Here is a 141,533-nt window from a genome sequence, read left to right as displayed (position 1 = left end):
TGAAGTCATAATAGGATATCTGCTAACGTTAAATGGAAAGTACAGTAATTAGCCAGTGGACTTCACATCAAGGGTGATTACCATACTTGCTGATAAATGGGTCCAGTGATATTATCACATTGCCTCTGTTTAGTAGAGAGAATAAGGGTAGAAGCCATTTCAAATATGTCTAACCTTTAAATTAATACATGAGCATCTGTTAAAATTTAAGAACCTTTCAATAGCCTTTTTCCCCCCAAAAGTCTGCTATACTGAAAAACATAGCTGTGTGAATAATGTTCTAGCTGTGTATTACATTAACACTTCTATGAATTACTTTATATTTGAACAAATTATTAAACAATCTACATAATTATGTTTAATTGTCAAAATAAAATCCTAAACAGGCATGATGCTGTCCTTGCCTTATGAAGATGAGAAACTCACATCCCCCCCTTTCTTTCAAAAGTGTCTGCAAAAAAAAAAAACCATGGGCGCTACAAAAGAAAAATTAATTATTATTACACTTAGTATATACTAAAAGTTTGATCCAGAGAAAAAAAAACAGCTTTTTCTCAGTCTACTAGAAGTATAAAGTGGTCATTACTGATGGACTTGTGGATTTAATCATGAGTTATGTTGTATTCCAGAGCATACCTCAACTCCACAATTTCTCACATACTTCATGCTACTCACACTAACTACAAGCCTGGCATTAAGTAATAAATTGGAAAGGCACTCGGTGAAGGGAAAAGTATGTTGGCTATCTGAGTCATTACTAATAAACACATTTTGCATTGGTTATTAGAAAATATTCTGCTGCTGGCAACATATAGTCATAAAATATGGCACCACGCAACATTCAACATTAAAATAACATTTGAAAAAATTCCCGCTTGAAGTAACAAGGGACATTCAGGACTTTGTGGCAAAATCGGTAGTGCCATATTAACTCCCAGAGGGTACACGTACTCTGCTGTGTCGTCATTATGTTATTTGAGCTTTGCAATTCATAATAATTTCTCATCTGCTGGACTGTTGTAAACTCATGCTTCATAATTGATTTCCAATTTATCCCCATGAGAATTCCAAGTCAAGATCTACTTGATGGGTTCCAATATATCTTTTAGTTCATCATATTCAGGAGTTTTTTTGTTTGCCTAACAGACTTTAGTAGGTGAATTTGCAGGAAAGTTGCAGACACCACTACGGATTATGAAGGGCCAACATATTTTTTTTTAAATCCACTATATTCATATAATGTCTTCTCTTAAAAGAGACAGGTGTGGACGTTTGTATTGAGTTCCTTGGTTTCTGCATATTTACATCCCAGTCTGTCATTGCCTAGTTTTGCCACCTGTAAAGCCTAACAAATTGTTGGGTCCTGCTGGATTCAATAACATGCGTGTTTGTGAGGTTCTCCTCCCACAACTTGAAGATATATTTAAAAGGCGTCCTTGAGAGGTCTGTATTCCATTTATATATTAGACGTCATCTCTAAGCCTGACAAAGATCATTTCGCTGTGAGCTATCTATACTACTATAGCTTTACTAAACAGCAATATTAAAATCTAACTAGTAGGTTCTACCATTAAGGCTGCAAGAAAAGCTTTGCCTAATAAGATCTTGGTGTTTTAAAAATACCCTTCTTCTGCCTAACCATGGCAGTTTTACAGCTTACAGACACGAGTGAAAGGCTTTAAATAGACTCCGTCTCTGAGTTATTTTTTTATTCATGTCCTAAGAAACTGACTGTAATGTTACCACATTTTCTATGTTTTCCAGGACTCATATAATTTTTACATATTATCGACCGGCACAGGTAAAGTGCTGTCCTGCAGGGTGTGATATGTATAACGGAATAATTGGTTTCCTTCCATGAGTTTATCCATTACATACACTGCATCACAAAAGTGCTGTTGGCAATATCTGAAATAATACGTCCTGGAAAACATGGCCGATGTGGTCACCATAGCTGACAGTGCGAAAATCCCATAGAGGTAGTGTGCCTTTTCTGGCTTACCCAGGCCATGTTTGGGTCAACCCATCTGAGACCTCCATATTCATAAACGGAAGGCAGAGTGCCCTGTTACGCGACTAGAGTTGTCGTAAGTGCCAATTTCCCCCTGGGACAGTGCAATATTATTCAAACAGGGCCAGTCCATTTGCAGAGGTTGAACCACAATGGATAGACAGGAGCAGAGTAAGCTGCATGCAGCGCATCAGGAAAAGCTCCAGATAGAGTAATACAGTGAAGTGAGAGCTGTGTGGGATGTATGAGGTGTGTGTGAGAGGTATGATGATAGATGAGAGTTAGGTGTTATGATAGAGATGATGTTTTAGCCTGAGTGTGTGTATACGGGTCATCCAAAACAATGTGCATATGACCCTGCTTGAGACTGCACCCTATCGTAAGCAGGGTGTACGGATGTACATTTTAGGAAGAATCTAAAACTGCGCTGTATAATGCTTTCCCAGGAGTTATGTAGAAGTTGCAGTTCTGGTGCAACACGCTAGTATTTAGAAGGAACATTACGTTTATTTGCTACAGTAATTACACCGCTTCTGCCGCTTTGCACCAGAATATATATTTTGTCACAGATTTACAATGTATACAAAAAACAAAATACTGTCTGCGCTTCTCACCCTAATAAAGTTGGCAACAAATATATAAACATAATATAAATGAGAGGTTTTGGTTATATGAATTGGCCAAAGCATAATTAAGCTCACCCGCCACGTCAAGGCACACTCTCAATAGGGTGAGAACCTACTCTCACCTCCTACATAGTGGGCACACAAAGCAGTTTATACTGCTACCAAAACCAAATTAATGTGTTGGGGGAGGTGCAATTAAACCTCCTCCCATTTAACCCCTGGACAGCAAGCTGCAACCAGACTAATGAGGAGCCAACATGCTCCTCATGGGAAGAGGTTTAATTGCACCTCCCCCAACACATTAATTTGGTTTTGGTAGCAGTATAAACTGCTTTGTGTGCCCACTATGTAGGAGGTGAGAGTAGGTTCTCACCCTATTGAGAGTGTGCCTTGACGTGGCGGGTGAGCTTAATTATGCTTTGGCCAATTCATATAACCAAAACCTCTCATTTATATTATGTTTATATATTTGTTGCCAACTTTATTAGGGTGAGAAGCGCAGACAGTATTTTGTTTTTTGTATACATTGTACAGCCAACACACTGTATTTGCAGCATGCTCACACTGTTTGGTAGGCCTCATATTATACATTTGTATTATTTGAGCCTGAGACTAGCTTAGCGCACCGACATTTTTTCTTTTCCCTGTTTGCACAGATTTACAATGGGCAAAGTCTCAGTACCAACTTGTATGCCACAGAATAAAATATTCCCCAAAAGCATTAAATACAAAGGAAATTCAGAAGCAAATTGGGAAGTTATATGATTATAAAGTTTTGACTTGGGGGGACAGAATGAAACGCAGCACTAATATCCACTTATAATTAAATGCACACATAATGTATTTTTGGAGACTTAAAGTCAGATACCAGTGGTTACAGAAAAATAAGAAACAAAGCTAATCTGCTCACAGCGCTTGGAACATCCTTACATTACAAGGAATCCGCCTCGCTGACTCATTTATTCAGATGTCTTCACATTAGCAAAACACATCTGCCTCGCTTGAACATTATGTGCATAGCATCACAGTTACTTAAAAATGGGTCCAGAAGTCATCCTTAGTTATTATTCTGGCATCATACGAAGCCACCACAGAACAACGCAATAACAAACTGTAATAAAGTTCCTTATTTCTCAAGCACGTATTGTTTTCCAAGAAAACGGAGATTTGCCATCTTCAAAATACAATAACCACATTGAGACCACTCGATACATGGGATACAGTAAATACAAGAAATACATTTCGGAATAAAACACAAATACACATGTTTTTAGAGTAAATAGGCAGTGGTCTTTTATTTAGCTTTAAACATAACAATTATTAACAGACTCATTTGAAACATAATAACTTATACCACAAAATCTCTTGGCCCAAACCCAGAGTTTTTTTTTTTTTTTTTTTAAGAGTTTTTAAACAACCTCATAACTTAAAGTTTAAACAAAGCCAACCGCCCTAAAGCCAGAAGGCCAACAAACTGATTGCCAGTTCACACCCTGTATAGAAGATAAGTTTAACCCCATTAAAAGCCACAACAAATGATATATACATACATCACTCATTTTTTAAATTATTTATATGTATCTTTTTTGGGTGGGAGGGCGGACATGGGAATGGGAGGACTACAGTACCCAGAAAGATTATCAGAATTAGGGTTACTTAGTTTGGAAAAAAGACTGTTTAGGGGGGATTTAATAACTATGTACAAATATATAAGGGGACAGTACAGAGATCACTCCCAGGACCTATTTATACCCAGGACTGTATCTATAACAAGGGGACATCCTCTGCGGCTGGAGGAAAGAAGGTTTCTACACCAGCACAGACGGGGGTTCTTTACAGTAAGAGCGGTGAGATTATGGAACTCTCTGCCAGAGGAAGTGGTTATGGTAAACTCAATAAAAGAGTTCAAAAGGAGCCTGGACGTGTTTCTTGAAAGCAATAATATTACAAGTTATGGATATTAGATTAATAGGGACAGAACGTTGATCCAGGGATTTATTCTGATTGCCATATTTGGAGTCGGGAAGGAATTTTCCCCCTGGTATGGGGCAATTGGCATCTGCTTCATAAGGGTTTTTTTGCCTTCCTCTGGATCAACACAGTAGGGACACAATATGTATATAGGTTGAACTTGATGGACTTTGGTCTTTTTTTCAACCTTATGAACTATGTTACATCTGTTTAACAGCTCCATCAGCTCTCCTGCTCAGCTGATGCTCAACAGACTCAAGAGGTCAGTACAGACAGCCAGCAGGTCGCCTTGTGGCATGAAGAACATTATTTTAGACCTATATTTATAGAGTTTTGCACAGCACGAGACTCAAAACCTTTTGTAACAACTGCACAATTGAACTGGTGAACTCTTATAACTAATGCCTATCACTGACCTTTACCTGACCCCATTATCCTATCCCCACAACCATATGCAGCTGGTGGCAAGGCTTTCCATATCCTGCAATCTTTACATAGGCTTCCTATGAAGCGGATAATCTATTTCATGGCAGACTTGCCGACTTTGCAAGGTCTAAACTATAAGCACTCAATCTACTTGAAGGATTTTCTGACACTATTCAATTGCAAGAAGACCGAGGTCTCCAGTAACTCCAGAATGCATGATCCATTTGCAAGTAGTAATATGCTTTGGAGCACATGCAAAATAGACTCCAAGATAAATTGAATATGATGTTGGAGACTAGACTGTTCTTTTCAGTATTCAGTCAGGGCACATTTCACCAGCAAAGATCCATCGTTTCACCTGCTAAGTGTTATACCTTTTTATTATCAACTTTATTTTTTTATAAAGGTTTGCCCTTTTTCAATCAAGACTGGTTTCCCCATCCGACAGATCAAACCATCTTTTTTTAACAGTAGACGCAAGAGGCAAAATGGATGCGGATTAATGATCTACATGTCAACCTGTTATAAACGCTAATGCCTATGCCCTGATTTCAGTACAACTGTATTCTTATACATGTTGAAACACTAAAACATGTTACCCCCTAGAAACATCAGTCCTATTAAAGTATATTGAAAAGATATTATTAGGAAGTATTCAAGATCATAGATCATGCTGGTCATTACTATGCCAAGTCTGGCAAATGCATTGGAAAGACAATCTGTTAAGGGAAATGTATGGTGGACACCTAGGTCATCACTCATAAATACATTATTTAACTATTTTACATCACTTCAGAACCCGGTGCTGTTGGCACTCAATCTACATAATTTTGCATAAAAACTCAATTATTCACTGCCATTCATGTACACATGTAGAGTGATGCAGAAGGTCCAAGATAGGTTTTTTTTTTTTTCAACAATGTCACCTTTGTGCAAAAATTTTAATTGTGACAAGTAAAAATTGTAAGTACCGTATTTGCTCGATTATAAGACGAGGTTTTTTTCAGAGCAAATGCTCTGAAAAATACCCCTCGTCTTCTAATCGGGGTCGTCTTCTAATCAGACCTCAAATAGAGTCTGATTAGGAGACTAAGATCCAGATCCCCCGCACCGCTGCAGGGGACCTGGATCCTCCTGTCTCACCCCCCCCCCCCCATCATACACACACTTACCGGTGCTTCCTGCTGTATTGCCGGGGCAGCGGGTTGACATCTACGCGATGTGTGGCTAGCAGCGGGGGTTGTCTGCGTCCGTCGCGCAAACCTTCCCCGACTGTCAGAGATCAGAGTTCCCCGCACCGGTGCGGGGAACTCTGATCTCTGACAGCCGGGGAAAGTATACGCGACGGACGGATACAAACCCCCGCTGCCAACTCCACCTCCTTCCGGCTGCAGCAGAAGGCGACGTCAACCCGCTGCCCCGGCTGGAAGCACCGGTAAGAGAGGGCTGAGAGGGGAGGGGAGGGGAGAGTGTGTGTGTGTGTGTGTGTGTTAGTTAAATGGGGGTATAGGGTGTGTGTGTGTGTGTGTGTGTGTGTGTGTGTGTGTGTGTGTGTTAAATGGGGGCATAGGGCATTTCTGGAGTGGCGTTAAGGGGGCATTTAATAGAGCACTCTGCCTCCTGAAATGCCTTATACACCTATATGCCACTCTGCCCCATAATATGCATTTTAACCCCCTAAATGCCAGAGTGGCATATAGGGGTATAAGGCATTTCTGGAGGCAGAGTGCTCTATACAATGCCTTTTAACTCCCTTAATGCCACTCTGCCTCCTGAAATGCCTTATACCTCCCTATATGCCACTCTGCCCCATAATATGCATTTTAACCCCCTAAATGCCAGAATGGGATATAGGGGTATAAGGCATTTCTGGAGGCAGAGTGGCATATAGGGGTATAAGGCATTTCTGGAGGCAGAGTGGCACATAGGGGGTCAAAAGGCATACCATGGGGCACAGTGGCATATAGAGGGTTAAAAGGCATATCATGGGCCACAGTGCCATATTGGAGTGGCAAGCCTGGGGGCAGATGTGCGTAACTGGGGGACAGGTTGGAAAATACAAGAAATAAAAACAAAAAAAATATTTTTCTCAATCATAGCTTTTATTAAAAAAAATAGTTTACATGAATTAACATTTACTGGTAAAACTTTTTTCCTTTAGGGTCGTCTTATATTCAGGCTTTTTCTTTTTTTCCTAAGTTAATATTCAGATTTTGGGGGGTCGTCTTATAATCAGGGTCGTCTTATAATCGAGCAAATACGGTAAGTTTTTATTTCTTTAAAAGATGTCTGGTTATAGCTCTCTACTTAGCTCTCTATCTTTTTCTAGTTTATTTAAAAAAATAATCTGATGTATTCCACAGTCCTATATACATATATATGCACACACCCAATCACATTATAAAAAATAAAAGCAAAAACTAAAAATGTTTTACACCTGGTTACTGAAACAGACAAATGGTTGCCATGCATCATTTCCTAGTAAAAAAAAAAAGTCAGTTTTGAAAGTTGTCAGATGAAGTCATTTCTAAGACTTGTTAAGTGTCTTTGGAAACAGTGAAGTTGTTTATGAAATGTTTAGTTTGTGAGCTAAAGACAACTGCCTGAAGCTAACAATATTTATGAGCGGGGGAATTCCAGCGGCAAATGAATATTAACATGAACTCACTATTTTCATCTGGCCTATTAGCGTATGGGAAAAGTTACAAAAAGATGTAAGAAATAAAGAAATATAGCAAGTAAAATCAATTATGCCATGGGGTTCTTTACACAGTCGCAGAAGAGCTTTGAGAATTGATTATTGGCAAAGATTGTGTAGGCCACCTCCACAAATATGTTTTCGCAGTCGCAGAAGGGTTGGCCTTGCAGTTGTGGGCTCTTAGGGAAAATATATTAATAATGCCACCCCTGCCCTTCTGTGCCTTCTCCAACCGTCATCATGTTCCATCGCATCTTCTTGGATAGCATGGGCTATAGGGGGCTCTGACTGTTGTGCAGAGAAGGGGTAGGTTTTTTGGCGGGAAATTAGGGGTGGAGTTGGGGGTAGATTATTTATCTTGTGGTTATCTTACCTGGTTGCGTGTCCCACCCTCCCTCCCTTTATATTTGTATTCTGGTTTTGGGTTTGTGTTGTTTTTGTCACAGTCTGTGGGGTGGCAGCTTAATGGCAGGGTTAATGTGGTGGTAAGTGAATTGTTGGTAACATCTAGTGGGAGGTTCTTGGCTGTCAGTGCTGGGAACCTCAGGTCAGGGTCGGGGCATCCGGGTATGTCCCTTCCTTAAGTGGTATTTGGTTATGGTACCTGGATTACTTGGCAAGCTTGGTGTGTTTATTGCATATATTTAGATGTTTGTGTTTTGAGTCATTGTCCTTGTTAACGCACCTATGTTTATTGTTTCAGGTGCTGGCGTGACAATGACTCTAATAAATAAAATTGGCTGTGGCCTTTTCTTATCCATATTCAATGGTGTGTGGTGTCATCATTGGGGTTAATGGGGGGCGTTAAGCCTAGCCCGGAAAAGCAAGGCAACAACAGTCAGGGTTGCTTGTGAACCATTCTTGGTGATGCACCACAAGCCCATCCACAACACGGCTGCTTGAAAGAGTTACGAGTCTACGAGTCAGTAATACATGGAAAAAAAAAAAAAAAAAAAAAAAGACTACTTTTCCCCCCACTTTAAAGACTCGTGCGGCCAGGCAGCAGGGTTAGGATACAGATCCCCCGTAGCGCTGCAGGGGACCTGCATCCTACTCTCCGATACGGGGGGAGTGCCGGCACGGGAGATTGTCTTAGCGCATCGCGCAGACGTTCACCGGCTGTGGTGATGGGTGTAAACAACCCACGGGGGATGTCTCAGCAAGGGAGATTGTTAAAGCACATCGTGCAGACGGGCTGGCAGCGGAGGTTGTTTACGCTCGCATCGCCGCAGCCGGTGAACGTCTGCACAATGCGCTTAGACAATATCCCTTGCTGGAACTTCCCACGGCGGAAGTGCTGGCACCGGAAGTTGTATATGTGTATTGCGTAGATGTCCCCCGCCGGCCCAGCAAGACACCCGGGAGTCTTCATTGGTAAGTCTAGGGGGGGGCACATCTTGGGGGCAAAGTGGCAGCATATCTCGGGGGAGGGCAGAGTGGCATCATATCTATTACACTATAATCGAGCCAATACAGTATATATCATGTTAGACAAAATACAAAAAGATGCTTTGTAATGATACAAAACCACTCATCTGAAGCAAATCTAATGGTTTAAGTGACTGGTTAACTAGCTGGTTATATCTGCTTTTGCGGCAGAGGTTGGGAAATTAAGTTTTGTCCTCATTATAAATTCTGGTTTTAATGACATGTCATTAAAAACTCATTTACAAAATCCAATAGTAGTCCGACAGTACAAGTACGTAAGTGTTGTGGTTATATTGGTCTCCCAACATATTGTTTTATTCAACAAACACATTTTCACATAATTCCCCAAAGTACTGAACGTGAAGGCGTGCTGAGCACACAATTATCGGGAGGGTGCAGGAAATGAAATAGAATTAGCGTCTGAACCAAATGCAGTTGTCAGGCCAAAAATACATTTCATCATAAATGATCACAAGCAGATTTACAATTATTATTTTAGTGCAAGGTACCATATGGCATTGAAATGCAAAATTTGCGTATACAGTGTCATTTGCATATTCTCTGGTACCCTTTGAGTACCATGGGTCAAAAAAAAAGTGATTTTTTTTTTCCATATTACTTCTTCATATATCCCTAACCAAATAATAAAAATATTTTTAAACTATACCATTTTCATAAACGCTTGTTATCTTGTTTTTTTTTTAAAACCATATTTATATAAATTAAATTGTGTGGGTTTTAAAAAAAAATTATATTTATGGAGGAGATTGTGTGTTTTTAAAAAAATAAATAAATATATATATATACATAAAAAATTTAGGGGTTTTTGTGCAACCTAATATTACATAGTTTCACAAGTGGATGTTTTTTCAACCAGAGGGCCATAATGTAAAGATGCAGAATGATTAGCACTGGCTTGATCTCCTATTTCAAATGAAACCATTACATTTCTTATGTGATTAAAATCATGAGTTCAGTTTTAAGAAGTGTTAACCTCAATAACTATATTGAGTAGCACACTTGTAAGTTAGTAAGTGGCAATGCAAATGTGCGATAATAACACACAGAACATTTGATTCTGGCTCTAAAATGAATGGTTGGTGGCAGAAGTTTACTTTGCTGTTACTGGCTTCTTTGGTTATATTGCTGTAAATGCTGTCGATTAACCACAATATTTCTTACATCATCTTCTGTATGATTTCGCAAAGTTATTCAGGTGCTAGGTATGCTGCTGCAAAGGAAGAACTTAACCAGTGAATATTTCAGATATATTGGGCAGAGAAGCAGGAATTCACTTTTCTTGCACTTGAGGTCACAAATTTATGCAAGTCAAAAGTGATGGGCCTGCCAAAAACATCACGCTGCACTCCACCAAATAAAAGGACACTGTTATTCTTACAAGGGAAGGTTTGACAGTACAGGAAATAGGCAGGGTCACAGAAGTTTACTTAATGCTGGAACTTACTTAACCATGTTAAGGCCAAGACACAATGGCAACTTGACAAGATGTACACAGCCTACCTGCATTAACTGTAATGACTTCAATGGGTTTGTGTCTTCATAATTACTGATGGGTTTCCCTGATACTTAGCAAATCTATTAAACCATTATGCATCATACGTATATGCGTGCAGAAAAAAAGACACGTTTGGAGAGATCAGAATGTCAAATTAAGTGAAATATAACGGTGTTAAGACCTTGGAGAGCGAAGAAAAAAATGTACAGCTGGAAGTGATAAATAAGAGGAGGCCAAATTATGATTGTTGGTTTAAGCTTCGGCAAACAAAGGGAGACATTGTCCTAGTTTACAGCAGTGGAAGGGGTATAATTCTCATGCTACGTGGTCACAGTTGACCCCAACATCACCATCTGCAAACTTGGAAAGGCAAACCTTGACCCTACTTGTCTCGCAGAACCCCATGCAAAGCTTAATGCATGTTTATAGTTCCTGCAACATGAATAATGCCATCCATGTCCCTCAAGTGAATGCTTGAGATAAACTTCATAGCACCCATTCTGCTAGAGTCATTTAGGCATTGTCTCTTGTGCTAGGAAACATAACAAAAGCTGGTAGTGGCACTTAAGCAAGCAAATATGTTGCTCCATGATTGAAGTGGCCATAGAAGCTCTGTCCGGCAGTGGCTTATACTCTGCCAAACTACTTCTGAACAAAGGAAAACTAAATGACACCCAGTTGGGTACAAGTGTAATTTTGGTGTATCCAGGGTACAAAAGCTCAATATACCAGTCCTTGGGTATATGAACATTTACCAGCTATACCAAGCATTATACATCACCATGATACTTAAAGGGTTACTGCTTCTACTACTACTACTACTACTACTACTACTACCACCTCTACCACTACTACTACTACTACCACCACTACCACTACCACAACTTATTTAAGACATCAGGAAGTTGCTTAATAAAGTATATTGAAAGTATTTGCTGAGTTTGTAAATCGGATGCCTTCTTAGCATAGAATAATTTATAATATTATGATGTATTGTTTTATATAGTGCCATCATATTCTGTATAATAAGTAGTTTCTTAACCTCGACCGGCTGCCCCACTAGACACCAGGGAGTCTGACCACGGGTCACAAGTAAAGGGATGCACTGGTAAATCGGGGGGGTTAAGAGAGTAAAGGGATGCACTGGTAAGTCGGGGGGTTAAGAGTGACATGGGGGCGGGGGTTCAATGGTTTTCTGGAGGCAGAGTGGCAAATAGGGGGTTAAAAGGCATATCTGGGGGCAGAGTGGCTTATTAGGTAGGCAGAGTGGCATATAGGGGTATAAGGCATATCTGGGGGGCAGATTTGCATAACTGGGGAGAAGTGGAAAATAAAAGGAAATAAAAACAAACAAGAAAATTTTTTCTCAATACTAGATTTTATTAAATTTATAAAAATAGGGTAGTCTTATATTCAGGCTTTTTCTTTTTTTCCTAAATGAATATTCAAATTTTGGGGGGGGTCCTCTTTTAATTGAGTTTATACGGTAATTTTAGAATGTTTGTTCCTTTACAATCCTAACAGCTGTGCCTGTTTTTTATAATTGATTTTGTGTAGGTTAAACAAGAATGATGGACATCTACTCCACCTAGTGGATTTTAAATAGTACTACTGCACAAGATATATATATATATTATTATTATTATCTTTTATTTATTTAGCGCCAACAGTTTACGCAGCGCTTAATACAATACATATATTCAAGGGGTATGACAAGACGAGAATTGACAGACGAAGATAAACCGATACATTAGGTGGAGAGAGCCCTTCTTACAATCTTGATGATTTCTGTATTATGTATTTAATGTAAAGACTTTTTGGTTATATAAGTATTCCGGACATATAGATCATACACATTTTCTGTTGGAGCATCAATTCAGAGGTGACATGAGATTTCTCTTATTTCTGCCTTCTTTGGTAATATTCTATTTATTAAGGTCAGAAATATCGGACAAGAATCTTATACCAATTCTGAATATTAAAGACAAGTTATGGAGAACCTTCACATTTGATGAGAGCCAGAGGTCATTAACACAGTTTATTTTGTGTTTCAGCCCCTAACTGATTTTGGCGATTTACTCTCAAAAGACAGTTGTCAGAAAGAGGAAGTTCTACTTACCGAGAGCTTCTTTTCCCTGTCAATCCCTGGTGACACTAGGATAGACTCCTCCTCCGTAACTGATAGGGCAGGACTCAAAACTTTAAAAGGGCCCTCCCCTCCTACTAACACCAGTGAATACCAAAGACCACACAGGCAAAGCAATCTGATGCAACAAAATTTATTGAAAAGAAGGGAGGGAACAAAAACGTGTCACCAGGGATTGACAGGGAAAAGAAGCTCTCGGTAAGTAGAACTTCCTGTTTCCCTGCCATCCCAGGTGACACTAGGATAGATTTACCAAAGAAGAAGGGTGGGCAAACTAAGGAGACAAAACAGCCTCAAGGACCTTCCGACCGAAAAGAGAGTCCTCCTGAGCCATCTGGTCGAGACGGTAATGCTGCACAAAAGCGTGGAGAGTCCGCCAAGTAGCTGCCTTGCAGATCTGGTCGGGCAAAAGACAACATCTTTCAGCCCAGGAAGTGGAGACTGCCCTAGTAGAGTGGGCACGGATCCCCACAGGAGCAGGTTGGCCGGCTGCAGAATATGCCAAGGTGATGGTTGCAACAATCCACTTAGCGATGGAAGACTTGGAGATACTGATGCCCCTGTTGGGCCCTGAAGAGGCCACGAATAAATGAGAGGATTTACGCAGGGGTAGAGTCCGTTCCAAATAGATGGTGAGGCATCTCTTCAGATCCAGAGTGTGAAGAACTTCTTCTTCATCCGAGCCAGGAGCAGGAAAAAAGGTAGGTAACACGATCTCCTGGTTCTTGTGGAAAGCCGACTGAACCTTGGGTGCGAACTCTGGCGGCAGAGAGAGAACCACCTTATCCGGGAAAAAACGGAGAAACGGTTCCTTCATAGACAAAGCCTGGAGTTCACAAATCCGACGAGCGGAAGTAATCGCTACTAAGAAGGCTGTCTTCAGCGATAATAGATACAGAGAAACCGACTGAAGAGGCTCAAAAGGAGGTAATGTGAGTCTTCGAAGGACGAGATTCAGGTCCCACGGAACCATCCTGGTGACCGAACGAGGACGTATCCTGACGATGGCCTTGGCAAAACGTCTGATCACAGGCAGAGATATAAGCTCGAACCCGAGGAGAGCACTGATGGCAGAAATCTGCACCCGGATCGTAGAAGGCTGAAGTCCACAGTCGAATCCTTCCTGGAGGAAATCCAGAACAGAGGCAGAGGAACAGGAAGTTGGCAAAATCCCCTTGGAACAACACCAACTGTGAAATCTCTTCCAGATCTTAATGTATCGCAGAGAGGTAACCTTCTTTCTACTCTGCAGAAGAGTCTCAGCCACATGACAAGAACATCCTTGAGCTCTCAGCAGTCCGCGTTCAATCTCCAGGCCGTCAGGTGAAACACGGCAGGGTTTGGGTGTAGGAATGGACCCTGATGTAGAAGGTCTTTCCAAGCTGGGAGCTTCAGAGGGGGAGAGAGACCTAGAGCGATCAAGTCGGAATACCAGACCCGCTTCGGCCAGTCTGGTGCTATCAGGATCACGGAGGCGTGGTCCTTCTTGATCTTCTGTAGGACCCTGGAGATTAGAGCAAACGGAGGGAAAACGTATGCGAGACGGAAATTCCATTCTTGTGAGAAGGCATCTATTGCCAAGGGATGATCCTGAGGCCTGAGGGAAAAGAAGACCGGAATCTGAGCATTGTCTCTGGATGCCATCAGGTCGATCTCGGGTAAGCCCCACCGTTGGACGATTAGATTGAAGGCCATCGGATGCAGAGCCCATTCGCCGCTTAGCACAGGAGTTCTGCTCAGGAAATCTGCTTGAGAATTCAAAGTTCCTCTGAGGTGAATGGCGGACAGAGTCATGTGATGGGACTCTGCCCAAAAGGAAATCCTGAGCGATATATGAAGAAGCCGAGGACTTCTTGTGCCCCCTTGTCTGTTGATATAGGCTACCACTGCTTGATTGTCGGAACGAAGCAAAATGTCCTTGCCGGCGAGCAGATGCTCCCAGTGATGCAGAGCTTTTTCTACTGCAAGTAACTCCAGACAGTTCGAGGGAAGAAGTTTCGTAGCTGGAGACCAGAGACCCTGCACAAACAGGTCCTGATACGTAGCTCCCCATCCCTTGACGCTGGCGTCGGTGGTGAGAAGTACCTTGGAGACAAGAGACCATCTTCTCCCTGCGGCAAGGACGTTCCGTTGGAGCCACCAGGAGAGGGAAGCTCTGACCTGCGGAGGAAGACAGACACGCCTGTCCAGAGCCAATGGGTTGTCTTCCAGATGGTTGAGGACAAATCCCTGAAGTATTCTCATGTGGGCCAGAGCCCAGGGCACTGCATAAGTTGCGGAGACCATCTTGCCCAGCAGGGACATACATAACCACAAGGAGCTGCGGTGCGCAGAGCGAATCCTGCGTACTAGGAATGGAATCCCCTCTATTCTGGCAGTCGGAAGGAAAGCTTTCCCGGAGCAGGAATCCAGACGAAGACCCAGGAACACTAGACGTTGAGAGGGAACGGTGCAGGATTTGTCCCAGTTCAGAATCCAGCCGAGATCTTGTAATGTGTTGACCACCGTGGAAAGATGAACTCGAAGAATCTGCGCTGACCGGGCATGGATAAGCCAATCGTCCAGATAAGGAATGACTGAGATTCCCTGGACACGGAGATGGGCCGCCACGACTGCCAGAAGTTTTGTGAAAACTCTTGGTGCCGCCGACAATCCGAATGGAAGGGCTTGAAACTGGAAATGCTGGACAGTTGAACCCCGAGGAATCGCCACTCTCAGGAAACGTTGATGGGACGGATGGATGGGAACATGGAAATATGCATCCTTTAGGTCTAATGAAGCCATGAAGTCGTTGAGGCATAAGGTGTCGAGGGTGGATCTTACGGTTTCCATCCTGAACCTGATGAACTGGAGGTGACTGTTCAAAAAACGCAAGTCTATGATTAAGCGAAGACCACCCGGTCTCTTGGGGACCAGAAAAACCGGAGAATAAACCCCTTGGCCCAGTTCTGGCCAGGGGACAGGAACCAGGACTCTGAGGTCTGACAACTGCTGAATGGTGGATAACAGGACTGACCGCCTTGCCTGGTCTGGAGGAAGGTGGGAGATCAAAAAACGGTCTGAAGGTCTGGTCCGGAATTGAAGTTGATATCGTGCGATACAATGGCTCTCACCCAGGGATCTCGGGTGAGTGAGAACCAATTGTCGGTGAAAAAATGGAGCCTCCCTCCCACCGGAATGGAGGATGCGTCATGCAGCGTTCTTGGGGTCTTGAAACACTTTGGGGAAGGCGATCCTGTCAAATCTCCCCCTTCCGCGAGGGAATCTGCCTCGAAAGTTTTGTTCTCTAGACGAGGGGTTGAACCGAAAGGACTGCCGTCTTTTTGAAGGAGGCTTTCGTTGAGGCATCCAATGCTTGTCCCCTGTGGTCTTCTCCAAAAGGGACTCCAGCTCTTCCCCAAATAAAGTCTTGCCCTTAAAAGGGATATTAAGAAGCTTGTTCTTAGAGGCATTATCCGCCGCCCAGGCCTTAAGCCACAAGGCTCTTCTGGCTGCCACCGAAAGCGCCGAAGCTCTGGCCATCATTCTGATGTTTTCAATTGAGGCATCACAGAGAAAATCCACGGCCAATCTCACGGCAGCAACATTCTTGAGGATAGTCTCCCTGGAGGTTTTGGCAGCAATATCCTCCTCGATCTGGGAGAGCCAAATTTTGACAGCTCTGGAAACTGAGGCAGAAGCAATTCTAGGTTTAAAGGTCGCAGCTGAAGCCTCGAAAGATTTCTTAACTGCAGCTTCGGCTTTCTTTTCCATATGGTCAGAAAAATGAGAGCCATCCTCAAGCGGCAGAGTAGTCTTCCTGGAGACCTTCATAACAGCAGTATCCACCAGCGGGGTAGCACAAAAATCAGCAAAGTTCTCATCAAAGGGAAACATGAGTTTAACCCGTCTGGACAGGTTAACCCTCCTTTCCGGGTGGTTCCATTCCTGCTTGATAATGTCAGAAAGCGCAGGATGAACAGGAAACGAGGCAGACTGTTTGGAGAAGCTGGCACCAAAGAAAGAGTCATTTTTCTGGGTGGAGGCCTCCTCCAAATGCATAGCTGATCTTACAGCAGAAATTAAAGTCTCAATTTCCTCCACCGGGAATAAAAAAGAACTTTCCTCCCGGATCTCTCCTTCCTCTGAGGAACCTTCCTCTACCTCAGGATAATCAAACTCAGAGTCTGAGAACAAGGGCTGACGCCCCAGAAGAGCAGGGTCTTGTACCGCGGGAAGGTGATGATAGGCAGGAACAGGAACAGGAGCCGACTGACGGAAGGCAGAGAAGGTAGACTGCATCTCCTCTTTAAGCCAGACCAAAAATTCCCTACCCCCAGAGGGCTCAGAATCCGCTACAGACCTCAGGCAAGCGGAGCAGAGTTTCTTCCTTGAATCCTGCAAAGCCTTGTGACACCCAGAGCATTGGGCATGTTTAGACTTCATAACAGCTTTCTTAGGCTTGTCCTCAACAGAGGGCGGCTCAGAATTATCAGGGGCCGACATGATGAAAGATGCAACAGCACCTGAGCAAAAGAAAACAGCAGAAACACACACAACATCCAAATCACTTACCTTCTATATATATATACAGTGAAAGGAGCTGAAATTAGGCTGGAATCTGCAACAGCAGAGAGTTTGGCGCCAAAATTTTAAATTACGACCAAAACGAGGCTTGGAACGCACAACCAGAAGTGCAGAAGCCCAAAACCGGAAGACATCAGACGCCATATTGGCCGAAGCCAGTAAGCCGCAACAGCCAGACCGGCAGGCGTCCCCGGCTATAGGAGGCGCCGGCAACCCGCCGGATCACCGTAAACACGGCCGGAGGAGTTGCCGCGCTAACCGCCAGGACGGCGGCCACGATCACCGCCGGGACGCCGGTGCAGCCGAACACCGCCGGGACGCCGGCGCCACCGCGGCCCGATCACCGCCGGGACGACGGTGCTGCCGAAGCCGCGAACACCGCCGCGACCGGGACAAGCGTGGGCGACGCAGCACCAGCCATCAGGCTGAGGTGCAAGGTATCCCCCAGGAATGGGGGCTTAGCCCGGGGAAACGGCTCAACCTAGAGCCTAGAAAATAATAAAAGGTAGACGAGTCCCCTACCTGGTAGGGCAGGAAAAAAAACACTGGTGTTAGTAGGAGGGGAGGGCGCTTTTAAAGTTTTGAGTCCTGCCCTATCAGGTATGGAGGAGGAGTCTATCCTAGTGTCACCTGGGATGGCAGGGAAAAATGCTCCTTTACTTACCCTTAACATTATGAAGATCTAACGCCAGCCCCAGCCACCAACCAACAATGCAAAGCAACCTGTCATAAGTTTGTCATCTGCTGTCCTCCGGCTAAGTGTAAGTTTCGGTGTTCTGCAATTTCAGAACAGGAAGTAGGCATAAGGACAGGGTGGCGAATATAATCCTGTGGGGAGAATTAACTGACAGACAGGGGCAAAGCTCCCATACACTTGGCAACACCAGTTCCTGGGTTTGTCCTGGTCAGGTGCACCGGGCTAGTTTGTAGAAGCCTGGATTGGGCAGACCAGACTAGGTTTCTCAGTCACCCTGTCTCCCCTGTCATACCATAAGAGGGCACCGGGAAGCTGATAAAGGAGCTTCAGCACGAATCCAAACTCAAACCTACCCCCATATATCCTTGGTCTCAGGGAGTTAACATGACATTGGTCCAATAGGTTTAGTTAACAAAGAGCACAAGTGGTTTGCACTTTGGTATTCATTGTGAAGACAAGCAGGTTCCCTTAGCAAGATGGCTGAGTAGGCCCTGAAGAATGCTTAATCGAATAAGAAGACTAAAGAAATCATCCTTCATAATTTATAGTACCTTTAGTTTTTAGATCTCATGTGTTGCCTACTTTTTATGCATGTATCAAATGCTAGTGTATTATTGTAATAACTCTCCCAGACTATGCAGAAATTGGTTTAAAGTCATGGCTTTACATTATAAAGGCCTAACATTAGATTTTCCCATAACAAGGGCTGAGCTGACTGGAAGTAGGTTCTTCCCAATGTAAGGATTTCCGCGCACTTACATCATCAAGGGCACTTATCCCGTCCGGTATTATATGTGTATGCAGATGAGAGTAGCACCCGCTACTACTATAAAAGACTTTTGTTTTACCTACAAAACTTATTTGGTCTAACGCCTTAAGGACCAGGGTGTCTTATCTTTCGTACCCTTTGGAACCGAGGCTTTTTTAACACTATTGCGGTGCTTGTATGTAGATGTAATTTTCTCCTCGCTCATTTAGTGTACCCACACAAGTTATATGTTATCTAATTTCCCATAAAAAAAAAAAAAAAAAAAATTAAAAAATAGAAAACACTTTCTAACTTTTACCTGAAAAATCTTTTACTCATCCAAAAAATGAAAAAACTTGTTTTTAGAGTTTAGAAATACCCAATGTTTTTAAAAATTTTTTTTGCTTTTTTTCTGCAAGTTATTGGGCAATAAGTACAAGTAGCGTTTTGCTATTTCAAAACCATTTTTCCCCCCCAAAGCTGGACATGTGCTATTTCGGGTATCTTTGAAGCCAGCCAATGTAATTTACCCCATCAAACCATATATTTTTGAAAAATAGACACCCCAAGGTATTTCAAATGCTAGCATTTTAACCCTTTCCATGCATGAGATTCTACCACCAGCCTTTGCCAAAGTTTGTGGTAATTTTTTTTGTATTTTTTTCACACAAATTGTACTTCGGGTATAAATTTATAGCTCCGGGTATACATCACTATTCAACAACACCCCAATGCGTGTTCAGCAACATCTCCCGAGTACAGTGATACCCCATCTATGGGTTCGGCTGGAGTTTGGGGTTAAGAGGCCACACCTCCCCCCCATTTTGGTCAGTCTGTGCCTATCTTTGAGCCCGGCTACTCCAATTCACCCCTTCAAACCATTCATTTTTTTGAAATTAGACACCCTTTGGGTATTTGAAATGCTAATTATAGCACTTGCTCATAATAAACTTTATTTTCTTTTTTTTTTTTACATTTTGCCGGAACTTGACGGTTCCCTCTGATGCATAAATTTTAAAATATGTTACCACTTTTCATTTTTTTTTTTTTTAAATATTTTACTAGTCACATGATTAGAAAGCTGGGCTCCATTGAATACAGTACCTGTATTCAACCTGCAAGTGGATCCAGCGCCCTCTCGAGGGTCTTGAGACCCTCTGGCAAGCTTTTTTTTTTTTTTGATAAACAGGACGGCCACCATCTTGCGAGTGGCAAGATCACTCACAGTGGTGTGGAGAGCGGTCACGGCACATCCTGGGGTGAGTGTTCAGTGTGTCCCTGAATGCCTCATGATCAAAGTATTTCAGCAACACCACTGAAGTTTAGGAGGTGAGTGTTGATCGTCTCCTAAAAACGGGCGTGTATGGCGGATGTTCATGCCCACGGAAAGGGCCAGACATGGCCCATGAAGCAGATATCTGATCTTTAAGCGAAGAAAGCGACCATAGATCACTTTCTAAGCTTGTTTAATGAAATGACGTGTCAGGCATGCCATAGGTCATTAAGTGACTTTTGTGACGTGCCTGATCCGGCAATGGATGTTAACCTCCTTCATTCCCCTATAGACGTACCAGGACGTCCAAAAAACACCTATTAAGAAACCCCTATGGACGTCCAGCGTCAGGGACACATCCCTGACGCTGCACGGGAGATCAGGCTGTCGTTTGACAGCCTGGACTCCCCACTGACAGCAGAAGCCGGCATTGCCGGCTTTCTGCTGTCCGATCTCATGTAACAGCTTCCGGCATGAAAGCCGGTAAACTGTTACATTGAAACTGCGCAATCGCACAGTTAGCAAACGCGCAATCGGGCATTCCCTTCCGGGTTGCGTCACTGCGGACGTAACCCGGAAGTTCCGATGAGGCACAGAGACGCTGCAATCTCACAGTGTGATCGGTGCAGGGGGATCGCGGGGAGGGGAGTGAGAAACCATGTCTCTCACTCCCCCTCCCGTCCTGAAACAGAAAAGCTGGGAAAATAAAAAATAAAAAAAATAAATATATAAATTCATAATTCATAATAAAAATATAAAAAAAAATCATTAAAATATAAATACTAAAAAAAATTCTAATGTGAGCTGTGATGTCATTGTGACATCACTGGCATGTTCAGGAGGTACCTAGGAGGACCTCTAACCATTTCTGTGTAAAAAAAAAATAAAATATATAAAAAAAAAAACAAAATTGAAAAACCTTACTTCCCATTGCCCTAGCATAACATCTAGCCAGTATAACCCTCCTGCCCCCGTTCACAACCTCCAAACCCGTTAAGCCATAGGCATAAAAATTATACAAAATTGTACACCTTATAGTATGCTCCCTGGTGCTAGGAAAGTCTGGAAAATCTATATAAATTAGGTATTTCTGAAATCAGGACACCTGAATTGATAAACTTGGAGGGGATTTTCCATCACTTTACCTAATTTTGTGAGGATTCAGAGGAAAAAAAAAAAAAAAAAAAAAAAAAAAAAAATTTCTTCTAATCTTCGCTAGTTTTTACTAAATTTCTCATTCTAAATTTTCAGATAATCATCCAACTATGGTATCAAAAGAAAGCTCTATCTCTCCTTGAAAAAACAATATATAGTTTACATGGGTACACTGTTCACAGGAAAGGAGAATAATCGTTAAACCGACATAACGCAAAAATGGCAAAATTGCTCCGGGCTTTGAGGTACCAAAAACCCCTGGGATTGAAGGGGTTAACAAATGTACATTTGTTTTCTAGGTGTAGTGTAGTACGCAGACCTATGGATAGTTACTATATGCAACAGTAAGCACAACATTCTACTCCAGTCCCAATACCAGAACTACACAGTGTAATGGCAGGTAATTGTGAGCCTACAGGTTTTACACATACCAAATATGCAGAGTTTAAGGGAAACCCACGGGCTAAGGGATATCTATAACATTATACATTTTTTAAAAATGTTTCTATTTTAACGGACCTCTATGTTATGCTACAAGCTACACTCACAACAACGAACAATGTTCTGGTCATTCCTACATAACCTCATTAATCTAAGCTTTTGTGGGAACATCTGAATTCCACGATACACGAGTGATATATTTACCATCATTTCCTTGTTCACACTAACAAACAGTTTTATTACAAAAAAAAAAAAACTTTATTATAAGCATTTTTAATACAAAAAGACATAAAACACAGAATCATAGTTTGTAGCTCAGTTTTGACCTGTAGAGCCGAAGCCGCCAGCACCACGCTCTGTATCATCTAAAATCTATAAATGGGGGAGGAAAAAAAAATAAAATAATATATATATATATATATATTTAAATCTGCCAGCAGCTATTACACCAATCCCCAGTGCATCACAACACAAAACCCACATACTTTAATTGCAGGCACGGTAGCTGATTTGTGTATAATTAAGTTCATCTTCTATCTACATTTTTTAAATCCCCTTGTAATACAGTACTGACTTTAGAATACGTGGCAGACCACAGCACACAAAAAGTAGGTTTACCAGAAAAAATAAATGTATATAAAACAATATAATTCCACTACAAACATGTAACCTCTTAGACCTCGCCATTTACACCACAAGGAACCTGGCCCAAACAACCTTAGGAAGTAATGGTGCACAACCCTTAGTGTTTTGCACTGACGGTTTGGGATCTAGATCGTCAGCAGGAGTCAAAAGTACTGGCTCTGTGCTAATGAAGTATAAGGGTGCAAGTGCGGACTGAACTTCATTAACAGAGATCAACTGCAATAGCAATAAAAGTGAGATGGGATGTTTCTGAACCGTTTTTTCCTCTTACAGAAAAATAATCCTAAATAGCCATTAAGAATGTCTGCATTTCTCTAATTTTTAATATAGCAAGAATGCCATGAAGGAGTTACATAGAATAAAAGGAAATTGGTCTCTGTCACGAAAGTCTCTGTGCCCTGGAGGAGTCTCAGGGTCAGCCTCCTCCCTACAGACTCTGGCCTCCTACAACTACCTACTTCCGCCTGGTACAGAGTGCCAGGTTTCCCCAATTACCAGAGACTGGTGGAACTCTGACTCGGGTAGCTGCATTGTGGGAGGGGGTTTTTATGTGGTGCGTTACTCTCCATCGGGTCAGGCCAGGGACTTCTATGGCCAGTATTTGCACCAAGATCCGATATCCAGCTGGTTTTGGCCTAAAGTCAGGGAACCTCCTGTGTTTACCCTCTTCCCCACAGACTACAATAGCAACCCTATTGGACTAAGGTGGGTCGAATGCAAAGGGGGACCTATTGGAGAACGGTGAGCATCTAGTCTCAGTAGATGTTTGAGGGGAGGTGGTGGTGTGGCTGATAAAAAGCATGAGAGTCAGTGGTCTGAATAGGAGAGGAAGCAGATTAACGGATATACCGAGATCCATTACATTTCTGCAACTAGAATGACAACTCTACCCAACATAAAAAAACTGACAGAATTCATATTAACTTACTTTGACCTCATCAAGCTCAGGATACACTATTTGTTCACATATTAACTGTGCAACTCTGTCCCCTTTCTTGACTGCAAAAGAAGCATAAAAATGACATTGAGATAGTGGCAGTTGTATGATAAAAGAGCAGGACCCCTTCCTCTGGTCTGTGTAGCCTATTGGCCTCAAAAGCTTTGTCTACTTAAAATTTGTAAGAATTTGGAAAACCAAAAAGGCTTTGAATGTACTACAGGTTATCTTAACACCTTAAAAAAAACAAAAACATGCCATTCCATGCTGTCTTGAAGAAAGCAGCTATCTGGCAATTCCCTGTGCAGGTGATTGCCTTGCACCTGAGACAAAAGCAACAAAACTCTAAACATTTTCATTTTAATGTATTATTCATAGTAAATGCTTGATTATGCATCTAAAACAAAACATTCTAGATAAAAAAGGTGCATAAACTTTTTTCCAGGACAACACAAATACAGATGTAAGCTGAGCAACTACTCAGTGGACCAGAATAAGCAATTAACTGCATTCTACTTACCTTCAAAGGTGTCCTTTCCAAAGTTAAATAAAACCACTCCTACGTTTCCTCTGTAATCCTCATCAATAACACCAGCTATAAAGATTAAACATGGTGGAAATTGACACCGAGGTTAAGAAACATGTTACCTTATTTTATTATTAAGCAAATTCATTTCCCCACATTAACTATGGAGTAATAAGTCATTGTATGGAAAAAAAAAAAAATTTTTTTAGGTTTGTGTTTTCAGATCGGTAAACATTGCCTGACACGGTATACTTACTGGCAGTAAATTCAAGCACTGGCTCGGCAAGCAATCTGAAGGGTGACCCCCTACGGGTTTTCCTGCTAAGTCAGACCATAGAGGAAGGTCTGAAGGCACCCCGGTTTAAAAAGTACTTAATTATTCTTTAACCCCTTAACGTCCATTGCCAGGTCAGGCACGTCATGCAAAACGGTCACTTAACGACCTATGACGTGCCCGACACGTCATGAGACTTAAACAAGCTTAGAAAGTGATCAACGATCACTTTCTAAGCTTAAACGGTGTTGCTGTAATGCCTCGATGTCGAGGCATTCAGCAACACAGAGATCGGCATGATGGGCCATGTCTGGCCCCTCCCCGGGGCGTCAACATCCGCCATACATTGTATGGCGGCGGACGCCCGTTTTAAAAGCGTTTAGGAGGCTCCTAAACTTCAATGGTGTCGCTGGAATGCCTCGATCAGGAGGCATCCAGCGACACCAAATGCTTACCCCAGGGCGGGCTGTGACCGCTCCGGAGAGCGGTCACAGCCGCACGCAGTCTTCGCCATCCGCAAGATGGCGGCGGCCCAGGAAAAAAAAAAATAAAGTTGAAAAAGTTCGCTAGACGGTCTCCAGACCCTGTAGAGAACTCTGGCTCCACTTGCAGGTTGAATACAGGTACTGCATTCAACCATACAAGTCAATGGACCCCAGCTTTCTAATCACTATGTGATTAGTAAAATATTTAAAAAAAAAAAAAAAAAAAAAAAAAAAGGAAAAAAAGAAAAGCTTAAAAAAAACATGGTAACAAAAAAAAATAAAAAAATAAAGTTTATTATTATGAGCAAGTGCTAAAATTAGCGCTGTATCTTCCCAAAAATCCTGACATGGAAAAATTTAAATAAAAGCATTTCAAATACCCAAGGGGTGTCTAATTTAAAAAAAAAATGAATGGTTTAATGGGGTAAATTGGAGTGGCCTGGCTCAAAGATTGACCGAAAGGGGGGGGGGGGAGCGCACTTCCAAAATGTGGCATTTTAACCCCAAACACCAGACAAACCCATACATGTGGGGTATGACTGAACTCGGGAGATGTTCCTGAACACATATTAGGGTGTTTGATAGTGACGTATACCTGGAGCTATAAATTTATACCCAAAGTACAATTTGTGTGACAAAAAAAAAATAAAAAAAATAAAAAAAAAAAAAATACTACCACAAAGTGTGGCAAAGCCTGGTGGTAGAATCTGATGCATGGAAAGGGTTAAATACTACCATTTTAAGTACCTTGGGGTGTCTAGTTTTCAAAAATGTATGGTTTTATGAGGTAAATTGTAGTGGCCAGGCTCAAAGATAGGGCATAGGCACAGACTGACCAAAATAGGGGGAAAAGCACACTTCCCAAATGTAGCCTTTTAACCCCAAACAGCAGTCAAACCCATGCATGGGTGGTATCACTGTACTCGAGAGATGTTGTTGAACACATATTAGGGTGTTTGATAGTGACGTATACCACAAAGTGTGGCAAAGGCTGGTGGTAGAATCTCATGCATGGAAAGGGTTAAAATACTAGCATTTGAAATACCTAGGGGTGTCTAGTTTTCAAAAATATACGTTTGATGGGGTAAATTGAATTAGCCGGCTTCAAAGATGGTCCTATTAGGACATGGGGGCAGAATTACCAGATGTAAAAGTTCCAAGTAAAAAAAATGTGCACTTCCTAAATGTGGCGTTTTACCTCCCAAACAACCCGACAAACCCATGCATGGGGGTTATGACTGTACTCCGGAGATGTTGCTGAACACATATTGGGGTGTTTGAAAGTGATGTATACCAGGAGCTGTAAATCCATACCTGAAGAGCAATTTTAGCAATAAAAAACACAAAATAAATTACTACCACAAAGTTTGACAAAGACTGGTGGTAGAATTAGTGCATGGAAAGAGTTAAAATTCTAGCATTTGAAATTCCTTGGGGTGTCTAGTTTTCAAAAATATATGATTTGATGGGGTAAATTGCATTGGCCGGCTTCAAAGATACCTGAAATGGCACATGGGGGGAAGAATTACCAGATTTGGAAAAAATGGTTTTGAAATAGCAAAACGCTACTTGTACTTAATGCTCCATAACTTGCAGAAAAAAGCAAAAAAAACAAAAACATTGGGTATTTCTAAACTCAGGACAAATAGTAGAATATATTTAGTAGGTTTTCTCATTAGCTTTTTTGGATGAGTAAAAGATTGTTGGGGTCAGAAAATGTGGGGTTTTTTTTACATTTTTCATCATTTTTTTTTTTTTTTTATGGCAAACTAGATAATATGATTAAAACAATGGTATCTGAAGAAAGCCCTTCTTGTCCTGAAAAAAACAATTTGTGTGGGTCCACTAAATGAGTGAAGAAAATTACATCTAAACACGAACACTGCAAAAGTGTTAAAACAGCCTCGGTCCCAATGGTACAAAAGATTAAACACAGCCTGGTCCTTAAGGGGTTAATATCCTGCCTGGGACACGGTCCCTTTCTGAATAGCCACAAGATTTAGTCCTTAATGGGTTTCTCATCAGTCACCCTATCAAAAAAATGTCTCAACATTTGCCCTTTAGGTCCATGAGATCTCCTTAATGAGGATGCAATCTTTTCCATCTACCAAGTATCATGGAAGGTGGATGTATGGTGATGATTCTCCCCCATTTCCTTTATTACTGTTAATTTATCATTTCTTATGTTCATTCTTCTACATGAATATTTGGGGAACTTGTCCTGATGGCAAAGATGCTCACAGCTTTATGGGAATTGTATAATAGAGGGGAAATGTGCGTTATATATTCTCTTTCGCAACAATGTATGTGGTTACAAGAAAAAAAAAACAAAAAAAACCAAACATACTACTAAGCATTTATTTGGTGGACCAGCGAAGGCGTTTGTCGCATCCTGACACACAGCACAGTTCTGCACATGTGGCTTTCCTAGCTGAAGGCAATGGATTGTTCAGATTCAGCTCTGTGCAGTCCCTTTATGGTGTGTCAGGATTAAATACGGACATCTCTGCTGACGGTCAGGATTTGGCAGAGCGTTCTGGAGGATGGGAGATTGCCCATTCCTGAGCACCTAGTTCTTTTGCGTGAACGCCAACTTGTGTTCTTGACTATGTGCATGTCTGTGCAGGGCCGGCCTTTGGGGTGTGCGACCTGTGCGACTGCACAGGGCGCCACACTCCAGGGGGCGCCGCCGCGGGGTCCGACGCCGCCGTAGCATACCACTGCCGCCAGCAGCGTACCTAGCGGGGGAGGGTGGTCCGCACCGGGTGCCGCTCATCAGGGGGGCAGCTGGCACCCCTCCAGAGACGGACAGTAATGTCCGCCGCTGGAGGAGCAGGCTCGCAAGGGAGCGGTATCGGAGGTCTTTAACAGACCTCCGGCTCCCTTGAGTGATTTTAAGCCGGTTCAAGGATCTCCCTTGAACCCGGCTTAAAATCACTCAAGGGAGCCGGAGGTCTGTTAAAGACCTCCGATACCGCTCCTTTATGATTCGCGCGGGAACAGATGCTTTGCGCCGGGGTTTGTTGTCAGATCCCGGCGCACAACACTGAAGCCACGCCCACCGCTGTCTGTGCCCTCTGACCCGGAAGAAGACAGAAGAACTGAAGAAGAGGAGCGAAGAGAAGGAAAAGGAGCTGTAAGGAGAAAATAGGAAAGCATTCAGTGAGAGCGTGAGTGGATTGGTATGCGTGTGTGGATTGGTATGCGCGTGTGAGAGTGATGGGTGTTATGCTGTACCATTTCCAATGTCTTTTTCATGATCTAATTATGCTCTAAAAGTACATCATAACTCCCATCATTCTATACTGTTCCATACAGTGGCAGAGCTGGGAGGCAGAGGCCTTGCACCCCCACCGCAGGACTCCTGAAAGGTAAGTGAACTTCAAAGAGGGAAAGGGTAGATAGTTAGGAGGGGGTAGATAGGGAGAAGGGAGTAAGAAGGGGTAGATAGGGCAATCATACTCCTATCATGCCAAGTCTGCGAGTACATCCTGAAATCTGGGTATGCCTGGGCATGATAGGAATGTGATTGCTGTTAATTATATATATATATATATATATATATATATATATATATATATAATAAAAATATTGTTATTTAATTGTTTTGTCCTATTTTGGTGTGTTACTTTAAATAAAAGTGTTAGATTCTTTACGGTGGGGGGGGGGGTCATTTTCGGTTTTGGCCAGGTAAATGCTGCACTTTCGGTTTCAGTCCAGAATTTGTTTCGGTGCATCCCTACTACTAAGCCAGACAATGAAATGGTATGCCTACACCACATCAATGTTCGGCGTAGTATATAGTGATTGGGGTTTTGTTACAAGTTTTTATTCCTTTCTTTTTTTGGGATGGGGGGGGCACCAGAGGAGTAGTCCTGTAGGCTCTGTGTCTGTGTTGTGGGAATAACAGGGTGCCATGAGTTATATCTTTTGCATGGGCACCATAAAGTCTGTACAACATATTCTTGTCTCAGTGTCAATCTTTGATTGCCAAGTTGTGCGTCTCTGTAAACCTATGTTTGGACACACTGTTGTGGAAGTGTCTGAGTGATATCAATCGTTTGAATGCTTGTCAGATGTATACATCATAACCAAACACAGATGATTTTATGGTGCATTAACATTGCAGCCCCCAATAAAAGTCTATAGATTTAAACTGGCGTTTAGACCAGAGTTTGAAGTCATTGGTTTAAAACTAAGGATATTAAACACATGAGGTTGCTTCTACATAAGCTCCAAATGCCACATTACAGAAAATTAGATACAATGGGGTGCAATTAAAGATACACAGTAAAGGCCTTCACCTAGGTCAGCCACACTGTTACTATACATTACCAAGAATCCCTGGTTTACTTTGTGAAATTGTAACAGTAAGAAGTCTACTTACCTCCAACATCAATAAAGTACTTTGCAGCCAAGCCAGACCGGGGAGCTGAAAAGCATTATTTTACATGGCTTTTATTTGAACTCTTTGTTGATTAATATGAAAGACAAGCATATACAACTGATTTTTTTTTTTTTTTTTTTTTTTACTAAAGGCATCACTTTCATTTAAATTAGAGCATTAACATATGGTTAAAAAAAAAAAAGGAGATGCTCTGCTATCATATTCATTAAAGTGTATATGATTGCTGAAGTATATCTAACTTTTAGCTTTTATAAAGATATGCAAGCAATAAAATCTTTCATAACTGATCCACCTTGAGTGGCTGAGAGTGATGTGCATTTCAAGTAGTTGGCATCTGCGTGAAAATGTGTCAGAATAGTTAATGGTGGTCAGTGCGGCCGAGAGCCAGCGGGCATGCGCCAGTGCGGCCGAGAGGTAAGCGCTGTTACAGTGTGACATTAGCGTGTTGAAACATTGTTTGTAGTGAGTTTGCATCAGTGTGGCTGAGACCCCCTAATAAGGTCTCAGTGCAGTTATGAATGGCCAGTACGTCTCAATGAAAATAACCGTATGCATTGTGATATCTGCAGCATTTTACCTAAAAGGTAGCAACCTTAACAGAAAATTGAGTAAATGAACACATGTACATTAAACTTACCCACTCTTCCATAACAGCCTGAGGGAACACAAATCTGTATATCTGTTTTCACCACCACCTTGTCCATTGACGGAATTATATAGTCATACGCACTAAGAAATAATAATAATAATAATAATAAAAGGGTTTCTACTGAGAATACATTACAAACCTCTGAGGAAAACAACACCACCCATGTCAATATGGTATAGTCGGTAAATGGGACCGTTTACAGTAGATTTTTGGTTTTCACCCCCCTTTTCACTTTAGCGAATAGACCCAAATGTCAAAAGAATGTGTGAAGCACTACACCCTTACCAGGCAGGTAAAGGTTAACTACATGTGACGAATAACCAACTGCCCTTTACACTTTATAACTCTCACAACAGCAAGAGGCTACATGCCGACGCATTTCCTACCTGTAAAACTCCGCCACAGGCGGGAAAAAGGCATGACAGAGCGGCATGTATACATACAAACACTGTGTGTTACCTGTATAGATCATACCCCGCCGCCCGGACTGATCCTCTGGTGGGGGTAAAAGCATTCTCTGACAGCTTCGCGAACCTGAGCAGAGGCAACCGGTTTTCGGGGACATCTTGTTTGGACCGTTTGGAGGGAGAGGTAGATACAGCAGACACCGGCATTATTAAAAACAGAAACACAAAAAAAAAAGTCAGAATTCGCGCGCCAAGTAAAGCGCGCGTAGCCAATAGCATCTCGAGCTGACCCCTTGCGCGCCAAACCTCCTTCCTCATTACACACGCCCCGTAAAATAACACCCGCTTGAGGTACCGCACAGAAACTAAAGCATCGAAGGCGGTGGATGCCGCCGATGCACTGAACGGGAAGTAGTTAAACGGTGTATGTATGGCGAGTGGCTGCTGCGCTGTATTAAAGAAGAATTACAACCGGGCGTTATTCTGCCGCGAGTGGGTTTAGCGTTTTGAGTTCGGATATGGAGTGCGGTCGCTGCACACCACTCGCTGCAGAATTGCATTGTTAAGATGTACATGCATATACCTGACCGAAATGTTTATTCCGACGATGCAGTGCGGCCTACGCTTAATTATTACATATACTCTTTGCTATATCCTTTTGTTTCTCCACAGTGCGTGTCCTTATGGCCTAGTGCTCTAAAACACAGTTACCTCGCTTGGCGTGACACAGTGTCCGTGCGAGAAGAACTGGCTTCTTTAGGATGAAGGGTAAATTACACAATACTCTAGTCCTGAGAGAAATGCAGCAGCGAGCGGCCATTATCCTTGGCGAGCTGCGTCGTCAGCCTGCGATACAATTACACGGCCTCCCTCCTTATATATTTATACTAGTCACAGCGCTGAAAAAACACTGGTAGCTTTACCGCGTATGAAGTAGGTATTTAATATATATTGTTTAATGTCTATAAACAATTAGTAGCTATTTTGTTAAAGTTCACATGCCAAAGTATTTTAACCCCTCAAGGGCCAAGGTTATTTCGCAACCTTTCCCAAAATCAGAAATACGTTTTCAAGATTTTGCTGTCTTTATTCAACTGTGAACAATGTGTACTCATGTTCTATATAAATATATGGTTTAGAAATAATTATGTACATAAGCCATCACTTAGTATTAAAAAATAGTAAAAACCTATTTTTTCACATGTGTGCCTATAAAAACTACGCAAAGCCTGTGCAAATTGAAAAAAACTGCAAGCAAAGTTTAGGTTTTTGTTCTGAGTTTAGAAATATGTTGGTAGCCACAGGGTTAAATATAAATGACACGCATCGCTGTTTCCAAACGATTTTTTTAAGAAATGTAATATAGCATCTAGAAAAAGTAAAACTGCTGAACCAAAGATTATTTTTTTTTAAGTTGACCCAGTATTTTACTAGGGAGATTTTAACACTTTATTTAACAGCTTCAATGCTGATCTCTGTCAAACATTGCAGTAATATATATATATTAAAATTTTTAACACGTTATATCCAAACACCGTATTTCAGTACATTTCTGTACAAGTGTGCACAAAATTAGCTTTTATTTGAGTACTTCAATACCCCTCATGCATGGGTAAGTTTTTTTTCGGCGTTTTGGAATGTGTATTTCAGTTTTCAAACTTGGAATTTTGATAGGTTACTTTGCAAGGTCCACATCTTGTCTGAAAACCCCATAAAACTGCATATGTTCAGTAACTAGACAGCTCAAGAAATCTGGGCATATTGGCCTGTCTCATGCAGCTCATTCTACACCAGCACTTTTTAAAGTTTGTGTTACCAAAAAAATAAAAAAATAAAAAAAAAAAAGCATTTGTGAAAGAACAAAAAAGGTATTCAGTAACCCTTGAATACCACAATACCCCACATCCATGGTTTAGTCATGTTTTTCAGATGTTGTGGGGTCAAAATTGGACTAAAAAAAAAAAGTTGGAATTCTGACAGATCACTCCACTGAGGTCATATCTCAGTTGAGACACAGTAGAGGTTCATTATTTCAAGTTAACCCCATAAAACTGCATATTCTGTAAAGGTAGACCCCATGAAGATTTCAACATCCCACTTACCTTACCCCACTTACCTTTCTAGGTGGTCCACGGCAACCACAAAACCAACAGAAACACAGGCGTTTTAGGTTTTTGTTCTACCTTTTTGGGATGGGTGCTGCATGCTGGGCTCCCTGGAACATGAAAGAAAACACAAAAAAGTAATGTCCCACTTCTGAGCATGTAGATACCATGTGTGGTATGTCAGCTTTACATAGTCACAAGAGACCCCCAAATGAATGAGTGTGTGTGATTACAGTTGAGCCAGGATGGTGCACCTCAAGCTTTTTGATGGTGAAACTAACCCTAACCACCAAAATAACTCCCACAAAGTATATTCTCTTGAAGCACATCACCTGAGGATTTCAAAGGCACCTCACATACCTTTCTAGGTGGCCCACAGCAGATATATATGTAATGGAAACACAGATTTTTTTTTTCTCTCCTTTTGAGTGTCAGACCCATATTGGGATTGGTGCTGCACACTTGGTTACCTGTGACAGTAAAGAAAACATAAATAATGAATCTCCCTCTTCTGAGCACTACGGTCACAAGAGACCACCTACGGACACAGATTTGGGACACCTGCATTTTGGGAAGAGGTTTTATGTGTGGTGTGTTAATCTCCGTCGGGTGAGGTTTTACAGGACAGAGACGTCCATGGCCAGTATTTGCACCAAGATTTGATATCCAGCCAGTTTCAGCCAGAAATCAGGGAACCCCCGTGTTTACCTTCTTCCCCACAGACTACAATAGGGACCCCCTACTGGGCTGAGGGTGCCCGAGTGGAAAGGAGGGACTGATGGCAAACTATGTGTGTTTTGCTGTTACACTTGTATGTGAATTTAAATAACAGTGTGTTTTCAATAAAACTTAGTCCTGTTTCGACCTCAACATTGGTTCTGCTGTAATAACTCCTTTTCAGGACAGTACATGTGCTGAATACACTAAGCTATGACTAACCCCAGCGTCAAGACAGCTCCGGTGAAAGCAGCATCCCTTTTTATGATGTTGGTTCTGTCTGGCGCTGAAGGGGTTAACCGCTGGTATTTCAGTAGAAGGAAGAGCAGCTTTGCGGGAGTACCCAGTCGGGGTACAGGGCGTCCCATCACAATATCTATATTAAATATGGACAGAGGCGTATATAGGGTATGGCAGCCATGGCACGTGCCATGGGCGCCATCTCAAGGGGGGCGCCGGTGAGCGGCTTTTAAATGCCGCTCACCGGCATTTTTTTTTTATTTTTTTTTATGCGGAGGAGAGAGCCCTCTACCCCCGTCCCGGTGCCGGCATTTCATGCAGAGCGCCGCAATATGCCGGCATATTGCGGCGCTCTGCATGAAATACCGGCACCAGCGAGCGGCTTTTAAACACTGATGCGGAGGAGAGAGAGGGGCGCCTAGCAACCGCTCGGCGCCCCTCATTCTCCTCCACGAGCCCTCTACCCCCATCCCGGTGCCGGCATTTCATGCAGAGCTCCGCAATATGCTGGCATATTGCGGCGCTCTGCATGAAATACCGGCACCAGCGAGCGGCTTTTAAACACTGATGCGGAGGAGAGAGAGGGGCGCCGAGCGGTTGCTAGGCGCCCCTCTCTCTCCTCCGCATCAGTGTTTAAAAGCCGCTCGCTGGTGCCCGCTGCTTCACTGCTGGGCGCCGAAATATGACGTCATATTACAGCGCTCAGCAGTGAAGCAGCGGGCACCAGCGAGCGGTGCAAGAAGACAGAAGCATCGTCCTCCCGTCGCTGGACTTCAAGGTGAGAGAGAAGGGGGGGGAGAGAGGGGTTAAAAAGTGATAAGGGAGGGAGGGAGTTAAAAAGTGATGAGGGAGGGAGTTAAAAAGTGATCAGGGATGGAGAGAGGGGGTTAAAAAGTGATAAGGGAGAGGGGGTAGATATAAGTAAAGAGTGTGCATTAATGTGTGGATGCATTGAGTGAATGAGGGAGAGCATGAGTTAATGTGTGGATGAGTTGTCTGAATTAAAGTGTGAATTAGTGAGTGACTGTAAAAGTGTTTGTGTATCATAGATGTATAATTGTGGAAGGGCAAAGATGGCACTAGCAGGAGGTTTGAGCCTTGGGGACCAAGATGGCACAGGCAGGGTGTATATGGGACAAAGATGGCACTGGCCGGACTGTTTGGGGACAAAGTTGACTTGTGCTGGGCTATTTGGCGACAAAGATTGCAAATTTTATGTGTGTAATCTGGGCGCTGGTCAGGTTCTATGTGGGCAGTGTGGACGCCAGGGCTGGCTTTGGGGTGTGCAACCTGTGATCTATGCCTGTAATTTAGGGGGTTTTAAATATACCTTTAATGCCGTGTTTTTATGTGAATTCCAATTGATCTTTACCTGCAAAGCTGGGTTTTTGTGTTATTCTGTAGATCCATATCTGCTATGCTATGTTTCCATACATTATTTATGTGTACCTGCAAATACAGGGTTAATATGTCTTATTCAGTTGATCTATACCTGCGATGCTACGTTTCATATATTATTATTGAATACCTGCAAATACAGGACTTGCATGTCTGATTCTGTTTATTTGATATATACCTTCAGTGCTGAGATCACAAGTGAATTTCAATTGATCTGGGTTTGTGTGTTGATCTATACCCGCTATCGGCAGCAGGGACTAATATATATATATATATATATATATATATATATATATATATATATATATATATAGGCAGCAGGGGCTAGTAAATGGGTTTTAGATATTTGGACAGGGGTGCAATTTCAGTGCTTGCCATAGGCGCTATTTTCAGTAGATACGCCTCTGAATATGGATCAAGGGAGGCATACCTCCTGCTCATTATAACCCCTTCGTGACAAAGGCTGATTTTACTTTTTGTACCCTTCGTGACAATGGCCGTTTTAACATTTCTGCGCTGCTCGTGTTTAGCTGTAATTTTCTTCTTTCCCGTTTACTGAACTCACACACATTAGATATTGTTTTTTTCAGGACAAGAAGGGCTTTCTTTAGATGACATTGTTTTGATTGTATCATATTATTTACTATTAAAAAAAAGTATAAAATATGGTGAATAATTTAGAAAAAAATGACTGTTTCTAACTTTTAGTTGAAAAATCTTTTACTCATCTATAAAAGGTAATGAAAAAACCTGCAAAATAGATTCTACTATTTGTCCTGAGTTTAGAAATACCCAATGTTTTTATGTTTTTTTGCTTTTTTCTATACATTATGGGGCAATAAGTACAGGTAGCATTTTGCTATTTCAAAGCCATTTTTTCCAAATCTGGTAATTCTTCCCCCCATGTGCCATTTCGGGTATATTTGAAGCCGGCCAATGCAATTTACCCCATCAAGTTATATATTTTTGAAAACTAGACAGCCCAGGGTATTCCAAATGCTAGTATTTTAACCCTTTCCAAGCACTAATTCTACCATTAGCCTTTGTCAAACTTTATGTTAGTATTTTTTTTTTGCATTTGTTTTTTCACACACATTTTACTTCAGATATGAATAAACAGGTTCTGGTATATGTCACTATCATAAAACACCCCAATATGTGTTAAGCAACATCTCCTGAGTACAGCGATACCTCACATGAATGATTTTGCCTGGCTGTTTGGGGGCAAAAAGGGCCACATTTCAGGCATGCGCATTTTTCAATGTTGAACTTTGGCATTTGGGGATCCACTGCCCATGCCCTATTTGGTACATCTTTGAGCCGGGCCATTTCAGTGTGCCCAATAAAGCCATATATTTTTGAAAACTAGACACCCCAGGGTATTTCAAATGCTAGTATTTTAACTCTTTCCATGCACCATATCTACCACCAGTCTTTGTCAAACTTTGTGGTAGTCATTTTTTTGCATTTGTTTTTTCACACACATTTTACTTCAGGTATGAATTAAAAGGTTCTGGTATTTTACCTCTTTGCATGCACACATTTTACCACCAGAATTTTTTCAAAGTTTGCAGTAGTATTCTTTTGTGTGTATTTTTCCCCCACACACCTATGTTATGTATGAATTTACAGCTCCTGGTATATGCCGCTGTCACACGACACCCCAATATGTGTTCAGCAACATCTCCTGAGTACAGTGATACCCCACATGCATGGGTTTGTCATTTTTTGCGGGAACTAAAAGGCCACATTTGGTACGTGTGCATTTTTCTAATTGGAAATTAGATGTGTGGCCATTCTTCCCCCCGTGTTAATTGGGGCATTGTTGAACCCGGCCAAATCAATTTACCCCATTAAATCATACATTTTTTAAAAGTAGACACCCCATGGGCATTTAATATGCCAGTATTTTAACTCTTTCCATGCGAGAATTGTTTTAACCTAATATGCTAATTTTAGGACTTGCTCACAAAAATATATTTTTTATATATATATATTTTTTTGCCTTTTTTTTAAAAAAAAATGTAACATTCTTTTTCAACTTGAAGGTTCCCCTGATAGTGACATCAGTGGGAAATTATTTTTACATTTTACTGTTTTTTTTACTATTTTTTTCTAATTATTATTCATTTTATTTTATTTTTTAATTTATTTTTACTAATCACACTGTGATTAGAAAGCTGGGCTCCATTGACTTGCATGGTTGAATGCAGTACCTGTATTCAACCTGCAAGTGGAGCCAGAGTTCTCTAGAGGGTCTGGAGAGCCTCTAGCGAACTTTTTCATCTTTATTGTTTTTTTTCCCGGCTGTGACTGCTCTCCGGAGCGGTCACAGTCCATCCTGGGGTAAGTGTTTGGTGTCGCTGATCGAGGCATTCCAGCGACACCATTTAAGTTTAGGAGGTGATCGTTGATCGCCTCCTAAATGCTTTTAAAACAGGCGTCCGCCGCCATACAATGTATGGCGGATGTTGACACCCCGGGGAGGAGCCCCTAGTGCCGATCGTGGCGTTGCTGAATGCCTCGAGGTCGAGGCATTACAGCAACGCCGTTTGGGTGCAAAAAGCGAAAGTAGATCGCTTTCTGCACCCGTTTAAAGACGTGCCGGTCCTGGCACGTCAATTGTCGTAAACAACATGTTTTTCTGTGACGTGCCCGGACCGGCAATTGTCATCAAGGGGTTAAATATATTTGGATTGCCCACATTATGCACATTAAAACGAAATATAAAGGAATTATGTAATTATGGATCCCCTCCCTGCTCTGCTTTTATATAGGCTCTCTTTGTTACTAGCCTGCTTTTTTTTTCTTTGAAAGATGCAGCACAGCCATTGGACAAGCCCTCAGTATGATGTGAAATTAGTGAGCTGATTGGACAAATGAAGATTAGCTCACTCAATGTCCCTCATTTTAGTAAAGTTAAAATGGCGGCCACGGTGACCGAATGAACGAAGATTTTCATATTGCTCACATTCGTTTTTCGTTTCTTTCGTACAATGTTGCATTTGTTGGTTCGTTATTTGTTAGTTTGTTGTTTCGTTAAAATTCTGCACGAAAACAATTGCACAAGTCTAGTTTGGACTGATCCAAACATTAATTAATAATATAGGGTATAAGGCCCAGGAATTTTTTTTAATTTACTGGGGAGCTCAAGTATAACTTGTTTTGGGTTATCATGTACTATCAAAGCTTTCTTGGGGCAGATCTTGAGTGTTTCTGTAAGGAGAATTTCTGTAATTTATTTCTCCCTCTTATTTTTAATCAGTTTGTAATTTGTAACCGTTTGTTGTTACATCCCTTATTATACAAATATGCGCTGTGAATATTTTTTATTTCACAATAAATCATTCATTTATTAAGTTCGTGCCTTTGTCTGGTATCAGAACCACGTTTACCCTGAAGAGACTTTCTTAATACTTCTGCATAGATGCGTGGCGAAATTGTATGTTTGGGTACCCTTCTTAAGATACTCAGTAACAGTATATTAAACTGTGAGTGTTTTAACCATTTTTGGAGTGGAAGAAGTGGGTGGTGTGTAAGCTGGACTTTTAATCATTATTTTCTGGTCTAACATAGACAGATTTTTCAACCCTCTTACCTCCAAAGTAAGTCACATGCCCACTTGGAGTAGTGCGCGTGCGTGACACCGCATATCTTGTTTACAATGGTACAGACAAAAAAAAAAGCTGGTGTCAGGAATGTATGGAAAGATGGATTGGCTTTGCCTCTAAAAAGATTGGTTCTAAGAGCAGCCAGATCTGATAAAGAAGGGGCAACCAGTCGGATGCAGTGGCAAAACAAGGTGCTTTAAAGGGGGAGCTAATGAATAACGACCACCTTTTAGGACTGTTTATAGTCGCAGCAGTCACCAGACATCAGGAACAAGAAGAACTATTCATAGCCCAGTGGAGTCTGGATACCCTGAGAGCTGTTTTAACATTTCTGTGGTGCTCGTGCTCAGCTGTAATTTTCAGGACAAGAAAGATACCTAATTTTTTTAGATACCATTATTTTAATTTTATCATATTATTTACTACAAGAACATAAAAAATATGGTCAAAAGTTGAGAAAACAAGGACTTTTTCTGAGCAAATTAAAAACCAGCTAAATGGATTCTACTATTTGTGCTTTAGAAATACCCAATGTTTTCACGTTGGCTTATTTGTTTAATTTTTTTATTTTGCATGCTATAGAGCAATAAGTACAAGTAGATTTTTTCTATTTCAAAACCATTTTTTTTTTAAAAAACCTATTTGGGACATCTTTGAAGCTAGCCACTTCAATTTATCCCCATTAAACCATATGGATTTGAAAACTAGACACCCTAGGATATTTCAAATGCTAGTATTTGAACTCTTTCCATGCACTAATTCTACTACCATGATAGGCCACATTTGGGACATGCACAATTCAGTTTTTCCACTGGGAATTTTGACATTTTGAAAAGTCTGCCCCATGTCCTAATTTGGACATCACTGAAGCCAGCTAATTCAATTTACCCCCATCAAACCATATGTTTGAAAACTAGACACCCCAGGGTATACTGGTATTTTTTATTTTTTTTATTTTATTAACAACATACTAAAAGTGCAGTTTGTTATCTACAATTTAGCACAATATCTATTGTACGAAGCAGAAACATTATACATTTTGTCACATCTGCATTTGAAAACATAAAAAAAGACAAATTACTTACAAAACATACAACTTACATAGATTCCATTAGTCTTTATTATCCTCCTGTCAATGTTCTGTGTGTGTGATTTTAAAGGTTTGTCTAACAAGCACTTCTCTCATTTCAGGGATCTAAATTACCATGGACCACAAATTTTATCCTATCCTCCCAAAGATTGTAAGTATTGATATTCAAAAGTGTTTGTGTCAAAATTCCCTACTAGTATACTGGTATTTTAATATTTAGGCACTAATTCTACTACCAGTCATAGTCAAAGTCACTTTATTTATTTTTTTTGCATTTTTTTCACACACATTTTACTTAAGGTATGAATTTACCACTCTGGTATATGTCACTGTCACACAACAACCCCATATGTTTTCAGCATCATCTCCTGAGTACAGTGATATTATTCATACATGGGTTTGTTGGGTGTTGTGAAGTGCGCATTTTTAAAATTGGAATTTTGACAATTCTACCCCGTGTCCTATTAGGCAGACAAGCTTTGCAAAGTGTGCATTTTGGGGGGAATTTCAACATCTGGTTAGTCTGTCTTTTTTTTGGGACATCTTTGAACCCGACCAATTCGATTTACCCAATTAAATCATACATTCTTTAAAATTAGACACCCCAGTTCATTTAAAATGCCAGTATTTTAACTCTTTCCATGCAAGGACTTTTGTTAAGATATAGCGCTAATTTTATGACTTTCTAATAAAAATAAACTTTTATACATATTGTATTTTTTTTTACTTTTTTTTTTTATTTTCTTGGAACTGGATGGTTCCCCTGATGTCGACATCAGTAGGAAACATTTTTTTACATGTTACCAGGTTTTTATTTATTTTTTAAACTATTTTTTATTTACTGATCACATTGTGATTAGTAAGCTGGGCTCCATTGACTTGCATGGAGCATCTTGAGAAAGTTTTTTTAACAGGTGGCACCATCTTGCGAGAGGCAAACTCTCCCACAGTGGTGCTGGTGACTGCAAGAGGTTGATAATCTCCAAATAAGAATAGCCTTTGAGATGGGGTGCGATTTTCCCTTGGACTTTTTCCCTTGGAGATTGGACTGTTACTGACTATTCCATATTACCACTGACAATGTAAACAAATTTAACTGGTTAATAATGTTGAAACATGGAAAAACATGGAAAAATCCAAACCAAAAGGTACCATATAAGTACTGAGCACCAGGCCCATATCTAATTCCAATTCGAAACAACTGTATTATATTCAAGGATTATGATTATTTATGTCCTGGCAAACATTTTTAACTATGTAGAACACCATCTAGAAAAATGCCAAGTTACTATGAATGGACCAAAACACAAACACAATAATGGTAAATGATAAATGGATGGAAAGTACTCCTCTGTCAAACAGGAGCATTTCATATCCAGCTGCCAGGGACTGATTTCATCAGTATCATTACAGCAGCTCATGGTACTTTTGCACTGGTACCCATATCTAGTCCTGCGTCATAATTAAAGTCCCTAGAGATGCCATAATCACTAGTGTAGGTATAACCCTGTTTTACATAGATACTGCAATACAAGAGGGGGAGGAAAAAATCTCCATAGACCCTGACCTCAGGTTCTTATTAGACCATAAACCCAACAACATTATTCAAATAAATAACTTAATGGTATAAATTAACCATACAAATACTCCCATAACGATATGATGTCCAATGTGCACTAGAAGGTAGAAAAAACCCATCAGCACCACTGCCTACGTGACAAAACACGTTGTGTAGCCATAGGTAATGTGCAAGAATGTGAAACGCTACATACTTTGAGCTCACTATGTCATTTGTATTTGTAGTACAAAATGAAAGCTAATCTAATTCCATTATTCTATATTCTGGTAAGTAATGAACTGCAATGTTTTGTATACTAGATATATCTTTAATTACATATTTTATTGTGCTTATTGATTTCCCAGATGGAATTGAAAGCAAGACAGTGTGCTATACCCAAACCTAGCAGATCAGAGCAAAGTATAGTAATAATAAAAGAAGCTGAGAACAAAAAGCTTGTCATAAATGAAGCATGCAGACTAAGTAAGTAATAAACAGCTCAATAAATGTTTAATATATTTATTTCTTTTTAAAAGCATTCAAAATATTCTCACTCCTAATCAAAAAGATTGGTTTTCGAAAGAATAGTTTTTCTTTAAAAAAAAATAAAATAATAACAATACATTCAGAGTGCAATAGACCTAAAGATGGTCACTAAAAAAAGAAACATTTATGTGCAGATCATTGTAATATTTTAAATTCACAATTATATATATCATAGAAACAGTATTTTTTTTTCTATTATGTCTGCATATTATTACAATTAGCTCATCAGCAATTGGATTGTTTAAATAAATATTTTCTTTATTGATAATGATTTTCATGTTTGAATTTAACCATAAATTTGCATGTTTTGTACCACAAACAGATGTACGTTTGGTATTATAATATATTGAATTTGTATATATTGTCAAAGACTTCAATTAATACATTGAAAGTTATGCACGCTAAGTGGTTAACTCAAAAACATTTTTTTTCGACAGGTGTAGAACTTTAAGAATAGAAAGTTAGGACATTTTTGTGATTTCCTCTAACCAGCAACACAGGAGGCAGATTTTTAGACAGGATTTCTACCCATGCCATATAAAGATGATCTGATACTGTTCCTTTTCTTGCAATGGGGAGGCTTCTGTATAAAACAAAGAAAAAAAAACAGTAGAATAATTATTAGTGATGTGTCAACCGCATACAGTGATTAAAAAGAAAACAAACATGGAGTACTATATCAAAGATATCCTTCACCTTTCTTGTTTAGCATTCAACCGTTCTTATCAAAAGCCACCCCCAATTGGAGAAATATGCTCACCCCATATTTCAGCTACTTCTTCAACATACGCCACTGTGTTGATCCAGAGAAATGCAGAACCCCAGACGTTTCACAAATTTGCTTAAAGAATAATTACCTTGCAACTCTAAAAAACTTTAAAAATGGAGCAGTTTCTACCATTATTCATAACAGAGTATCCAATTCTTTCATAAAAGTATTTTTAAAACAATCATAAGAACATTCACCTCCCAAACTGTAAGGTATAGGTCATACTTACAGAACAATGAGGTTAGCTGATCGAGAATTTTCCTGTAAAAGCTCATTAAGTCTGACTTGGCGGTAACTCTGTGAATAAACATCAGATATTTTATTAATTATACCAAGCTTTGATTACATAAGCTTTTGGGACCTGAAAGGCTTCCTTTCCTCTTCAGATGGCAGACATTTTCTCTTGGTGGAATACAGCTGTATGCATTTGTATTAATAAAAAACTGAAACATGTACATTGCCATATATAATTTGGTAAAAAAATATCACTCCTGGTCCTTGCAGGCTACCTATAATCAGCATTATTAGTATTCTACATTTAACCTTTAGGATATAAAAATGCTACAGGCAAATAATTTCTTTGCTGCAAAATATATCTCCTCCAACTTCGCAAAATATTGTGGAAATATTTTTGTATGGATTGGTATGTTTCCTGGAACTAACCTACAATGTTTTAAGAGAGTAAATCTCCTTCTCCTCTCTGCTTTCCAATAGATGAACAAGCGTTATCAAAATTGTATCCTTCCACAGACATCATTGAGCAACACAGTTAAACTGTTGATGAATAGAACAGTATCCATGAATATTATTCTAGATACCGCCACCCTTCAGGGCTGCCAATCCCATATACGCCATAAAGACTTTTATTGTATTTGATAATTTTTGTTGTTGCTAATATGTTTATACCTTCTCTTTGAACATTTCCAACTCTGAGTCTGTAATTTTCCATGGGTTTTCTCGTCTTATTTTTTCAGCAGTGGGTACATCTTTGGAGCTCTCGTGTAGACGATATGGTTCAATCATCTCTTCAAAGAATTTCCAACTACAACAACATGCAAGGCTTGCTAACTTATTTTGTGAAATCTAGGTTTTGTGGACTCATTACATAAAATGTTCTCCAATAAACAACAAATTCAAATGAAATATATTTTCTTTACTGGATATATAAAACATATATGTGTATAGTATTAAAGCTGATGGTAATTCTCTAACCATTGATGCCACTTTTAAGTTATGCTTCAGAAATACCCTATGACATGGGCGTCCAACACGCGGCCCGCCGGACATCAAGGTGTAGCCTGCATGAGATCTGCAGCGGTACCATCACCTCCAATTGCCCTCGATGAGATAGACTGAAGCATGCTCCGGGAGTAGGGATAAAAAAACTAAATCTTGTGGAAAGCCTTCCCAGAAAAATGGAAGCTGTTATAGTTGCAAAGGTGGGACCAACTACATATTAATGTCTTATAATTTAGAATGTGATGTCCTATAAGTCCCTGTTGGTATAATGGTCAGGTCTCCCAATACTTTTGTCCATATAGTGTATGTGTGTGTGAGGATAAGTCAGTGTGTGAACATGTGTCTTTGGGTATGTTTATGGGTATGATAGTGTAGGTATGTGTGTATGTGTGTGTCAGGTATGATAGTGAAAGTGTGTGTATGTGTATGTTAGTGTGTGTGTGGGTATTTTAGTGTGTGAATACATGTCTTTAGGTATGTTAGTGTGTGAACATATGTCTGGGTATGTTAGTGTGTGAACATGCGTCTTGGGGTAGGTTAATGTGTGTGTCTGGGTATGTTAATGTTTGAACATGAGTCTTTGGGTATGTTACTATGTGTGTGTCTATGCACACATACATTTCTGATGAATTGGGCCACTGCAGAAAAAAACTTGACACTTGTGCCTTATGAGGCTAGTAGATTAAGAAGAATGAAGCACAAAATTTCTATGCAAAGACAGCTCAGCTGCATAGCTATATAGCAATATTGTGCTTGATTCAATGACCATCTAAAATGCTGTTTTGAATGAAATGAAGAACGTATGTTAAAATCATACATGTAAATAATTTCACTTCCAGGGCACACATTAGAAAAATGGTTTACCAAATTGAGCCCAATGTGCAAAAGTATATTGTACATAACACGCGTGTATACACACAAGGGTGCTTTATACCTTTCTTTGCTTGGCTTTGTGTTAATATCTGCAACAATATAAACATCTGCAAATTTAATTCGGAATTTGCTCAAGAGCGAAGCCATCCTGCAAAAGGAAAAAAAGGCTTATTGAGACCATGAAATGACAAAATAACAATTTAACAATATAATGATTAGGTGATAGTTGATTAAAAGGAAACATACTTGAGGTAACAAATATTTATAGGAAACCAGTATTCGTCACATCACACAATTACATCTTTTTCAGATTTCTCATAAAATATGAACTAATGAATTGTTTTGTGTGTATCTGGGATCATGATTTTAATATTATACTATATATTATAAAAGTATTATATGGAAAATAAGCTTTAATACACTTTAGAAATGTTTGTTCTTGATATTTTTTTCTAATCATCTATACTTAATACAGGTTATTTGTTGACAGCCCATCACGTATATGATGTAGAATAAAAAAAGATTTTTGCATTATAGAGAGGAATATAGGGATAATAGGGAATATATTGAATGCCCGCTAGTTATATTCTCGGTAAAGTTTTACTAAAATAATCACAAAAAAGCATAATTACATCAACTTGTCATCCTCAATGCGATTCACTTTTCCACCAATAAAGATGCGCAATTTACAATCCTTCCATTTTTTTCTGAGGGTCAGAATGTGTGGAATAAGAAGTGTCAATCCTGTGTAATAAAAATGGATTTGTTTATGTTAAAGGTTCACTTTACACTCACAGAATTTCTTGAAATTAAAATGCAACAAAGCATTGTCACATGGTGTACATAAAGGATTGAAGCTCCATCGGTCCATTGTTGTCCTTGCACAGCTTGTAGCTAATAGAAAGCCATGATTTTATCTCAATTCTTTAAGTTGTGTATGCCATCATATGAAGCCTATGAAAAGGGTCTATGTCGGAAGAGGCACAGATCTTAGCTCCCTTTTCTGCTGTGTACTTTGCAAGTAGGTGTTTTCTCCTAGGCCATGACAAGGCCTCATAGGATAGGCCTAGGATAGCATTAACTATAAATATATCACTGGCTTAACCATTCATTGTTTGAATAAGGCCACATATCCCACGGTAAAGTGAATACAGTTTGGCACACGACAAGTAATGTAATGCAGGAAAAGGGAATGAATGTTATTCGAATGTTTGGAAGACTGAAACATAACCTGCATTTTTACATCTGCCGAATACATATATACAGAGGATACCACAGACCAAGGAACAAATTACATACAATTCATTATTTGATACCATTACACTCACATAAGCCATCCCTCCATTTCTATTACTTTTTTGCATTTTGTTACAGGGCATATGAGTAGTTTTATACTTAAAAACCATGAACTTGTGCTTTTGTTAAAATATCTGCTTGATTACAATCCCTTTTTAAAATATTTCGGTGCAGAAATGGCTTGTACCTTAAACTATTCCCTGAATAACTTCCAAAAAAAGCATTCTGTGGATCCCCTAAATTAATGCAGTACTAGTATTGAGAATTTTACTGTGGTACCAATAATCTTCTGAACTATGGATGAAGTGGTCCCCTAAACCTTACTTTTAAATGACACCAAATCCTTTTATTTATTTGATCTATCCATCCAACCTACCTGCCTATCCTGTCTTTTTTTTCTCCCTGATACACACATACAAATTGATGTTCAAGATAGCTCCATTATTACAGCGCCAACAAACATCATTGTACACTTTTTCTTGTTGTTGTTTTTTTTATCTATAAATCCATATATATATATATATATATATATATATATATATATATACTTCTATTCAAAAGTTTGGGGTCACTTAGCTGTTTTTGTGTAAAACAAGGACACTTCTAGCTGTGTAACAATTAAATTGGACTTGCTAACATAACGTGCCATTGGAACACAGGAGTGATGGTTACTGATAAAGGGCCTCTGTGGGCCAATCATATTCTATTAAAAGTCAACCGTTCCCAGCTACAATAGTCACTTACAACATTAACAATGTCTACACTGTATTTCTCATCCTTTTTTATGATGTTAATGGACACATTTTTGCTATTCTTTAAAAACCAAAGGTATATGTATAAGCATTCCTGTTCATTTTACCTCCATCGTCAAAGAGCCACCAGACATCAATTGTACCCTTCCCTTGTTTCTTTTTAAATAGTTCACTGGTTTCTGCCAGTCTCTGATTATACTCCCCCACATGCATTGGCGGAGAAGAGCTGACATCTGAAATATATAAAAATAAAAATGATATTGCACTTCACTGTCAAAACATGAAACCAAATTAGCTTAAACATTATAGACACAGCATGCGAGCCATTATAAAAATACATTTTCTCTAAGCTGGAAATTAAATTGGATTGTGACACACTACACGTTGAATGTCACCATACAAAGCATGGTGAATTATTATTTGTGAATGTTTATGAATTCTTGTTTAAGCATGGTTAAATGAGACATTTGCAATGCTTTCATCGAAAAACAAAGTGTAATTGTCAGTCTGCTTTCTGTCTGCATACTTAAAAGGAGACAGACAGACACAGCACTGCTGTAACCTTATTCTTTAAGGTTGTTCATCTGTCTTTGTCACTATTGGTATTGTGTTATAGAAAGAATAGACATGTTTTAAAAGAGTTTGTATTTGGAATAAGGCTTTTTAGGGAATCAATAATAGTAAAAAAACCTCACTGTAAAGTAATAGCCTGGTGTGATGTTCCCTCTTGTGATTTCAGTGTTTAATCTTTGGCTATCATATAATCTATAATCCTTTCATATTCCACAGTACTGTACAGCAGAATATGTTTGTGTATGTGTCTTTATTCCATGTTTTATTTTTCTTTCTGAAGCAGCGAAAAAATCAAGCTTTGTGCATCAAACTGCTTTAATAGGACAAAAAAAAGTCCTTAGTACCAGTGCCTCATCTGCTACTAGAGAGTTGCTGGAGATTCAGTGGCTCAGAGAGCAATTAAAGTGATAGATGGTCTGTCGTGTGGATGGTAAGAGTTGAGAATTGCCGCTCTTGATAAGTTCAATGTTGCACAAAGCAAGCTAATGGGAGAGGTGATGATGCTATTGAGAATTTTAAAGGATCTCTGTGCACAATGTTTTTGACATCTTTTTATGAAACCAAAAGTAGCATTTGGATATTTCACAAGTTTATTGTTTGACTTTTCTTTTCTAGAAATCCTAGCATAGACATTCATGGACATTTCTGCCATTTAAAGATAGGAACATTTGTCAAAACAAAATGATTAAATCAATGTTTACACTGCAATGATAATCACAGGGCTCTCCTTCAAGGCATGACATTAATATAATATAGAATATATTGAATAGAAAATTAACCTTTATAACCATAGATCCTGGAAGCATTAAAACAGCATGCACAAATTTCCGCTGTATTATTCCACTTAATTGTATCTTGTGCTTCACAGATTCCAAATCACCACTATTCTGGTTGAAATACTGAACATATGACGTCTACAGACTAGTAGCCTCTTGACTGTGTGGTGACATAAGTATTGTTGTCAATGTTTTAGCCACTTGAACTCTTCCTGTGTTACATGTCTTTTGATATGTTAACGAGGGCACACCTACAGTGATTCAATATGCCTGTTGAATGCAAAATCTTAGTTCAGTCTCTCTCTGCCCACCATCCTGCATGGATGGGGTAATCGGTGGTGTGCTGGGTTATGTTGGACCTTTAGGTTGCAGGTTAGTCTTGGAAAGTGTTGTATTGTATGTTGGGCTGTCACTCATTTATTGTATGTTACTGTGTTTTTGTCTCTTATTAAATATCTGTTAAAGTAGACGAGCCTTTGTGATATATTTTTATATTTGGTTTAAACACCTCAGACTGGTTAACCCAAAGCTTTTTGAACAAACAGAAATGTTCTTTCTGAGTTATTGTTCCATGAAAATTGGTCCAAAAGGGATTAAGGTCTATTGTTTTCAAAAATACTTTGAGATCTCTAAAGCTCTATAACATAACAATTATGCATTTATTGAGATAAAAGCGTATTCATTTTTATATCACATCTTTTTTTTTTACACATGCTGTGCAAGTGAAATCTACATTGATTTCATTAGCTGTTATTCAATATGTATGTCAATTATTTATGTTATGGCTAGTTTTCATGTATTAAATGACAAGCTTGCTATCTAATTATTTCTATTTCTTTTATAAACTGCTCTTTGAAAATTAGCTTGTTAGAGAGTGTGCAGTTGTTACCCCATTAGGACCATGGACAAGGTCCAAACAGACACTTGTAGTGTAGAAGAAACCTGTCACTTTCAAGGTATGTATTATCAATGACCAAATTATGGGACAAAAGAAAAATATCTGTGTAATCTTCTGATGCAGATAGAATAATGCACCCTTTATATTAAAATAAGCCATCCTCTATTGTATAACTTCAAACAGCCTTTAAGCTTTTCAATGGAATTAAGCTACCACAATTTACATTTTTTTGTCAGAGATACATAAAAAAGTATATCTATACATATAATGGCCTCGTCATCATAGGAAATGTTGGTCATGGTGGCCAAGCCTTAAGGTGAAGGTCTAATTAGTTTTGAGGGGGTGCAGTTGTCTTTTCACAGAAAACCCAGCCTAGGGTGTGCAATGGTGTGCTGTCGAGGGAGAGGTGGGGATGCAGATTGTAAAAATGGAGGAAGAGAGATGGTGGAGATGATGCAGAGAGAAGATGTGGTGGTGGGGATGTAGTAAGTGATCTGGAGGTGATGTGTCAATGGATGAGTAATGTGGAAATATAACAGAAGGGCAGGAATTCATACAATACCATGTATAGAGATGGTGATCCAGAGGGATGGGGATGTAGTAAAGTATCTGGCAGGTTCATGGGGATAATGTGTGACTAGGAAAGAGAAGCATTGTTGTGTACAATGTGGGGGTTAGATCAATGGTAGATGGATATGTGGACGTCTGGAATAAAATGGTGAGGAATGGAAAGCACCGGACAGAAGAGGATTCGAAGTGAGCAGAACTTTGATGATAGGCAGAAATGATTTTCATCATTTGCTTGAAATGTTCTTATCTTTTATAGAATAAATAAGAATTCACAAGCTGACTCTAGACCTGTTATCAGTCAGCGTGTAACAACATATCTACCTCAGTGACTCTGTCAATACATGCAACAGCACAATCATAAATCCAATGCATATATTTGTGTATCTCCAACCAAATGAAATAATCTTTTAGCCAGGAATAAAATTAGATAAAATCACAATGTCTGATCAGTTTTCAGTGAACATGACATGGTTTTGAAATTGAAAGGTAGATAATATTCTTTAAGGCTTTTGATTCTCTTTTCATTATGGTTTTTAAAATTCAGATTCCAGATAGTTTATATTCATAACTATTTATGTTCTCAATGAGGTGAATACTGTGGCTGATATTATAAGCAGCTATACCTCAGGTAGCATGAAGAACAGCTAGACATGATACACTGAGGGTGCAATTATATCTTATGGATCTCAAAAACTTTGGTTATTCCAATCATCTAAACTTGTAATACTTGTATAACTTGTAATAAATGGATATGAAAAATGTTCTACTGACTTGCATCAGTTGCATCAGTTTGATATATGAAATTTAGTGTAATGGAGCTCTGCCATGAAAAGAAGGAGCTTCATCTCAGAGTATAGGGACTGTGGTGAATAGACCCACAGTTTTGGATTCTGTTATAAATTGAAGTGTCAGAAGTTGGCCATTTCATGGTACTTGGCCATTGCCAATAAAACCCTGTATTCTGCAAGTTATCAACAGTCATAAATAAACTGCTAAATAACATCACCAGTACCTTAAATTTCTGTAGTGTCTACTATGAATGCCTACAATATATGATTTCTACAGATTCCAGCTTTATTTGTTTTGCAATTAATACAATGATACCTATGCACAGTAACCATCACCATTATTTGCTTTTCCGGTAAATAAATATTATTGGATGTATTACTTTTATGTTATATCATAGATCATTTATTCTAGCAATGGTCTAGCACTGATTTCATCATGCTATGCATATCTCCCCAAAGGCAAATGCAAATTAACTGTTTCACAACGATATTGGAACTGCTCATGCGAAAAAATGGATGGAATCAGGCCATCGGGTTATGTTTGTTGAGTCGCCGCATGACTCTACCTGGCCAAGTGCCTCTGCACCTATGCTATAAGCCAAAGCACCATTGTCTGTCAGGACCAAAAAAAACTTAAACAGAAAATCTGACTTAGATAATTCCAACAATAACTTTTAACGTTTATTATCTAACAAGATATATATATATATATATATATATATATATATACTACACTACACTGTAGCACAAAAAACCAAAGAATATGAATAGCAGCAACAAAAAGCAAATCAAAACTTGCTTTATATAATTTCTGCGATAAGTACATTTATTTGTAGACACATTAGGAAAAACAAAGCTGCTTACAATGCAATAAATGTTAAAACTTCCTTGCAGCCAAATGCAAATTTTCCTATAGGAAAAACAGCCCATTATTAAGTGGTGAAGTATTCTGACAACTGAACCTAACATAAATAGTCATAAGTGCAAATGCTTGTAATGTATATAAATGATGTTGCTATTTCTTCAGGCCCTAATTTTAATTTAGATGAGGTCATATATTTTTCCTTCTGGGTACCTAGTTTGCAAAACGCAGAGAACTGAAATGACTTTGTGCAAACTTTTCTTTACTTTAACTTCTGAAATATTTATTAAGTGAAAACCTAGAGTTGGATATATATCTCTCAATAGTAGTTTCACCTTGTGAAAGGCAGAGAAAATGCATGACAGTTTGAAAGCGCAGAGAGGTACAGGGGTCTTGATGGAATGACCAATCAGAAAAGACGAAATAGAATTACCCTTTTTAGATGACTGCTTTGTAATATTCATCTTGGACGTTTTATTGAAGAACTTGCGGAATCCACGCTTTCCGTCTTGAAATTCATTCTCTCTAATAGTAGCTTCGAGTGCAAGTCTCTCTTGTTCCAGTCTTTGGAGCTCATCTGAGGATAATACATGATTGCATTGATGATGGCATTAGTAAGAACACTGATTATTTAAAAAAAAAAAAAAACACTTTCATGGCATTGATTACCACTGGATTTCTATAAAAAAAATGTATAATTGACTTTCAACAGTCAGTTACTGTAAATTAATATACTATTTTTAAAAGTAGGTATCTTAACTGGTAGTGTGAACCTTACCACCAGGGCATTTCATGTTTGGCTCTAAGTGTTGGCACCTAATTTGTAGTGGATTCTGGCCCAAGCTGAATGCTCTGGAGTACCAGAAGCTCCTGCCAAAAAACCAGGGGCAGAAGGGTAAACAGGTTGCCCCACGTGCCTCTGCTTAATAGGCCAGTTGGGTAGATCAGAGATTTTCTTTGTAGCCATGTCAGTTACACTATGGAGGTCTGTGCCTAGCTGGCCTTTCCTTTCAACACATAAGTTTTTCTCTTTCCTTCTGGTCAGGCCTAGGGTTGCCCACAACCAAAACACACAACTACCCCTAAGTGAGTATTCTGGTTTGGTATTAAAAGCCTATTTATTATGTATTGTATTGAGCGCTGCGTAGATTGTTGGCACTATATAAATAAAAGATAATAATAGTAATATTTATTCAGATGTTGGGTTTACCTGGATTTTAATATGACTTTTTAAACAAAAAATAATATCCAAGTATATTCAGGCTGTGTTACTTCTTTGGTGAATTCCTACATGTTTACTAATCTATACTCAAAATCTGCAGTTGGTTTTACAAAGTTTCTTTACGGCTTCAACTCTTCTAATGTTTAGTAAGAAATACATTAAAAGCTGTATAAAATACCGTTCCGACTGTCTTATATGAATACTATCCACTCCTTAATTATTTTATCAAAGAATACATATTTCTAATCTAACAGATTAAATGTATCATTAATCTGATAAAATATTGTTAAAAAAATCATAAAACAGTGAAAACAATCATTTCCTGTGTTACATTTTTGCAAAGTGAAGCAACATTATTATTTTTTCCTTAGAAGTGTTTTAAGTAAAGAAGAATTGGCACATGGATGTGCGGCTAGTAGCGCAGGAGATGAAAAAAAAACAATTTATGTTATTTTTGAGATACTGTCTTCAAAGATGAACTGAGCACACTGTGTGACATCTTCAAAGACATTTACATAGTGGCATCTCTGTCTGTCCTTATCTTTTTTTGTGCCCTACCAAAGAGTATCAGTGTTTTTCGTTTATCTCTGAGACCTTTAAAGATCATAACCACTGGAGAGTTAGACATCAATCTTTGTTAAATAGAATGTATTTTCTTATGAATTAATGTGATAAAAGCATTAGACTGTGTTAAGGTTTCTCACTGGGAAAGTTACCTTTCATTGTACACGAATGAGGCACAGAGCTAATCTTCCCTGTCTGGTAAATGGCCTATAAAAATAGTTTCTACACAGTGGATAGTCAACTGATACCAGCCTCAATTACCTGTCCTGACACTTCAGATTGCTAATACTTCTTTTTTAATTAGGCTCCACTATGATAACATGATGATTGCATTTAATAGGATATAATGCTAATCATGCATGTGATTCAGTCGTAAAGGTTATGCCTTCCCACGTTCCTTTAGATTGTGCCACAGAATATCTTTCTTTACTTTGGGCTTTAATGACATTTTTATAGAAGAGCTAATATAGTATGTTTTGCCATTTTAATTTTGAAAGTTTGAAAAATTGTGCATAAGATAAAGCTCGGACAGTTTAAATGTCTCAATATATTTCTGAGAAACGTATTTCAGTTCCTTAACCATCTTCCACATTATTCACAATTATGTCTTATATTTGTATTATCTTATATAGAGAAGTCCAGGTTCTCTTTTTTTATTTGCTACCTTGATTCTGTGTCCACTTTTGTTGAGTCTGGTTACTTCTTATTGTGAGTGAAAAGTCAATGAAAGTAAAGGGTTTTAAACATGAGTATTTAACTGGGGAGTTACTATCCTAATGCTCCCCATTTGATTAACTTCTGTAGCGTTTTATGCCCTTATGCCCTGGCCCTGGTGAAGTCAATAAGCCTTCCAAGTGTGAAGTTGTTGGATCAGTTCATCATGTGGTTCAGGATTAAGACATGCACTAAATGGAATATACCTTAGATCTGTTCACAAAATATACAAGCAACGCTGCCACACAAATAATTACAGTTTTTTATCATAGAATATCTGCATGTAATATATATATATATATATATATATGTATGTATGTATGTATGTACGCGTGTTTGTGTGTGTGATTAATATGACACATTGCAAACAAGAAGATCGTCTTAACAATGCTAATTTTTTGTTGAAATATTTGTACGGTAGGTGGCAGCAGATGCATTCTATGTGAATCAAAAGTCATAGAAGGACATTTGTATCGACTTCAGAGCTGAGAGAGGATGGTATCAGAACCTCAAGAAACAATAGCAGGACAAGTGCTCTTTCGTGAAGATGGTGCCAGTGTGTATTGTCGGTTCTTTGACATACATATGTACATTGTGCTGACTAAAAGATAAAGCAAACTCCTTGTATGTCATGAAATCAAAAGGGAATAGAGTAAAAATCCGAGTTAAGATCCCCCCAGGCCATAGGCCTGCTATCTACTCATTTTTTGCCTTTAGCCTTTGAGTTTCTCTCTCAAAATAGATTGTCAGCCCTTCCAAAACAGATAGTTAGTTCAATGGTGTTGAATACCCTGGAACACATATTCTATGCAAAAAATGTTTGCAAAAAATTAAGTAGGTACGCACAACATATCAGTGCTTCGTATTTTACCGTTTCCAGCCCTACCTTCATATTTATTAATACTGGCAGTCAACATGATGGTGCACACACTGCACTGACCTGAAACTATCTAACATTCGACCACAGCCTCCACTAAAATGCTATTAGTAGATGACTTATGTGTTGTGAGTTTTCTCATAACTAGTGTTGGACTGTCGGAAACATACATTACATAAACAGCATTAACTACAATCCTCTGTCCACAACATTAACTACAATCCTCTGTCCACAACATTCTTGAGCTAACAGTACAATGAGTGTCGGATAGTGTCTGACAATATATAAATCACGACAGGTAGCATCACGGAACTTTGTGTTTTACCGTGTGCTACAAACCATTACTACACTGGTTCAGTCCACCAGTTTTAGTATATTTATTACTATTATCGTAATTGATGTCATTTTCATCGAACATTACATTTCCCTTTTTACGCTCTATCCGCTATCTGCTATCATGAAATGAAAAATGACAATATAAGGTAAAAAGGAAAATGTGTATTTCATAGGTTTCCAAAAAAAAAATACATCAGGAAACTTATGAAATGAAAATGAATTATAAACATTAAAGTGTTGCATTTCAAATATAAGCATTAGTCCCTTTAAAACATTTTTTTAAAGACAGGTGGAAAAATGTGGAATTATAAAAAGCATTTGAAACATCTGCCATATGTTCTTCTTGAAAGAAAAACATCACAGTGCTAAAAGGTAAAGCTATGATGAAGAATTCTTGCTTAATTATAAATCGTATTACATTAAATACTATTGTAGCAGCATTTCCAGTTATTAAACTGAGATGAACATATTTTTTTAAATCAAGACAAGAAAATCTTAAAATGTACGAGCTTCAAATTCGGGTTCAAGTTCATGTAATGTAATAGTTTGAAACCACTTATAATCATTATGTTAAAACCAAGCGGTAAAGTCATTAAAGTGAAAAATCAATATTAACTTAGCTATGGAAGAATAACAGATTGTAACATACCCTGGGCCTGAAGAATTGGAGAGATGTCAAAGCCTTGGCTAAGTCTTACAATAACCACTCCATATTCAAAATCAAAAGCGTCACTGTCAAGAAAAGCATATGTTATAGAAGAGGTATACTTTCTGGTTGAAATTATAATTCCATTGGGATTCCATTATGTTTTTAATATTTAAGTACGAGTACCTAATGCAAGATAAAAAGAGGTACCCAATGCTTATTACACAAAAACTGTATGAGTATTATTCACTGTATCTTGGATTCACAACCATATCTTTGCATTTACTGTTTATAGAAAGAGAAAAGTTAGTGACAGGTAAGACAATTTTCTTGTTGATTCAGATAATACCTGGGTCTATTCCAAAAAGTGCTATTCATCACCATCTTATTTAGTTTGGAATCTGTTCGAACTGGCAAATCAATGTTATTGAATAAAAATTAGCCCTGATCCGAAAACTGTCAGTAAATTCATTTTAGAGTCAATTAGAGTCATGAAAGACTATGTCTTACTGAATTGATTTTGTGACACTAACTTTTATCTTATATTTGATACATTTTTGCCCCCTCGTCTATACCTGTTTGTGATTCACCCTTTTTTCGGAACCAGTTCTTAATTATTAGTTTGATTTCATATTATTTTTGGGTTGGACTATTGGACACAAATCAACGCTTTAGGCTGTTTAGAAGGAAAATGTTATGTGGAGGAGTTATTTCCAAGCGATTTCATCCCTAGTATCCCTACAGGCTTTTTAAAAGTATAATAAGTTGTCATCTATAGTACATTCATGTGGCCAATCAATCAAATAGCGACTAATGAAATGTTTCTGCCGACTGCTCTACTCTTACTGTTTTGCACTAGAATGCTCTATATGCGTAAGCTTTAGTGATATAGGAAAATCTACAATAATTTTCCCAGTTTTAAGATGTAAAGTATTGAAAACACAATACATCTATGAGACATAGATGTTTCAATGACTAATAGCAAACCTAGCGTCGATTCAGAGGCGGCACAAGTACGCATTATGCCTTGTAAATGTAATTATGGTGCATGTATTTGGTATGTAATTTTTATGTTGCTCATTTATATCTTGGCATGGATTTGATCCACTAGGAACAGGTGCTGTAATCACCACAAGAGCAAGTGGAACAGTTGGCTCAGTATAAATATTGATTTCTTTTGAATTTATATCTACTATAGCTATTGCTTGTAGTGATCTATCCTGCGCATCGTTAATCTCGGTGAGAAATGAAATATGTGAAAGCACTGCCAACATTTGTTTTAAAAAAAATAGTTATTGCTGTGAACATTGTACATTTGGTTAAAACTTATAATATGCAACTTACTGCAATATTCCAATGTAATCTGCCAGATCCACAGTGCTGGCCTGTCTCCAGTCTTTCTTAAATCCCATCACCAGAGTATTTGGCTTCATCCTCCCTAAACCAGAAGCCTAGATATATAGAAACAAGACTGGTTAACCTGTTGTTTTTTTTTACATATGTGTACAAAATGGCGTATTATAAAAATAAAGACTCGGGGGTACATGCAGAATTGGTTCCAATTGGTGTGCAAAGCAAAACCCAAAACAATAACTTTACTTTCACCAACATCCCCTGCTAATTCTTCCCATTGTGCTTTATTATTTAACATCTTTCATTTCTCCCCATTCATTTAATCTTCCCTTTTATAGTCCCGTTGTACAAGGCTGTGGAATACGATGGCGCTACATAAAACAATAAATAATATTTATAATAGTCTTCGTCTGTTTTCAAATTGCCTCTCTTGCATATAAACCCCCACCAATACCACCCAACTGATGTAATGGCATTAGTGCGGAGGGCAAAAGTCCAGTTGCGCAAGGCAAAGCTTCCCCCCTAGACAGCGCTTATTACCCTGAAATAAAGGAGCGCCTTTTATGCCAATGACTAGGGGAAGATTATTTTCTCTTTCTTTTTTAACATGGTTTCAGATGAACAGATATGATTTCCTCCAATTAAGCTGATTTGCATTTCTGTTGCCAAGCTGTCATTTCAATAGATCAGTAACTTACACTCTACAGAGCACATGCTGCTTTTGGAAGTTTATTGTAACAGAAATGACAAGCTTGTTTCTGCTTTACTTAATAAAAGTGCAGCTGTGGTGTGTGTTACAATAATTTGTTCCGTTGCTTTTATTCAGTGCTCCGAAAAGGCATAATTATTATGTGGATGTTACTGCTTGTAAACTCTTTTCCTTGATGTTGTGACTTTTCCAAAAAAAAAGAAAAAAGAAAAAAAAGATGTTTATCGTAGACTTGATTTTAGAGGCCGGAAAGGAAATGTATGCTTTAGAAATGTGTTGAGTTCTTCTTTTGCTACCCTGTTTTACCTCTATGAATACAGAACATGTGTTAGAAGATCAGTGAAGGATTTTGTGTAATTTCAGATATCCTCCTTCAGATTTAAATTCTCCAGATCTCTTTTTACTGCCTCTATGAATCTGTATATTAATGTACAGCCGGCTATCTGGCGTACATCACACTTAGTTCCGAAATTGCTTAATGATGTCTCAAGATGTTTTTCACGGTAGAACATTAAGTGAAACATGCATTGGTCATCTTTTTTAAAAAAATCTGAAGCTGAATCTTCCCTTTTTACCTACTAATTCTTGCAGGTATGTAATTTAAGGACTAAGCAATTCTTTACGCTCCATCTTTTTTTTAGGGGTTTTTCATTGCTATAATAAATGTTGGCAACACCCTGGGTTTAGAAGGTGCAATATTGTTAAATTAATAATGTGTGTTTAAGTCCAATTTTTTTGCTTTTTTGTGTTCACACATCTTACTCTTAAAAATGTCTAAATAAACATTATGTTGAATGATGATGTTTAATGTTTGTATTATGTCTGAAAATGCAACATTCATTTAATCAATGCATCCTTCCCTTACCAGGTGATCTAACCAATATTATAGTATACAAGGAAGAAGATTCATTGTGCACACAAAAATAGATTTATTTAGAATTTTTTTCGTACCTGAAGGAGCGGTCTTACTCCCTCTCTAATAGTATCTGCTGCTACTGCTGCATAAAATGCTTTTCTTTTGTTCGTTGTTAACCACAGTTGTTTTTTGACCATGCCACTGTTCATCTCTTTTACAGCCTTTGCACGCGGCCCCTACATAAAACAATAAAGGTTCAGGGAAATAATAGGTAAGAAGAGGAAAATGAACCGCTACAGTTGAGGTTTTATACATTTTTGATCGGTTCAGTGCAGTACTGGGCATTATCGAAGCATCCATAAGTTATAGTCAGCTTAAAATATAGCTTGGTGGTGGCAGTGTATTACCAGTCGGTGTGTTTAAGGGTTAAGTGAGTGACCAAAGGGCTGGTATCGTTAACCCTTGCACAACCACACCCTATGTGTCTGGCTATGCCATAACTAGCCCCGACAAGCACTTTCTTTTTTTACTAACAATGAAGTCTATAGTAACATAGTTCATAAGCTTGAAAAAAGACCAAAGTCCATCAAGTTCAACCTATGAAGCACCTTCTGAAGCATCAAAGAACTATGAAGAAGTATTGGTGGTACAACTTCAGTGTCAAAAAATTATGCGAGATGAACAATTTTTTACTTTACCCTGTGGCACTGCAAACGTTAATAAAAATAGGTGTGTGTGAGTGTGTCGATACATAAATGAGTTAATTGTTAGCAGTGCTTTTACCCACGCACAGCTGGAAGCTAGAAGAAAAAACATTGCAGAGAAGTAGATATTGAGTCTTAAGAGCTGCAAAGGTCTTATCTGTACAGAAAAAAAATCTATTTTCAGATAGGATTAAACCGTGAGACGTGTCTTACATTTGATTGAATGCTTTAAATTGTAATCCGTAAAGCAACTTAATCTATTTCATTTTTGTTTAGACATTTATGTGCTATATTCTATAACACAAGTATTTTATTCTCCCTACCCCAATGGGAAATTCATAAGAGAAGGTCAACTCTTTAAATGCATGTATTGGTCCTCACAACAAATCCCTTATTGTTATTTATCACATGTAGAGCCCAGCAATATCTAGCACCCCAATTTATGTAGAATACATCTCTCTTATATTCAGGTTTTACCATCCAGTGACATGAAAAACATAAATCCATAGAAGGATTGTCAATGGGTAAAGCTTTTAGACTACTACCTAAATCAGTTCCCTTTTTTTGTTAGTTCTACATGTAATCACACACAAATACATTAGAGTATATAAGGCAGCTGGTGGAAAGCATCTACTCAAAAGTGGATTTTTTCATCTGTTGTTTTGATCAACTTCCAAGCTCATCCCTTTTGTGCTAAACAGGACATGCGTCCTAAATGTATATTGGACCTATTAGGCTAGGTTTCCACTTGGGTATTTTTCCTGCGTTATTTTCTTGATGAAAAACGCCATTAAAAACGCCAAGGCAAAACCCACATGGCTTTTTCATGGTGTTTTTTCTCTCCCATAGACTTCTATTGGAGAAAAACGCCAAGATTTCCTTGCAAAAAATGCCAGAGTGTCCACATGCTGCGATTTTGAAAAACTGCCACAGAGCCCAAAAAAGCAGAAAAACGCCAAAGAGGACTGAAAAAACGCCAAACAGAAAAACGCCAAGTGGATATGGCATTGTGCGATTTCCTATTGAAGAACAGCTAACATCTGGCCGCAGCGTTTTTTCACTAATAAAACGCCGTGTGGCTGAGTTGGCGTTTTTTATGGGCGTTTTTGCTAAAAATACCCAAGTGGAAACCTAGCCTTACTGGTCCATTGGAATGGGGTTGGCCTTCAGGCTACAGGTACCATGCCCCCTGCTGCCTAGATTCAGAAAGTAAGATATATGCATTCCTTACCACAAAAACTTCACAACATATGCAGAGTCCTATATCCTTTGTAAATGAATGCGTAATATCCAGGAGAGCTGGTCTAGTCATTGGTCCTGCGGTTAGAACCAAGCATTGAGGTCTTCAAAGAAAATACAAAATAAGCAATATGATTAGGAAAAATACCGGCAGATAGCTCAGAATACTATTTGTATATGTCTTCTTAAATACCTGAAGTTCTTCACATGTTCTTCAATGGTGTTTAGTTCCATAGCTCTGTTCAATGCATTGGTGTAGAAAAGAGCTTGAGTCGATGAGCCCCAGTTAACATCTGTTGAGAAACGTTACAGCTTTTTACATTTTGGAATTTGTATCCAGTTATTAAGGATGTAACTACAAATTTACTAATTAACTATTGACATTGTTCTCACCTAACAAATGTATTTAGTAGCAGCTGCTAAAACATGATTGAGTATCATACCTGGTTTCTTGTAGGTCACATAAATGTACAAGAAAAGTTCAATAGCATAGGTGATAACAGCAGCCCACCAGTTGATTACAAACATTACACCGCAGCACAGCATGGCCCCAAAGAGAGACACCCACATATTGTAGTACTTGAATCCAGGTCTCCAACCTGCAGACAAGGATTAAGAAAATCTGTTATTTTTTTCTTGTAAGGCAACACGTTAAAGAAAACACATTGATTACTCTGATGGGTCATTCCCAGTAAAACAAACAATGCCTCTGTGGTGCATCTCTTATATGGAGGTGAATAGTGAGACACTGATCAGTTACCTTCCAGAGGATGCTGGGCGATAGTACCACTACCAGTAGGTCTAGATGCCTACTGTACATGTTTGACATGTTCCCAGTGCATTCCCCTGCTGGGATCCATCCACTCACATAGAATACTAGCCTGTTGAACAGGCCAATAGAAAGAAATGGCCAAACACCTTTGCAACATATTGCACACGACAAACATTATGCTGGGCAAGTGTACCCTGGAGAGATTTTAATGTTTTAGTGTAACAGAACAGTCCTGTCAAAATTGACAACATTCTTGCTTTAATCAGTACAGGTATGAAAGAGCAGGTCCATCTCTGCTTTAAGAAGATGTCCTAAAATATTACTATTGGGTTCTTTAAGGACTTATAATAAGAAACTTTTGGGAAATGAACACTAGCAAAAAGTTATATCTCAGAAGAGGGCTGCAATATATAGTATCCAGCCTTGTGTTTCTTTATTTCGCACGCAAGCACTCATTTATATTGAAGACACATTCCGTGGCACACAAAAGCTATAATTTTGTTGTTTTAGAAATAGAAACAATAATCATTATGTCCATAATTGATCAGTGAATGACCAGCAGCCCAACTACCAACAGAAAAGATAAAGTTAGCATGATTGGCACATAAGCCCTTTTTGGCCAACCACATATCTGATGCATAGAGATCACTCTAAAGACTAACACCTGGGGGAAGTTTTACAGAAAATGAATGTTCATGTTTATGGTAAAGGACATATTACATACATACTGACCTGGAGATTTTGCATATGAAGCATGAAAACAAGAGAAGTTGATCAAAGCATAGGATGCCAGGAAGAAGTTAGAGATGATGGGTGCAATAGTATTCAGCTCCGCTATAAAAAGAAATAAAATAGCACATTAGCAGACACAGCTCCATTGATTTCAACAAGCAGCTGGCAATCATTTTCTACTTTTTTTCTCTCTCCACTTTTCTTTAAAGAAAGGAAATTACACTGATTTACATTGGATGAACCATATAAAAGGAAACGTGGCATTTTTTTCCTCCATATTCCATTAAATAAAAACAGATAAAATAAATATTTGTGCCGCATACTCAAAAAACAGTTTGGGTATAGCTGAAATTATATGAAGCATTAAGATTTTTGCATACTTGTATCAAGACATCGTTTAAGATTGAATGTCCAACGGTAAATGCCATTCATGTTTTGCAGTTATTGGATCCTGAAGAGCTCTTTATTTACTATATTGCTGCTTTTTGAAAGGGTACTTTTTAAGGGTACCATTGGATGCAAACTCTCAGCACCATATCATATTATTTTTAGCTTCATGTACTCATTTTAGCTTGTTTCCGGCCTAATTTTGAATTATGACCAGCTTACTATTTAATGTATATTTTTAATGCCTATCTTACTACCAGTTACAGTTATATCATTACTTTTTATTTTGCAGATGCAATACAAAAAATTTGGACACTGACTCTGTCACAGTGTGATTACAGCATTCTGTGATATACCATAATTCTTTTTTAAAATTATAATTTATTTATATAGCGCCATCATATTCTGTAGCGCTGTACAATGGGTATTCTCTGACAACTGTACATCTGGGAACATATGCATAACTTTTTGTGGCATATGTCACATAATAATTAGCTTCAGAATATACTGACCAATCAAAATAAAGGCGAGTGCGATGACAAATGTAAGGACGTATCCTCTGATTGGCTCGTTGTTTTTCCCATGTCCTTTGGCAAAAAAGTAAAGTGCTCTGTAGATGTTATCCTTGCAGAGAGCCTGCGGGGAAATCGATACGTACACTTAACTTATTTCTTTGTAATAAAAATGTCCCGATACGCTATGTGACCTTCTTTACGAAAATGATTCATTGTCGTGAACCAATTACAAAAAAAAAGCTGTGATCATAACTCGTGTTAAATTTTATGTCTAGTGCTATATAATATCTAACCAGATAATCATTGAGCCTTGTGAGGATGCAGTATAAAACTATTGCCACGTTTATTGACTTAAAAGTCTAATGACTAAAATTACCTATGGATAAATCGTTAACCTTTTGCGTTCCAGAATACCTGTATGTATTTAAAGGCCAAATTCAATGTGTTGCCTGCTTTTTATATGGCAGAGGCCATTGAATTATGAGTTGGTCAAGGATTCTTTTGTGATAAGTTCACCTATTGTCAACACAACCTACAGTTTACTATGAGAACTCTTTGGAAGTCTTTGCCACGCTATCTGCAATAGGCAATGACTTTTGTTACTGATCATCACACTTTGTACTGCATAAGAAGTGACAGGACACTCTCTACAACTGCTTTGCCGTAGGGGATAAAAATGAATCTGCAACGTCCTCAAAACCAATTATCTACTGCCACTAAGCGTTAGAAATACTCCTACATTTTCCATACCTGAAATACTTTTGGGGCACTGACAAGAGATGCCAGGGCAGAAGACAGTGTGGCTGAGAAGATACCAGCAATGATGAGAGGACCAAATCCAGACACCATGCTCATCACCTGGATTAACACAAGAATATGGCAGATCGAGTAAAAGGCAGTAAAAACAATCGAGTTACTATCATATTAGCAAACTAATTGGTGAGAACATTTTTTTAAGTCACATATTGTATTTCTCCACTTTTCTTACAATTGAGAAGAAGGAAAACCTGGGATTGCACTTAAAAAGAAACAAGATCATTGTCACAGATGTGCCACATTTGCATAGGTGTAGCTTAATACGCAGAGGAACAACTTTTTGCGGAAACACAGTAAGTTGGGCGTGAACACAGACATAATGTCTTTTTTACTTAATTGTCTTTTACGCTGTTTTGATACACTGTTTTTTCCTGCTAAAGAGTTGAACAAAAAGAGAGCAAAGGAGCTGTGGGTAAGTGGGGAGGGTTGTGCACACGCATTAGAGATTTGGCAGGACTGGGCTCGGAGAGGTAAGTAGCATCTCCTCATTCCAAAGAGTCCACACTGAGCTCTGGCCGCAAGCTGTCATAAATCGAGAACACCCAGGAATATGCATAGTATAGAAGCCGACTAAAGGGATCTTTTACAAGACTTTAATGCAGATGTGAGCTGATGGTGAAGATACAAAAACACAACATATACTTTCAGAAATGCTTGTCACGTTATCAAAACAATATTTTTGTGTGCATGATATTTCAATGAAAAATACCCACCTGAAAGTTGTTCATTAATCCATAGGCACATTTTTCAGTTTCACATACGGAAAAATCATAGCCAAGACTGCAAGCTGCAGACCCATTGCAACTCAATGCAGATGTGATTGTGTCATTTATATTTCCAGTTGCGTCACGCACCACGGATGAGGCTATAGAGAAATAGATGTATTTTGAAACAGAGGCGGTGCAGGCAAGGAGTTTGAGACAGAACAAGGAATGATACAACCTAAGCTACAAATACATGCGGGGGAGAACTGGTGCTTCCTGCTCAAGGGCCAGGTAAACATAAGTGGCCCCATCAGCCCCTTACCCCTGGTAACTAATATATAACTAATATATACTGACACACATACATACATAATCATGCTAAAACACACACAGACTTAGAAATACACGCTCCCGCTAACACACTCTGACATATAGCATATAACATTTAAAAAAATAAAGCTTGCAAAAAACGAACTACAGTTTGCTTTTCTCCTAATGCAGAGATTAATACCGAATGTTCATAGCCAGATTTGCTTCTAGATTTAAGAGTGTGTGCTCTAAGACTCCCATTAAAGCAAATCTTTGGCTTTTCCAAAAGTTGCAATTTAAGTTCTATTTACTAAACAAACCAACTGCTTACAAATTAAAATAAATAATGTATATACTGTAAGAACCCAACTTATATGTATACAGTAGGTCAAGATATCTGAAATTAGTTTTCTTGGGACCTACATGTTTTATACTCTATATTAATTTATCACTGCAGTATATGGTTATGTTGCTGATCGTTAATTGGACCAGGAAGCCTTTGTAAGGGTGGAGAAAATATGAAGGTGCTTCAGTACAGGTAATGTAATAGATAATGCTGGCCCTGCCATTCAGCTTCCATGAGTTTAATAGTTGCACTTAATATCTCCACAACAATGACTCTGATAACCAAAGAAGAAGCACAATCTATAATCTTAAAACTGTACAGTTGGCAGTTCCCTTTAAGAGAGTGTAAGTATATAATTAAGTCATTTCTGTTTCAAGAATACTGGTCTTCTTGCTGTCAGGGTACATTGGTCAACATTTTCCAATATTTACCTGCACAAATAGCAACACCAAGGTAGGTAATAGTTGTGATCAATATAGCCAACATGGTTCCCTTTGGAATAGCACTTTGGGGGTCCTTTAAAGATACAAAAATAATCTTGTTCTTTAGATACATTATTTGTAACATTAGATAACATTTAAAATGGAATAATTCATAAAATATGCGCATTTAAATAAATATCTCAGAAATGAGTCAACGGTTAATTATTCACAGTAGTAGGGGTTGACAAGAGGGTGGCAGTTTAATCTTGGCAACTTCACTGTGCGTTATGAAGGGCCAACTTTCTCCATGAAGACCTTGGTTAGCCCTGAATGATGCATTGTTAGCGTGCAGAGACTTCTCAGAAGTAATCCTACTGATTGAACTGTGAATTAAGCAGGAGGAAACTCCAATGGAAGGCCATCCATAATGAATTATGACCTCTCTTACCAAATCCAGCTTTAGTGAATAAACACACTTCAAAAACAACACAGACATACTGAACCAATGTTATGCAGTGATTATCAAAAGCAGACATATGTAAGTGCTATCAAGAGTATTGTACCTCTAAATCTCCAGAAATATTAGCTCCTGCAAGAATTCCAGTAGCCGCAGGAAAGAAAATAGCAAACACAGAGAAGAAACCTTCTCCATTCCGGAAATCTGGGCCAAAGTTTTCAGCAAATATTGTAGCTGCATTGAAATGAGAACAACTGTATAAGAATCAGAATCTACATCGCATCAGGTCAGGTGAAAGAAACGCTGGTAAACAAAAATGTGGTTTATTGTATAACATGGACGACGTATTGTGAGCAGCCTCCTGGCTACCGCTATGCAACAAGACATAATGTTTCAGGCAGATTATTCATAATAGTATTGGCTCCCAAAATTTGAGGAATCCCTAACCAGGTATAATGTAAACCATAGATGTAATGTAAGGAATTTTTACTTTACTGAGAAAATGGGATATAAAAAGTGGTAACGGCCACGCATGAAATAGAAATAAAGCTATCCTAAATCTAAGACAAGATCAAGGACTGATTATGACCTGAAAATATAGCATATATATTACATATTGACACTATATGAAAAATTACCTATCTATAATGACTAAGCAGAAACATTTAGCATATATGGTTGATCTCACCGCTGCAGAATAATTTCTTCTAGGAACAGTAACGCATGCTGTAAATATCACTTACCCTGATAATTAAAAAAGCCTCTTGCCCTTTTCTCCTCCGTGGTTGGAATAACAGTGCCAATGAAGAAATTCACAATGGCGATGAGTAAAATGATCAAAAGCAGGACCTGAGCCTTTTGGCACAAAGCAAGCAAATTGTTGTTGTGCAAATTCTTTAAACGTCATTACCAAGTAGTTAAGTCATTCCATATGTTATAAAATGCTAACAATATGAACAACATTGTTAAATAAATTTCAGGTTGGAAAAATAAATAAGTGGCTGCAGTAAATACACACACATATATTTGTACTGTGTAATAATTTAGTTATTAATATTTGTTGAACTTATGTTAAGGATATATGGGAAATAAGTCAGTTGTATATAGTAAATGAATTGGCCTGTAGTGATACTTTTTGGTAAGAGTAATAGTTTTTCATACAAATAATATTGTGTCCTAGACTAATGCGTATCTTGTGTTTATTCATGTTCCTCTGCTATTAGACTCATAATTTATTTTTTAACCTTCTGGTGTTAATGCCAACTGTCTCCACGAGTTAAATGCCTGAAAAATATCACTTTAGTGTTTTTTAGTCAACCGAAAAGGTTATGGGTGATGTTACGTGTGCACACAACATTAATTATTTGACAAAAATATATTTTAGTTCACCGCTGGATTCTCTTGTACACCTCCGCTGGGTCAACTAGTGGAGATTTTACAGCTATGTGTACATAATATGGGTTTATATATCAGCTGCTTAATGCATGCAGCCTCTATTTTGTGGGCAATAGTAACAATTAGTTAACATGTCGGATTGCATTGTAGAAAAAAAACATTCAGCCTTTAAAACTGTGTGACTCAAGGGTTGAACATTTCCAGAAATGTAAGAGGTATTTACAGCGTATGTATATTTTCATTTAACAAATACAAGTAAGATAGCTTATCTTTCTTTTTTCCATCGACATCTAGTTACAACATCAACATGACTATGACAGCAGAACATTGTCAAGTCGATATCTTTTGTAAGAACACAAGACTCCATGGGGAAATTTCTTATATAACTGTAGTGTGTCACTTTATAGTACACTTAACTACATTGGGGTAAGTAATTGTAATGATATTATGAAGAGGTTGTTTATTTAGGAGATGGCTGAGCAGAGGACAAATGAGTCAAGTTAACAAAGATCATCATTTAGATAAAACAAAAAGTAGGTTTATGGCTGCACCATGTCAAGCTACTAAATATTCAAGTTAAGTGGATTCGGTAGTAAAATTTGAGTTGTTTATTAACACTTCAACTAGCAACTTCACCCACAAAGCAACGTGTAATTATATAAGTGGTGCGAAGACATTGGATGTCATCTAACTGGGGTCTAAGATCTGAACTCTGTATTCTTATAGTATGAGTATTAATAATTCAGACCCTTACCTTAGCTTCCCACTCCATTCCAGCTACAGAAATACAAAGCAGCAAGATTACCGTAATAGTTCCAATTATCCTAATATCGTTCATTTCATCTACCATTATTGCGTTATTGTCCTACAAGGATTAAGAAAAAATGCGGACATTTAATTTGGTAAACATTATGCATTATCGAGTGACCATAAAACAACTTTTCTGCCATTTACAAAAAATCATGTGAAAATGTGAAAACCTAACAAGGCACCAGTAAACTAAATGGTGTGGCTTTTCAAATATTTGTAAATTCTTAAATATTGCTACAATACTAAAGAAAACTACAAACAGGTAGGTCAAGTGCACACAGTAATAAGCCATATAAGCCCGACATGGAATTTAGCTATAAGGCACGCAGATTTTAATACATGTCATTGGAGTATGTATAACTGATGCGTCACTGAAGGAACTGTCCTTACATTAAAGTATATCTATGTGCTTATTCATGCTACCTCGCTACTTACTGTAATTGTCATCTGTCCATTTTTATACGGTTATGTGATGATGATGATGATGATGATTATTGTCATATTGCCAGACAGTATTGACTTATATTCTGACACAAATAATGAGGCCATAATTTTTAACTTGACAAAATGCCTCAATATTTGACTGGCAACCCTAAGTCTATAGGGGTTGGGGTGTTAGTAATTTTGCAGTTTGGGACTGATATATATTGTATTGAGAAACAGGACCAAGGTTTGAATGGAAAAGAACACAGTTTAGTTAAGGGAAATGGCTGTGCTCAAATTCTTTATAAGACACAGCCCTAATGTTTAATTATAATACATTGTGCACTGGTGTAATACTATTAAGTGTTGCACATATTGTATAGTATAGACAGCGATTGCTGCTGGAACATGTCAGCAATCCATAGTTACACAAAATGAGATGTGTCAGCTACAGGATCGTAGTGAATACATTAAAGTCAAACATTGCAAAATCAGCCAAGCATGGTGGAAATCTGAACTATTAAATAACAAAGTCACTCAGAGCAAGTATTTGTATAACATAGACCAGGGAACAGCTTGCTAGACTTTGAGGCCAGCAAAGAAGACAAGAAGGACATAACTTCATGGAGACATTAAGAAAATGATCAAAACAGTAGAAGAGTAATAAAACAATAAACTTCTATGACATATTATGACTTATATGGTGGAAGATATCCTCTTCAATGAACATTAACTACATATGTAATTCTGGTTAAGCATATTTTATATAATGTTACTGAAGTTCTCAGATTCTTTACCTTGAGAATCTCCACAACAGTTTCCGCAAAACCAACGACATACATGGCAACTGCTACTGCATTGGCAAAAGCGAAGATGAGTCCGATGGAACCACCAAACTCTGGCCCCAGGCTTCTCGATATGAGATAATATGCTCCACCTGAGAACAGCCATTATAATTTTTAGTTTGCATGTGAAGGTAAAAGAGGTGAAAAATTGTACGCCCCTAGGGATCCGTTCATCAAAGGCATTAATGGCCAATATGTACTTTTTCAGTTCTACTCCTCAGAATATTATCTTGACTTGTATTTAAGTGCCAAATGTATATCCTTTTTTTTAACCGGCACACTTTTCTCATGTGCTCTTGTTTCTATGCTTATTGCACCGAAGTCCGGCCTTTATATGTGGCATTGTATGGAGTTTTTAGACATCAGGAGTTATTCTAGTTCTAAGTTCTAACCCTTTTGTGAATAACCCCTATAAACTATGCCTACTCTGCCTTCATATATACAGTGTATATTTTTGAAGATATCAATGAACGCTATGTGTTGAGATCCCAAAAAAGTATTTACTCATATTTCACCAAGTTTATGCTAGGAATTTATGAGATTCTTTTTCCAGTGCTTGCACAAATTGTCTGAGAAAGCATAAGTGTATCGATTTGTCATTTACTATTATCCATACCACATTTTCTGGAGATTGCCAATTAAAATGATTAAATAATCTCACAATAGATTTTAATGTGTTCTTATAGCTACTCGGATGAACAGACCCCACAAAGCATGCATTTTGCTCTGAATATTTTGTTTCTCGATGGGCATTTAGCTGAATAAGCAGATTGTAAATTTAAAAGGGGGATGTTTCAGTATATTGGTTTGTTTGGGCATCATATATACATTTAATACATTAAGTGAATAATACAATATGATCGGTATAGTTCTAAACTGACAGAAGCAGCCTCTGTACTGACCTTAATCATCCAAGCCTTCCTTAATATATATGATGGGAGTCAACAGAGAATTATGATGCAGTGACAAGAGTATTAATGTGTCTAACTTAATAAAATGTGACATCTACACCCTGGATTGGGAATAGTATAGTTTAATTTCTTTTCTCTAAATAGGTGTCTGTAGAGCTAACAATCTTACCTTCCATATATATAGTGTCCAAAAGTTAAAGTGGCTTTTTAAATATTTTGGAAATACTTGAGACTGCTCATTTTGGAGGTTGTCCAAAATGTTGGTATCAAATGACTTACCTTCTCTTAGATGTTACAATGAAATCCAGAAGTTTTAAAGGAACACCATCATGAAAACGACATGTAAAATGTGTTGATGAATTAGGTACAGGCTTGAGAAAAATAATAATAATAATAATAATAATAATAATGTAGTGATTTGTTATCATCACTTTGTTTTCAGCTAATCTGTTAAATAATAATGTGACCAACATCATCTTCCTCTTAGCTACGCTACACTCCAATCTGGGTTTATGATTTTGCTTCTACAGAATTTTTACATAGATGTCAGTTATTTGATAGGGGCTACAAGAGTGCATTGTTACAGAGATATTACAAATTAGGATTTTTATGTGTTATGTTCTTTCCAGGCCCAGCAATGTAAATGGATAATATATGAAGGTTTTATGAAACTATGCTGAGAGAACATTTCAGACGTTACCAATTAATGTAATAGCCATATTCAGGTTTAATCCATTTTGCCTTTATTTAGACTGATCTTAAAATTATAGACGATATTATATTGTTTTCATGATAGTGGACCATTTAAGTTATTAGTAACCGAAAAACTATTTTGCATGCACTAGTTAATAAAATGAGTTATTCAATTAATTACAGGATCAGCAACAGTGCGATTGACTCAGGGCAGGATTAAGACACAATTTAATACGAAGCAAAACCCAATAGAAACCCAATAGAGTGCCAAGTGTTTCAAGACATTTTTTGTGCTTGAGACATCCTTAATTCTATACAGGGACTGTGCTGAATTTAGTACTTAAAAATGGAGACTTGATTTTGGATGTCACTGTCGGAGAGTGTTTGGGCTCCAGTGATCATCAATCGCTGTGGTTTAATATAAGGAGAGAGGTTGCGTTGCCTCATACTAAAACTAAGGTTTCCATTTTAGAAAGGTGGATTTTTCATTTAGTGGATTTTTCAATGGAGGAGAAAATTGGCAGGTTAGCAAAAATAAGCCTTTTTTAAATATATAAGTGAGAGAAGAAAACCTAATCCAGGAATAATAAACTAAAGACAAATTAAGAAGAATTACATAAATGTGGATAAAGATCTAGCCGACTGCTTAAATAAGCAGTTCTGTTCTGTTTTTGCTGAGAAAGATGAAGGTGAGGGACCCTTGTTAGCAAAAAGAAATAGCGTGACATGTGAAAAGGTGTGTTCACAGAGGAAGAAGTTCTACTAAAAGTAAAAACAGAAAAATCCATGGGACCCGATGGGAAACACACAAAGTTATTAAAAGAGCGTGGGGTACCTCAGGAATCAGTATTGGGACATGTACTTTTTAATATTTTTATTAGTGATACTACAGAATGCAAAGGTCTACAACACCTTCCAGGTGGAATAAATCAAGTGGCAAATAACTTAAGTGAATTAGAATGGTTGTGAGTGTAGCAGCTGCAGTTTAATGTTGATAAATGTAAAATAATGTACTTGGGACAGTCAATCCCATGTCAGTATATAGCATTGGGGGCACTGTTCCATCAGTGACAACAGAAGAGAGGAATTTAGGAGTCATTATTTCTGATGACCTAATGGTAAGCAGACAATCCAATAAAGTGTCAGGAAAGACTAAGGGATCTTAATTTCTATAGCTTGGAAGAAAAGAAGAGAGAGGAGGGATGCAATAGAAACATTTAAATATTTAAAGGGATTTAACAAAGTACAAGAGGCAATATATGTACATATGAACATATCTAATTAAAGAGGTTAGCTCCTTTAGCCCCAGTGTTGCTACTCAAGGCACAGCACATGTCTCCTTATATCACCAAAGGTAGTTCAATCTGCCACACAGTCCCCTAGTTTAGGTCAACCATTTCATTTTAACAATGCCTAATAGGTCATTAATCCAGCCCTGGCAGATCCATATGACAGATAATAAAGATATGTTAGTGTTATATTATTAAGCGTAATGTAATAGTATTAACAACATTAGGTAAGAAAATAGTGAAATAATTTACTATATATATATATATATATATATATATATATTTGCGTGTTGTATTTTTTGTAAGGTGACTTACCGCCTCGAACAACTCCATTAGTACATATAGCAGACATAGAGAGACCTGTAAGAGTGGTTACCACTACACTCAGGGAAATGACAACGATCCCAAGACCTGGAAATAGCAAAAAAGACTTGCCTTTTACCTACATGACAATACAAGCAATTACAGATGACATCTTCTGTGGGAAATTCTGCCAGTTGATGCTTGGATGTCCTGAAACGTTCTCAATAGTTTGATCGGCACATGCAAATTGTCCCATAAAGGTATCAGTTTTGATCAACTATGACCCAGATTTAACAATACTTACCATGGTGGTGATGACCTTCTAACCACTGAGTTATTTCATTTACTAGTAATATTTCCAGTACAATTTAAAATTCTTGTAAAATGCTCTGTAATTTGGAAACATATTAATCCTAAAATTGAATTTAAAGGTAAGGTATTATTTATTGGTTTAATCTACACCAGATATTTATGAAATGGTTTAATAAACGATATAGTGCCTCTAACATACCTTTGCGATTTGTGTTTCTGCTTTCAGGACATCATCATTATTAAATTAATAGGCATATGTAATTATAAGCCCAAAGTCATGGAAAGGACTAGATCTCAGCTATATTTTTTTCTTTTAACTTTAAATTGATTATAGTAAATTGTGAAGCTTAAAAGGGTACTTGATACCTTTTACAACCCTTTTCTGAACCATTGATGGCTAGCTCAACCTCCCAAAAAAACACTTTGGGGAAGTAGCCCAGGGAAGTTCCCAGGTATGCACACAATATTGCTTAATTTAATTTGTAAAAAACCACTACATGATTTCATTTAGGAGAGCAATGCTGGTTAATAAATTTAAAGCATAAAACATAGCAACTGTAAATCCCTATATTAAAATATGTAAAGATCTGCAACGTGTAATATTTTTATCGATTATTTCTTTTTAAGGTAACAATTCCATTTTAATGTTTTACTGATGTGGACTCTTGATGGTATTCCTGGCTCAACGGAGTTTGCATTTTGCTTTATGACAGTCTGAGGTCATAAAAATATTGCACTTCTGGCAATAGACTGATATCACTGTCTCCTGTTGTTTCCACCAAAGTAAACTGACTCTAGGAAAAGATGTGCTGAGCTAGGAGGGTGAAGGACTTCACTCTCTCTGAAAGACATGAAACTTTGTTCTAAGACTAAAACAGCTATAAATATATGACCTTATGTAAATTTATAACTTTACGGAAAAGCACTACATTGTAAATGAATGCACTTCAAAACATATGCAACACTATGGATGTAGTACTCTATAGCATTGTAACCTTATTATTAGTGTTTAGGGGACTTTTCTTCATTTTGAAGAGTCCCAGAACCTTTAATGCCTGAAATATGATCTGAATTAATTAACAAAATGTACAAAGGTCGGTATGGTTATATGCTAAATTTAAAAAGAGGCTTCAACAGTTTAAACATATTTTAATAATACTTTCAATACAATCTTATACATAGAATAGTAGTTCCTAGAAGGAACATCCTTCCATGATTTCTGAGGCAAGTAGATGCTGACCAGTAAACCCATAAACAGGCTATGTTTATGTTATAGTTAATTAAAACAATGGGTTTTCTTTATGACAGGTCCAATTAAACATGAGTGATGTTACCAGTATCACCATAATCTTTTATTAAAATATAACTGTTGTATTATGTTTTTGGAAGGTAATACCTTACCTTGAAATAACTTCTGATTTGACCTTCTAATCATATAACTGGAAAAACTGATACTTACGTTCTAGATCCTTCTAACAGTTCTTAACAAAACTTAGCAAACCTGTGTTGTAATGGAGGGAGACCGACTTCATTGCATGCATAGTCCAGATAACGTTCCAATGAGCCAACAACCTAGAATGTACTTTGCTGGTAAATCAGAGATTTACATCTGGAACTACCCATATAGCTTTGACTTTACTGAATAGTTTCATTAATCATACATGAAGAGTATGAAAACGTTTCAGCAGATAGAAAGCTTGATTGCACAGGTGTGAATGTACTATATTTTCACATCCAACGGGTAGAATAGCATGTATTGCTTATGTGACCTTCCATAACTTACTGACCTTGAGCACTTTGCAAAAATGCACCAAGCTAGTAAGCACTGCTGATTGTTATTTGAATCTGATTCTCTCTGAACCTTTTTCGGCATAAATATACATTTTATTTAATACATTCTATATATCCAGTAAAGTAAGTCTATATGGAATCCAGATGATAATACCTATGTAAGTAAATTTACCTTTTCAGACATCAAGACAAGTGTTCTTCTTATGTCACAGACTTTCCATCACTAAGTATAAACAGAAAATTCATACCTAGCACCAGAAAGTCTTGCTTTTCTTAGCAAATAACCTTAACTCTTTACCTCCACGGACATAGCCGTTGGTTGCTATTGCAGAAGTTGACAACCCAGTAATTGAAGTAACCATGGTGGCAAGAACAATTATGACAACTGCCAAACCTGTCAGCAATAAGAAAAGAAATACCATATTTTACATATGCATGACTTTTTTTCTGATTGAGCTTTCAGTGGAACATGTGCACTATGATCTTTTGTCCTGAAAAAAAAGGTTCTCTGGCATTAAATGACTTCACACTAAAGCATCAAAAGATGCCTGCTTATTAGTGTTTTGAGTCGTTCTGTCTGCAGATCCTGAAAAAAGTAAGCTGTAAGAAATGTCTTAAAATGGGCTGAAAAGGAAATGGAGATCGGTAAAGGTCTTTCTTGTATGTTCCAGTCGACGCTTGAAAAAGAGGAAAAAAGAAAAAAGTGCCTCTAGCCAGCCAAGGATGTGATTACCTAAAAATAAAGAGATTCTGAACTGGCACCGACCTTTAGAATGTTTCATGGCTCATTTTTTATTACCTCCTCTGACATATCCATTTGTGGCAATTGCAGAGGTGGACAGGCCAGTTATAGCAGTTACTGTCACAGCTAACCCGATGATAATGACACCAAGACCTCAGTGGAAAGAGAAGAATATACTCCGTTAACTATTAAATCTTTTTGTTCCATTGCTTTGATCTTATGCTATCCTTCCTACAGTAATAATGACCACCAATGGATCTCCAGATTTGTAACTACAACTTCCATCATGCGGAATGATACTACATGTTGAACATCAAGTTCACCCGGAAACCCCGGGGTTGCATTGAGAACAGATTTAAACTCCACTAACGTAAATTACATGTATAGATACAATTTTCAGCTGATCGTATCGTAATATGAATTCATAATATGAACAATGTAAATAAACGTTATAGAAAAAATTGCAGGATGATCATATTGTAATATGAATTCATACAACGTATGGTGTGAATAGTTTGTACAAACAAAATCTGAAATTTTGGTCAAACCACTTTGTTTTTATCCTGCCTGGGAACAAACCGATACATTTTCCACCTAATGTATCGGTTTGTCTCAGTCTGTCAGTTGTAGTCGTCATATCCCTTGAATATATGTATTGTATTAAGCGCTGCGTAAATTGCTGGCGCTACATAAATGAAAGATAATAATAATAGAACCCAAGCGGGATAATCTTAGGGTGCATGGGTAATTTCACTTCATTTCTCAACCTCATGTGGTTATACCCAAGCCTTCATACAGGTATATAATAGTTAAAAATCCCTCCTTGCACTGATCAACACTATTATAATGTCTCCCAAGAAAATTCAGTATAAGAACAAATAATATCAAGAAATGAAACTATAACACAAAGCCAAAATAAGAAAATGTCTCCAGTGCAATTCTCCCTAAATGTAAGACTTTGCAGAAATCATGATACTCATATAATAATGACTAAAAAAAAGTATGTGGCTAATAATAAACACATCAACAGAAATTTAATGCAAAACTATAAATTATTTTAACTTAAATCCAACACGTATACATATAATAACATTATGTTCATCACACCATTAAAGATAAATAACTTTAAATTGGAAAGTCCTTCCGGCTGTTCTCACATCTAAGAGTGGAGTTATACCACTTAATGACACAAATAAGTTACCATTCTGCCCTTAGAAAACTAATTGTCCATGAAAGCCCTAAGCAAAGAATTGGCAGGTTTCACGGCAGGACATAAGATGTGGTTGTGTCCCTGTGGCTATAAGGTTTAATTTGGTATGCATCATAAAGTCACCAAGCAGTTATTTGTCAGACGTGGCATATGCTAAAGTGCCGGCCAGTGAAAATTAGAACTTTGAGAATCTCTAATATTTGTCTTAGTAAGGAACAATCTTCCTATATATCCCAAACGACCCAGTTCTATTCAGAATTCTGGCATAAGCTATTCTCATTAAGTGAATGATGAGCACACTATTTAAAATCGCCTATGGGAAGAAATGTCCTCAGCCCATTGTTAACAAGGGCTAAGCAATAAGATGCAAATAAAAGCTGATCCTCTTATCGAGACTAATTGTAGGACAAGGCACAGTATTAGGTCAATCTAGTATGATTTTAAAGGGGAAAGTCACCCAAGATATTACATGACAGCCTCTGGGTCTACAGATAAAGGATGTTTATTGGAATAAAACGAGGTAAGACATCAAGTATAAGTAGAGTGCTTTATTATCTAAAAATCTGAGATTTACATCTGGAACTACCCATATAGCTTTGACTTTACTGAATAGTTTTATTAATCATACATGAAGAGTATGAAAACGTTTCAAATGGTTTATATATTTTTTAACCTAGACCAAGGTAAGATGATGTGGGCTTAAGCACAATGCCAAGCTCCTCAATAAGGGCAAAGAATGATCTAAACTTGAGCTGGCTGGAAATGCCTCCTTAGTTTGCCTTTAAAGCAGGAGAGTCTACTTCAGTTCATATATAGCAGGCATGTCCAAACTTTTTTTGAAGAGTGCCAGATTTGATGAAGTGAACATGTGCGAGGGCCGACCATTTTGCCTGACATTCTTTGAACCATTAAAATTAAATGCAAATTAACTATTTTATGCAAAGTTTATTGAAAACGGCATACTTTTCAGTTTGTGACTTGGATGACAAATCTAAACAGGTGTTAAATCTCTCTGACTTTAATATATAAAAAAAACAGATCTATATTTGGGCAACTTATCTGTGGGGCCTTATCAGTCCGGAACGCGGGCCGCAATTGGCCCTTGGGCCGGACTTTGGACATGCCTGATATATAGGGATGGCAAGCTGGGTGTAGGGTTGACTCGCTGGCTCTGGCTCAGCTTCTGTACTACTCCTGGCTCACTTACCTCTGATTTACTCTAAGTCAACCTCTGTTTCAATCTAAATAAACATCAGATTTATTTTGTAGCTAAACAAGTGCTTGATTATTCTATCCGCACATATATGTATAGTGGAGCCCCTTTCTTTTAGAAGCTAGGCCCTGACTATATCATTCCAAAGCAATGGTTTTGTGTTCACCTAAATATACAAACCAGCTCTTTGTCAAAAACGGTTTAACAATTTAGGTGAAATGACAGTTGCTCTTGGTGCGTGTATGGAAGGGGGCATATTCTTGCAATCGGGTGTGTACATTATTTTTGAGACATTGATTTTATAGAAACCACATACATTAAGTGATTCACATGGGTTCCTTGTAACTGCACTACACAGTACACCTGCCCAAGCTTTTTTTAAGAAAGTAAAAAAAAGTCAATAACTGCAAATGTTTGCACTTAAATCCTATGTTTGGCTGGCAAAGGCTGCTGCTAGAGCCCCAACGGGCGTGAAAATTACTAAAGTGATGTATGAAGTTAATAAAAACTGTCAGACTATATCCATGGGAGACGTGCCTACATTGAGTAAATATATTAAACAGACGTATGCCTGAAACTGTTGTAAGTGCTTGTTCACACACTGAGAATAATCCCCGTGTTGGCGTCATATAATAGCAAACAGGTGGTATTTGCGCCATTTGTTGTCTGAGAGCAGAAGTGGTACAATGTGTTACAGATATACCGAGTAATTAAAATTCCTTCTCCGAACCTGCATTATTTTAACATTTTTCTAGTACTCAACTGGATTTAGCTTTTTGAGTGTCATTAGATTCTGATGCCTTCTGGCAATCAAATGGTTAAGCAAACAGAATTATAAGCTTACCGATTCCAGCTTGTCCAACAATCCATGAGAGTCGAATGAACAGCATCACACCCCATATATTCAGCATGCATCTGACCTACAAAGAATATAGGTTTTTGTGCAAATGGCAAACACTATTCCAAACCAGTGTGAAAATGCTGTGTTTATTTAAAAAAATGACTTTATTTCCCTAATCCTTTCCAAATGCCTTGACAATTTGTGCAAAGGTTTTACTAATAGATAATAATTTAATATATGGTCAATAAAACAGTTTACTAAAATAGGTGGATGGTTGTTGGCAATAGATCTTACATTCATATGTTAGTGTGGTGGATTCTACTAAGACAACGGTAAAACTATAACGAGAGCACATTAGGGAAAATGTATTTCTGTATTTCAAGTAACTCACCAGTACACCTTTTACCCATCCGAACTTTACAAATCCACCCTTTTCTTCCTCCTTATTTGGTTCCTCTTCACCCAAAACCCCATCTCCATTGGAAACTGAGCCAGGAGTCACTGCTACATTCTATAGTCACAAAAGGAAAAACGATTATATATTATACATTATAGTTAGAATATATATGAAGCTCTACCATGGGTAGAATGTAGGTGTCAATGACTCTGAAGGCAGAGATATTTGTTTCTTTGCTTCGTCGCCTAGCTCCAACATAACCATGACTGTGGGGAAGAGAGTGGACCCAGATATACCTTTACTATAAACAGTAATGATTATCACTGTTAACCAACCAACCAAGCATGATAAGCAACGAAGAAGAACATATATCACAAGGTATCAGATAGCTAAAAAGCAACACTTTAGCTTTTGGGTGTGTGGTTAGCCTGGCAAGAGGATGGAGCTTAAATAAAACGTTCGAGAAACGACCTGATCTATTGATAACTATTTATGTAATTGAGTAAGGGATTTTGACTTTTAGAGCTATAGAACACTATGATACATACCCGGCAAAGACTTTACGCTCCAAGAAAACGGGGACATAATGGGAAGAGAAGAGGAACAGAGTGTTTTGCAAGCCTCCAAAATGCTTTGTTTTAACAGAAATATCGTCCATTCCATATAAACAAAACATACAAAAATATTTAATGCTAGGAAGTGCATTTAATTGAATTAAAAGAAAGAAAGACAAAGGTAATAAAGAGTATCTTTCGGCTGGTGAAAGTTTTTATTTATTTTTTATTTCATTTATAAAGCGCTTTTTCAGCTATTCATTCTACAATATGTCACCTGAGAAGGGTAGATAATGATGAATCGTTTTACAGGAGAAGTAGTAATGGTTAATTGAAATGCCTCGCTGCCGGTGGAGTTAGCAGTGGCACATTGCGCAATACTTGTAGGCAGTGAAAAGGTTACATTGGGAAGTTTCTGAAACAGCTATAAATATCAATGTGCTGAATTCATCTTCGCAAATGAATATGCATATTCTACTTTGCAGCTAGAGCACACGGCCAAATTCTTACCGACACAAAAAGAAACCTTCAATTATTGCCACCTGAAAACGGTTGTTTCCAGCATTCCCGGAATTAATGTGTACTTTCACACACCATTACCATAAATAATGGCTCCTAATGTTCTATTAATTTACTACGAATTCCTTTGTTTCTAACAGAGATTACTCATTTACCAATAGATTTGCACTAAGGAAACTAAGTCGTGCGGCATCCCAGGCATAATCGGTGAAGTGACCAAATCGCAGGTTGAGTGCATGTCGCGGGAGAAGCCAGTGCAGCGCCACAACATGCCTTATTGTTCAGAAATCTGAAATATAGTTTTCTTTTCCTATCACTACATGAAGTGATTCAAATAACAGCACTCTGTCGATACAAAGTTAATTAGCAAGTAACCCATTCCTAGCCATTCTGCTAACATGTCAAAGTCTTGGCACTCTTATTGTGATTAAAGAAAAAACAATGTACCGGTTCACTTCAGTTTGGGCTCTTATGGTACTTTAGACCACCAGTGGCTGTCCTCTTTAACCTCATGCAAGACGGAAGTAACTTTAAAATGTACACTTTTGGTAAGTGTAAAAGATCAAAAGGAAGGGAATGTGTTGAGCTTCAGCTTTGGACATAAACAGCTCAGTCAAAATAGCTAAAATTGCCACTAAAACTGATGAAATCATCTACGTATAGAATTCTTGGTCTGTTTACAACCCCGAATATGAAATCCCTTCCAAACTGCATTACCCCCTTAGGTGTTAAACTTCAAAACCTAGAGGGCCAGACTTATGTTCAAACAACAAAATTTTATTGGTAACTATAAGTTAACTATAAGTTTGAAGCCACTACACGTCTTTAATTGTTGTTTATTTACTTTGTGGCACCAGCATTTTGAAAGTGTACTTGTGGGTCTTCAAATATGAAGTTAGGTTTCATGAGCATACATTATCACAAGTTCTATCTACGGACATGCCCCAAGTTAACCATGGTGCAAATGAAGAAAATATTTCAGGGGCTAGGACTATAAAAATATAGTTACAAAGGTAAAGGACGCAGACAGGACACGTATTGACAATGTAACGTTTAACAGAGATGCCACTCAGGATTATGACAAACAGCCAGTAATCGCAAACCAATCATTAACAAATCTATATTTAGAGTGTGCTTGAGAGTTAAATCAATAAACTGATCTCATATCAAATGTTAGACTCAACTGTACCATGCATATATATATATTATACATGTTTCTTTCTTAAAATACTGAGTCAGTCAGACTATAAAATGGGGACAGAGAACAACTTTTGCTTCTGTTGTTTAAAGAAAACACAAGATTCTAGAAATAGAGGGCAATAATACAATCATACTTAGCAAACTGAAACAATATCAACATTGAATAGCACATTTTTGAACAATGATGTTGTTTTGGTACTTCAACATTGTACACAATGGGACTGGGCTCAGACACATTGTCTGCTCAGCCTTTTTACGAACGAGCCAAAATCGAAACAGTCGCCATTAGGGAGAGCAACCTCCCACCCAGCGTAGCTTCTTGGGTCTTCTATCATCACTGCTAGCTCTAGTGTCTAGAGGCTCCCAAACCATCAAATAGCTCCACAAGGAACCGTTCCTGTAGACCTGAGTGGAAAACCCAAGGTTTATGGTTCACAAAAGGCAGTGTAGAGCTAGTTCACTACTGAAAGAATAACAATGTAACACGGAATATTTTAATGAGCTGTTTATGATGAAAGTTTAGAAAAATCTCAGCTCAGTTCATTCATATAATAGTAATGTATAGATTGGTATAATGTGTTGCAATGTACGTGTTAAGATGTTATTTTACTTTTTCAAAGCAGACATAAAAAAAAAAGTATAGCAAAGGATGAAAAACCCATTACATTATGTACTATTATGACAATAAATATCAGAGAATAAAATATGGCATTGATTTTAGGTCCTTTGTGATATACGCTGTCCCATCAGAAGGAGGGTCAACTCTGGTTCTGCGAAAATAAATCTTGTTCTGCTTGTTGCTTATTTTAAGCTATACGTGGATTAATTTTCTGCCATAAATGTTTCTGGAAAATTTAATGCACAAAAAGTGTCAAATTTATGGGGCGGTATGACACAGTATGTTATTTGCTTGGTCTTGGCGCAAAAGCTACTTGCAGAAGAAAATAGCCATAACTCAGAAAATTCTAAACATGTCTCTCATTGTCACCTGAATCATACGTTTCCAAATACTATAGCTTTCCATATTAAACTGAGAAAAAAAAGCTAACCTTTTATCCTTGAGATGGGATTTTTTACAGTTTTACACAGGACCCAGAAAGCTGCTACCAAGAGAAATAAAGAGATGTATTTGCCGCACTAAAAAAAGTATTCATTTCATTGAATGTCTTCAGTTATTAGAAATAAAATAGACTGATGCAAACTGACATATCATTGTCCCCACGTTTCTGAATATAAAATAAGCTTCGGACAAGACTCAATTTACTCATCTAAACTAGTCAACATTTAGGTGGTGTCAGTCTGACTTCATCAGAATGTCATCTTTCCGAAGAAAGGACTGACATAACGCGCGTTTATTGCTGCATGTATGATTATGTAAATCAGCCTTTTTTATATTTACAGGTAGTGCCAAGTTGATTTTATTTATGGAAATTCATACGGAATTGGGCTCAATGTTCTCCTCCACAGAAGATTATACTATTTGGCCTAACATATGCCTAGAAAATTTCCCCTAATATCTATCATCTGCTTCACATTGATGAAATTACTTTTTTTTCCCAAAACAACAGTAAAGTTGCGAAGTAAAGTTTTCAAAGATCGAAGATTTTGCAGCTTTTTTAATACAGGGTGTTGCGCATAGGCTGAAATGCAACAGTGGAAATCAGGCGCTTAATTGAATGACTTTCTAAACCTTACTTAGTGTTAATGATGGTGGAAAATACATAGTTTTTTAAAAAAAAACTATGTCTGATATCAAATATGCCGTCACAGATTCTAGAGTGTGATGGCATACAAAAAAAAAAACCTGCATTGAAAGTCTTCTAAAACTATTCAGCATTTCCATCGGGAGTATATAGTAATAGACAAAAAAAAACTTTGGAGAGGTAAAATGCATTGTATCAGTGGCAATTTAACCCTTTATAACGACAACATGTTTTTTATACACCTGCCCTACCTAAACATAACATAAGCAATTTTGCATACTTGCTGTTTGTATATCTCTACACATATACTCTAAATCCAACAATAACAAGATAATAACTGGATGACGATCTCTGCACATAATAGTTACAATTCAATCTACGTCTATCTTCGCAAATGTTTAAATAAATTATTTAACCTTTTGTTGTAATTTGTCTCATTAAAGATGCAGTGATTTGATCTTATCAGAAACACGTTTGTTTAGGTGTAGAATCAGCGCATATTGAGCTGTGATATGTCCGCTAAACATTTATGTTCAGCTGAGCAGTTTTTGTTTTTTGTACACTTGTGGTCTTAGAGTTAAATTACTGTGATCTGCATAGTTTTTAGAAGAGAGAGCCAGAAAATAACAGTAATCTTGCTGATTTAAATTATTCCATTCTAGGTTTTTATTTTGACTGAAAAGTTACACTGTAAATGTACACACGTGAATGTTCCATTATTTGATACATGTCTTTGTTAGAAAGAATTATTTGTACCATTTAGTTGACAAACGATAAGTGCTTAGCAAATAGATTTATTTTTCTAAATAGAAATCAGCTGCACCTTTGTGTGAGAGGAACACTAACCAATATCATGTTACTAAATATACATTTTTTGATGGGCTAGGAGCACCTGGAACAGGGCCTGCTAGGGAGATAAGAGAGCATGTGGCCTACAACAGCATAAAATCCGTTCTCTTTTGCACACCTACTCAAGCTTTACTGAGTGGGTGGTAAGTGGAACAGTTTCCCAACATAAGTCTTATAGGCTAATATAGGGATCGAATTCTACCATGTATGGTACCCTGAGTGTAAGGTGAGACCAAGGACTGATTACGGTTTGAGTCTTTACATTAGGAAAATGTGCAGACTAGGTTGGCCAAATGGTTCTTATCTACCGTCAAAATTCTATATTTCTGTTCTGGTACTCAGCGTTGAGAAACAAGCAGAGGTTCAAGGGAATCTAGATATGAATGTCTGAGTCAACGCAGATAAATACCCCCTTCTGCCTCATCTAGAACACCAGGGGGAGAGACCCTTCTGACAGGTAAGCACATGGGAGCAGGAAAGGAGCAAGATAGAGACAAGGTAAAGAGAGAGCGGACAGCAGCATCTGGAGCATTTACAGAGTCAAAATGCATTCACCCTAGAGAAATGCTCTTATGGTTTCTCTTAAATGCGTGGGCCTATTTTTATAGATTATTTAAGCATTTCATATGGCCAAGGCAGGACATTTTCATTTTGAGGGTCTTTAGAGGTTTCAGTGGCAGGGCTTGCTACTGTAACATTTAAGGATAACTATAATAGCAGTTGTCACAGGTAATGTAGCTCAGCGTGTAATGACCTAATGATTTGTCATTTATATTTGTTACCTTACCTTCGAGAGTTGGTCATGGATATCTGCCAGACTTGGTCTGGTTTTCTTGACCCCGGAGACACTGCCCGTGTTTCTGTAATAGTCAATCTGGGGAACAGCTTCCATTGTGTTGTGTCCAAATGTTTTCAGGTAATATGTGTGACTGTGCGTGTCATAAGGATGGAAACTTCCTTCGGTTTTAATCGTGTCTCCATTGTGCAAAATATTGTTATACATCTCCCTATTCCCAGCAGCATAACTCATTCTAAGTCTGTTGTCTTCTCCGGCGAAGGATGTTTCCTCATATTGTGGAGGGTCTTTATCTCCCTCACACGCAGGGTTGTCATAGCCTTCATTAACTACATTGACCTGAAAACGTGTTGGGCTAATGGGAGTTGTATCGGAAAATGAATCTGGGGAGTTATTCATTTTATACGACACAGTGTACCTGAACTATCCTGCCAACTGAAAATGTGTTTTTATCATGTGTTCTGAAAACCTGATAAAAGGCTTACAGGGACATATTATTTCCCTTAACACTAACACAGCAAAATAGTTTGATGGTGTGTTGTACTCTTGGAGCCTTCTGACGTAACTGTGAAACAAAATAAAAAATAAAAAAAACAGAAAGAAAAATATTGTGATAAACCAAACCAATAATTTTATTTCAAAGTAATAGCAAAGGCCTGCCTGTTCTATTTAATAAACTACAGCAGCTGACCATACGAAATTAATGTTTACCAATTATCAATGTAGGTGCCAACATTTTTATTCAGACTATGGTTTTGTAAGAGTGAAGGGCAAGGAACAACTTACGATACATGTTGGAAAGACTCACTTGTGTGAGAAATAAGTGTATGTCTTGATTATTTAGTATATCCTTAGATGTTTTTTTAATTACATTTTAATCCCTTTCCTCACAGTTTTACACGTGTGTACAGCTTTTGTTCTATAAAATACAGAAAAGCAAATTAAGTTATTTTCAGGTATACAGTAACAAAAATATAACTAAAATATATACATTTAGTTATTTTGAGATAATAACATGTTCAGAGTTTTGTCAAATATTTACTAATCACTTTGAATTTGAGGTATCTAACTCACATTTCTAGAAACATACAAACCCTAGATATTTCTGATATTGGGTTTTTTTTTTTCTAACATTTGGGAAAAGTGAAAACATCTGTCAAACCAAATGGCTGAAGCATTTTCAGTTTTCTTTTTTCTATATGTATAGCATGGGATGTGTAGACCACCATAATGTTACATTTTAATCCAGTTTGCATTGCAATATTGTTAGCACATTTATTTATTTCACTCGATCTATGTTCTCACAGCCTTCACGCTCCCTTTGAAGTACATCAGGGCCATCCAGTAGTTATAACTGTTTTACACGGTTTTAGGTAGAGAGCCTCAAACCCCATGTCTGAGATAGTAATTTATCAAACTAGCAAACTATCCAAGGTCCCTGTCATCTAGGAACCAGTAATCCTATTGGGGTTTATTCACTATGAAACCAGGAGAGTTTTAGTCAGTTTTATAAATTTTTTATGCATCAAGCTCATCTAATATATGTGTTTCTAGGCACATTTAATTAATATAATACATCAGTTGAGTTTTGAATAAAATTACTTGAGATAAAATCAAATTTCAATGTTTTCAATGTTTCATTTTGCCATGTGAGTCACTAATATTGTTAACTAATATAAGGAAACGCTTTAGTATTTGTTTGACTTTCTTCATTTCTTAATAAATGTTTAAACTGAGTAAATTGAAGGTAAATTGTTACATTAACCAGTGAAACACAATGGTGATCTTAGAGATATGCTACAAGAAGGAACAAATATAATATCTTTGACATTTTTGTTATGTGACAGGTTCTACCATTGCTTAGTTTAATGAACATGGCTTTGGCCATTGATTAATGAACTCAAATGTATCTGTTTTCTACATAATTCATTATTTTTGACTGGTTTTATTCACATTCATTTTTTTATGTAAAAACTATAAACAATGGCTTGATTAACGTTCAAATTGCATAGTTCTCTGTAATAAGGGGCAGAAAGGGTGATACAATTAAGGAGCCTCAGAAGCTGTAATATTGGACTGATAATATTACAAAAAAGAAGAAAAAACACCAATATAATACCCAGTAAAATATGTACCATCTATACTAAGCATGATAATAGATCATAAATAACTTTACACAATTAAAGACTACACATTTTTAAAGCATTTTAGAAAATAATAATGAATAATTTTGTAACAAAAAAGGAGAAACAAAGAGCGACCAGCAAATAGTTTATCATTTATATTTGTGCCACTGACCTCTCAGTCCTGGAAAAACACAAGGATGCAATTTCTTAGCTACTGATTTCCATAACTTTGGAAAGAAAACATTAGCTTATATACCATTCACCTTCAAAATCTTCCAGCCCATCATTGCTTAACAAATTTTTTTATTGGCTCAGAATGATTTAAAAACACATGGCATCCCTACCAACCATAAGCCTGGAAGTCTAATTTGAGCACTTAACTAAGTAATGACTTACTCACACATTCTAACTGTTAAACATCAACTAATATTTATACATATGTAAACCAATTCCAGTGTACTTGAAAGAAATCCAGAAAGGACACTTTTAAATGTGGAAAACATATTTACCAAGAACCAAGTCTTCATGCAAAATTAACTGGATTTACAACTTAATGTGAAGTAAAAGATGAAATGTATGAATCATAAAAGGTAGTACTAAAGTCCTAAAAGTATGACTTGTAGGGTGTACTGTGTTTATACATACATGTCTAAGTACATATACAGTGTCGCATTTAGGCCAAGGTCCACTGGCCCATCAGGAAAGCAAGTAACAGAGAAGGTGTTTGGTCACAAGGGAGCAGTGATCTTAGTTCCTAAAGCACATGTGTTTGTGATATACAACCTTGTGTGGTTCCAAAATGCTGGGTTATGATGCCATATCACTGGGTATTTGTGCAGCTCTCATAGAGATCACACTTCGGTTCATTACAATACTACAGAGTACGCTCAGTAGTGGGAGGTATGTCAGAGGTTAGCTACATGTGGTGCGTTTGCAATGGGTTGACCAGTGGCGCTGTCCTTGTTAATGTCTACGTGCTCCGTATACATACATCACTTAGGGTGATTATAAGGGTGGTTCATTATATTATGACCCCCCCCCCCCAAATACCATAATGATTGCTCAACAGTCCAACAGTCTATGGTATATGAATGTTGGGCGCAGAGAACAATGATTTGTATTTTAGCTGTGTCCTCATTGGATGACACACCAAGAAGCAATTCCGAACTCAGTTCTCATTTCAAAAGCACAAATTCTGTTTTATTTTAAATGCTTCTCTATTACTATGGCTTAAATTATAACGCCACGTCAAAGGAATGAAAATGGCTCAGTTTTCACAACTCTCACATAAGTATTTGACCATCTCTCAGTTTGCAGAAAATTATAATATTTCTGCATATTAAAGAGCATAGAGATTATGAGGATGTTATAAGTGCCTGACTTTGTGGGCCCTTTTTTGTGTTAAAATGTCTGTTGTGCCCCAGGACATTCTTCTTGAAATGCTTATGTTCACACACACAATGCACCTATATTTATTTATTTACTTGTTTTGTGATCTAAATTTAATATGGGTAACCAGTTGTAAACGGATTGTGAGTGACTCCTGTAAGTATTCTATCACTAGTATGTTTACTCACACGTAGTTTTCTGAAAGTTCACATTACCCTGAGTCAGGGGCGTACCTAGAGTATTTGGCACCTGGGGCGGATCCTGTATGTGGCACCCCCCCCACACACTTTAAAACTGCATAGCTTCTACCGTTATACACCGGCGCAGACACTGAAGGTGGTACAGCATAACACTTACTGTTATCATTATATACTGAGGCAAACATTGACGGTGGTACAGCATAAAACTTATCACTATATACTGAGGCAGAAATTGACGGTGGTACAGCATAACACCTATCACTATATACTGAGGCAGACATTGACGGTGGTACAGCATAACACCTACCACTATATACTGAGGCAGACAATGAGGGTGGTACAACATAACACCTATCACTATATACTGAGGCACACATTGACGGTGGTACAGCGTAATCCCTATCACTATACATTGAGCCAGACATTGACAATAGTGCAGCATAACTCCTATCACTATATACTAAGCCAAACATTGATGTGGTGTAGGCCTACCACTTCATTAGTAGTAGGGATGCACCGAAACGAATTCTGGACTGAAACCGAAAATGCAGCATTTACCTGGCCGAAACCGAATATGGACCCCCCCACACCATAAAAAAAAATCTAACACTTTTATTTCAAGTAAGTAACACACCAAAATAGGACAAAACAATTAAATAACAATATTTATATATATATATATATATATATATATATATATATATATATATATATATATATATATATGATTGTTAACAGCAATCACATTTCTATCATGCCCAGGCATACCCAGATTCCAGTATGTACTTGCAGACTTGGCATGATAGGAGTATGATTGCCCTATCTACCCCTTCTCACTCCCTTTTGTCCTATCTACCCCTTCTCACTCTCTTCTCCCTATCTACCCCCTATCCCCCCGTCTCACTCTCTTCTCCCTATCTACCCCCTCCTAACTATCTACCCTCTCCCACTTTGAAGTTCACTTACCTTTCAGGAGTCCTGCGGTGGGGGTGCAAGGCCTCTGTCTCCCAGCTCTGCCACTGTATGGAACAGTATAGAGTGATGGGAGTTATGATGTACTAGAGCATAATTATATAATGAAAAATACATTGGAAATGGTACAGCAGAACACCCATCACTCTCACACACTTACCAATCCGCACATATACCAATCCACACACATACCAATCCACACACACACCAATCCACACACACCAATCCACACATACCAATCCACACACACACCAATCCACACATATACCAATCCACATATATACCAATCCACACATACCAATCCACACACATACCAATCCACACATATACCAATCCACACATATACCAATCCACACATATACCAATCCACACATATACCAATCCAGACATATACCAATTCAGACATATACTAATCCACACATACCAATCCACATATATACCAATCCACACATATACCAATCCACATATCAATCCACACATACCAATCAACACATACCAATCCACACATACCAATCCACACATACCAATCCACACACATACCAATCAACTCTCACTCAGTGAATGCTTTCCTACCTTTCCTCTTTTCTCCTTACAGCTTCTTTTCCTCCTCTTCACTCCTCTTCTTCAGTTCTTCTGTCTTCTTCCGGGTCAGAGGTCACGGACGGCAGTGGGCGCGGCTTCAGTGTTGTGCGCCGGGATCTGACAACAAATCCCGGCGCACAGCAGCTGTTGCCGCGCGGATCGCAAGGGAGCGATATCGGAGGTCTTTAACAGACCTCCGGCTCCCTTGAGTGGTTTTAAGCCGGGTTCAAGGGTTGAACCCGGCTTAAAATCACTCAAGGGAGCCGGAGGTCTGCTAAAGACCTCCGATACCGCTCCCTTGCTAGCCTGTTCCTCCAGCGGCGGACATTGCTGTCCGTCTCTGGAGGGGTGCCGGGTGCCGGCAAGTTGGCACCCCCCTGATGAGCGGCACCCGGTGCGGACCGCTCCCCCCCCCCCCCCCCCGGCAGGTACGCTACTGCCCTGAGTGCTCTGGCCACAGCATTTCATCAATTTACAAGCCAAACTGAGAAATGGTTACGTTCCCATGAGTCCTGTGCTCCAGGCACTACTTGTGCTAGTGAACTCAGTAGTTTTTTTTTTAAAGTTTTTTCACTAGCCAGAGCCAGTTTCAAATGTTAAACACCTTTGGGCACATGGGTGTCAGGGTACTGTTTGACCAAGTTAAGCGCCTTGATTTCAGAGGTATCTGAATTTAAATACTTTTTATTTTAAGTATATGCTAAGCAGCTCCAGCAATCCCCGAGTACTTGGTTGCCTTCAAGTGACATTCAGATTGTCTTTGCATTTGAGAAATATGAGTTGGTTTCAACATCAGCTATAGTTACATGCTGGCAAGAGTTAAAGGAACAGTCTGATACCCAAAATTACATTTTTTATTTTTAATACATGTTTAAGTCTATTTTGCAAAGTCTCTAAAGCATCTGACAGAATGCAAATTAAAGCATGCATGGTTTGGTTATTTCTTTTTCTACTTATTTCTTTTACAAAACTGTAAAACTTGGGATTTGGAAAGATGACAGATCTGCTTTAAACTAAAATCAAAATTACATTTTTTGTTTAATGTGCGCTCATATTGAAAATTGCATGGTTAAATTGGGAACATGCTATTGTCATTTCAATGCTAGATGGACAATTTCAGCACTGCGTGATCATTGTACAATATGTTGGCGCTCTGCTTATGAATTACTGTCATTAAAAAAATAGAAAAAAACCTGATTTGTAGGAGATTTTCAACACGCTTTAGTTGTGGACACATCGTCTGTAATCCAGGGTACTAGAGAGAATGCTGTGAAGCTGCGGGGTTACAAAACACATAACCCATATTTATTAAGTCTCCTGAGCCTCTATGATTACAATCCATAGGGGGCTGTCACTTTCCCAGTTGTTATTTGGTGGTGATGTAGAGTTTCAGAGCTTTCCTGATCCAGGTGTAAATCCTGAAGATATTTTGGTTCAGTCCCCTGATGGGCATCAGCACCTGTACTAGAGATTAGTACAAGTGCTCCCCTCTACACCACAGGGAATGAATTAAAGTAAGTACAAATGTACAAAAAAATGGCATTTGTATGGAGGAGTTCTGTTCTCTAATTATAAAGATTTTGAAAGTTTATACTATTCTATACACCCTTGCGTTGCATTGTGATCTACCGTGTATTTTTAAACCAATTTTTCATTTTCAAATTGAATGACCAGATTTTATGCAATATAAAAGTGGGAAAGACATTGATGATATTGATTCTCCTGAAAAATTACATTCACGATATTTGCAGCAAAAAAAAAAAAAAAGCAGCAAATGGACAAAAGTGACTAAAAGTGCCCGGAAGTTGTCACGTGAAGCAGGGGCGTACCTAGAGTATTTGGCACCTGGGGCGGATCCTGTATGTGGCACCTCCCCCCCACAATTTAAAACTGCATAGCTTCTACCGTTATATACCGGCGCAGACACTGAAGGTGGTACAGCATAACACTTACTGTTATCATTATATACTGAGGCAGACATTGACGGTGGTACAGCATAAAACTTATCACTATATACTGAGGCAGAAATTGACGGTGGTACAGCATAACACCTATCACTATATACTGAGGCAGACATTGACGGTGGTACAGCATAACACCTACCACTATATACTGAGGCAGACAATGAGGGTGGTACAACATAACACCTATCACTATATACTGAGGCACACATTGACGGTGGTACAGCGTAATCCCTATCACTATACATTGAGCCAGACATTGACAATAGTGCAGCATAACTCCTATCACTATATACTAAGCCAAACATTGATGTGGTGTAGGCCTACCACTTCATTAGTAGTAGGGATGCACCGAAACGAATTCTGGACTGAAACCGAAAATGCAGCATTTACCTGGCCGAAACCGAATATGGACCCCCCCACACCATAAAAAAAATCTAACACTTTTATTTCAAGTAAGTAACACACCAAAATAGGACAAAACAATTAAATAACAATATTAATATATATATATATATATATATGATTGTTAACAGCAATCACATTTCTATCATGCCCAGGCATACCCAGATTCCAGTATGTACTCGCAGACTTGGCATGATAGGAGTATGATTGCCCTATCTACCCCTTCTCACTCCCTTTTGTACTACCTACCCCTTCTCACTCCCTTCTCCCTATCTACCCCCTATCCCCTCGTCTCACTCCCTTTTCCCTATCTACCCCCTCCTAACTATCTACCCTCTCCCACTTTGAAGTTCACTTACCTTTCAGGAGTCCTGCGGTGGGGGTGCAAGGCCTCTGTCTCCCAGCTCTGTCACTGTATGGAACAGTATAGAGTGATGGGAGTTATGATGTACTAGAGCATAATTATATAATGAAAAATACATTGGAAATGGTACAGCATAACACCCATCACTCTCACACACTTACCAATCCGCACATATACCAATCCACACACATACCAATCCACACACACACCAATCCACACACACACCAATCCACACATACCAATCCACACACACACACCAATCCACACATATACCAATCCACATATATACCAATCCACACATACCAATCCACACACATACCAATCCACACATATACCAATCCACACATATACCAATCCACACATATACCAATCCAGACATATACCAATCCAGACATATACTAATCCACACATACCAATCCACATATATACCAATCCACACATATACCAATCCACACATATCAATCCACACATATACTAATCCACACACATACACCAATCCACACATATACCAATCCACACATACCAATCCACACATATACTAATCCACACATACCAATCCACACATACCAATCCACACATACCAATCCACACATACCAATCCACACACATACCAATCAACTCTCACTCACTGAATGCTTTCCTACCTTTCCTCTTTTCTCCTTACAGCTTCTTTTCCTCCTCTTCGCTCCTCTTCTTCAGTTCTTCTGTCTTCTTCCGGGTCAGAGGTCACGGACGGCAGTGGGCGCGGCTTCAGTGCTGTGCGCCGGGATTTGACAACAAATCCCGGCGCACAGCAGCTGTTGCCGCGCGGATCGCAAGGGAGCGATATCGGAGGTCTTTAACAGACCTCCGGCTCCCTTGAGTGGTTTTAAGCCGGGTTCAAGGGTTGAACCCGGCTTAAAATCACTCAAGGGAGCAGGAGGTCTGCTAAAGACCTCCGATACCGCTCCCTTGCGAGCCTGTTCCTCCAGCGGCGGACATTGCTGTCCGTCTCTGGAGGGGTGCCGGGTGCCGGCAAGTTGGCACCCCCCTGATGAGCGGCACCCGGTGCGGACCGCCCCCCCCCGCCCCCCGGTAGGTACGCTACTGACGTGAAGGTAATAGCATGCCAAGTGTAATAGTACCTGGATGGCATGTGGATGCAACGTAAGCATACCGGGGTTAAAAATAACTAAGAACATCTGTAATGTATAAAAAGATAATGATATCCTTTTAATTAAAACTGTTGGGAATGGTCTTCATATCGGTTTGAATATGTACTCGTTAGGGAAGGACAAAGATGAAGGTTTGTCCAATTTTTTTAATGGAAAAAGTAAAGGCAGCAAAGTACTTCGTCTACACCGAGAGACCTAGAGGCTCCCAATTTAATGCACTGCTATAAAGTTGCTAGGTTAGCACAGACGTTCCTAATCTAGGATCTATAATTTGGCTCAGAACCTCATAATAAAGCCAGGTAGAACCTACATAGCTAGGCGGTAGAAAGGGCAATGGGACTCCAAACTTTTGCACAGTTTAGATATATGTGTGTGCCTGTGTGTGTTACTCATGTTGCAGTTGTAATGCCAAAATGGACAACACACTTGCCTATTGTAGTGGCCTGTTGCCAAATTAATGTGCTAAAAAAACATGGGTGAAACAAGGTATTGTTTATTGTTATTGTTGTATAGATCAAGGTATTGTTTATTGTTATTGTTGTAAAGATCAAGGTATTGTTTATTGTTATGGTTGTATAGATCATATGTCCAGTTATTGCACATCTTTATTATATATTTTTTTCATTTAAACTGTTGATAATATTGCATTACAATTAAGACAAGTCATTTACAAGAGATCAAAGGTGAGTTTCCACACCCATTTAACATGTGTGCTACAGGTCCTGAAATACATATTTGTTTTGGAGCTAAAAGAGGAAAATATATAATATCTAATTCTTTCATAGGCAGTATACGTTTCACTAACTAATAATGTCTTGCATATAGTATGAGTTCAAATAAGAATTTCCATAGTGGTTATTAATAATAGATTGCCAATTCTTTCTCTGGGATTTTCATTAAAAAAAAAAACTTAGGAGTTTTGTATTTTTTTCTTGGTAATTATTTCCTGGACTAACACCAGGAGCGAAATAGTATCTTAAAATGAGAAATCTGAATAATACATAGGATATGAAAAAGTGCTTCTAAAATGGCTGGAGAAATATAAGAAAGAAAGTCCCTGCAGCGTTTGTATTAACAGCGGGAATGTAGAAGTGCCAGATCATTTTACATGAATGATTTACATCATTTTTGGGAAACATAAAAAATATTGCAAATTTTAAACTTCATTTCAATTTTATATTAACCCTTTGGTGAATGCAACGAGAATTTTATACACAATTCAATTTTTCATAATGTCCTTTAAAATGGATAGATATTTGGTCTATAAGCATTTCCGGGAACTTCCCATGGTAGGCTACTCAAAGCTCCCCTTCTTCTGGAAAGGTAACTAGCTGTGGATAAGGTTAGCCCCATTCAGGTTGTGGAGTGGAAGAAACATGGATGGGGAATTTTTTATCCACAGCTAGTGGGAATGGGCATGGGAATGGCCATGGGAATGGGCATGTCCAAATACTTGCCCAGACAAAGAAGATACTGACCCTGGGAAAGAAGGGCTTCATCTGAAGACTCTGGGTCAAACCAAGAGATTTCCCCGATATGTTTATATGCAGCTGCAAATTGAGGAGCCAGGGCTTTGTGGATCATTGCCGGAGGGGCCTACCAGGGTTGAGAGGCAATGAGCCCCCCAAGGGTAACGTTTATTAACCTCCTGTTTTTTGATAGGATGGTGGGGTTTTACATTATTTAACCCATCATTCCCATTCGCAGTAGAAGGGGAACGGTATAAAAGAGACAGATACCCTTTTTAATTACCCCATATCCCACCGCAGATGGGATGAGGAAGAGGGGGAACAATCATCGCTACCCCCACCTTTTTTGGTGGCCTCTGAATGTCTCAATATCTGGCATTTCAGCAACATCGGCTGAGCGAAGGAAGAAATTGTCTTAAGCTCTTTACAGAAGTTCCTATGCTCCTTTATCACCATGACTTGCCTGGCATGTTAATTGTCGTTACAGACTTGAGACAAGAACTGCAAAGATTAGATAGAGCTTTCCATGGGCTAAGGTTAGAGAATAAGGGGAAGAATTGTATAATACCCACACTTATGAAAATGTGTGTATTTGTTCCTTTCTTATATTACTGTTTCAGTGAAATGCACTGGATTGATTGAGATTTTTTTGTCATATTGCATTGTATTATGTAAAATCAATAAAAATATATTTGATAAAAAAAAACATCAAGTAGTATATTATTCTGAAACAACCGAATCTATGCGCCGTTGAATATTACACATACTAAAGTCGCTACAGTGTAGAACCCGTCTATGCAGTTGACAATTGCCATTTAAAAAAAAATAAAAAAATCCCAGTAAGTATCTTTCCCACTCAAATTGCCAGGGATTTTGTTTTAAGCAAGAATGCCAAACATATAGAAATATGTTCATTCTTTTGATTTGCAATAAAATAACCTTTTTCCATTGATGTCTGGTTTGATTTAATGCAGCTTCCATTTCCTCGTGAATTGAACAGCTAAAGCTCTTTTTTTACCAGGAACAATTCCCATATACAAGTGCAGAAGAGCTCAGAGAAGAGTGGCAAAAATATAGTGCTAGTATATTAGTCAATTCAGAAATAATTCAAAGAAATGTTTTTCAAGTATTTACAATCTTCTCCCATGACCACCATATATGAGTAAAGGTACCCTGCTGTCTCTTACATCCCCAGAATATATCAGAGACAAGTGGATCAAATTTCAAAATAAGTACCGCATATTAATACCCTTATATTGTGTTTCTTGTAAATACAACAGTGGTTTACTTTTGCTATCTTAGACCAGGTTGCCATCTAAGTTTCTCTATCCATGATCACATTTAACTCTATTTGGCAATGATTACAAGCTTAAAGTGAACGTGTGAACACAAATATCAAACGAAAGCAATGATAAAGGTCAGCTGTTGCAGCAAAACATTTAAGGCGAGTATCTATCTCTCGGGGACCTGTCCAGAGAAATGCAGTGTCTGTGTACAGTACACATGGAGTCAATTGCATGTCTCATTAACGCATGTCTCATTAACGCAGCAATACTATAAAATAATGGGACCGGCAAATTCAGTCCCGTCTGAGATCTCATTTGGTGAAGCCGCACTATGCCTGTCCTTGCTTAATGTCTTATCCTTAGTTTTGAAGCATTTTTCTAGGAGGTAAATTATATTCTTCAGACAGTTATTCGAACATATGAAATATTTTTAGTGTCTTCCTGTCGACCTATTTGGACAATTTCATATGTTTTATGTTGCATTCAATGCTTTCTAAAGGGGCATTTTTAAGTATTTTATCCTTAAATAAAATGTTCTTTTTAAATAAAGACCATGCTGTAATAATTGTATTAAAAACTATAGATTTTTCTCCCTTCTTAAAAATTGTTATTCTACTTTGATGCAGCCAGAGCCGGCCGTAAGTGTTTTGGTGCCCTGTGCGGACTACTCCTCTGGCGCCCCCCCATCCCCAAAAAAGAAAGGAAAAAAATCTCCCCCCTGTGCCCCTTATCACTATTTACCCCCCCTGCCCCTTATCACTATCTACCCCCCTGCCCCTTATCACTATCCACCCCCCCTGCCCCTTATCACTATCTGCCCCCCTGCCCCTTATCACTATCTACCCCCCCTGCCCCTTATCACTATCTACCCCCCTGCATGGAGTCATGGAGAGTGAGGGGCGTAGAGCGGTTGCTGAAAACTTCACGAGCAACCGTTCGGCGCCCCTGCCCGGGACTTAAATGAAAACACCGGGTTTTTTTTGCTTAACTTTATTTAACATCCTCCATGTTAAATAAAGTTAAAAAAACTTTATTTAACATGGAGGATGTTAAATAAAGTTACAAAAAAAACAAACAATGTTTTAATTTAAGATCCGGCGCACAGGTTGTACACCCCTAAGGCCGGCCCTGGATGCAGCTACAAAAGAAACTCCAAGTTTATTAATCCCACAATTTTTTGCTTTATATGATACCATTCTTCCTGTTTACATGAATCTACCTGATGTTTGTGTATATGCATTAACATATTAGCTTTAAATCCATCAAATCCTCTCTCTTATTTGGTATTATCTGTCCTAAATAATTTATCCCTTCAACTATCCAATAGAAGCCAAACATTTTCTGTAGCCTATTTTGTACTTCAGTTGCAATTTACTCAAATTTAATTTGTAGTTCAACATTTGACCATACATTTCAGTTTCTTTAAAGATTGCGATTTTTTGGGTCACAGAAGATTGTCATCAGCATAAAGGCTTATTTTACATTTCATATTACCAACCCTAATCTCTTAATGTTTATTTAAGGGATTAACCGATTCTTGCTGTCAAAGGTTCCAAAGACAATATATATAAGCAAGGGTGTTCTTTATATCTAACCATTCAGAATTGATTTCTTGGCCAATTATTTTAGCAGAAGGATTTATGTATCGTGCTATGATAGAGTCCATCAGATTTTATTATTTCTTCCAAATCCAGTTGACCGAAGGTTTTCTCTGCATTGAGACAACTTTGGAATATGTCATTCTGTTGTAAACTCGGTTATATCAATGATCTTTCATGAATTTCCTTTAGCTTGGCGTCTTTTTATGAATCCTACTTGATCTTTATGTATCAAGAGTGGAATTACCTGTTTTAATCAGTAGCTAAATAAATGGTGGTGTCAACATGAATTAGGATATTGGTCTATACTTTGTCACCCTAGTAATGTTTTCAAATTGTTTAGGGATAGGTAGAAGCTTGACAATTTTTTTAAGGAAACTTTCTACACAAAGTTAATTACGTACTTTGGTAGTAAAGACTTATAACCCTTGCCATCTTTTTATAGAAAAGATTTGAAAACCCATCAGGTCCAGTTGTTTTATTATATTTTTAAATGGTCTATTACATTGTTAATTTTGGTGTCTAGAAATGCTGCTTCTATAATCTCTATCTGATCTTCACGAAGTTTAGAATCTTTTGAATATTTCCAATGTAATTCTCTATTTTCCTACTGAAAATAGTAGACGTTTCTAATCGTGGCTTCAATCTCATCTAGACTTACACATACGTTATGTAAAAATAACCTGTGTCTATGTGAAAAACTGTGTATTCCCCATGTAAAGCTTTTAGTGTGGATCCAGATATCATACAGTTTAAAGTAACCCTGCATTTCCTGTAAAGACCTGGTCAACGTCCTTTGGGTTACATCTATCTTCTTGCTATCTGGAATGGTTTTGTCCATTGAAATATCAGATACGTCATTACAATCCCCCAGGCATAGAAAAGTTATTTGTATATGATCATAAATCTTCCATAAAGTCCTATTGACAAAATGTATTTTTTTGTTGGGTCCATAAATGTTTAATCAAGGACAAATATCTTCTTTATTATCAGTTAGTTTATAAACAAATTCATATTCAATGTGGTTAGACATTCCTCTCCGGTGATTTTTCTGTTCACAAAATACATAATTTTTTTACTTATATAACATGTCTAACAACATTAAACATTTCTGTGGGGAATTCCATTCCTGAACATTGACTGTAATGATCTTTAAGGTCCCTATCATGGAAAACAATCCCACCTTTAAGTATCATATATTATCTTTGTATTATCTTTATAGACCACTGGTGTGTATTCAAATTAGTTTATATCTAAAGGGCAAAACAAAACTACAACTTTGGGGACTAGAATATTCTTGTAATTTTACTTCCATTCAAAATGTTTTAATTTTACAACACCAAAATTCTTGAAATTCCTTCCTGGCCCTAATGATTCCCAAATAACCCAAATGTTCACTGGGAAAACATCCAGGAGGAATAAGTGTAACCTCTTGCCCCTGCCTGCAGATTCCCATAATGGTTAATGTGTATTGTAAACCCAACAACATGAACTAAGAGTTCTTTATTAAAGAGGAAATCACGCACATTTCTTGTATTACTAAAAAAACATTTCTTTATAAAAAAAAATCACACGGCTGCATATAAGTCATTTGTAAGGCAGGTGCAGCAAATGCACGGCAAAAGACACCCAGTGACCGAGGCTGCATTAAACCAGGTGCCCAGAAGAGCCACATAACCTGCATTCTGTAGCTCTCTCTTCATTGTCTGCCCACTGGGGCACAGTCATGCTGGAATAGAAAAGTGCCTTCCCTAAACTGTTCCCAGAAAGTTGGAAGCACAGCATTGTCCACAGCATTGTCTTGGTATGCATTAAGATTTCCCTTCATTGCAAGTAAGGGGCTTAACCCATGAAAAACAGCCCCATACCATTATCCCTCCTCCAGCAAACTTTACAGTTGGCGCAATGCAGTCAGGCAGGTAACGTTCTCCTGAAATCTGCCAAAAACAGACTCGCCCATCAGACTGCAAAACAGAGAAGTTTGATTCTTCACGCCACAGAACACCTTTCCAGTGCTCCAGAGTCTAGGGGCGACGTGCTTTATACCACTCCATCCAACGCTTGCCATTGTACTTGGTGATGTGAGACTTGCATGCAGCTGTTCGGCCATGGAAACCAATTCCATGAAGCTGCCACCACACAATTGGCAACATTGAGAAACCCCAGTCTGTGACTTTACGAGTTGTGTCACGGGGTCAGGGAGAGAGGAAGGATCCTACTATGCAGATATGCACTGTGGAGAAGTCCAGTATACAGTCCGTAATCAAAATTGCAAAGGCAGGCAGCGAGGTCAAACGTATCCGAGGTCGAGGCAGGCAGAATAGGAGCAAAAAGGGTAAACAGGTCCGAGGTCGTAGGCAGGCAGCAAGAATCGTAGTCAAAAACAGGCAAAGGTCGGTACACAAGGAAATCGAGATAATATAGAGAAACCAGCACACCCAAAAAGCATAACACTTTGAACGGGTGAAGACTGGAGAAAAGAATGGGGTATAAATAGGTGTGTTAATTACAGACTGCTGTGTTGCGTACGTTGCGTAAATTGCGTACGCTGCGGTACGTTCGACGCGGACCTTCGTCGCGTCATAACCGTGTTCCCGTCGGTACGCGCGGGGGACGTGCCGGCACGTTCACAGCGTGTAGGCACGATCCCGGCTGAGGTGGAGGAGGCGGGACCGCGACACTGCCGTGTGCGCACGGCGGGGACCGCAGCGACGGAGGAGTCGGGACCAGGCGAGGCAGGATTGGTGTCAGAGGTAGGAGCCGCGGCGCACTTGACAAGTTGTTGCTGTTGCTAATTGCTTTCACTTTCCAATACTATCACTAACAGTTGGCTGTGAAATACCCATCAGGTATGCAATTTCACGCACTGACTTATTGTAAAGGTGGCATCCTATCACAGTACCACACTTCAATTCACTGAGCTCTTCAGAACGACCCATTTTTGTCACAAATGTTTGTAAATGCAGACTGCATGACCAGGTGCTTGCTTTTATACACCTATCGAAATGGATCTGATTGAAACTCCTGAATTCAATAATTAAGAGGTGTGTCCCAATACTTTTGACCATATAGTGTGTATATATACTTCTGTGTTCCCTGCATTTAATTATTTCCACCTACAAGAACAAACATCTGTGCTTCCATTATTTGTCACCTCTAACAATCCGTAATTAAAAAGGAAGTATTGAAAATGAACACGGAGTATGTGTTCTGCTCACAGTCAAAACACTACCACCTACTGAGTGTAAGTGTGGCTTGTTAGCACCTATAAGTATTTCGCTGGATGTGGCACATAACTCATTAAATTAAAACCCTAGGGAGTGCGAGGGTCCTTTTTATAGTCTACATCAAAGCAAACCCATTAAATCCAGCATAATTACAGTGCTTGTGCTTGATATTTTTCCTGAAAAAATCAAAACAAGGCAGAGGTGCAAAATGCTGTAATACATATTAAATTATTGTTTTGTCAAAATAGTGGCTAATTGCTTCGTTTTGTCTTATGCCTAAAATGTATACGTATATTATGAATAATTATAGTGGAGATGTCTACAGTATTGGTAGGAAACGCTTAAATGCCATAATTATTTTACAAATATGCATTTAAGGATTTTGCAAAATGACCTTTAATAACAAATTTTATTACTATATTCAATATTTTGCTAGCAGTAATTGTTGGTGGAATAAATTGGCTTTTGTTATCTGCTTGATCTGTGTGGAGAATATTTGCTCTGCATGGGCCTCATGCAGAACTCAAAATGTAAATGTATGAGAGTACATCTCTAAGATGGAAGGTGGCCTGCAACTTGAGGACCCCCTGAGGACTACATGGTTTTCTGTGAAAAGTCCAGAATGGTTAGTTAGGAAGAACTTAGGCTAGTCAACTAGAACTGGTTAGGACTGGGTCCACTAGAATTTTTGATTTTTATAATTTCGTTATTTTGTTTTACTGTATTTTTTTGTGTATAAATTATCACAAAGTGTTCAAAATCAGACAGGTTGTTTGAATATTTGCACCCTCAGTGTGAACAAACCTGTTGATAGTTGCAGAATTTAATGTTAATGTCCTATGACCGAAAATTCCTATCCGAGCTGTAATTATTGTGGGCTGTGTTGACTAAATTATTATAGTCAATAATTATTTATTATCTTCTATCATATTTTGTCCTTTTTTTGTTTGGTGTTTTCAACATTTTGGACAGTATTATAACGTTTTTGCTAAATATTTGTTTCCCTACACATCCTCTTTATAGAGTGTGCTATTGTCAGTTTTTCAAGTTAAGTATTTTCACATTTTTATTTACCTAATTTTACATTCATCGCCCTTTTTAGTTAATTCCAACACACTACTCAAAAGATGAGGAATTAAGATTTTATATGTTGAGCAACCACCATAAAGGTGGTACTAGAGTTTTCAATGTGCTAAACAAGCTGTGACCTCAAGGGGGGACAATGCAACTTGGTGATGATGAAGTGTTCATTAGAAGCGTCACCAAGAGGAGATAAAACACATCAACATGAATGAGCGCCATCTAGTGTAACCCCACAAGCAAGTGATTTAAAAGCAAATCATGAAATCATGCATTAAAGAAACTATAAAGCAACAAATGTAACATGCTGGAAAATATAATTAAATACAAGGTTTATCTGTCATGTAAAATAAAAGTAATATTTCTTTTCAAACCAAGAAGACAATCTAATGGCAGATTGTCAGTTAGGCACACTAGGCACACGCCTCTGGCATCCCTAAACTCTGCAGGGCCCTGGTGTTCTAATGGATAATCTGCCGGCGTCCCACCCCAAGCTGTACAGCAGTGGCTCCGCTGTGCAGGCCACTAATAGGTGAGTATTAACTGGGGTCAGGTTATGTTACCAAGTAGTATGAGTGTGGGTAGATTTTGGGGGTGTCACACACCTAAAAGCCCCTGAAGGGCTTTAACCGACTCTCTCCATATGAATTCATAACATCCATGATATCCCTGAAACCTGATAAAATTCTACAGGACCCAGGTCATAAAATATTGCCTTGGATTGAATGGGATCTGAAATAGATGAGACTGGTGTATAAGAAAAATTACACCTTTTTTAGAGAGAAGACAACATTAGCAATTTGCTAAAAGATTTAAAATAAAATGTAAGTATTAATATATAACATTACTGATCGTTACCTGCATGGTTTAATCAGGTGTCAACTCAAATCCCATTTTATTTTATAATAGAACAATCATTCCTGTTTTGCTTCACCACTTGCAGCCTTTGCTATGGATAAACCAATATAGACGTGAATATATTTCATACAAGAAAAGGAATAACCCACATTTGCTAACAAATTTCCCAAAAGGATAGGAACACTTTGTAGAATATGCATATAAATTCATAATCATAACTCTATACAGGGTAAGTGTCTGTTCTGGATGGAGGGATGTAGGAGGGGGATCCTTCCATTCCCTAGGCTTTACACCCATGTGTAAATTATTATAATTTCTTTTTTTTTGCTAACAGTGCCACTGGAAAAGTTATCACTGTAATTGCATTTCTTGCAGTATGGCATGGTTTTTTGCTTGAAAATTACCTGTAAAAGTATTTGCCAATTACTTAGGCTTAAATGGGATTTTCCTTAATTTGAGACGTTTAGCAAGCCTTTAAATTGTGTAGACATATAACAAGAATGCCTCTCATATGTATTCAGTGATTCTTATAATTGAAAACTATTTGTCATGCCAGCATTTAATTCGTTACAACAATGAAACATAAGCTGGTACAGCAGACATCTTTCAGCAAAATCCAAATTAGTTTTGCTACAAATATGTTCACTGTGCAAATTTTGTTTTCATCACCATAACTTGCACCGGTAAGAAATTAATTCAGCTCTAGGGCTTTTTAGAGAAAAAAAATCATGCAGAGGAACTAATTCATTATTGATTTGCCAATAAGGTATTTTTCACTATAATTCGTTTTAAGGAAGAACGATATCAATTTGTAACTTGCAATTGGAGGATTCAACAAAGAAATATTACATAGTTCAATCTGGCTGGGTTTTTTTGTACATATTTGTCATTATATTCTGTATATCTTTTTAAGGTTATTATAGTTCAATTCCAAAATGAAAACAAATTGAATTCAACAAGCAGGTACATATGATGGGATAAATACAAATCAATATATTTCTTGGTTCTTTTAGTTTCAAATTCGAGTGTGCAGACACGAAAAATATGTGCAACAATGAAAAAAGTTATAAAAATACTTTTAACAGTCAACAAGATGGATATACAGTAAAGGATGCCAAGAAAAGTAGACTGTTTTCTAGTAGACTGACATCAAGGGTCGCGCCGTTGTTTAACCGGGTAATGGGCAGGAAGTGGGGTGACGCAGGTGGTGACCTGAATAAACAGCGCTACTCCGGGAGCCTCTTAGGTATGCCACACACTGCGTGAGTATAAAAAACCCATCTAGCCAGTGGCTGCGCGTAAATCATGTGGTGGCTGCTGATCATAAAATGCCAGGGCTACCTAGTCATCGCCAGTCTGCCCTGCTTGAAGTCAAAAAAGTACATGTGTCTCATTAAGGGGCATGCTGTATACAGGGACATCATTCAAAGACCAAGTACTCCAATACAAGAGCTTCAAAGAGAACACTGCAAAGACAATGTAATGGGAAAGCGCTGCTATGCAGCAATAACCATTGTTGCTGCTTTCTACCAGATGATGAGTTGCACTGCTCAAGGTGGTCCTGTCTGCGTCGCCATGCCCAACAAAACTTTAAGTGATCCTTCAAGACTAGAATTTGTAGGGAGAAGATGATCAAATTTAGAATTCTGTATATAAGAACAAGTACAAAGGTACTCTGGGATGGCAGCAATTGACATGTGAAACTTCAAACATTTATGGCAATGGAAAGCTCTCATAATACCAAAAGTTTGGGAATGACAAATGTCCTTTGTAACATTCTGATAACCCAGACATGTTCTAGCTGCTTAGTGCAGCTGGTGAATAAATTGCCATATCTTAGATCAGTTCATGCAGAGACAGTAGATGAGAAGGCCAACCTTATGACTATATCTAAGAGGCTTATATTTCACACTTGGAAAGCATGATTTTTGCATGAATCTGTAGATTACACTAAATATGAGCATAGGCAAGACAAATTTATCTACCCCAAGGTGCAAAATTGCCTTGAAAACACAAAACGGAAGGGTTATGAAGTATGCTCTACTACCATTTTCAAGTCATACCAAATTAGTGTCTAGTACTGATGCTCATTGGGTTGTTACTTGGCTTAAGGACAAGTTGACATAAAAATATAGATTTCTTCTTATGCTGCTCTAGTTCATACTTTGTCAGTTGCTTTTGGTATATATATATATATTTAGCCACATGCCCATAGGGAAAGCCCAGCATTTGATTGGAACTGCACAGTTGCATACAAATAACACAAACAAGATTCAATGTCTCCTTTTTTGTCCCCATGCAAATGTTGTTTGCCCTGCTGTATAAATGTGCTCTTTCCCCACCTCCTTATTTTCAAGCACCAGCAGGGGTTCAAAAAGGTTGTGCTAAAAAAGCAAGGGGCAGGGTAGGTCTTCATTCAATAAAAGACACAAACACAAAGGGATGTTTTAAGGAATACATTTGCACCCTGGAGAGTAACAATTGGAATCGCACAGCCTGCAGTTGCAATGTCTCTTTTTTTTTTTACAACAAGGATATTTTGAGTTTTGACTACATTCTCTATTCAATCTCCTGACAGTATCTGTTGATCACTTTAGTTAAAGGGGTCTGCTGGTTAATTTTTGTAAGAATTATAATTGTGATTGATTAAGGTTGGGACTTCCATTCTGGAATTTTAAAAGATAGCCCAGGGCATGTATGGAAAGACACGATTGAGCATTAAGGAGTCTACCCATATTGTGGACGCTATCAGTAAGTATAAGAGCACAGGAGCTGAGATAAACAATGAGGTTAGACAGGTTTTTTTAAAAAAAATAATAAAAAAAATAAATATATATATATATACATATAATTTGCTCTCATTCTGTGTAAAACTGTGAACAAATGTTTGGTTGTTTTTGTTTGTCTTTTTATTTTCCCCCACTAAATTTTATTCCTAACAAATAATGGCTCCCATATATGAATATGGTTTCAAAATGAAGCCCTACTAGTCGAGAAAAAATAATACATAATTTGTGTGAATATACTAATGCAGAAGAAATAGAGTACACGGTTGAAGAGTGTTAAATATCCCTCGTTCTGAAAAACCGAGTACGGAATATAGAACGGTGTGCTTTGTCTTGTTCTTTGTAACCAATAGGAATAAAGTTATTTAAAACGAACAGGAAAAAAAGCGCAATCTGGTCTCGCGAGAGTTCTATTTGATTACGCAGTTGGAGGAGAAGAGGTATTTCGGCCTTTTGAAATCTCGCTGCGCTTCCTGTGCTTTTGTTGTGTGAGGTGATCTAACAGCGGTGAACATGGCCGATATCGACCAACAAGATTCCCAGGACGCCCTGAATAACAGCGGTGAGAACAGTGCGACCGAGGAGCAGGCCGACAACAGCGCGGGAGAGGAGGCCCACTCCAATGGCGTCAAAAAGTAGGTCCACACAGCTGGACGGGAAATGGCCGCCAGTGTAGTCTTAGAGGAGGCCGGTCCGAGACTAGCAACTGTACGAATGTTCCGAGGCTATGTTACGGCGTATAGCTGTGCCCGTGACCTCGGAGCGGGACCTTAGCTTGTAGGCCTTTGTCGGCTTTGTTGTTTCATTGGCCTCCGATGTATTGTCTCAGTATCCCTGCGCTTCCGAGACACCGTAGTTAAGGTTACAGCTCCGTTTCGCTTAACGCACGTATTATTCGTAGTCTCTATGTACTAGTCGAATGATTCATATTGTGCGTATTCTCTCCAAGTGTTGCCTACAAAATGATGGGGACGCTCAGCAGGGCCAATATTAAAATATCTAGTGAAGGCGATCTTCTCGGTTTGAGCAGTAATACATTGTTCCTATAGCTATTACTTTAGTAAAGTGTGTTATTTCACATGCATGTATTGCTGATGATGTTGGTAGAGCAATGTTGTTTGCTTACAAAGTAACCTTTGAAGATGAAGGCAGTGGTCCAAAAGCAGCTCTGGATCTGCAGCTTCTTCTATAGGTAACATTTTAAAAGTGTCCATTAATGTGCTTTAATGTATGTTCTTTGCTGGTGCGGCTCTGCGAGACGCTAAACACTCCCTTTAATTGTTTGGAGCCAAAGTTAAATATCAGCATTACAGACAATGATCAAGAAATGGTTGGTGGTTTAAAAATCAAACAAAAAGCATCCCGTGTGTAAAAGTGGTCTTATCAAAACATCAGCCAATGCAACATTGCTGTAGTTATAAGACCCCCTTTGAAACTTGTTACTAGAATAATAGTTTTAAGGGTAAAAGCTAACATTTGTTTTTAAGAGAAAATGAGGAGTCTCCAAAAGAAGAAAAGACATCGCTTAAGGAAAAATCTACTGGAAACAGGAAGACCAATAGGTTCCATCCATATGGTAAAGAGAAGCAGTCAAGCTCTGGAGATAAGAAGGGTCAGAGCCGGAATAGAGTATTCATCAGTAATATCCCGTATGACATGAAGTGGCAAGCCATCAAAGATCTCATGAGGGAAAAAGGTAAACATTAGCATCACTGTGAATGTGAGTCCATCACAGAATTTCACATTTGTCTCAACTTAATAACCTGCTATTGCTTAAAATGCAGGGTTAATAAATTGAGTGAACAAAAGATTAGTAGTTTTATATATGCAGTTTTTTATGATCCAGAAATTGTAGATGCATGCCTCACTTTTTAGCTGATAAGTTATTCACTGTACTTATTTATTAATATGCTTATCTAGGCTAAGCATACTGCATCTCTAATAACTGGCTATTTAATGGACAGTATTGCAACATGACTTGTATCTATTATGTAGACCTATACAGTGGGTACAATTAAAGGGTCCTTCGTCTGTAGTGCCACAGTGTTTTGCAGTTTCATTCGTGGCCTGTTCCTGTTGAATAGTGAAACTGGTTGTGCAATTTTTCCCTCTTATTGGGGGATAGTATTGCCTCTGCAAATATATATATATATATATATATATTATGTTCAATCCAAACCCCCTGGCTCTGATAGATTGTTTTAATATCTAATTGATGAACTGTCTCTGGTGTATCTGTTGTAAGGTGACATGACTATTTGATTGGTTTTATCATTGTATTCCCTTGCTTGTAGTTTGCTGTGAAACATCTGACTTGTAAATTTGGATCTTAAGGCAATTTTTACAATTGAAGACATTCAGGTAGAAAGTCACCTTAAAACAGCTGTTGTGAGTTGGCTGACCAATGTTTACATGATGTGGCTAAGGTCCAGTTCTGCATCTGAATTTGTTCACCAACTATATCATACTGGCCAAATATTATATATAGTAACAATGAGGCTAAAATTTGGTACTTTGTATTGCTCTTGATTTAATGTGGCTGCTTTGCATTTATTTTTTTGAAAAGTAGCTAACTTACATAGACAGAGGAAGTATGTTGGTCTGGGTTTGATTGTTGGTGAATAATAGGTTATTTTGTAGAGTTGTGCACAGGGCACAGTAAAGAAAGCTACTGGTCTTAAATGCATTGTTTCTTGGTATTTTCCCTTTGTATGTCTTATGTAGTTGGTGAGGTTACATACGTGGAGCTCTTTAAGGATGCTGAAGGAAAATCAAGGGTAAGTGCCGTGGGCAAAAATCTGCTTGAGGTGTTAAAGTCCCTCAGCAGTGTTCTGTAACATTTGTATAAGTATTTTTTGGGAAGTAAGTTTCATTTTCACATACTGTATTGAAGTATGACTGTTCCAAGGTGCACAGTCTGTTTATACCTTCTAAATTACATGAGGTTGAAAGTGACTAACTGCATCTTCATTGTTCTCAAACAAGTGTGCAGCTAAACACTTAATGCAGAAGGCTGTCAGTTTCTGATTATTGGACTATTAAGTGCTTTTTAAGTGCTATTAAGTTCCTTGATAAATCTCCCTGGCAATGTACTGTTACTACTGGTATTGTCCTGAATATTTTGACACTCCTGTTGTGGTTTGCAGGGATGCTCAACAGTCAGTGATGTGAACATTTGGATACCTGAGCTAGACTTTTAGACTGAAAATGAATACGCTTGTTAAGGCTTAGTTTGCTGATGAGAAAAATCTTTGGGCATGTGGAAGGAGGATAAAATTTGTATCCCTGTCTTCTCTTTGTTTACTGGAATTGGTTACAAACTTTCAGCCATAAACGGGTAGAGGGCCATAGAAAAAAAAATCTTATACATTTCCATTTGCACTGTTTTTTAGAGCTAGCTCTAAGTAAACAATTTTATATGGGTATCCCTGTTCAAAGAGCTATCTTGTATATTTATCCCATGTACAGTTCCATAACACACTGTTAATTTGTTTATTTTCCTCCTTTTATTTTCGCATGTTATCACGGATATAGGGTTGTGGGTAAGTGTCTATTTTATTGTTCATTTCAAGTTTCTTTTCTTAAAATTTGTTTGAGTTCCTGATGTATTTATTCCTGTTTTCCAGGGTTGTGGAGTTCAAGGACATGGAATTTGTTACAAAAGCCCTTGATGTAATGAACAAACATGATCTAAACGGAAGACCCCTTAACATTAAAGCAGTAAGGATGTGTAAACATTTCCATTTTACCCAGTAAATCCTAATGCCATACAATCCTCTATTTAACATGTTCCTATGTGCACCCTTTAATCACAACAAGCTGTTTGTTAACCAGGCGTTCTTTTGATTAAAGAAAAGATGTCAGTGGCCTACAATGTCACTTTATCAGTCAGTAGGGAAAATATAAAACTTTAGCTCATACTTATGTGAGGCCTTTTTAATATTTGCTGGGTAGTATTCTTTATGGACGAGTGAGCTAGAAGTGTGTTGTGTACATGGCTATCTAGTATTATGTATATTAAAATTGTAAATTTGCAACTGTTACACTCCAGAATCTAATGGCAGTTTAAGTAAAATGTAGACTCTTTATCTTTTAGGATCCAGATGGAGACCATGCTCGAAGGGCTTTGCAGCGTGGAGGTGTGCCTTTCCCTGCAGGGCATAACTCTGAAATGGGTCCTGGAGCAATGAGTCTCCCACCTTCAATACTAAATAATCCTAACATACCACCCGATATCATCAGTGCTCTAAGAGCAGGACGACTTGGAACAACAGTCTTTGTTGCTAATGTATGTTTAAGCTAAATATACCCGTGCTAATGTTTTAAAATTGTTATATACGCACACGTCTAGAATTAAGTCGGCTCATAATAAAGCAGAGCCAGATTCAGAACTACATCCCTGCTAATGTTATGGGTAATGGTCACTGCTTGTTTGTGACCTGCTGTGGCTGTTCTTTCTCCTTTGGGATTGTCATACAAGCCATGCCAAGGACGGTGTCTGAATAAGCTTCCAAAGTATGTTTGGAAATGTAGCACCATATTGTTGACATAGTTATAGCTTTTTGTACTGCATGCGTGAATCTTATCCAACAGTGCTGTAAACAGTTAATGTGACAGGACAAACAACTTAGATGACCCATGTGAATGTATTTTTGAGCATTAAATACAGTGCTGTAGTTTAGCAATTTTGTTTGGGGTTCCCTTCAAAATGTTTTTTTTTTTTTTCTCCTAAATCTTCATGGAATTGCTCATTAAGGGGGGCTCCAGTGTATCTAATAATAAATTCATCCATAGGCATTCATTTTAAGCATAAGGCAGTATAATAAGGAGTTGGTATGCTTGTCTGGTGGGTTAGGTTAAGGTAATAGCTTGGATTGCATACATATAACAAATATGCATCTAGAAACATTGGATTGTGAAAGATATACATTTTTTTAAATGGAAATCACTATTTTCAAAATACTATATGATGGAGAGAGGTCTTTATAGCATTGCATTGGTCCCAAGTGCTGTGTAACACTAGGCGGAGGGTAGTATGGGTGCCAGCAGCGTCTATATGCACTATAAGATAATTGTGAAAACCTTTTCATATGTCGGGTTTGCTTGATTGTGAAAAAAAGTTTGACACTTAAAATTGATTTATTTTCAAACATAATTTACGATGTACATAATCTATATTGGGCTGTGTCTTTTGTTTCCCTTGTATTCAAATCAAAAACAATAATTTAAGTGTTTTCCTTTTTTTTCAGCTTGATTTCAAAGTTGGTTGGAAGAAATTGAAAGAGGTTTTTAGTATTGCAGGAAATGTAAAACGAGCAGACATTAAGGAGGATAAAGATGGAAAAAGTCGTGGAATGGGAACAGTTACTTTTGAGCAAGCAATTGAAGCTGTACAAGCAATTTGTATCCTTTTTATGTTGGACAAAATATGCTTTTCGTTTTAGTGATAGTGGATTATTTAAATGCACAGCTTGTTTGTGCAATTAGCTATTTTTCTCTATCACAGAATATTACTCTATAGTGTTAATCTACAATGCTGTTGACCTATGTATCTGTTCCTTAACATATATGCTTTCAGCTATGTTTAATGGACAATTTTTATTTGATAGACCTATGCATGTCAAGATGGTAAGTAAGATCTTTCCAACCTTCATGATTTTATTACCCCCCCCCTTTGGAATTTTACTTACGTAAACATTTTTACAACAGGATGACAAATCCATCCCTCATGATGATTTCCATGCAGTAGAATCTAAAACTCCTCAGCTACCTCGTAAGTATAATTCCATTGTTGGAATGGCTTTTATCTGACATAATTCTGAATGTTGCCAATTTGCTAAAGGTTTAATGTACGAACTGTAGATTGCATCAGATCTCAAACTCATCATGTTGTGAAGAAGTTATAGAAAAAAAACAAAAAAACACTGCTTATATCAACAGGCGGGCTCGGTGGTATTGGAATGGGCCTTGGGCCAGGTGGCCAGCCGATCAGTGCAACACAAATGGGAATGGGAAACATTGCACCTGGAGGTAGGTGTATGTTAAGAGAAAATAATTTGCAAGATAAGTGTAAGCCAGCTGCAAGAAGTGCTGGCTGTCTGTAAAATATTGCAAAAAGTTGTATCTAATGTGTGAATGTTTTTGACTTTTAAGGTATGGGTATGGATGGTCCTGGATATGGCGGAATGAATAGAATGGGAGGTAAGATTACTCAACTTAAAAGTTTACATTTGACAGTTTTGTCCTTTTGACTATTGTAAAATTGTGTTTGTTTTTCTGCATTAGCGAGTGGATTTGGTGGCATGGAAGGAATTAATAACATGGCAGGATTTAGTGGAATGAACAGAATGACAGGTATGAAGGGGTCTATGTATAAAGCACTTAATAATTAGCTTTTGTAGTAAATACATTACACAAATTGCTAATGTTGGCATTTTTCCCTTAGTTGATTGAAAAACAAACATCTGCATTATATTAAAGATTCCTTTGTAGGACATGCACTTTTTCCCTCTGGAACTTAAGACAAAAAAAACTTCATACCTAGACCCCCCCCTTTTTTTGGTTTGCGTATCTTAAATGTTTGTTTCCTTTTGTGTAGGAATGGGTAGTGTGGATGATTACAGAGGCAGTTTAGGTGCTGGCATGAGTGGAGGCATGACAAGCAGCATGGCAGGCATGGGCAGCATGACCAGCAGCATGGGAGGTAAGCTGCTGCCACAAAATCACAGCCCACTTGGCTGCACATCAATAATGTTTCGCAATATCATATTCGCTTTGTTTTCCAGACATGTATCGAGGAGGAATGGGAGGCAGCTTGGACAGAGACTTTGGTCGCAGTGATATCGGCTTAAGTCGTGGATTTGGTGATTCATTTGGAGGAATGAGTAAGAATTCCTTGTGTTTTTGAGGACGTTTCGCTTAAAAAGTTGTCACTTTTTTCAAATCATTATCTCTGACTTAATGATTGGTTGATTCAAACCAACTTTGTAAAAAGTGGGATGAGAAGAAAGAACTTGGGAAAATGTATTAGATAATGCTGGCCATGTCACCCTTAGACATGGATCTCTGGATTCTCCAAAACTGACAAAATGCCCAAGCTGTTGGTATTTTTCATTGCTTGTAGTACATTCTTTTTTTAAATTAAACTTTGTAGATGCTTATTGTTATGCACCCCTAATTAGCCACAAAACATTGTACAATCTTTCTCAGTTTGCTTGTACACAAAGTAAAACTTGGTTAGGGTTTTTAACTTTTTTTTTTATACAAACATCCCCATGATTGTAACACACAATTCACTCTGTTTAGGTGGTGCTATGGTTGGAGGTTTTGGAGGAATGGGTTCTTCATCAATGGGCCCCCTAGGATCCGGAATGAGTAGGTTTCATTATTGAGCTGTTTAGTTTCTCTCAATGTAACCGGTAGGTCATTAAAAAATAAAATTCATTCCAGGCAGTGGTATGAGTGCTGTAAATAGCATGAGTATGGGTCTTGGCATGGACCGGATTAACACCAACTTTGACCGAATTGGAGGTGGCTTGGACAGAAATATGGATATGGACAGAGGTTTTGGAGGCTTTGGTCCTGCCCAGATGGGAAGTGGCTTGCGGGACCGGGGAAACAAAGGATGCCAAATCTTTGTCAGAAATGTAAGTAACAGTTTTATAATGTAACATACCTTGTCCATGGTATTATATACAATATGTAATATATATATTTGTATTTCATTTTAGCTCCCATTTGACCTTACCTGGCAAAAACTGAAAGAAAAGTTTAATCAGTGTGGTAAGTATTGTAATAGGACTGCCACAAATAGTGGTATTGGGGAGAGTCAAACTGAGGTCTTTATCCATTTCTTTTCCATGGTAGTATGTTTTGGTCATTGATTTCTCATGTGTTCTGTTGGAAGAGTCTTAAAGCAAGGGTTTTAGGGTCTTTGAAAGATTTGAACATCTCTTACCTGTGTCATAACATTGAACTCCCTACTGCTCCAACACAAAGCGAGTAGGCGTGGTTTTCATTTGTTGCTTGCTTACATTGTTTTTATTATTTTGAGTACACTTTGAAGATAATACCCTCCTTCTTTTTCCAGGGCGTGTAGTTTTTGCAGAAATAAAAATGGAAAATGGTAAATCTAAAGGCTGTGGTACCGTACGGTTTGACTTGCCAGAAACAGCAGAGAAGGCATGCAGATTAATGAACGGCATAAAGATAAACGGCAGAGAAATTGATGTCCGCTTAGATCGCAATGCATAATTACCTGTTTTGTCTGACAACATTCCCATATATGTTTAGTTTTTGGTACATTTTTAGTAACTGAGTTGGATCTACAAAGGCTATTTTTTAGTCTTAAGACTTTATTAGTGTGGTGTTTATGTATTTTTTTTTTTCTTTGAAACACCATGTCTTAGTCATTCAGTTTAAATGAATGGACACCGTTTTTAAATAAAACCATTTTCTGTCATCTAGTTTCCAGAGTATGCATTTAATGCTGTATTTTATTTTTGTTTGAGAATGTAATAAATTACTCGCCATCTTTACGATATAGAAAAATGACCAGTTGAACTATATTGGTTTGCTGCTTAAAGTGTTCACACTATTCAGTCCCTTTTGGGGAGAAGCAGTTCTTCTGCTTCTCCCCAGAACTGTGAGTTGGAGTCGGTATCACTGTCAGTATGTCTGTCCTATAAAAAACAGCAGCATAGCTTATTAAACCAAAATACTTAACCGTATGGATTTAGATATACTTGCGTTTACCATGCTTTATAAAGGGCTAGTATAGGTAGGATGTAAGATTGTTCTCCCTTCCTGTGGCTAAAAAGCTAGACCTCAATCACTGGAAGTAGTTTTGCCTGCAGATTTATGCAGACTGGAGAAACCTTTCAGGTTTTTTTTTTGGTTTTTTTTGATAAAACTCTGTCCTGGGAATCCTGTAACTGCTTACATTCTTTCATATTGTCTTGTATTCCGGGAGCAATCGGTTATTCTTTGGGTAATGAAAAGCATTAGGTTATTCATCTCGCTACAGATGTGCAGATATTTCAATAGTGCAGTCCTGGCACCTAGTTAAGAATAGAATCAATATTGGTTTTAGCTAAGAACAATATGGCGCAGGGTGTTTGCATCAAGCATCAGTTTTTTTAAAAGCACCAAGAAACTTGCACAGCTTAGAAAAGTTCAGGAAAGGGTAACGGCTTAAAGCATAAAACAAACTATGCAGATGTTAGAATGGGAAGATTAGGTGAGCCTCTCGTATACACATAATGGGGTCTCTAATACACTGATCAGCCATAACTTTATGACCACCTGCCTAATATTGTGTAGGTTCCCCTTTTTGCTACCTAACCGTCCCAGACCCGTCAAGGCATGGACTTCACTAGACCTCTGAAGGTGTGCTGTGGTATCTGGCACCAAGACGTTGGCAGCACATCCTTTAAGTCCTGTAAGTTGCAAGGTAGGGCCTCCATCGATCGTACTTGTTTGTCCAGCACATCCCATGGATTGAGATCTGGGAAATTTGGAGGCAAAGTCGATACCTTGAGCTAGTGTTCCTCAAACCATTCATGAACCACTTTTGCTTTGTGCCAGGGTGCAGTATCCTGCTGAAAGAGGCCCATGCCATCAGGGAATACCGTGCACATGGCCTGCAACAATGCTTAGGTTGGTGGTGTCAAAGTAACATCCACATGAGTGTCAGGACCCAAGTTTTACCAGCAGAACATTGCCCAAAGCATCACACTGCCTCTGCCGGCTTGTCTTCTTCCCATAGTGCATCCTGGTGCCAGGTGTTCTCCAGGTAAGCGACACACATGCACCCGGTCATCTACTTGATAAATCATTCATCAGACCAGGCCACCTTTTTATGCTGACGTGCCCATTGTAGGCTCTTTTGGAAGTGGACGGGTCAGCACGGGCACTCTTAACTGGTCTGGGGCTACGCAGCCTCATACGCAACAAACTGTGATGCATTATTTGACACCTACGAGAACCAGCATTAACTTTTTTTTTTAGCAATTTGAGCTACAGTAGCTTGTCTGTTGGATTGGACTACACAGACCAGCCTTCGCCCCTCACGTGCATCAATGAGCCTTGGCCACCCGTGACTGTCGCTGGCTCACAGATTGGACCACTTTTGATCAGATCAGGAGCACACCGCAAAAACTGCAGTTTTGGAGTTGCTCTGACACAGTTGTTTAGCCGTGACAGTTTGGCCCTTGTCAAAGTCGCACAGATCCTCACGCTTGCCTGTTTTTCCTGCTTCTACATCAACTTTGAGGACAAAATGTTCACTTGCTGCCTAATATATCCCACCCACTGACAGATGCCATATCATCTGGGTTAGAAAAAATAAAAATCTAAAGAATATCTTTAATTTAAACATACCAGATTCTCTTTAACCTCTTCATAATATTTTGTTTCCTACTCTAGTGACCAATTTTTGGCTTTAACGGTTTAAGCACAAGGTTGTTTTTTTTTTGTTTAGTACACCCACATTTTTCTTATAGAATTTTATATCTAGAGTTAATCATAGTACAAATATTAAAGCAGACCCCCCCCCCCCAATTATTTCTCACATTCCACTGCTAAAGAAACCACCCACGACAACAATTTATTCCTTTCAGGACCAATGTTTTTTCATACCCTAAAGACTTGAGTTTTTTCTTTTATCCATGTTTGATGTACTCATTCAAATTATATATGATTTTGTTCAGGACAAGTAGAGCCTTCATTTAAAAACAGAAATACAGTAAAATATTACATGAAACCACCTATTCTAGCGGTACAACTGTAGCACATTGTTAAAAAAATGTGTAGTACAGTATGGATTGAGTTACCATTCAGCGATCTCTTGTAGATTTTAGATGCAAGCAATGTCCCTTGGCCCCAATAATTTTTTATATTTTTCATTTAGTCCAATTTATATATATATATATATTTTTTAAATAAAATTGAGAAGCGAGAAACTGTTTTTCTCTCTCCTCCACTTGATCTGTCTGTGCTGATCACAGTGATCAGAAAGCTCAGTCTCCCACTCAGCTGCATGGAGAGGTCCACCCTTATTGTGTCCACAGGGGGTTGAAGGGATTATGTTCTTCAAGATGCTCCCTTAGTACACTATTTTATGGGTTTTTTTTTACTGGAGATTCCATCAGTGCTCTGTAAAGATCCCAGGGATCTCTCCTGTAACCGGGTGTCGTCATTATTTTTAATTGTATTTTGTTAGCCATTGAAGAATCTGCTAAAAGGGCAGATTCAGTCTTTCACTTGATCTCCCTTGTACAAGCAATTGCTGGTGCAAAATCTTTTCAGTGCCATAGTGCATTCTAAGGCTGTTAAGGAATTAAACAGGGATTGTCTATGTAGTCACTTCAGCGATAACGTGTTCTGTTGTTCATAGTGGTATATTCTTGCAGACTCACATGTACTAAAGGTAACTAATATAGCTACCTTCAGCTGGGCTAGAATTGAAGTGATAGATTGACTGATCCTCAAGTGCTTGGGAAATTAGTATGAGTTAATAAGGCTACATTTAAGTGTCCCATTTTAAAATGTACCCAAGCACACACACAACAAAGGCTATCCCTTGGCATCATTTTTATTAGTCTCCGCAGGAGCGTATAGGAATATTTCCTATAATGCCAAGCTCATACAAGATTGATAATGTAGCAAAAACCAAATACATTAGAAGACAAGCAACGCCCAACTTCTTATCAAGCTTCCAACCATTTAAATGAACAGCAACAAAGATGAAGATGATCGAGAACAGGAGTGATATGGTTGTGTACGTTAATCCACTGCTATTTACTTCAACAGGTGTTGATCTATCTACAAAGACTGTCTTAATAAACCAAGGAACTCCTAAACAGAGCATATCAAAAACATTAGACCCCACAATGTTGGACATGGCCATGTCTCCTTTTCCTGTTACAAAAAAGAAGAAAAAAAAGGATTAGTTTGACAGATATTAGCAATAACATTTAAACTTACTTCAGTACCACTCAGCGTAGAAGGTGACTCCTAGTTTTGAAGTTGGTACCCTACCTTATTTCCTGTTTATTGGTAGCAGAAACATGTGAACGTGTTAGGTTTAATTTTAAATATAGATTCACATGTTTCACTGTGTTCTCAGTTTAATGTCTTATTCTCTGGAGGCACATTGAGTTTTTCATCTATATAGTTAGCATTTGAACATGGAGGATTTGTAGGAGGAGGGGGTGGTCAACTGTGTCAAACCTTTAGGAATTCAAGGTTTGACACAGTTGACCACCCCCTCCTACAAATCCTCCATGTTCATGACATCCATTACACAGCCTTTTCCTGTCTTAAGGCTAGGTTTCCACTTGGGTTTTTGTCCTGCGTTTTTTTTCTTGATGAAAAACGCCAAGAAAACTGCCACTGCATTTTCCTGCGTTTTGGCGTTTTTTTCTGGAGTTTTTTCTGGCGTTTTAGCCTTTCTGTGGAAATTGCTTTTTTTGACCTTAGGCAGTTTTTCCAGCCTTTACAAGTTAGAAGTTTCACCCAGCTAAAAGGGATTAGGATAAATGGCAAGTATCTGCCCCCTGATGTCATTTACTTGGTAGAGTTCTACTTAAACGCCCCGGCGGACCCTTTTGTCACTTTTCTGTGGTTTGTAAGGCATGCTTTATTCCGAATGTCTGCTCTTCTAGGAAGATTGGCCCCAAATGATGGTGCAAATTGTTTGCTGTTGATTTTGGCACGCAGGATCCAGTTGATGCGTCGCGTATGTTTGTTTGTAATGGCATGTTTGTTCCAAATGGTGTAGAATTCAATATGAACTTTGTTTTGTGTGAAACTGTTTGTTTCCAGCCTATTTCTCGTAGGACACACAGATACTGGGTCCATCCTCTGCATTGTAACTGTGGAAAAACGCCATAAAAAACGCCAAGGCAATAAACCCACATGGCTTTTTCATGGCGTTTTTTCTCTCCCATAGACTTCTATTGGAGAAAAACGCCAAGATTTCCTTGCAAAAAACGCCAGAGTGTCAACATGCTGCGATTTTGAAAAACTGCCACAGAGCCCAAAAAAGCAGAAAAACGCCAAAGAGGACTGAAAAAACGCCAAACAAAAAAACGCCAAGTGGATATGGCATTCTGCGATTTCCTATTGAAGAACAGCTAACATCTGGCTGCTGCGTTTTTTCACTAAAAAAACGCCAGGTGGCGCTATTGGCGTTTTTATGGGCGTTTTTAGCTCAAAAAAAACAAGTGGAAACCTAGCCTAAATCCAACCTCTGACCATTATTTTTAGTGTTCCATTCACTGGAGCTAGCAACCCTTCCCTACCACTACCCGTTTCTCAGGGCTCAGTTCTTGGGCCTCTACTATTCTCCATCTACACCTCCTCCCTCAGACAACGGTTATCCTCCTTTGGCTTCCATTACCACCTATATGCAGACAACATCCTAATCTATATTTCCTCTCCTATCCTTTCGATTCACCGATTGTCTTTCACGAATTGCATCATGGATGGCATCCCATTACCTACAGCTCAACACCTCCAAGACTGAGTTTATGGTAATCCCGCCATCAGCTCTGTCCACAATTCCTGACATATCTCTTATTGTTGACAACTCCACTATCCTACCAACAAAGTTCACTTCCTTGGTGTCACACTTGTCTCTCCTCTCACCCATCCCTCACACAGAAAACAAGAAATATTAATCCACTCCCTTCTAACTGGTTTCCCCCTTTTCAGCCTTTAACTGCTCCAATCCATCCTCAACACTGCACCTAGACTAATCTTTCTCTGTCACTATTCCTCATCTGCTGCTCTACTATGCGAATTGCTCAATTGGCTCCTCATACCCTACAGAATCAAATTCAAGCTTCTGACTGACTTACAGAACCCTTAATAACTGCATCCCCTATTTTGCTACCCTCCTATCCTAATACACCCCTAACTGCCCTCTCATGACTTGTGTCTCTTTTCTACTTTCCCTACCTCTTCTCACTTCACCCACGCTGTACCCCTTCTGTGGAATTCCCTTGTGTCCCACAGACTTTCTCCCCATATGAAACTTTCAAACGCTCTCTGAAAACCCACCTTGAAGAATCGTACAACCTTTCCTCCTAACACTCTCAGCCATCAGAACAATCAACAACCACTACAGATTATCCTGACCCTATTAACTCCTCCCCATCCAAGCAATCCTCTCCTACCGTTTCACTTTCCCCTCAACCACCGACTAGATTGCGGTTTCTATTTAAATGATTTTACTGATTGTAATACTTTTTTTCCCCAGACATAACTCTATGAACCATTTTTGTACTTATTTATTTATTTACAAATTTATCACAAAGCTACCGTGCTCTGCCCTCTTATAGACTGGGCATTTGTATTTTATCCTGATACCACTAAGTGGGGCAGAAACGGTCGGATAAGTAATCGTATGGCTATCTACACCTGCACAGAAGAACACATTTTGTGCTAGTGTGTTTAACATTCATGACAGCTATTGAACAAATAGCTGTTCCTTGAAATATTTGATTAAACCACATACACTTTCACTTAAATGAAATATTGATTTAATAAATGTAGAATTCTACCTTCTCTTGCCACAAGGACACTTGCAACGGTGTCTGGAATACTTGTTCCTGCAGCTAGTAAGGTGAGTCCCATTACAGTGTCTGGAATGCTTAAAGTTTCACCTGCAATAGACGAGGCCAGAAATATTATTAGTTCTGAGGAATCCAAGTGGTTTTTTTATACACAGAAGTAACAGTACAACGTTCTGAGTTCTGAAAGACAAATGTAACTATATTTAGTATAAAATGTTGACCATCATAGGGTATTCTCACATGAAAGGATTTGCTTATTACAGCTCACACAAGCTTGGATGTGAGCGTTGGATACGGTTGGCAGCTTTGTCAAGATGTGTCTCATCGACTTCAACACCAACTCTACATTGGCCTTCCATGGTAGGATCTTAACATGAACTTACCTGCCAGCGGGTTCAGCTGCTCAAGGAGGCTTGTAAATTTAAAGGGACCACACCGTTATCATATGCATTAAAGTGCATATGATGGCTGAGGTGTCCCTTTAAGTGTTCTAAGTGGAAACTCCAATACATACTACAAACCTTGTAGCTCCCATCTGCTAGATGGAAGCATACAGGACAATATTATGAACTATGCCAATATGATTTCAATTAAAAATAAAACAACTCAATACAGAAGTGCAGTTTCTTGTTTCGTACATAATTGGTATACCATACCTGTTAGCTATATGGGTTTCTATATTAAAAAAAGAAACTGCAATGGACAAGTACTTAAACATTGCATTTACTTAAAAAAAAAAATACTAGGTAATCCTTTGCAACAGGTCAAAAGAAACTCACTACTTTCTGTGTTCATTGAATTATGTCCCTATTAAGGCTTTACTCTCACTATGATAATTCAAACAGTTGTCACAATACATTTGTGGTCAGCCATTCAAAGACACACTCTGTGATTTTGTTCCCTATGTTATTCTACTGTGATTGAGTGTTTTCATTTTTCAAGAAGACACCAAACTGAAAAGGTGCTACTCAAGGGTCACTTTTGGCTGCAAAGGAACATAGCTTTCTGCTTGCCGATTACTGTCACTTTAAAATAAGGCTGAATATAGAAAAGATGGCACTTTTGGATTGCAATTATATTTATGCCCAGAAAAATAAGACAAAGTACCCCATTTCTGTGGTTGACATTTCAAAGATTAAGAATTCTTGAGCATATAAATCTAAAGCTGGAAGTTGCTATGGACCATTTAGCAGTAGAAGTAGAAGCTGCATATTCATATGCTGGTGTTATTTATGAAAAGCACACTGTTTAAAAGGCACTATTTCAAATCCGTGCCTTGTCTTATTTACTAAAGCAGGTCTGCCTCTTCCAATAAATACACAATGACAAAACTGTAGTTTTATGGCACCGGAAGAGGCAGAGACTCTTGTCATTTCACCCTTGGCTGCTATTTACAGGATCTCCCGAGATAAATGTCTGACCTGCAAAACAAGAATCCAAAAGTGGAATTGTCGCTTATCTAGAATATGATCAGATTTCTTTGCATGGGGCATAGTATAGGTTAATTCATTAAGGGAATTAAAGCATGCAAATGATAGACCTTTATTTGATGCCTCAGTCTTATGTTTATGTCTAGAAAACGTGGCTATAAGGTAGGTGAAAACTGTTCTTTTTTTAAAGTGTTTGTTTACTACCCAGAATTATTCACTTACTGTGCTGATTTGTCCAGTGTCAAATATTAGCATGGACTGTCTTGGAACTTTAAGCTTGAGCAAGTTATCCAGCTATGGAGAACCTGCAGCTACCTCTGTGCCTCCATCTATTTCTAGCATACCTCTAGGATAAATTAAATTCCTTTTGACTTCAGTAGACTCAGGAGAAACTCTAGGGTACCTTTGGCATCCTTGGAGAAGCCCATAATCTGCTGGAACATAAAATGTACTGCCCTTATGGTTGAGTAGGTTACAATGTCACCAGCATTTATGCATCCACAGTGGAAGGTTTTACCCCCGCTTCTGAATAAAACAGATATGTGTTTGTAATTGCAGCTAAATGCCATTAGAGCTGCCTTCTTCCATCTATAAAAGTCTCACCTAGTGTGACTTCATTACTAGCAGCAAAGTTGGCGATGTTCATAGCACAAAAACTGCAGATATGTCTATGAATATATTCAATATATAATATATGACTTTAGTAACTACACGCCCTAATGGAATGCCCTCGGTCAACAAGAAACCAGTTAGGTGTCATCAGCACCTCCATAATGTAGGCTTATGGGTAATGCAAGATCTACTTGTTGGGTAAGGTGCATTGCCCCAGCACAACATCTCAAACAAGAGTGCTGTATGTCTTACTATACCGAAGTATCTGGGTGTAAAGGGCCTTATAAGCTTGTTAAAAATTTGTCCAGCAACCCTTGCAACCAGCCAGGGGAGGGCTGGCACCTTCTGGCTTGGGGGGCAGGAAAAGCCAAGTGGCCCCCCAGCAACAAATGCACTAGCGCACACACTCGCTTTCACACTGAAATATACTTGATCCATCACACCTCGCCAGAAGCCTTTCTTTATAGCTGCTTGCACACTGTGTAAAACCGTGTGTCTGATTCAAAGATCTAAGAATTGTGACATTATCCTTTACTACAGGGCTATATAATTTGCATATGATTGTTTGTACTCTTCACCAGTCAGAGCTTCCCTCTCCTTCTAATACACATGCTTACATTAGTCACATATCTTTGCACAATGGAGGCAGCATGCAAAGTATGTTGTAGTTTTATGAATGAATAAGTGTATCTGAAAGTTTCTATTACAAGTTTTCTTGTTTTCATAAAAACAAATACAATAGCTACAAACATTCTCCACCTGCACTAAGATACAAAAAAAATATTTTAAAATATTCTCGAGGCTTCTATCTGGATATCTATATAATAATGTTATATTCCAAAGACATTTTCTAACATTAAGCTCAGAGTCATATGGAAATGCCTTTCTAATCAAGTTCTTAAAGTAACTGCATGTGGCAGTAATGTGGGCTTATTAAAGAAGGCATTGCAGAATTCAAGCTATTCCCTATGCTATAGATAACTACAAAATAATAATAAAAAAAATTAAAAAGAAAACAGTTTTGGATAATTCTTTCTAGCAAGCATAAGGCCTTAAAGAAAGGGACTTATAGTAAAGGCATAACTACTGCAATGCCTAAATATGTTTCATATTATAATTACTTGAATTAAGATAGTAAATAATTAGCCATTAAGAATATGATTGTAAAGTTTATAATAAACCTGAAAATATAAAAAAGGTTTGCTTGAAAGAGCAAAGCCCTCTTCTCCTTCCTTACCAGTATGCCTTAATGTGTGTCAATGGTATTTTTCGTTTTCAAAGTTATTGCTAATTGTCACAAAAAATACAAAATAACAGTGGAATAACAAAAGGGAAGTGAAAACCCAACGTTACTAAAATTAACAAAATACAATTACAAAATACAATACAAACAACACACGATAAAATATAGTGGTAAAGACAGAGAAGGGGACCCTGCTCTTATGAGCAGCTTTTAAAAATATATTTATTCACGTTAAGCCTTTGCTTCCAATATGCTAAGCCAGCTGTAGTCAACTTGAAGCGGACAAGTTCCTTGAATTAAATTGTCTACAGTTTCATAACACCTGTGAGTAACTCATATTCTCATTCAAATAAGAGTGACAATAAGTACTTAAAATATTCTGGTTTCTCTCTGGTTTAGCATAGAATCTGTACTTTTATATGCTTACTAAACATCTACTGTAATTTCTAGAGTTGGCACGCTGGCAGTTTATCCCAGAACCCTTGATTTAAACGGTGATAGTACAGCTATGAGACGACTATGCAGTGCAAAGCTAGGTGTAGGTGAGTGACTTACCTGAACAATAACATGTATTATTTAACATCAGCTCTGTAAAAGTATTTCAAGGTGATGTAGAGAACGGGAAAAGGAGTCCACGGTTTCTGCATTAAAAAAATTAAACTTACACTTTAATGTTTCTTATTAACAGGGGCAGGGTGGCCTGGGGACAGGGGGAAAACCACACCCTGGCCATTCAAAATTCTTAAAAACCGTGCCAAATTGGACCAGCTCACTCACTGGAGGCGAGAGTACAGTAGTAATGTCTCAGCCACTCTCACAATGTGCAAGCAGCGATAAGGTGGGAAGTGAGGTGTGATGAGTGTGAGGTGTGATGAGTGTGATGATAAAGTGAGGATATTTTATTGTGTGTGTTCTAGTGTGTATCTTAGTTACTGGGTGGGGGTCAAATGGAATTTAACTGCTCCCAGGCCAGAGGGTGCCGGCCCTCCCTAGCTTAATAAATAACCTTTAAAAGAGATTAACTATTTTGAAGCAAAATAAAAGGATATATAGGATGTATGCAACACCCTACTGGGTACAACAAGGTTTTGTTTCTTTGAAGGAACCACATAAAGTACTATTTAAATTCTACGATATGTTTTGCTTTAAAGGAGTATGGATTGTGTAGATCCTAAGCCTAAACAGTATTAGCACATGGTGGTCAACGTTATGAAAGAAAGAAAACAGGACTCTGCATAACTAGAGTTATATTGTGTATCCATGTATAGAGACCACATTGAATACTTTAGGTAACTAAATGATGTACTACATAATCTGTAGAATATGTCATACGTTTCAACGCTAAACACTACTAAAGTAAACACATAGTGAACGTCCATGTACTGATATGCATGACTGGAAATGTTTTTTTTCTTCTCCTAACACAGCTCGGAGTAATTTGTGGTTACAGAGCTAGGGACAAAAGTTAAAGGAATTAGAACTAAATCCCTTACAGATATTCCTTCATGAAAATTGATCTTCTAGTATTTGATAGCATCCACAATGCATCTTTGTGGATGTGCTTTTCTTTAAGCATCGCTGCAGAGGAAGTAATTTCAACTGAACAGAGTCTGTGCGTTCTAAAACAGTCCCTGCACACTTCAATGCAGCTGGATGAAATAACTCATTTTATTCATTTAACTGCAGTGTTGTGACACAAAGATTGCCCGTTTCCTCCGTCTCAAACCAGCAATGGTGCAGGGAAAGTGAAAGCCCGGCAGGACTCAGGATTGGTGTTTTTAATTTTTTAGGTTGAATGGAGAAGACAATCCAATTAATCCTTTCAGTCAAAGTTTGGCCTCAATCGTTTCCCGTTCTTTGATGTGTTGCCCCCTATTACAGCTGCCTGTGGTGGAGACCTTACAAATGAAGTGAATTCCAGGCAAATTTGGTTGAAGATGAAACTTAGTCTCATGTGACTGAAAAGATTTATAGCCTTTTAAGTGAGGAAGCCTGATGTTCCCCCAAATGTACTTCAGAGTACTGCACTTTGATGAGACGGAACGCTTCCCGATATCAAACGGGTTTCCTCATTTGCGAAGTAGCATCCTGGTGTCTGAAAAGACCTCTAGTCCACATGCAGTGCTTGACAACATAAATGTTAAAAGCATACACTATAACATGTGTTATAACAAAATTGAAAAGTAAAAGGAAGATGAATTCACATACCCACAATTGTCACCATCCAAACTAAAATGTATGTAACTGCAGAAATCCAGACAGCGGACATTACAAATGTCAAAACGAACCACTTTCGCCACATCTTCCTTCTGCAGTCTGGGACAGTCAAGTAAAATAAAGCAGTGATCGGCAAAGACAAAACCCAAATAATTCTCTTCAAGTCGTTTTCTGGCATCGTGAAAACACTTGGTGGGTCTAATGTGAAATAAAGTAAAATAAGTACACAGAAACAAATTGCACCCTGCATAGCCACTGTTACAACCAGCTTTTAAAATAATATGGCAGCATTGACATTTTAAAAACATATTGTAGTTATTTATCTTAAAATATATATATATATATATATATATATATAAATCAGATCAAATATAAATGTGATAGGTGCATATACAATATATATATATAGTGACAATACTATACAAGATCAAAGATACTCTGTCGACTATTAAGTATATTAGAGGTATTAGGTGGAATTGGCACATAATCACACACTGTAAGGTAACTCCCAAAGATTAAGATCCTCTGGAGCCCATAGGCACCTACACACACTGCCACACTTATAATGTGTAACACGACATAGCTAAGACCTACTTCACGGCTACAATAACCTGCACAGTGCAGTTATTGCTAAGAAGCAGGAGGCAGTTCACTGGTTTATCCACTAGCGCACCAGGCCCCAAGAGCCTAGGGCCCCCAGGCACCTGCCAAGTGTGCCTTATGAATGATTACTGCACTGCAACTTTAATTGTCACATATAGAGACTACTCACCTTCTGGAATTTCATTAAGCCCATGCAAACTTATGGAAAGTTGGGAATAATCGGAGTCCTCTTGAAAAATTCCACTGTCTGACCTGGATTGCCGCCGGACAACGTGCATACTCTCTTCCTTCCACCCAAGCAACGGCTGCTGTTCTGTGTTCTCCTCCAAAGCCTCAGCACAACAAGTACAACAAGGACTGAACTTTCTCATCATCCACTGATTAATTTTAATGTTGAAACACAGCACCAATATGTATATGCCATAAACCAAGATCAATGAAGCAGATTCATACCTGAAGGAGAAAATAAGGAGGAGGTTTCCTTGCAAATGTTGCAACAAAATTTTACAGGCAAAAAAACAGATCTGGGTAAGATCTTGTTTAGCAAATTTTATTTCACCAAGAGCATGTCATTTTCACACAGGAAGATATTTAACTCGCGCTTAACCCACTTTTGCCTAATATCATTAAAATGGATCTTGTTATCCAATTAAAATTACTTGCAGAAACCTTCTGTATTATATAAGGGATAGGAAGCCCAGGATTTCCGTCATATCTCCTTGGTAGTCTTTCATGGAAATTTGGTTGTCCCTCTATCAGTCCAATTCACGATTAACCCTACCATATAGGTGGTCTAGGAAACATGCTGGGAGACCTAGGAATGGCCGTACTCATACACAAAGAGCCAACGCAATGTAATGTGATTGTCGATTCCATCGAGCACACAACCCTAAAAAATATCTTATATTCTCAAATAAAAACTTTTTAAATCAGAAAGAAAAACATACCAGTTTATTCAAAAAACATACAGGATTAACAAGCTGAAGTGCAGACTACTATTGCCAAAACTCTCAGCAATCAAAGCAGATAAGAGAGTAATTCAAATAAATATTGTCTGTTTTTCCAGGCTCAGTTCTAAACAATGCCCAAATGCTATGTATAATGGGGTAATATACTTTACATTCATCCAAGCTGTAATTTTGTCATGGCAGCATACCCATTGAATGTATCCCACAAGCAAATTAAAAAGGTACCTACCAGTAAATCTTGTTGTCAAACATAATTGCAATCACTGCTGCTACACTAATTGCATAGGCCGCACAGTCTCTAAATAAAGGCCAACAAGACAGCCTTGATACCTGTGCCAAAAGAACACACATCCAGTTTGACTTTAGTAATCAGCGCCATGCAGCACAGCGAAAATCAATTATTCAGCTATAACAGAGAAAAATTGGTAAGAAATGAAACTTCATCAGTGGTAGAAATCAGGCAGCATTTTGGCTTTTTAACTGCACTCTATATCACACATTGGGAAGCCACAATGGCCAGGTGGCGATAAGACTACAAATTAACTGTGTAGGGTCGTTCACATCCTCAGACCCAGGCAATTTTCGCGGCTACATTCAGGGGAAGGTTGAGTTGCTCTGAGATGGGCCAAGTAGCTCCTTTATAGTGTGCAGCTAATGCAATCAGTTCGCAATTCATTCATTGTTCATCTTGCCTAGGCTTCTACCCCAAGCACATGCTTGCACAAGCTTCCTATGTTCTTAAACTTAAAAGAACACGTTAGCTTTACCTAACTATGTATAAGACATGGTCAAGAAGAAGTCCACCAGGTAGGCATGGCTGAGGACCTTTTTAGCTTTGCATCAGATAATGGTATGATCAGGTTATAGAAAAGGGGGCATAGCAGTGGAGCAGACAGAGATTGACATTAAACTAAGCTTGGGCAATATCAGTGGTCTTAAAGTATTATGTGAAAAATGAGCTGTGTTTCATACCATTGGTGATAACAGGCAACAGGCAGCGCATATTCCCAGAAGGTTGTACACCGCTGACCCTACAATGGTGCTCACTCCAATATCTCCCTTAGTGACAAAAACACCTTGAAAAAATAAAATAAAGACGTTAAATACATTTCAGAAAATGAAAAACCACAGATAGAGCGAATTAAATATCATATATGAAGCCTTGGTTTGATTATTCTAAACATGGTCAATATCAGACCACAGACCATTCTTCTACAACCATAGAGCTTCCTCCTGCAGAACGAAATATATTCTTTTCTTTTTCAATGATACTCTTGGATAAATCTAATTTCTCATTAGATCCGTATAGATTTGGAAAAATTATGACAGAATCCAAAACACTGGTAAGTTAATTACCGAGAAACACCGTGACAAACTCTGGGGCTGAACTTCCGATTGCCATGAAAGTTGCTCCAGCAACATCTTGGGACAGACCAAGGCCTTAAATAAGCAAAGCAAAGCAAAAGGGATGGTTAAAAACAGAATTTAAAGCAATAAAATATACTATTTGTTTAATTTACGATGATCATATGAAACTGCCAGCAAGACTTTGTACAGAAAAACAAGTGCATATATGTATACCAGTGAGAAATTGAGGATTTTTTGGGGGGGAGGTTCCCCTTTTTTAAAGGCACAATTGGAATCTTTTCAAAGTGAGAACGTTTTGTTTTCTTCTGGATCAACAATAGAGTTGAACTTGATGGACTATGTAACTATGTGATAAACAATGCTTGTGCAATCACCATAGAAACCAGTAAAACACTGCTGTAGACTGCATCGCCTTTACTGCAATCATTCTTTAGAACAGTATGACTTATTGAATTTTAATGTGTTGTATAATTACCCTTTTCAACCCCCCCAATTGTTGTTTTTATTCTTTATTTTGATACCATTTGTTAACAACCATTGTATAATCATGTTTCAATACACCATTGTACGTCAGATTATGAGCTAGCAGCACACATAGAGCTCTGTACAAGGCAATTGACAAAAAATTTCTACCGCTGTCAACAAATCTAGCCATCTCCCATCCTACCTAAAAAGGACACAACATAGGACCAAAAGGAAATATCAAGTAATCTACTAGCAACTGGACGCAAGTCAATGTTATGTGACTTTTATGTCAAGATTTTATCATTTATCTTCTACCCTTTCAGTAAAGTAGAACTTCCTTACGTTACCATCTAAACCTCTAGTGTTAGACTATGACCTCTTGTTCTAAATGCTCCTCATTTTAAATAAGCTTGCTCTCCTCCAAGCTATACATGTTAGAATCATTTAATCTTTCCTGATAATTTCTGTCCTGCAAATCCTTTAGGCTTTTTTTTTTAGCTCTCCACTGAAATCCCCCCAATGTGTGAATATCCTTCTGAAGATGGGGTCTCCAGAATTGTACACAATACTCTAGGCGAAGTCTAATTAGAACTTCTAAGTTCTTAACTTCCATTGTCACTGAACAGCTCCCTCAATGCTATATTCTGACTAAGGATTTTTATGTCCCAAGTGCATTATTTCACATTTATCAACATTAAACTGCAGCTGCCAGACCCGTGACCATTTTTCTAATTTACTTTAATCATTTGCCATTTGAGTTGTTCAACCCGAATGTTGCAGACATTTGTATCATCTGCAAAAAGAAAATTAATAAAAAATATTAAAAAGTACGGGTCTCAGTACTGATCTCTGATGTACCCCAACAGTAACAAGTCCGTCCTCTGAATATACATCATTACTACAACCTTCTGCCTCTTCTCACTCAACCATTCAACTATTTTCACATCCAAACCCAAAGACTGCAATTGATTTATTCGAGAAACAGTTTTACGAGGGACAGTGTCAAATATGTTACTGAAATCTAAATAGGCAATATCAACTGCTCCTCCCTGGACTATTATTTTAGTTACCCAGCCAAAAAAAATGAAGTTAGTTTCACAGGATCTCCCTGTATTAAATCTGTGCCATTTATGATCATGTACTGTAAACCATTTACATCCAGATATTTATCAATCCCACCCTTTAGCATGTTTTCCATTAATTTGCCAACTACTGACATAAGGCTTACTGGTCTGTAATTGGGCGAGTCTTCCCTGCTTCCTTTTCTGCCGTACTACAGTTGCCAATAACTCCACCAAAGGATTTGCCAAGATACTTTGAAGATCTTTTAAAAACTGTGGGTATCCTATGCCTTAGAGGTGTTTTGAATTGGTATGTGCTGAATTCTTGCTTTTTTTTTTTGTTAACCTGGCAATTTTCTCCTCAGTGGGTGCTTTGGCATATTTAACAACCTTTATATTTCCTCCCATCTTCCTCATTTTGAGTTGGATTATCGTTCCTAAAAGCTACCCTCTTCTCCTTCAGTATATTTGCCGCTTCTGTCGAGTACCATAGTAGTGTCCTTTTTCTTTTAGTCTTACTAACAAGTTTACCCCTGCCAGTACTTACATACATATTTATTAGGGGTCTGACAGGTGCATATTTGACACCACTATGTCTTCTCGAAGCATGTTGTACATGCCCGCACAGATCTTTTGTTCTTTTCATCTGTTATCATGGTAACATGGTTCCAGCCACACTAGACTGCTTGTTCCATCTACAGATCCCTGCCTCCATACAGGGATTGGACTGTAACTTTTTTTTTTGTTTGTTTTTGACTGGCTGGTTGCATTCTGCCATGTGTTGGTTTCTGCAAGCAATGGTTCAGTGTATAGAAGAGTGTGGAAAGTGCCACCACATATATTATACATGGTTTTCTGTCTAGACCCATTTTACCAAGCACGTATTCCATACGTGATTGACATTCTTTGGATTAATTCCATCAGGACTAGATTGAGAAAAAAAATAGGCTATAAATAATAGATTATATACAAAATAGATTATAGTTCTGCGGCCGCATGCTTCTTTTACATCAGCATAGATACAGCTTGTGGTTACACATATCCAGCAGGCACACTACATTATACTGGATGTTTTTGTAGTCTCGAGGGTGTATGGGTTATTGGGCACCTGTACAATTGGCATTTTCACTGATTTTATATAATATATTGCAAATACACATAAGAAACCGCAGGTTAACACAAGCGTTACAGTTTCTAATTTAACAAGGCTGAATTGGACACTTGTAAAAGTTAATACAGCATTACAAACACCATTTCTAGTAATATTCAACGCCCAAACCATTTACACAATTTGAAATCATGTAAAAAAAAAAAAAAGACAAATATGTTAAGGTTTCCTTGCTTAACATGTGGGTTGTCTAAGCGGAACAGCACCTTTAAGATACCTTTACATGGCATGCAGTGTAACCGCTCTGTAGTACTCACGCTCGCTGATTACTTCCAAAGAGGGGATGAAATAGTCTTCACACACAATTGACACAGCCAGAAACATGTAGAGTATGATTATGAAATGAATAATAATCCCTCCATCTTTTCTCTCCTGGTCTGTAAAAAATCCTCCAGGAAAATCGGATGATGGCGTAAAGATACAGAACGTATCATTCTCTGAAAGAAATAAAAACATAGTTTATCCCACATACATTTACAGCTGGATAAATTATTCTCGTTGAAATTGAATTTCAGCAGAAACAGCTTGAAACGTAATGCATTTGGTGCATTGCAGACAGCATTATTAATCGCCTTCTCAGAATATGGAAAACAAGGGAGTATATCTAATTTTCAGCTCTGCTGCCATAAAGGAAAATGTAAGTTTTTCACGGATCAGAAAATTATTCAAAATATGTTCTCTTAATCTTAAATTTAAGAAACGCCTGCAAGAAAACTACTGTTTTTTGTTTATAAAATATTTTGTGGGCCTCTCTAATATATACACACACACACACATATATATATATATATATAATTATTTTTTTTTAAACACATTTAAACACGGCTAAAATTATATAATTTTCTACAGCTCTGCGTTTTAATTATGTCTGCATATTATACACAATAAACATTACTTTCATTGAAATGAAATGGCCTAAGAGTGTATTAGAAACAAGCTTTCAATTTCGTTTACGGTACTTCAGAATTGTGCCGAGGTAGCAGTTGTTTTTAAATCGAAATCTAACAGACTGTATAGAAAATGATTTTAGAGGTTATAAAATCTCAGAACTGTATAAATACTTCAGACTGTGTAAGTTTCAACACTGTAAAACCTCATGTATATGCTTGTAATGCACAAATCATACATATGGGCTCCTGGGAAAGCAATTGGAGAGAAGGGAGGGCCATAGCTTCATTCCCCTTTGTTTTGAGCATACTGGAAGCGTACGACAGGTTTTGTAAAACTGGTCCAAAACAATTATGATGCGTAGGTAAGGAACCTTTTATGTCCCTCAGATTTGAGGAGCCTGTTGAGGGGAGAGGAAGTCCGGCTGTGTTCCCAGGGCAAGGAGAGGCCTGAAGAAGATCCTTGAGCCAAGTGTGGCAAACAATGTTGGTGTCTATGCCTGATTTCGTCTGTAGGAGGTTTTCCAGAGACTGGCTCAGCTGGGTCTGCCAGGCAGTTTAGGTTAGTGGGTGTTAAGCCTGGTTACCATACCTGGGAACTCTCCGGGTTTGACCCGGAGATTGCCAGGTGAGCGTGGCTCCTCCAATTCTCCGGGTCAAGATCCTAATCCTCTGGGTCGCGGGAGCGGGGTCTTGACACGCCTCAATCCCCGCCCATTTTTCCAATAAATGGGGGTGTTTCCTGCTGCCGTCACCGGGAACGTCGACGTGGGTGGGAACGCCCCCCCCCGACGTCGGCAGGACCACCCGCTAATGTCAGTGTGCAGTCCTGGCCGCGTCCTGCAAGGGAAGGCTCTGGGTAGCCAGAGCCGAGAAGTTCCCAGGTATGCTGGTTAGCCTTGGTGGGCAGAGTATATGCCTGAGAGCGCTCAAATAGATTTTTGTTTTGGGACTTTTAATGAGTAAATCAAAGTCAACATTTGCCAGAAAATCAGTGTTGCTGTGTCTGTCCCAAAAAGTGACTTAGTAACCCTCTGCTAACAGAGATGGTGTGTGTATGTACAAGGAAGCAACAGATGTTTGATGTTGGGCCATCTACCAAATATTGAAGTCGAAAGTAGAAAATAATTACTGATGGATGTTCGAGTCTATTTTCTACTATGTAAAAAAATTATCCAATTTTAAATAAAGAGGGTCTAATTTCAGTGAAATTTGCTAATATTTCCGTACATCTGTCAAGTTCGTGTAAAACAAATTCCAATCTTTGAATAAAGCCAAACTATAATAATAGCTCCAGAACCTAAATATTGTATACAATTGTTTGACATCTGCTGCTTTTCTACACACTCCTGAGCATGACCGTGTATGAATTAACAAGCACAATGAAATACCCAGGAAAACAGCATGTAATTCCTGCAAAGGGTGAAAATCTGATGTGTAATTATTTACTGCCCTTATTATCTGGAACAATCTCCAAGAAAATACTGCAGTCACAACCCTATTGTAAGCCTCAACAAAGACAACACAATTTTAACTATTTCAGTACTAGGAGTGTGCACAAAAGCAACATGCTTGGTCCAGTTTACAAAGAGTTAACCTACTTAAGTGTCATATAAAAGAAATAAAACCACAGCGTGTAGAATTGTCCAATTGTGGGCGCCTTTCTTTCATTTAGTAAAGTTATTGTGCGTTACTCAAAGTAACAGTACAATATCCTTTAGAGAGTAAAGTTCCTCCAGAGTACAAGATGTATAGTAATATATATATATATATATATATTTTATATATTATACACACACACACACTACCATTGAAAAGTTGGTGTGAAAAGCACACTTTGTCCATTGAAATAACATAAAATGGATCAGAAATACAGCGTGGACGTTGTTAATGTTGTAAATGACTATTGTAGCCGGAAATGGCCGATTTTGAATGGAATATCTTCATGGGTGTACAGAGGTCCTTTATCACTCCCATCACTCCTGTGTTCCAATGGCACGTTGTGTTCCAAGTTTAAGTTTAAAAGGCTAATTGGTCATCAGAAAACCTTTTTGCAATTATGTTACAGCTAGACATTTCATAAACACACACATATATATATATATACACACATACATAAATTTAGAGGTGTTGTGTATAATACAATTAAATAAAAAACACTGTCAATAGAAAACAAACCATGGTGCATGAAATACTATGGGTCTGATTAAAATTACATTAACTACATCAGCTGATCTTGTGAATCTAACCCCCATGTCACTCAAACTGAAAAAAATGCATTCATGACCTGGATCAACTGGCTTGGTAAACCACTTATATAAAACAGGTTTTTTATACTGGGAAAAAATATAGCCGTTACAAGCAAAGTGTGAAATTCAGCAAAGGTGTGTAACAGCGGACTTCTCCAGGCAGTGTCAACCTTTGATATTCTACTAGATATATTTGGACTTATCTATACAAATGATTTAAAAAAATTCTTCTGGTTGCTATGGTGATAAAGCCACTTTAAAATTTTGCACCAGAATCACTTTATTTACATAACCTCCACATTAATTTTATGCACAAAACATTTTTATAAGGAGCTTGATAATATCTTCTACAGCAGTTATATATTTTTAACATATCAGTCGAATTTAAATAAAAATAACTTGTTTTTACATGTATTGGATAGTATGCATTTATATTTGATTTACTTAAACAGTGTTTGGGGAAATAAGAGGACGGATTCAAGGCCAATTTTGTAAGTGTGTCATTAACCCTTAATGTTAGGGTAAACTTCAACACCATTATGGTTTAATAAAGCAGATGGCAAACGCCATTAATATTGAAAATAATGTAAAGTTTAACAAACAATCCACATAAAATTTGATCAGTTGTGACATCACAAGTACATGTATTTTACTATTGAGACCCTATTAAGGAAACATGATAATAAGCACCTTTCAGACATCCATAGGTGACTGTTCCCCTAAGGAAGGCTTCCCAATGAGCCCTAATGAAATGATGGGGATAGAGACCTATACAGATACTCCACATATGTATTATAACACTGCCTCTCTATAAAATACTATAGTAAAAACCCCTATATGGTGTTGATTAGACAGATCTGCAATCACAACGAAGCTCATTAAAACATGCAACAAGAAATTCAGACACAGTGGCTCATTTCACACAAAAAAATAAACATAAATATTTTAAATCAAAGTTATATCTGTCCATTTAATAATTGCATATAGGCTGGTTTGCCTGAGTCCATGTCATACATGACTTTCAACAGTGGAACTCCATTCCAAATAAAGTGCATGAGGTTTCATTCTTTATATTACCTTTTAAACAAGTTATCTGGCTACTTAGATAAACTCATTTTAAAACCATGTTTTAATATTCCAGGACAAGCAAGGGAATCATTAAAAGGGCATCTACATCACTCCAATTATATATATATATATAAAATATTTCCCACCAGCAACCTACAACTCATACTCATTTAAAAAAACAAAAACACTTATCCCTATTAATTGTTCTAAGGTTAAGCAGATCGCAAAAAAACATCAATTAAATGCATTAAAAAAAACCCCATGGATTTCTATCCAACCCAAGACGTTACTTTGCTGGCCCCACCTGTCCTACATATACTAAAGTTACAAGGGGTGGGTAATTATGTCATCAGGACCCTCATAAGAAGACTGACCCAGGTCTCTGCGGACACGCTGCTTGCCCGTCACCCTGGAGGAACTCGCCAAGTGGACCACTACACACAGCAGCAAGAAGAGACTGAAGGTTCCAAACGCAACCGAACGAAAGCTTTTTTTCCTCCCCGCGATTCCTGCAGCCGGAAAATCTTTAGCCTCCTCCATGATCGGACCGTAGTTAGCGCTCTCCCTGCCCTCCGTGCCATGTACTAAGGGAGGAGGCCGCCGCGTTAATCCTCATCATGTGAGACGGTGTCCTCTCCACATGCCCCAATTAACCCTCCCCAGCGTTATACATAAACCTCAATTACATTCCAAACGACAAAAAAAAAGAAAATCTCAGGCCATTGATGATCCCTAAAGGGCAACTTTTTAAACAAAGTATCACCAGATAAACTCAGATGATGTCTGATCATGAGGTCCATGTGCAACTTCTGCTGACCTCATACTATTACCGTGATTGCACCAGAGGCCAAATCAGCCATACTGGTTTAAAAAAAAAACCATCTATTCTACTTTACTCTGAAATGTTATTTTTTTTTGCCTGTACTTTATATACTACACCACATAAAAGCGAGTCAGAAATGAGTTATTAATTAAGTCTACACATTGAGGCTGCTCTCTGCCATCTGGTAAATTGCTTTTCTGCACCCATGACTTTTAAAGCAATAGAGATCTGGGGGTTTTCTTTATGGTTGCGCTGCTGTTCATTTTACCCAGTGTAATATTTCTTTATTTATTTATTTTGCTTTGACAGAAGTAGGTAATGAAATGCAAATTTTTTAATCCTTTTACAGCAAAGGATTGAATGTGGAGTAGAGGATTTCCCCATAGTCAAACATATTAAAGTCTAATGTATCTGTGGTTTGAAAAACGGCCTCTGAAATGAGAAGTGGTTACGGGTAAATATATTACAGTTTTTGTGATATAATGTGAAAGTAAAATAACTTTAAATACTGGGGGGAAAAATCTGTGTTTTACAAATCTGTTCTTATGATGGTGAATGAACCAGTGATGGTAGGGTAGGTGATATTTTTTAGTAAGCTTGACTACCTCTAATTGTAGCCAGGTAGCAATACCACACTATAATATATAACCCATAAGGTATATTGGATATTATTGTTATTAATGCTATCACATATATTTCCTTACCTATGTACACTTGGGTATTCGCTGAACAACCATTTGAACAAGCAACAAAAAGCAATCACACAGCAATAATGTCATCATATGTAGGTGGCTCTTGTTAATTCATCATTGATAAAATAGAATATAATTGCATTGCACAACTTACTGTTTAAACATTTGTACTGCAATATATTTAATGGCATAATGTGAGGAGTAACATATATTTTGAAGCCATATAGCCATTTGGCTCGTGTAATCTGCTCATTATTTCTGCTGCAAAGACTCTTAATCTTGGTCTGGTCTTTTTTATTCGTGTAGCCATAAGCATATCCCATGCATGAAAAAAGTTCCTTACTATATTAGGTCCCCTATGTATTTTTCACAGGAGAATGTTCCGCATAGCTCATCTAGAGCAGTTTCCGCAGGGCAGCCCTTATTTTATGTGCTGGTCCATGTCCATTGCATGTACATATTAACCTCTAACAAATCAATAAAATAACCACAGGCACAGAATTGTAAATTGGATAAAATTGGCCGTAGCTTTATTTAAAAGGGTATAAGAGGCATTAACAACACAAACCATTTAACGTAATAACCAAATAACTTCTTATAAATAATACACCAAATACAATCCGCCCCTTTTCTCAGCCAGATTGTGTAACACCAAGCCTCTATCCACCTCAACACAGAGGCGACCTTTACCCCTTATAAAACTACGACAATATACATATAACCAGGGGCGTAACTAGACGCCTCAGGGCCCGGGTGCGAGAATCTGTTAAGGGCCCCCTCACCCCCCCAAAAAAAACATGATTTTTACCCAACAATTTTTTTCCAACTAATTCAACAAATTCAATTTACATATTGAATCATAATCAAAGAAAAAGGGGCGCATGTACAAAGGGCATAATCCAGGGGTGTCCAAGTTTTTTCTGCAGTGGGCCACTTCATCAGAATTGTATACGTGTGCGGGCCGCACTCATTTTTCACTGTGACAAAAAATATGGCCTTTAATAAAATATGCAGATTAAAATAAAGTAAAATGACACAAAACCTTTACTCTTCCTCTCACTGATTTCTGGGCCTTGAAAGTTTTGCGACTACAAATTCAGGATTCCCTAGATTTATTCTAGGGATGAACTAAAATGAAAATTCTGGACCAAAACATTCAGGGTTCACTTAGCCAAAACCGAAAATGACCCCCACCTTTAAAAATACTAATAAAAACTCACATGTTTAATAAAAGTAGGTAACACGCAATTGGACAAAATTAGCAATATGACTTGGCATGATAGGAGTGTGATTGCTGTTAGCCTAGGCAACCAGTAAATGCTGGTACCTAGGCATGATGGGACTGTGCTCGCTGTGATTGCTGTTAGCAATCACACTCCTATCATGCCAAGTCAGCCAGTACATGCTGGTACAGGGTGGCTGTAAGTGATGTGCAGACCCCATACTGCTGGCAGCATCACTACACAAGGGGGCAGCTAGCTAGGTTTCAGCATGTACTGGCTGACTTGGCATGATAGGAGTGTGATTGCTAACAGTAGTCACAGTCCCATCATGCCTAGGTTCCAGCACTTACACATCCATCCAGTAAATGCTGGAACCTAGGCATGATGGGACTCTGATTGCTGTTAGCAATCACACTCCTATCATGCCAAGTCAGCCAGTACATGCTGGTACAGGGTGGCTGTAAGTGCAGACCCCATACTGCTGGCATTATCACTACACAAGGGGGGCAGCTGGCCAGGTTTCAGCATGTACTGGCTGACTTGGCATGATAGGAGTGTGATTGCTAACAGCAATCACAGTCCCATCATGCCTAGGTTCCAGCACTTACACATCCATGCTATCACACACACACACTCATTTATTCATATAATCATTAATTCACAGATTCATTCCCTCAATCACACACACTCATTCAAACACCCTCCCCACCCCCTTACCTGTACTGCAGCTCCCTCGATGCCGCTCACAGACTTCACCAGGGGGCGCGGCCTCCCTCTGCCTTCTCTGCTAAAGCACAGAGGAAGTAGGAAGTCACGTGAACTCCGCTTCCTCTGTGCTGTCCAGAAGACCCTCCCACAAGTAAGTAGCAGGGCTTGAGGTGCAGCTCGTGTAAGATCGGTTGCCCTCGCTGCCGATCTTACGCGGGCCGCACCTCGAGGTCTCGCGGGCCGCATTTGGCCCGCGGGCCGCATGTTGGATGCCCCTGCCTTATTTAAAAACAAAAAACGTAAAAAAGATTTCGGGCGGCCCCTTGGCTTGGGCCCCCCTGCCGCCGGGGCCCGGTCGCAGTCGCGACCCCTGCGACCCCGGTAGATCCGCCACTGCATATAACATACCTTAGATTTAAAACAAAAGGGAGGGGGGGTGGGACGCTTGCTCAGCAACAGCTCCTTGAAGATTTTTCTTGAGGTGAATTTAATCACCCTGCGAGCAGCTATTTATTTATTTTACAGTTGCCTCACACTGTAAGCACAGCTGACTGTACCAATCAGCTGTGCTTATTTTTCCCGCCGCACAGAAAGCCCAATCAAACCTAGTGCTGCAGCACAGCTGATAAACCAATCAGCTGCGCTAAATAAACTGCCTGCCCAGTAACCTAGAATTAGATTTAGCTAGCCTAGCCCACCAAAACTTTATGCCTTAACTAACCTGACCTTTTAGTGACCCTTATTATATAACTAATGTCCAGCAATGGACAATTAGCGCGCCGCTTAGGCAGCTTGCGCTTTCAATTCTTGCTGGCATTATGGAGCATGGGCTGGTTGGGGAAATCCTCTGATTTTGGTCATATAGTGTATGTGGACACCTGCCCAACACCTTAATATACATTTGTTGGTCACCCCATTACAAAACCATTAGCATTAATATGGAGTTGGCCCCCCTTTTGTGCCTGTAACAGCCTCCACTCTTCTGTGGGAATGCTTTCCTCAAAATGGAGTGGGTCTATAGGAATGTGTGCCTTTTCAGCCAAAATGTTGGATGAGAGCCTGGCTCGCAATCAGCATTCCAATTCAATGGGGGATTAAGGCCAGAGTTCTGTGTAGGCCACTCGAGTTCTCCCACACCAAGCTTGTCAAACCATGTCATTGTGGAATTTGGTTTGTGCATATGGAACAGGAAAGGGCCTACCCAAACTGATGCCAGAATTGTCTAAAATGTTTTTGTATGCTGTAGCATTAAGATTAACATTCAATGGAACTAACCGTGAAAACATCCTCAGTCCATTATGTCTTTTCCACCAAACTTTACAGTAGGCACTGTAGGTAGACATTCTGGTAGGTAGCGTTCTCCTGACATCCGCCAAATCCAAATTTGTGCATCAGACTTCCAGCTAGTGAAGAGTGATTCATCACCCCAGAGAACGCGTTTCCACTGCTCCAGAGTCCAGTGGTGGTGTGCTTTACATTACTCGAAATAACACTTGGCATTGCGCATAGTGATCTTCAGCTTGTGTGCAGCTGCTTAGCCATGGAAGCCCACTTTAAGAAGCTCCCAACGCACAGTGCTTGTGCTGATTTTGCTTCTAGAAATAGGTTTGGAATTCTGTAGTGAGCGACGCTACAGAGGACAGGCGATTTTTACCCGCAACTTGCTTCAGCACTCAGCGGTATCACTCTGAGAATGTGTGTGTGGTCCTACCGCTTCTTTGCTGGATTGGGATTATGAGGGGTATCCACATACCTTTGGTCATATAGTGTAGTGTCCTTGCTATGCTAACATGTCTAGGTGTCTTATCGAGTAACACTATCTGCATTAGCCACTTCTGGTACTGGTTTCACCCCTCCACATCTCTTACCACACTCCCTACACAGATGTCATGATTTGGACATCTGAAATGTTGTGGGTGTATGGTAAAGGTAAGAGTGGAGGTATTTATATTCAAGACTGATTTTATCATACTTGGACCTGCGACATCCCCTAAACATTATATTTAAAATTTCACAGTAAAAACGAATTTAACAATGAAAAAAGTAACATACATTTGTTACTAGGGGTTGTAGATCATTTTATCGTAGTCATACATCTAAGGGCCTTGGTCACACCAATGCAATGGCCACTGGACTGTATGCAGTTGCCATGTTGGAAAACTATGGATTCAAACTATGGAGGTCTTACCTACCTTCCAGCGCAAATACATTGAGATCATATACAAGCAAATGATATCACAAGTTTTTTTTTTCTTTGTAAACTTTTTATACTGACCTTGAATTTACTTGAACAAAGTAATCATATCTCCTGGCAAACTTCTCTTTTCTACATACAGAAACCCAATTCATTACTCATACATTATCCTAATTATGTGTCATGTAAGTCCCTGGTACCTTTCCAGTTCTATAATATTTGCTGGCTCAGATATTTTATTCCACATTGGCATGGAGCCTATACAAAGGGTTTTATGAAAATTGTAAAAGTACACAATCATAAGCTCTATGTTTGGAGAGGGTTCAACAAGGCCTATAGTGAAAAAAA

At 38.3% G+C, this 141,533-nt stretch overlaps 4 protein-coding genes across 6 annotated transcripts; 1 reads left to right on the top strand and 3 right to left on the bottom strand.

Annotated features, from left to right (window-relative positions):
• Positions 1–22,017: 22,017 nt before the first annotated feature.
• LOC149297820 (deoxyuridine 5'-triphosphate nucleotidohydrolase-like) lies at positions 22,018–30,240 on the bottom strand. Its single transcript, XM_089488328.1, has 6 exons — positions 30,086–30,240; positions 29,615–29,706; positions 28,957–29,001; positions 23,805–23,879; positions 23,276–23,346; positions 22,018–22,074 (listed from the first exon to the last, which is right to left on the bottom strand). Exons 1-6 carry the CDS (start codon positions 30,238–30,240, stop codon positions 22,018–22,020), a joined length of 495 nt encoding a protein of 164 aa, XP_089344454.1.
• Positions 30,241–41,745: 11,505 nt separating this feature from the next.
• Positions 41,746–84,569, bottom strand: LOC149297819 (solute carrier family 12 member 1-like). 3 transcript variants are annotated; one of them, XM_089488338.1, is made up of 26 exons: positions 84,162–84,569; positions 78,544–78,663; positions 78,156–78,231; positions 74,946–75,041; positions 68,800–68,939; positions 67,524–67,634; positions 66,118–66,229; positions 65,481–65,608; positions 64,927–65,011; positions 63,850–64,001; positions 63,071–63,178; positions 62,318–62,441; positions 61,419–61,520; positions 60,358–60,513; positions 60,108–60,207; positions 59,907–60,018; positions 58,067–58,207; positions 56,398–56,504; positions 55,057–55,139; positions 51,115–51,271; positions 46,335–46,453; positions 44,812–44,923; positions 44,241–44,327; positions 42,974–43,109; positions 42,297–42,364; positions 41,746–41,881 (listed from the first exon to the last, which is right to left on the bottom strand). In XM_089488338.1, the coding sequence occupies exons 1-26, from the start codon at positions 84,567–84,569 to the stop codon at positions 41,746–41,748; spliced, it is 3,276 nt and encodes a 1,091-aa protein (XP_089344464.1). The 3 variants fall into 3 exon arrangements, with proteins under 3 accessions (XP_089344464.1, XP_089344462.1, XP_089344463.1); XM_089488336.1 differs by lacking the exon at positions 74,946–75,041 and adding an exon at positions 74,445–74,540; XM_089488337.1 differs by lacking the exon at positions 74,946–75,041 and adding an exon at positions 72,056–72,151.
• Positions 84,570–106,140: 21,571 nt separating this feature from the next.
• Positions 106,141–113,880, top strand: LOC149297818 (myelin expression factor 2-like). The gene is made up of 18 exons (XM_089488348.1): positions 106,141–106,262; positions 107,115–107,323; positions 108,352–108,404; positions 109,162–109,169; positions 109,254–109,347; positions 109,724–109,915; positions 110,877–111,030; positions 111,206–111,255; positions 111,337–111,400; positions 111,568–111,657; positions 111,781–111,828; positions 111,913–111,981; positions 112,226–112,330; positions 112,413–112,511; positions 112,933–113,001; positions 113,077–113,273; positions 113,358–113,409; positions 113,717–113,880. The coding sequence occupies exons 1-18, from the start codon at positions 106,141–106,143 to the stop codon at positions 113,878–113,880; spliced, it is 1,839 nt and encodes a 612-aa protein (XP_089344474.1).
• Positions 113,881–117,223: 3,343 nt separating this feature from the next.
• LOC149297817 (sodium/potassium/calcium exchanger 5-like) lies at positions 117,224–131,770 on the bottom strand. The gene is made up of 8 exons (XM_089488282.1): positions 131,599–131,770; positions 128,636–128,719; positions 128,252–128,355; positions 127,509–127,609; positions 126,481–126,764; positions 125,700–125,906; positions 120,195–120,296; positions 117,224–117,546 (listed from the first exon to the last, which is right to left on the bottom strand). The coding sequence occupies exons 1-8, from the start codon at positions 131,663–131,665 to the stop codon at positions 117,224–117,226; spliced, it is 1,272 nt and encodes a 423-aa protein (XP_089344408.1). The 5' UTR covers positions 131,666–131,770.
• Positions 131,771–141,533: the final 9,763 nt, after the last annotated feature.

Source organism: Sceloporus occidentalis, unplaced genomic scaffold (assembly GCF_023333645.1).
Source record: "Sceloporus occidentalis isolate IW3139 unplaced genomic scaffold, rSceOcc1.0.p SCAF_37, whole genome shotgun sequence".
NCBI lineage: Eukaryota > Metazoa > Chordata > Lepidosauria > Squamata > Phrynosomatidae > Sceloporus > Sceloporus occidentalis.
Note: the sequence above shows the minus strand (reverse complement) of the source record. Positions and strands in the feature narration are given on the sequence as shown.

Coding starts and splice junctions, on each gene's coding strand:
- LOC149297820 (XM_089488328.1), bottom strand. CDS start 30,240: ATGCCGGTGTCTGCTGTATCTACCTCTCCCTCCAAACGGTCCAAACAA. Junction 29,002..29,614: donor AGGCTGTTATGGAAGAGTGG/GTAAGTTTAATG, acceptor AATGCTTTTCAG/CTCCCCGGTCTGGCTTGGCT. Junction 23,347..23,804: donor TGGAAAGGACACCTTTGAAG/GTAAGTAGAATG, acceptor CTTCTTTTGCAG/TCAAGAAAGGGGACAGAGTT.
- LOC149297819 (XM_089488338.1), bottom strand. CDS start 84,569: ATGAATAACTCCCCAGATTCATTTTCCGATACAACTCCCATTAGCCCA. Junction 78,232..78,543: donor GATGGGTAAAAGGTGTACTG/GTGAGTTACTTG, acceptor TATTCTTTGTAG/GTCAGATGCATGCTGAATAT. Junction 63,179..63,849: donor GATTAATGAACAACTTTCAG/GTGGGTATTTTT, acceptor GTGTTAATCCAG/GTGATGAGCATGGTGTCTGG.
- LOC149297818 (XM_089488348.1), top strand. CDS start 106,141: ATGGCCGATATCGACCAACAAGATTCCCAGGACGCCCTGAATAACAGC. Junction 106,263..107,114: donor CACTCCAATGGCGTCAAAAA/GTAGGTCCACAC, acceptor TTTGTTTTTAAG/AGAAAATGAGGAGTCTCCAA. Junction 111,658..111,780: donor GGGAAACATTGCACCTGGAG/GTAGGTGTATGT, acceptor TTGACTTTTAAG/GTATGGGTATGGATGGTCCT.
- LOC149297817 (XM_089488282.1), bottom strand. CDS start 131,665: ATGTTTCTGGCTGTGTCAATTGTGTGTGAAGACTATTTCATCCCCTCT. Junction 126,765..127,508: donor TTTGACAACAAGATTTACTG/GTAGGTACCTTT, acceptor TTTCTCCTTCAG/GTATGAATCTGCTTCATTGA. Junction 117,547..120,194: donor TGTCCTTGTGGCAAGAGAAG/GTAGAATTCTAC, acceptor TTTTTGTAACAG/GAAAAGGAGACATGGCCATG.